The sequence below is a fragment of the Patella vulgata genome, chromosome 6 (genome assembly GCF_932274485.2).
Source record: "Patella vulgata chromosome 6, xgPatVulg1.2, whole genome shotgun sequence".
Taxonomy (NCBI): Eukaryota; Metazoa; Mollusca; class Gastropoda; family Patellidae; genus Patella; species Patella vulgata.
The window spans coordinates 59,879,118-60,023,296 of record NC_065884.2 but is presented as its reverse complement, the minus strand read 5'-3'; the positions used below and the strand labels follow the sequence as shown (position 1 = coordinate 60,023,296).

The following is a 144,179-nucleotide window of genomic DNA, read 5'->3' as shown; positions in this document are numbered from 1 at the left end:
TTCAAGATATGGAGGTCAGAAAGTCCAATTGGCGGCCATCTTGGATTTATGCTAATTATGAAAAACGGTAGGCCTACAGGGTTTCAGCGGACAATTTTGAGTTGTGAGTCCTTAAGACATCCCTTTACTAGATTCCAGTGAAAGAAATTCTTTTGAAATTTGCTCTCGGTACTTGACAAACAGAAATTATATCTCTTCGTCTATAAAGACCACTACTGCATATTTCAAACATTGACTTAAAGGACAATATTGGTGCCAGTCATTATCACATATGTGATAGAACTGGTTAAACACGTTCCAAATATTATTTTATCACAGAGATCATTGCTATGATAGATGCGTAATCAATGCTTGAACAATCGGAAGTGACGAAAGCAAAAGGAAAACACGAGTTATCCCCCTATATAACTGACTGGAGTGACGAGTGATTACAGATACATGGGAGAATTTATGCTCACTAATAATTCTTTCGAAGACCAAAATTTGTTATATGAGACTGTAATTGAATGTCATTAGATAAGAGAACACGAGAAAAATAGAAAGTCCGTACATTCACGTGTGTTTATTCATTCTGTACTTATAAAAATATGGTAATGCACGGACTTTTTCTATTTTTCTTTCATGTTCTCTTATCTAGTGGTGTCTAAACCCATGCTTTCGTGGCCTGGGAAGCAAATAAACACATTTAGAATATAATCACTTTAATGAATAACATAATGCACAATATGCAAGTTAACAGCCGCCTTTAGTGAAAAACTTATTTTCCCCTAAATCTGAAACTAATACCTACGCCCATAATATTAGAGTCAAGGGTACCGAAAAACACTAGAAGAACCGCGCGGTTGTATTGCATAAGATAGAATATGCAAAGTAATAAAAGTATCTGCACCTCATTATGGAGAACATTTGACTGATTACATTAGTACCACGGCACGAGCGTGGTGCGGCGTCACATAACCCTTATGGAAACAAACAAATTATCAAAACTTTATCATCAGAATTGTCTAAAATTGGTTTCGGGGTTGCTAAAGCTAAGTCCTTTGAAGTCTATACAAGCATATCAGTGCAGTTCAGTCGAAGTTTCTTACAAGTGCACCGAGTCAGTTCCACACACGATCTTACAGTTATACCTGGACAGTCGTAGGAACTCTTCGGGTGCTGGTGTCTGATCTGTTTCAGGGGTACTAAATAACCCTCAATGTATCCCATTAGGTACATAACTGCATGTGTACCACAGCACCGATGTCATGGGGGTCACATAGCCCTTATGGAAACAAAACAAGCTATCAAATATTTATGATCAGAGTTGTTAAGACTGGTTTGGGGGAGTTGCTACAGCTATGTCTTTTGCAGTCTCCACAAGCATATCAGTGCAGTCTACTCAATGTTTTTTTTATAAGTGCACCGATCAGTGCCACACCTATTTTTACAGTTACATCTGAACAGTCATAGGAACCCTTTAGGTATTAAGAAACCCTCGATGTTTTCCACCACCATTATATGCAATCAGTATAAAAACATAACTGTTAATCTTATTGTCTGGGTTTCAGATTTAGGGGGGGGGGGATAAGTTTTTCACTAATGGCGGCTGTTAATTTGCATATTTGGCATCATGTAATTAATTGATTATATTCTAAATGTGTTTATTTGCTTCTCTGGCCACGAAAACATGGGTTTAGATACAATTTCCACCAAATTTGAACATTTGATAGCCCTGTTATAACATTAAGTCAATTTTTGAGACATGAATTATGCTAAATGGCATATTACGCACTTTGACCCCTTTCCACCAAAAATATTTCGGAACAATTTTAGTATGATGTGCAGGAGACCTTACTAAAATGTATACCACCAAAAGAAATTCTGTTGCAATTTGTTTTGGGTTGGGCCCTTTTTTCAGCTAGATTGACTGCACTAAATGGCTCACTTCATCCCTTTAACATGTTTCACCTCGGAGTATATTTGCCTAGAAATATAGTGTGTATTCATGTGAAAACTTCATAAACTGTACAGTGAGTGTATTAAGGTTGTAAAATATTTTAATAGAAACTCCGTTATATATACAAATCATGATATAATGGCTTTATTTTTACAGAAACCGTTTTGCCCCTAGGGTGTTTGCTATTCCTTTTGATAAAATCAAACCATTTGTCACCAATCAATTGTGTTCCTTCAAACAACTCTTTTATTTAATGTTCAACCCCGTTTAAAGAGAGAGGGGGATATGGGTGCGTGTGTGGGAGAGAGGGATAGAGAGAGAAAGAGAGGGGTCCACATGACATGACACAAACTAGGTAATTTGGTGACTTGTTTTTTTTAATAATTCGCTTGTGCGTAGGGGTCTTTAGCAATGGGAGCAAACCCCTTTTAAAAGAAAATGGAGGATATTCCTTAACAATTAAACAGACATCATTTATTTTTTAACATTGTCACAATCATAAATGAAATGAAATGAAACGGGGCTCCTAACCTGGGCTAATGAAGACGGGCATACGCCATACAGTGTGCTATGAGGGAAATTTTTCCCGGGCAGCGGCGCTACGGCCTACTCTTATATCGAATTCCAACTGCCAAGGGATCTTTTACGTGCACGCCAATGTGTACACGGGACCTCGGTTGTTCGTCCCATCCGAACGCGACTAGACAGCTGTCCTTGTCAGGCCTCCGTTCTGCATCACTGAAAAGGGGAAACCACGCCGGAAAATCAGGATGAACGTTCTCGGCCAATGCAGTGATCGAACACCCGATCTCCAAGCCAGCGAGCCAGCATCTTACCCATTTAGCCACGTGATCCCCCTGTCACAATAATGGATATCTGGGATCTATACATGTTGTTTTAATGTGTCTGCAGATTTAAAGGTGATGTTGTAATCAGATAAATAAATAAGCTTATTTAAGATAACTATTGTCCAATCCTTTTACTTTATGGTAACAAAATATGTTTAAACCAATGCTATTATATAATGGGTGGGGGTCTTCCCATATCGCCGACTCACCGAGTTTTGGAAAGTCGGCCGCGGCACCCTTTGATGGGATTTAAACGGATTAAAAGCGTTATGAGGCAGGGACCAGTCATTATTAATATAGTTCACTGAAATTGATTTTATCAGAAGTCGACTCACTCACATTAATAAAATGAATATAGTTCACTTAAATTACATGAACTTTAATTTTGTCAAAATTGGAAAAGCTCATCCTAATATTTTTGGAGTGATGGCATTTTTGCAAGAAGAGCAAACGACGATTGAAATTCAGTTACTGCAGTATGCAAGCGGCCAGCGACAACCACCCAGAAAGAAAAAAATACACCGATATCAACAGGAAGATTGAAGATTCCAAGCATAGATATGAACAAGGAAGACTGAATTTATTAGAATTTTTGGACTATGTTGGACACTTTATGCGTGCAAAAATTTAAAATTGTGTTATGTTAGGTGTTAAAGATTGTTATAAATTAAAAAAAAAATAATGCCCCCAAAATTATCTGCTTAATGAGGTTTATCCTTCAGCTTGGGTCTATTGTTCTTAGCCACTCATTCCCATAACGTCGACCAAAATTGTTCCCCTAAAACTCGGTGAGTCGGCTATATGGGAATGAACCGATGACAGAGGTCTGGACTGTTGCCCCATCACTGATTCTCCCTTTAAGTCAAAACTCGCCCAACCAGTCAGTTTGTACCTTAAATCTTGTCAAATGAAGAGATTAAGATAATGAGTGTGCGTGCTGGTCTTTAGCTCGTTCCGTGGATATATTTTGATTCGGACGGATATATTTTAATTCTTATTTTTTTAAATTTTGGAATATAATACTTGATTAACACGTGAACCTGTACATGCCTGTGGATTATTTGTTAAACTTCTGTTATTTTCTGCATCGGATATAAAACGTATCAGTACAGTCAGTTGAAATTTTGTCAAAGTGAATTAGGAACAAATATAACACCAATTTTCACATTTGTTCATTTCTGCATCGGATATAAAACGGATCTGTTTTCCAGTTAATTCAAATGCTACCAAAATGAATTCGGAACGAATTAGACAGCAAATTTTCTTTTTTTAATCAGATGGGCCATTTCTTTTTTGTTTCAATTTTGTGTTTATCAAAGATTCGTTAGTTCGGAAAAGAAGCTCATGGATTCGTAAACATACGTTGGATTTCAATTGAAAAAAAAATCCAGAAATATTCACGATGAAGATTAAAAGGATTATTTATCTTTTGTATATCGCTGGACTTTTTCTAATGTTCATTTATTGGTATAACCTTAACGAGAGTTTTTTGTCAAGACAAAATATACAAGATGTGAGGAAAATCAAAGGAAGAAGTAATCATTTCGATGAGTTGGGGATATTGCAGAAAACCACTCTCCCAGAAAAAACATCGGTTAAACCAATTCCCAGTACAAATGAGAAACCAAAGCGTCAAAGTTTGAAATCAACTAAGTTCGTGCCTGGAAACCAATGCGCCGTTAACCTTTCGTGGCCAAAAGGCAGTGACCAGTGGCAAATCCTTGATAATAATATTACGTTTGTTTATTCGGCTTTTGCAGTACCATTGGAAAATAAAGTGAAAATAATTGGAATACACCGCACTTATATACGGCCTAAAAGGCATTATGTTTGTTGGTTTTACAAAAATACACAAAACATATCACAACTTCAAACAGATGGCACGCTATCTATCTTAAAGGACCACCATGGCAAAATGTAAGTTTTTATTGCGAGCAGTTATTATACAGAAAATATTCCTTCAATTTTACAAAAAATATTCCTTCAATTATACAAAAAATATTCCTTCAATTTTACAAAATATATTCCTTCAATTTTACAGAAAATATTCAATTTTACAGAAAAAATTCCTTCAATTTTCAATTTTACAGAAAATATCCCTTCAATTTTATAAAAAATATTCCTTCAATTTTACAGAAAGTATACCTTCAATTTTTTTGGGTGTGTATGTGAAAGAGCCAACAGGAAGCGGAAACACCGTTGGCAATGCAAAGTTTCCCTCATAATTCACTACATTGCGTATGTCCGTATTCATTATCCTGGTTAGCTCTGAAAAGTAAGACATTAAACTGCATTTTATTTCATTACATTTTATCTTTTCTAATCCGTTTCCAATCTTTTTACCATTCAGGTATGGGAGCATGATGGTCACGTGTCCACTTAAAGATAACAACAATTGGTATGCCGTGGCTGTTTCACTTTCAGTGAAAGACACACCACTCAACTATATGATTTTACATTATCCAGAAAAACATATTAAGAGAAATTTTACTCTTTGTTTGTCGGTTATGCATTCTAAATACAATAAAGTTGTGGAACTCATAGAAACCTTTGAGCTTGACAAAGTGCTTGGAGCTAACCACTTCGTTATATACCACCGCTCTTCATCTAAACAAAGTAACGTAGTTTTGAACCATTACATTAAGTCTGGTGAATTAACCCTTTTGAACTACACATTACCAATCCATACAAATAGGATTCATTATTTTGGACAAATCTCTGCTGTTAACGATTGTGTTTACAGATCTCGCGGTATCTCGCGGTATGTGTTTGTGGTGGATCTTGACGAGATTTTAATTCCACATCAATTTAACAACTGGATGGCCATGATGGACAATCTGACTTCTGCTAACCCGAAGGCGTCTGCTTTTATGTTCAGAAATGCATTTTTTGATACAACCATGCCGGACGACATTAGGGGATTTCGTCTTGCAGGTGAAGCAACTCGCTATAAATTGAAGAAGTTTTTAAAAGTGTGGCGGGAGGATTCCATTTTGGGGTATTATAATCGCTGTAAAACGCTTGTGATGCCGGAATGGATAGACAGAATGGCTATACACTGGACTGAACGAATAAAAGGGGGTCATAAACTGCTACGAGTGGACAAGTCGGTCGCATTGTTACATCACTATAGAAAATACGGTTCTTCACCAGCTAGAGTCTTCAATAGCGAAACACGAAAATACAGTGAAACAGTGGTGGATCGTGTAATAAAAACATATGAAGAACTTAAGCCTTGTGTGCCCGATTTATAATTTATACGTATTAATCAGCTCTTTAGGGACCACGGCCATTGTGAAAGGTGAATCAAAATAATATTAGTTTAAATTATTATTCTAAAAGAGATCTGTATATAAATGTGTATTAGGTGTGTGGCAAAGAGAAATGATGTACTGTTATATACCAGATCTCGTCGGTAGGTACAATAATGTTCAGTTGAATTAAAATCCTGGTCTGGCCAGGGCTTTTATACGGTGGCTGATTTAGGACACGCAAAAAAAAATATCTCGAGCGCTCGAGATAATATACTAAGCAGCAAAAGAAACGTTAGGTTGGTATGTTACTTTGAATAGACTCATTGCATAAAACTTGCCAAATGTTTTTATTGTATATTTGTGACCACATCTCCAACTTTATCTGAACAATAATGCTCCTTCCCAAACACAGAATTGAACCTAGGGAATGTTTTCAAAAACGCAACCTGACTTCTGAGATGGTAATGTGTTCTTCATGATTTCCATGTAACTGATGCTGCACTTGCTATTCACCGGGACCAGCCCTATAAAATGCACCCCCATACCTGGTTGAATCATTCGCACTACAACGTCAGCAGCATGCCACGACAGCTCAGAGGAACCAGGCTCTTGGAAGACTTGACGCTGGCCACACTGCCCAAGCCGTTGCCAATTACTTACAGGTCAATGTTCGGACCATCTACAGGCTTCAGCAACGCTTTCGGGCCACCAACACCACGGATGGTCGCCCCCGAACTGGTAGAACAAGGGTTACCTCAAAGTGACAAGACCGCCATGTTGTGCGACAGTACGTGCAGAATCCCTTCACACAGGCATTCTGAGACAGCACGTCAGACAGTGGGAACACACGGAAGACCCATCAGTATCGATACAGTGCGCCATTTACCGTGGACCGATCCTCCCCTGGCCATCGACGTGAACATCTAAAGTTTGCTTAACAACAACATAACTGACGACACAAGCAATGGAGAACTGTTCTGTTCACAGATGAGAGTCAGTATTTCGTATCAACTGCAGATGGCAGGACCAGAATATGGTGTCGACGTGGCCAGCTTTATTCTGACCAATGTGTCATGGAACGAGACTCATGAGGAGGTCCAAGCATAATGGTTTGGGTGGAATTGGCCTGAACCAGAGAGTGGGTCCTGTGGTGATCCAACATCTTTGTCCAGGGAGAGGAGGCGGCATCACAACAGTGCGCTACATCGATCAAGCTCTCAGACCCCACGTCATACCGATGGATTGCGCCAGGTTTTTTCTGAGAGTGTGGTTCCAGGTTCCAATGGCGTTCATCAATCGTCTGGTCCACTCCATGTACACTCACGGTGGACACACCAGATACTAATTTATAGACTGTGTACAAAATTAATCACTATGTGTCAACATACTGTTCACAATAACATTGCTTTGATCCATTTAGTAAGTCGTTTTCTACAAATGATTTTATTAAAGTGTCTCTCTAATTTTGTATTTTTTTATTTTTTTTATTTTCTTTTTTTGTGCTTTTTACTATATGTCTGTCTGTCAGTCATTCATTAAATATGCTTTTATATGCCCGAGGTGCCAAAGTTATCATTGTTCTGTGTTGATTGCAATGTATTAGTATTAAAGCGGAAATTGCAAATTTTAAGTTATATTTTTAAAATTTATTAAAATAAAGCCGGAAAATAGATGGTATCCATAAACAGTCCTACCTTGTTAAAGAATAATCCTATAATTCACTATTGCCAGCTGAGAAATTGGCAAAAATATCATTTTCCTCTTCATTTTCAAACGTTTGAAAAAAGCTACTCCATGGTGGAGAATAGAAAACAAGGGAGGTTATTGTGTTATTATTTCCTGTGTAAATGAGTTTTAAGTGTGAGAATGACACCTATGATCGTATAATTGTGAGTTGACAACCTATTGAGCAAAAGACATAGAAATAATTACGTTTTGAATTTCTTAGAAAATTTGCAATTTCCGCTTTAAAGTGTCCTTTAATTGCCAGATATTTATTAGTAGTGTTTGGCGGGAGGGGGGGGGGGGCGAATTGTTAATGCGTGCAAGTTAGATCATAAGGTATGTCAATGCGCCAAGTAGCGTGCTTTCGATTCTTCGCTTGTACGTGACAAGGGTGTGGGGGGGGGGGGGTCTCTGGATTGTGTCTAAACCCGTGCTTTCGTGGCCTGGGAAGCAAATAAACACATTTAGAATATAATCACTTTAATGATAACATAATGCACATTATACAAGTTAACAGCCGCCATTAGTGAAAAACTTATTTTCCCCTAAATCTGAAACTAATACCTACGCCCATAATATTAGAGTCAAGGGTACCGAAAAACACTAGAAGAACCGCACGGTTGTATTGCATAAGATAGAATATGCAAACTAGACGCCTCGGCCATGACTGAAAAACACACTTTTAGTCCAAACCTAAAAAACACTTCCAATAACCTTAATAATCAAGTTCCCACACCCATGGTCGAAGAAAGAAATAAAAGTATCTGCACCTCATTATGGAGAACGTTTGACTGATTGCATTAGTACCACGACAGTGTTGTCACGAGGGTGGGTGGGTCACATAGCCCTTATGGAAAAAAAACAAATTATAAAAACTTTATCATCAGAATTGTCTAAAACTGGTTTCGGGGTTGCTACAGCTAAGTCTTTTGAAGTCTATACAAGCATATCAATGCAGTCCAGTCGATGTTTCTTACTAGTGCACCGAGTCAGCTCCACACACGGTCTTACAGTTATACCTGGGAACTCTTCAGGTGCTGATGCCTGATCTGTTTTCAGGGGTACTAATGTCACGGAGGTCACATAGCCCTTATGGAAACCAAACAAGTTATCAAATATTTATGATCAGAGTTGTCTAAAACTTGTTTTGGGGAGTTATGTCTTCTGCAGTGCACCGATCAATGCTACACCTAGTTTTACAGTTACACTTGAACAGTCATAGGAAATCTTTAGGTATTACGAAACCCTCAATGTTTTCCATCACCATTATATTTAATCATTATAAAACATAACTGTTAATCTTATTGTCAGTGATTTTATTTGTTTTTAGTATAGTTTATTAATTTGATGATTGCACACTATTATGTAGCTATACTTTAATCATTATCATGGCATCAAAACATACCTGTTAATTTTATTTCAAAGTTAATCACAGAAATAACCACAATTGAAAATTGAGCACAATGTTTATAATTAAATGAACAGTAAATTTGCAAAAGTATATCAGTGCCATGGAGTACATTACATAACCAGGGATTTATCTACATCTGTGAAAGAGTTTTTGCTAATGGTGCTGTTGTCTGGGATTGCGAGAAACGCAGACATGGTAAATGCAAAGCCACAGTAAAGATCCAGAGAGATGAGGTCATCCAGTCCGTAAAATTGAAAAAAAACCCATGCTGGTGACCCAATGCTTCTTGAGGTGAAAAATAACATATGATCTACTGGAACTCAAGAGATTGCACAACAAATTGTCATTGGTGCAGTCGTTAAACTACCAGAAGGAACAACGCCACAGCTTCCACCTATTAGACACCAAAAACGTACTGTAAGATGTTTCAAGACTACTACCAGGAAAGTCGGAACCGCTACCACCAACTCAACAGGCCATGCCATGAAAATACCAGATCAATACAAAGAAAATTTCAATGAGGAACCTTTCCTTCTGTCTGGCAGTGGTACAAACAATCCAGCTAGAATTTTACTATGACCAACCTGAGTGTCCTTACTTCAACCGGTCATCGGTTTGTTGACGAAACCGTTAAAGTTGCACCTGAAATATTTTACCAGATTTACACCATACATGCTCTTATCGACAACCACATAGTTCAACGTGCCTATGCTCTACTTACAAACAAGACTGGGGATACCAGTTTCCGGGTGTATTAAGGACTTTGAGATTGCTAAAAACAATGCTATCCAGAGAGCTTTTCCTGAAACTGAGATATACCGTAAATTGCAGACGTAGGGACCTCATTAACGTTACCAAACAGACAATGAATTCAATATTGATATCAGAATGATATTCGCCCTTACTCTTTGAAACACTAACTGAACTCAAGAAGAGAATGGCGTAAATGCAATCATCAACTACTTAAAGGATGCCGACATTTTGAGACCCGGTAGTGGTAACCTTAGGAATATGTATACAATTGAACTATGGTCCAGCTTCCAAGAACCAATCAGAATATAGAAGGGTGGCACAGATGACTTCAGTCAGTGGTTGCCATGTCAACATATGGAAGTTTTTACATGCCCTGAAGACACACCAAGTTCTACAAGAAGTTACTATGGAACAGATAATAGGTGGAGAACAACCTACACGAAGTATAGAGACTATACAGAGCGTGTACTGGACATTGTAAGTTCAACAGTCGCCATGTGTTGGACGTTTTACGTGGTATTGCTCATAATATTTACTTGTGATAACTTTGGGTCAGTCACTGAGTGAGTATTATTATAGACAACACGTGAAGTAGACTGAACTATTTAGTTATGTATCAATGATTAGTGATGTATGATAATAATAATAAAGAATATTTAAGTATTAAATATTGGTTATTTCTACTAAAAAGAACATAAATACAGGGAAAAAACAAATAATATTGTACCAATGGTTGCATTGATCATCAAAACAAGAATATTTATCATTGCTGTGACATTCGGACCTTCTGTTATGAAGCTATTTGGAGAAAAAAAGAACGCTTTATGGGATTTTGGAGATAATTGACATATTATGTAATTCTACCTGTTTACCCTAATTTAAACGAAATGTATAACAATAAACTTTAAGTAATACACAGATGATACTCTCTTGCAGTAAATATAATAAACAAAGAACGATATTATGGCATAGGGTCTTATTGCTCAACGAAGGTCATTTGGGGGGTGGGGGGCTAAAAACTGTAAGTTCTGTAACGCAACCGCCTTATTTGATTATTTCAGGTTATGTAATAGACTAATTGAATAATAATAGTTTTCACTGGATTCCGAATCAATGGATTCCGAGTCCCCATAAATATAGGCAATGAAAACATTTTCAACAAAATAGGGCACTGATATTTGAAGTTATTGAGTAAAGCCTGCTTTTCTAATAAGTCATACTTATTGCAACTGTTTTTTTTATAGATTGAAACTAAAAGTGTGTTATTCAGTCATGACCGAGGTGTCCAATTTGCATATTCTATATCTATCTATATATATATTTGTGACTGTCGTTTGTCTGTCTGTCTGTCTGTCTGTTCGGGCTACACTAGGTCTGCCCCGAGTCTGAAATTTGGGGTATAGGGGTAGCTCGGACCGGGGAGTAACAGGCCAGATGGCGTTAGTCTACCAATTCCGGTTTCGGAGTTATGACCCCCGAGCGAAGCCAGTCTGTTCGGGGTTGGCGGCTACACTAGGTCTGCCCCAAGTCTGATATTTAGGGTATAGGGGTAGCTTGGACCGGGGAGTAACATAGGCCAGGTGGCGTTAGTCTACCACTTCCGGTTTCGGAGTTATGACCCCCGAGCGAAGTCAGTCTGTTCGGGGTTGGCGGCTACATCTGCCCCCGAGTCTGAAATTTGGGGTAAAGGGGTAGCCCAGACAGGGGAGTAACATAGGCCAGGTGGCGTTAGTCTACCTCTTCCGGTTTCGGAGTTATGACCCCCGAGTGAAGCCGGTCTTTTCGGGGTTGGCGGCTACACTAGGTCTGCCCCGAGTCTGAAATTTGGGGTATAGGGGTAGCTCGGACCGGGGAGTAACATAGGCTAGGTGGCGTTAGTCTACCACTTCCGGTTTCGGAGTTATGACCCCCGAGCGAAGTCAGTCTGTTCGGGGTTGGCGGCTACACTAGGTCTGCCCCGAGTCTGAAATTTGGGGTATAGGGATAGCTCTGACCGGGGAGTAACAGGCCAGATGGCGTTAGTCTACCAATTCCGGTTTCGGAGTTATGACCCCCGAGCGAAGCCAGTCTGTTCGGGGTTGGTGGCTACACTAGGTCTGCCCCAAGTCTGATATTTAGGGTATAGGGGTAGCTTGGACCGGGGAGTAACATAGGCCAGGTGGCGTTAGTCTACCACTTCCGGTTTCGGAGTTATGACTCCCGAGCGAAGCCGGTCTGTTCGGGGTTGGCGGCTACATCTGCCCCGAGTCTGAAATTTGGGGTAAAGGGGTAGCCCAGACCGGGGAGTAACATAGGCCAGGTGGCGTTAGTCTACCACTTCCGGTTTCGGAGTTATGACCCCCGAGTGAAGCCGGTCTTTTCGGGGTTGGCGGCTACACTAGGTCTGCCCCGAGTCTGAAATTTGGGGTATAGGGGTAGCTCGGACCGGGGAGTAACATAGGCTAGGTGGCGTTAGTCTACCACTTTCGGTTTCGGAGTTATGACCCCCGAGCGAAGTCAGTCTGTTCGGGGTTGGCGGCTACACTAGGTCTGCCCCGAGTCTGAAATTTGGGGTATAGGGGTAGCTCGGACCGGGGAGTAACATAGGTCAGGTGGCGTTAGTCTACCACTTCCGGTTTCGGAGTTATGACCCGCGAGCGAAGCCGGTCTGTTCGGGGTTGGCGGCTACACTAGGTCTGCCCCGAGTCTGGAATTTGGGGTATAGGGGTAGCTCGGACCGGGGAGTAACATAGGCCAGGTGGCGTTATTCTACCACTTCCGGTTTCGGAGTTATGACCCCAGAGCGAAGTCGGGTATCCTGCTTGTTGTGCAATATAACTGACTCTGTAATTATGGGCATAGGTATTGGTTTCATGGAGCTAAGACAAAAGAGTTTCAGATTTTGTGGGGAAAAAAAGGTTTTCACTAATGGCGGCTGTTAATTTGCATGTTGATCATCATGTAATTAGGCGATTATATTCTAAATGTGTTTATTTGCTTCCTTGGCCACGAAAACATGGGTTTAGATAAAATTTCCACCAAATTTGAAAATTTTATAGCCAAGTTATAGCATTAAGTCAATTTTCGAAAATGAAATTATGCTAATTGGCATATTATGCAATTTGACCCTTTCCACCCAAAAAAATATTTAGGTACAATTTTAGTATGAGGTGCAGGAGACCTTACAGAAATGTATACCACCAAAAGAAATTCTGTTGCAATTTGTTTTGGGTTGGGCCCTTTTTCAGCTAGATTGACTGCACTAAATGGCTCACTTCATCCCTTTAACATGTTTCACCTCGGAGTATATTTGCCTAGAAATATAGTGTGTATTCATGTGACAACTTCATAAACTGTCTAGTGAGTGTATTAAGATTGTAAAATTGTAAAATATTTCAATAAAAACTCCGTTATATATACAAATCAAACTCGCCCAACCAAATCTAGTCAAACGAATAGATTGATAATGAGTGTGCGCGCTGGTCTTTAGCTCGTTCCGTGGATATATTTTAATTCTTACTATTTTTAAATTTTGGAATATAATACTTGATTAACACGTGAACCCGTACATGCCTGTGGATTATTTGTTAAACTTCTGTTATTTTCTGCATCAGGTATAAAACGTATCAGTCCAGTCAGTTGAAATTATGTCAAAGTGAATTAGGAACAAATATAACACCAATTTTCACATTTGTTCATTTCTGCATCGGATATAAAACGGATCTGTTTTCCAGTTAATTCAAATGCTGCCAAAATGAATTCGGGACGAATTAGATAGCAAATTTTCTTTTTTTAATCAGATGTGCCATTTCTTTTTTGCTTCAATTTTGTGTTGATCAAAGATTCGTTAGTTCCGAAAAGAAGTCTACCTAGATATTGGATGTGTAAACATACGTTGGATTTCAATTGAAAAAAAAAATCCAAAAACATTCACGATGAAGATTAAAAGGATTATTTATCTCTTGTATATCACTGGACTTTTTCTAATCTTCATGCATTGGTATAACCTTAACGAGAGTTTATCGGGGAAAATCAAAGGAAGAAGTAATCATTTCGATGAGTTGGAGATATTGCGGAAAACCACTCTCCCAGAAAATAAAACATCGGTTAAACCAATTCACAGTACAAATGAGAAACCAAAGCGTCAAAGTTTAAAATCAACGAAGTTTGTGCCTGGAAACCAATGCGCCGTTAACCTTTCGTGGCCAAAAGGAAGTGACGAGTGGCAAATCCTTGATAATAATATGACGTTTGTTTATTCGGCTTTTGCAGTACCATTGGAAAATAAAGTGAAAATAATTGGAATACACCGCACTTATATACGGCCTAGAAGGCATTATGTTTGTTGGTTTTAGAAAAATACACAAAACGTATCACAACTTCAAACAGATGGCACGATATCTCTCTTGACGGACCACCATGGCAAAATGTAAGTTTTTATTGCGAGCAGTTATTATAGTCTGATGATAATAATAATAATAATAACAATAATCACTTTATTTCAAAAGGGTGTTGATTTGTTTTAGAAAATATTCTGTTAATTTTACAAAATATATATTCTTTCAATTTTACATAAAATATCCCTTCAATTTTACATAAAATATCCCTTCAATTTTACATAAAATATCCCTTCAATTTTACAGAAAGCATTCAATTTTACAGAAAATATCTCTCTCAATTTGACAGAAAAATTCTTTCAATTTTAAAGAAAAATTCTTTCAATTTTAAAGAAAAATTCTTTCAATTTTAAAGAAAAATTCTTTCAATTTTTAAGAAAAATTTCTTCAATGTAGAAAAATTTCTTCAATTTTTAAGAAAAATTCCTTCATTTTTTTATTTTTTGGTGACTCGGTGAATATGTAGCGAGATCACTAACCTTCCGTGTACTTGCTGATCTGTATGTGAAAGAACCAATAACAGTTGGAATATGATCAATAGGAAGCGGAAACACCGTTGGCAATGCAAAGTTTCCCTCGTAGCTCACTACATTGCGTATGTCCGTATTCATTATCCTGGTTAGCCCTGAAAAGTAAGACATTAAACTCGATTTTATTTCATTACATTTTATCTTTTCTAATCCGTTTCCAATCGTTTTACCATTCAGGTATGGGAGCATGATGGTCACGTGTCCATTTAAAGATAACAACAATTGGTATGCCGTGGCTGTTTCACTTTCAATGAAAGACACACCACACAACTATATGATTTTACATTATCCAGAAAAACATATTAAGAGAAATTTTACTCTTTGTTTGTCGGTTATGCATTCTAAATACAATAAAGTTGTGGAACTTATAGAAACGTTTGAGTTTGACAAAGTGCTTGGGGCTAACCACTTCGTTATATACCACCGCTCTTCATCTAAACAAAGTAACGTAGTTTTGAACCATTACATTAAGTCTGGTGAATTAACCCTTTTGAACTACCCATTACCAATCCATACAAATAGGATTCATTATTTTGGACAAATCTCTGCTGTTAACGATTGTGTTTACAGATCTCGCGGTATCTCGCGGTATGTGTTTGTGGTGGATCTTGATGAGATTTTAATTCCACACCACTTTAACAACTGGATGTCCATGATGGACAACCTGACTTCCGCTAACCCGAAGGCGTCTGCGTTTATGTTCAGAAATACATTTTTTGATACGACCATGCCGGACGACATTAGGGGATTTCGTCTTGCAGGTGGAGCAACTCGCTATAAATTGAAGAAGTTTTTGAAAGTGTGGCGGGAGGATTCCATTTTGGGGTATTATAATCGCTGTAAAACGCTTGTGATGCCGGAATGGATAGACAGAATGGCTATACACTGGACTGAACGAATAAAAGGAGATCATAAACTGCTACGAGTGGACAAGTCGGTCGCATTGTTACATCACTATAGAAAACACAGTTCTTCACCAGCTAGAGTCTTCAATGGCGAAACACGAAAATACAGTGGAACAGTGGTGGATCGTGTAATTAAAACATATGAAGAACTTAAGCCTTGTGTGCCCGATTTATAATTTATACGTATTAATCAGAACTTTAGGGACCACAGCCCATTGTCATCCACCTTAGTGAAAGGTTATTTGATTTGTGAAAGGTGAATCAAAATAATATTAGTTTAAATTATTATTCTAAAAGAGATCTGTATATGAATGTGTAGTAGGTGTGTGGCAAAGAGAAATGATGTACTGTTATATACCAGGCCCCAAGTTCACAAAGCATTCTGAGACTTAAGTTGAGAATTTACTCAAAATTGTTTGTCTTATTTTAACTAAAATATAGAATTTTATAAAACGTTTGTTGTTTTAATGTATCAAATACATCAATAAGAAACTATGTGCAAAGTTTTGTGTTTCTGGATCAAAGATATTTCTCATGAACAGTGATTGAAAGTTGAGTAAATTTTTAACTTAAGTCTGAGAATGCTTTGTGAACTTGAGGCCAGATCTCGTCGGTAGGTACAATAATACTCTAGATAAAGAACACATAAGTGTCTTTCTTGCGGATTTAACAGTACCTGTAGACCGACAAGAGCTTTTGTGTCAATAGCGTCCAACGTATTACAAAAAACGAGCAACAAGTGAAGATATGATATAGATATTCTACATATATCCAAAATTTAAATGTTATAAAAAATTAACAAAATTATGGATAAGTCAAATGCATTTCTTAATTGTCATTAATTTGGTCTGGAAAACAGAATGTGAAATATAATCGAAATAAGTCTACATCTGACCATTTTCAAGGACTGGAACAGCAGGAAAACACGTTTGTGGCCTTCTAATTTTCAAAATTGTTGCGGACATTCCACTTAGAGCTTTAAGCCTATATATTTTCAGAGAAAGTTGGAGGAAATCACATGAGAAATGCAATAACAGGACCCCTTATCGTCATCCGCACTAGCAATAAAAGCACGATTTTTACAACTTATCCCCTATATACTAAGCTGACCCTAAGTCCACTGGCGGCGCCAGCCGTCGGGGATTGGAGGGGCAAAGCTGGGACAAAGTCCAAGGTTAAGGGGGCAAAGGCAGGAGCTTCAACTAGGGGTAGGGGGGACCCAGAAAATTTTGAAAAACAGGTTGCCGGAAATGCAGCCTGACAGTATTTTAGGCACTGATCGATGAGGTAAAGTGTCAAACGAACGGACTTGCGAATCACGACGAAGCCCACTCACGAGCGTACGTCAAAGTAGGGATTAGTCCTCCCTCAGAAAATTTTGAAAAATAGACTGCCAGAAATGCTGTCTTACAGTATTCTGTCAGGCACCGATCGTCGAGATAAATAGATCTGCCCAGATACCGTTCGTCTCCTGGTCACTAGTTTATCCTACTAGAGAACAAAATGTCAAACGAACGGACTTGCGAACCTCAACGAATTCCCTTTGTGAGCGCCAAAGTAGTGAGTCCATTGGGAACTTCGCCAAGAAAATTTTGAAAAATAGAGTGTCGGAAATGCTCTACAACATGCAAGTTTATGACTGAGTGGGGATGTGGGATTTATTCACCGTAGAAGGTATTGATTACCGAACCGTATCACAAATACTTTTTTTATTTTCTAAAATTATTGGGGGGGGGGGGGCAAACACTGCCTAAGTCTACTAAAAAAAAATAGTTCACCGATCTTACTTGGTGTTTGCTTTTGTTTTCTTACACTGGATCAGTTGAATTAAAATCCTGGTCTAGCCAGGACTTTTATATGATGATAATAAAGAATTTTTAGTATTAAATATTGGTTATTTCTGCTAAAAAGAATATAAATACAGAAAAAAAATAATATTGTCCCAATGGCTGCATTGATAATCAAAACAAGAATATTTATCATTGCTGTCACATTCAGAACCTCTGTTGTGAAGCTATTTGGAGAAAAAAAACGATTTCTGGGATTTTGGAGATAATTGACATATTATGTAATTCTGCCTGTTGACCCTTATTTAAACGAAATGTATAACAATAAATTTTTGTAATAAACGGAGGATACTCTCTTTCAGTAAATATAATAAACAAAGAACGATATTATGGCATAGGGTCTTATTGCTCAAGGAGGGTCATTTGGGGGCGGGGGAGGGTAAACACTGTAATTTCTGTAACGCAACCGTCTAATTTGTATATTTCAGATTAGACTAATTGAATTATAATAGTTTTCACTGGATTCCTAATCCCCATAAACATAGGCAATGAAACCAATTTCAACAAAAATAGGGCACTGATATTTGAAATTATTTCTAATAAGTCCTACTTATTGCAAATGTTCTCCTAGTGTTTTTCGGCACCCTTGACTCTGTAATTATGGGCATAGCTATTGGTTTCATGGGGCTACGACAAAGAGTTTCAGATTTTGTGGGAAAAAAAAGGTTTTCACTAATGGCGGCTGTTAATTTGCATATTGTGCATCATGTAATTAGGTGATTATAGTGTTTATTTCTTCCTTGGCCACGAAAACATGGGTTTAGATAAAATTTCCACCAAATTTGAACATTTGGTAGCCAAGTTATAGCATTAAGTCAATTTTTGAAACATGAAATTATGCTAATTGGCATATTACGCAATTTGACCCCTTTCCACCAACAAAATATGTTTAAACCAGAGGTCTGGACTGTTGCCTAATGTATTTCTCATTTTTTGAAATAACATACTCGTTACATGTCCCATCACTGATTCTCCCTTTATGTCAAAACTCGCCCAACCAGTCAGTTTGTACCTCAAATCTAGTCATCTAGTCAAATGAAGAGATTGATAATGGGTGTGCGTGCTGGTCTTTAGCGCGTTCCGTGCATATATTTTAATTCGGACGGATATATCTTAATTCTTACTTTTCTAAATTTTGGAATATAATACATGGTGAACCTGTGCATGCCTGTGGATTATTTCTTAAACTTTTGTTATGTTCTGCATCAGATATAAAACGTATCAGTCCAGTCAATTGAAATTATGTCAAAGTGAATTAGGAACAAATATAACACCAATTTTCATATTTGTTCATTTCTGAATCGGATATAAAACGGATCTGTTTTCCAGTTAATTCAAATGCTGCCAGATGTGTCATTTCTTCTTTGTTTCAATATTGTATTTATCAAAGATTCGTTAGTTCCGAAAAGAAGTTCATTTAGATATTGGATTGGTAAACATACGTTGGATTTCAATTGAAAAAAAAATCCAAAAACATTCACGATGAAGATTAAAAGTATTACTTATCTTTTTTTATATCGCTGGACTTTTTCTAATGTTCATTTATTGGTATAACCTTAACGAGAGGTCATTGCCAAGACAAAATATACTAGATGTGAGGAAATTCAAAGGAAGAAGTAATCATTTCGATGAGTTGGGGATATTGCAGAAAACCACTCTCCGAGAAAAAACAACATCGGTTAAACAAATTCCCAGGACAAATGAGAAACCAAAGCGTCAAAGTTTAAAATCAACTAAATTCGTGCCTGGAAACCAATGCGCCGTTAACCTTTCGTGGCGAAAAGGCAGTGACGAGTGGCAAATCCTTGATAATAATATTACATTTGTTTATTCGGCTTTTGCAGTACCATTGGAAAATAAAGTGAAAATAATTGGAATACACCGCACTTATATACGGCCTAGAAGGCATTATGTTTGTTGGTTTTACAAAAATACACAAAACGTATCACAACTTCAAACAAATGGCACGCTATCCCTCTTGAAGGACCACCATGGCAGAATGTAAGTTTTTATTATGAGCAGTTATTATATTCTGATGACAGAATTCATGTTGATTTGTTTTAGAAAATATTCTGTCAATTTTACAAAATATATATTATTTCAATTTTACAGAAAATATCCCTTCAATTTTACAGAAAAGTAAGACATTAAACTCCATTTTATTTCATTACATTTTATCTTTTCTAATCCGTTTCCAATCTTTTTACCATCCAGGTATGGGAGCATGATGGTCACGTGTCCACTTAAAGATAACGACAATTGGTATTCCGTGGCTGTTTCACTTTCAGTGAAAGACACACCACACAACTATATGATTTTACATTATCCAGAAAAACATATTAAGAGAAATTTTACTCTTTGTTTGTCGGTTATGCATTCTAAATACAATAAAATTGTGGAACTCATAGAAACTTTTGAGCTTGACAAAGTGCTTGGAGCTAACCACTTCGTTATATACCACCGCTCTTCGTCTAAACAAAATAACGTAGTTTTGAACCATTACATTAAGTCTGGTGAATTAACCCTTTTGAACTTCACATTACCAATCCATACATATATGATTCATTATTTTGGACAAATCTCTGCTGTTAACGATTGTGTTTACAGATTTCGCGGTATCTCGCGGTATGTATTTGTGGTGGATCTTGACGAGATTTTAATTCCACATCAGTTTAACAACTGGATGTCCATGATGGACAACCTGACTTCTGCTAACCCGACGGCGTCTGCTTTTATGTTCAGAAGTGCATATTTTGATGTAACCATGCCGGACGACATTAGGGGATTTCGTCTTGCAGGTGAAGCAACTCGCTATAAATTGAAGAAGTTTATAAAAGTGTGGCGGGATACATCCATTTTTGCGTATTATAATCGCTGTAAAACGCTTGTGATGCCGGAATGGATAGACAGAATGGCTATACACTGGACTGAAGGAATGAAAGGGGGTCATAAACTGTTACGAGTGGACAAGTCGGTCGCATTGTTACATCACTACAGAAGATTCGGTTCTTCACATGCTAGAGTCTTCAATAGCGAAACACGAAAATACAGTGGAACAGTGGTGGATCGTGTAATAAAACATATGAAGAACTTAAGCCTTGTGTGCCCAATTTATAATTTATACGTATTAATCGGAAATTTAGGGGCCACAGCCCATGGTCAACCACCATGCAGCTGGTGGCTCTCCAAAGATTTAGTGAAAGGTTATTTGATTTGTGAAAGGTGAATCAAAATAAAATTAGTCTATACTGTTATTTTAAAAGATATTTCAGTTAATATACTGTATATAGAGAAATGTTGTACTGATATCCAAAATCATAAAAAATTAACAAAATTATGGATAAGTCAAATTTATATCTTTCTTAATTGTCATTTAATTAAGACTTCGACTCCGTTTACTCGGTGGTAATTGTTCCCTGTACATATCCCTTGCTCCAAAACCTAACTTAATTATGCAAGAGCAAAATCTGCTTATTACAAGTCTTTCTTTAGGCCTGAAATGTTATCTAAATTATCAATTAGACATTAATTAACTTATCCAGACCATAATAAACTCTCGATGTCAAGGCTAGCCTTCGATGTTGGCTGGATTAGATTCCTATATGCCGCTAACGGCCGTTGATAATTAAATTTAAAAAAGTGGATAATCGAGACTATGCTGTTTATATTTATGATTTTAGTAATGATGACCGAGACTATGCACAAATTTCACCCGGTTCTTTCTCGGCTCATAGTGGATCAATTTGACTGAAATTTTCAGCAAATTACCTTTACACTATCTAGTTTTTAACTATTATAGTGAGAACTACCATCTCTTTATCTTATCTCCCATAATGTATCTTTAAGATAGATGCGTTTCACAAAACGATTTTAAGCATTTTAGATAAAATCCTCTAAAATAATATTGTAAGTTAAAATTGTATCTTAACTTAAAATAGTGGCGTTTCACAAAACTATTTTAGGGACAATTTTAACTAAAATCAATTTTAACTTAGGACAGCCGTCACCCTCTATTTACTTAAAATCACGACATTAACAGCATTGATTAGAGCTACGTTGTGAGATGTATTGCGACATATAGATATATTTGGAATAATGATAATATTGCCAATGGCCCGGGTTCACAGGCACTTGAAGGGATTAAAATAAAACTTCTTACTACTGCTTGACTCTATATTATAGTATATAAGAAGGTATTTCAGCCGCCATCTTTGTTTTCACGTCTTCAAGGCATTACGTCTGATAACATCTCACAATACTCACTAGTTCTAACACTACCCGTCGTTTTTATTGCCAACGAGACCTTATTTGATCATTATTCAGCTTCCGATGTAATTAAATTGGCCATTTAACAGCGTTATTAATTACAAATCAAACGTGAAGCGCTGTCACTTGCCGAAATTCGTCTTCATCAGCCCGGAAATAAGTTTAGTTTGTAGCAGTCTGTATCACCCAGTCCCTCATAAACCTATCCGTTACTCGAAATTTTCCTAGGAACTGGGTGATCCAGACTGCACCTGCGGTGCGGTGCGGCCTCGCTTCGTAGGCTTGATCATTTACCGACCAAATTTCGCAATCTGTTTTACAGAGAATTACGAGTCTAGTAATATATCTCTGTCAAAGATGACTGCCTTAACACGTGCCGTCACAGCACGCGGCGTCAATCATTGGCTGAATGGCGCGTGCATTGTTTACATAAGACGTTACTGCTTCGGAGAGAATGCTGCATTTTAGTCATTTTAATACCCATTTACACTAAATAGGAAATAATTTTTACCTACAAATACGTCAAACGCCTTTATTTATTTTTCCAATACATAAAAAAAATGTTTTAGAATTTAATTTGTCGCAGGAAAAAAGTTAATAATACTGGCTCATTAAGCCGCTTCGATGTCATCCTTATCAGTGATTGTAGAGGCCTAGCAAATATTCACTGCGGATCAGTGTGCAAATTTCAAGTAACGGATAGGTTTATAAGTGTTACAAAATACTGTTGGGTATTTTGATAATGGTTTATTTTACATATTCAATGTAAGCACTTGCACTATTTGTTGTACATGTACATGTTAGATTTAATTTGTATGTGTGGGGATTGATGACATAGTATTATTTAAGATGTGATGGGTTGTTCAAACAATGTTTAGCCGACAAGTGTATTATGATATAAGATTTAGTTAACAAGCATTAACACATATTGTCTAGAGATAGGATGTGTGAATCTTAATAATTAAGTCTCATTGTTGTGATTACTAATGGTATTAACTATGGCATACCATAGCCGATATAAATAAGCCTAGTTTGGAAAACAAGATAAGACGAGGGCAGAGAGAGACGTAGAGAACTTGCCCTCAGACCATGAGGCAAGGGGTCTGCCCTTGGACCCCGGAAATAAGGTCTTCGCAGACCTAGGGACAAGAGCCAGATAGATTTCACCATATTATGTACCTGTAAATATGTTATCCAACATTAAAGTATATTTCTAATAAAATGAGTTTATGTATTATGTTACATAAGGGACTGGGTGATACAGACTGCTACAAATAAATCTTATTTCCGGGCTGATGAAGACGAATATCGGCAAGTGACAGCGCTTCAAGTTTGATTTGTAATTAATAACGCTGTTAAATGGCCAATTTAATTACATCGGAAGCTGAATAATGACCAAATAATGCCTCGTTGGCAATAAAAACGACGGGTAGTGTTAGAACTAGTGAGTATTGTGAGATGTTATCAGACGTAATGCCTTGAAGACGTGAAAACAAAGATGGCGGCTGAAATACCTTCTTATATACTATAATATATAGCCAAGCAGTAGTAAGAAGTTTTATTTTAATCCCTTCAAGTGCCTGTGCCCGGGTTATATAATTTAAACATGCTATCATTCACAAAAATAATTTTCATTCAATTTCTTTTCATTGCATGGGAAATATAGCTGCGGCCCACCCGTTTATTTTATTGTAAGGCAATATAAGCAATTAGACGACGTCCTAAATTATAACCCCAAGAAAAAAAAACCCTCAAAACCTCAGAAATCAAAACTCTTTGTTACTATTTTACATATTCCCACATAATTCAAGTATAAATTATACTATTTTCAAATAATTAATAGACAAAAAAAACACTTTTTTTTAACACACTTCATATCTAATGTCTATAAAAAAAATATATGTAGGCCTACAATTGTTTAAAATGAGAGAGAGAGGGAGGGAGGGGGTAACGTCCACTAGACACAAACTAGGTCATTTCGAGACTAACACATGGTTTAATTTTATTTGAATAATTCGCTAGCGCATAGGGGTCTTTAGTAGTGGGAGGAAACCGGCGGACCCGGAGAAAACCCACGAGGTTAGACGGGCGATCCTACTCAATGTCTCGTACAACCGGGGAATCGAAACCCCGTCAGTCCTATAAATCAATTTTAGTGATTTGTGCATTTCACGATATTATCATTATTACAAATATATCTATATGTCGCAATAGCTCTAATCAATGTTTGTTAATGTCGTGATTTTAAGTTAAGAGAGGGTGACGGCTGTCCTAAGTTAAAATTGATTTTAGTTAAAATTGTCCCTAAAATAGTTTTGTGAAACTCCACTATTTTAAGTAAAGATACAATTTTAACTTACAATATTATTTTAGTGGATTTTATCTAAAATGATTAAAATCATTTTGTAAAACACATCTATCTTAAGTTAGGATGGAATTGTAGTTTAAGACGATTTTAAGGAGATTTAAGTTTTTGTGAAACAGGGCCCAGGTGAAATTTCAGTCCCAAAACCACATAAACAAGGCTTTATTGGACCACTTATTAGTGCCCGCAGACGACCGACTTCGTAGATCAAGGCACCGTGGATTCTCAACATTTATATTCCCTTCTCCAAAATCTTGAATTCGGGTGGAATTTCATTCGCAAAACCACATATTTAAAGGAGCTAAATCGCTAATATTTGGGATCTAGACCTAGAAATTGACACAAATTGTCCGCAACGCATATAATAATGTAATATGAATGTATATAAACTGATTTACATTCAATCGTTTCCGTTTTTACAGTAATTTCAAATCAGTTATTTTCGGCGAAATAAGTCAGAAATCTCAATCGAATGGTATTCTCTAGCGTCCGATTAATCCAGTCTACACCGATAGTATTTATTGTGCATGCTCTCCGTGACTTCTGAAGTAGAGTCCCTTGTTACAAATGGCGCTGAAACGCATAATCGTGTACCAATGGTAAAATGTTTAGTTTGTCTTATATCAGAAGCCCATCTTTTCACAGTAGGATCACAATATTTGTGTTGGTTTAAATGGACAAATAATACGTGTTTTCAATGTCGAAGACTTTGGATGATATTGGGTTAGACTTAGCTATTTTAAGTTTGTTTGGGAACACTTACTACTTGCTGTACTCACGGCACGGAATAGCAGGAGAACGCGTATATGGTAGTCTATTTTTCAAAAGACCCACCATACCCACGACGTAGCACATTGCGCCTTGAAATTCAGGTGGGTATAGAGTGTGAATCTCCGCGATATTTTTTTCCCGTATTTCATTTATATTAAGACCAAACTCTAAAACTAAACAAACTGGATTAAACTGCGATGTGGCATAAATTTATTTCGTGAGAACCTAATCAACTTTCACTGAACCTATGCATCTCTTTAATACGATTAGACAACAATTATGAATGTCGCCTTTTTATCATAGAGCTGCCATTTTGTTTGCCGACACCGCAGAATATAATATAATTGTATATAGTAGGTATTCATTGAATAAATCTTTTAATAACATGGACTATTATGATTATAATGTTTTATTAAACGTTCTTTAAATGTCCACAAAATCAAATAAAGCCGAAATGATAAATTATTTTGACAAGGGTGGGACTATGTTGCGGTGAAGATTGTCCCTATTCATTTTTATAAAACAGAACCATGAGAAACTTCAGCAATTGTGTTATTTCAAATTACTCGACTGGTTAATGCATCCGTTCAAAAGTAAAATGTGGGTTATTCAAATATTTTAGAATACGTGTAGCTTTCTGGTGTTGAAGGCGTATTAAATTCAACAAAAAATAAGGGCCCAAAAGTGTTCTTTATTTAGTAATTTAGACGATTAAGAAACGAGTGTGGGATCTTATCTTGGCCTCGATGTCCATGGAAATAGTTAAAACAAATATTATGTTAGATATATTTTGAAGTCTGTAATTTATTGCTGTACAATGACAATATATCGGAAGTAAACCATAGTAAAATAATATATTTTAAATGTCAGCTTGTATGTCTACCAAATCTATAGAAGAAAATATCTTTGCTATAGTTTTCTGTAAAATATCATTGAAAACTGTAGGATTGCAAATAGTTAAGAGTTCTCTGGAAATATATTTAGATTTAGCAACAGTTCTGTAGAAGCACAAACGAATCTATGAAATAAAATACTTTCTATAATTACGTATGTTATTTTGTGGAAATTTATATGAAATTACACATTACACTTGTAACAAAAGCAACCAAGGATGCAAATCTAATATATATATTATTCATTTTATTTTCTGGCCATGTCCTGTTTTATTCTATAGCATTGAATAGGATCCGACAAAAAGTCTAGATTTTTGACTCATCCGAACGACTAGACGCGTTCCTTATCAGACCCTTATTTTAGTTGATGGGGTAGCGAGGCGCACGATGTTTATTTAATTAGGCGATTGGATTGCAGGTTATAACAGCTACACTCCTTTAAAGCGAGAATTTCATATTTTCTAAGAAAGTCAAAACATAATTATTTCTATATCTTATGCTCAGTAGGTTGTCAACTCACTACTATACGATCATAGGCATTATTTCCCACACTTAAAATTCATTGACACCGGAAATAATAACACAATTACCTCTCTTGTTTTTCTATCCCCCCCCCCCCCATGGAATAGCTATCTTCAAACGTTTGAATTTGAAGTCGAAAATGGTATTTTTGCCAATTTCTCAACTGGCAATAGTGAATTATAGGATTAATAGGATTATTCTTAACAAGGTAGGACTGTTTATATATACCATCTATTTTAAGGCTTTATTTTAATACATTTTAAAAATATAACTTAAAAATATGAAATTATCGCTTTAACGAAAAAAGCGAAAGAGAAAGGAAGATTGTAGCTAGAGAAATACGAGTATGGTACCAAGACATTTATACCAAAAATGCTATAATATCGACGTCTACTATATCGTACGTCTACTATATCGTATATGCTCGCTCGAATACAGTATACTTGGATGGTAAACATTTATTTGGGTAAATGTTTGTCTTGATTTGAAATTGGATAGCCACTGTGACTCAGTGAGTAAGACGCAGGCTCCACAGCAACGGACAAGGTATATTATAGTCGTCTGGATGGGACGAAAAACTGACGCCCTGTTCTTTGGCGAACACGTAGGGCCTAAAATATACCTTATCTTCATTTCCCCATTTAATTGCAATAATTGCATTTTGTCGACAAAATCAACCCGACAATCGTTGCCTTCATTTTATCGACGTGTCGCCTTCATAAGTCGACAAAATGCAATTATTTCGACTTGCCTTGTCGGGAAAATACAATGGCCGCTAACAGCCACTATAATGAAGATCTCAGTAAAAAATGTCAACGTTGTCTTTTCTTTTTATTAAACATCAAAAACTTCAAAATAAAGATTATTCCACGTATGGTCATTATGTAACAAACCAAATCGCGCTACGTGGATACATGGTGGGGGTTTGTCCCTGCTGTCTTACTGGCAATTTCTTTTCCTCTTTTTTTTTGGGGGGGGGGGGAGGTTGCGTCTCTCAGATATTATTAATAGTCGAAATTCTGTATAAACTTGCAATATTGTTTAGTTAGCTTACCGCTTTAAGGGTTCTCATAATATATACACGTTCCCACGATTATAAATCAGACTGGAGGCGTGTCCCGACCAGTTGAAAAAATTAAATTGTAACTATTATTTTTAAGAATGTTTTCCGCATCGCTTCGCCCAGCTGGTCATTGCATTATAAAACTCTAGATTATAAATTTGAAACCAATCATATGAACAATTTTCATAAAAATGTGACCAGGGCCTATGGACCATGCCTTTGGGGACCCAGGGCCATGCCCATAGGGCCGGTCTACAGCTGGTCCATCGGGCCTCACAGCATTTAAATATATATTTAGCTTTATTAAAGATACATTATGGGAGATTTTCATAGAGAGTTGGCCATTCTTGCTATAACAGATCAAAAACAGATGATAAAAGAAGAATATATTGAAAACTTCAGTCAAATTACTTTATTCTGAACAAAGTTATCACCATTGTAATTTTTGACTAGAAATAGGAGTCAACACTCTCTTCACCGTCTCCGCGAATGGGCGATCGTTTGATTGACAGGCGTTAACTCCACCTACATAATCTCGATTATCAAGTAACGTTTTCAATGGGTGTGGTTTGAGACGAGGTTGCAATTCAATTCGTATCACATCTATTTTTACTACAAATTAAAAATAAGACTTTTAATATATAGATAAGAAGCGAAAGTTTGAAAGAAATGGACCAAATCAATGAGGCATAATTATAGCCGACTTTTTGTTAGCCTGAGTGTACACTTGTACTGTAACTGGTAGGCCTACGTAACTCCCGAACAGTGAACCAATGGAGCTGCAATTCAACTGGGGTGATGTTAGCTGCGATGTTTATCAATTTCTATAATTTTTCTGTAAACGCAAGTGACAAAAGAGCGTATAATACCGACATCCAAACTCTCATTTTAACCACAACTAAACATAATATATATCGAACTTTCAATCAAATTGACTGACATGCGGCCTCGCTCAACAGCGGCCTCGTTTCGTACAATCTATCATTTAGCCTCGATCTAAAATTATTTCCGGGAGTATGACGTCAACGTAACGGTTAATCTCCGCTTACAAATATGGTGGTTGAAAGCGTCCATTTAGATCGGCGTGTTTCTAGATACAACGCGAGAGTCGCCGTTAAGCCAGCACGACGAAAAAGGCGCCGATCGGCGACTTTTTCGTCGTACTACCTTATCGGCGACCCGCGACTTTCACAACACGAGAGTCGCCGTTAAGCAAGTCGCCGAAAAAGTCGCCGAAAAAATCGGCGCCTTTTTCGGCGACTTGCTTAACGGCGACTCTCGCCTCGGAAGTTTATAGTTAGTTACATGCGCAATGCGCAATAGCTACATTTTACTTCTTGTATATAAAATGGAGGAGCTTTTGGATGAGTTAGGACTTGTAGGCTAGCCTACTTTCTGCCACAGATGGAGCAACAGGTGGCAAACTCTTGCACAAAAGCATGTATGAGGTTTACCATGAAAAACTTGAAATACACAAGCTGGAAGTAGGGACAAGTAAACATGCAATTTTCGGCCCTACATTTCAACCTAACCGACCTCTCAAAATCATGAATATTCACCAAAACCTGGCAGAAAATGTATTATCAAACCCCTTTCTCGTGTTGTGAAAGTCGCGGGTCGCCGATCGGCGCCTTTTTCGTCGTGCTGGCTTAACGGCGATTCTCGCGTTGTATCTAGAAACCCGCCGATCTAAATGGACGCTTTCAGCCACCATATACAACGCCATTTAAAAATTTTAATCAATCAACGAAATCCTGTTTAAATCCAAGCCGAATCCAAGCCATCCGTGGGTCTACAGAGCTGATTTTGTGCTTGTTGTGTAAATAAAGATCTAATTTATAATTTCTATGACATCTGAATCCTAAATAAAGACTTGCAATAATCAGATTTAGCTCTTGCATAATGTATGTTTAACTCTGAAGTAGCCGATTAATGCGGGTTTTTTTTTTCAAATTTATGTGACTTTTTCTTTGCGAATTGATTAATATATCCTTTTTATAAATGACAAAAAGATTTTAAATTACAACTGGTCGGTGAAATGATATATGTTTTCAGAAAATCGTGGTCGATGTGAGGTTTGTTCTAAGAAAAACATCAAATCTTGCCATCAGAGTAAATGTGTTACATGTAATGTATTCTTATACTGTAATAAATCAAGAAATTGTTTTCTAGATTTTCATGGTGCGGTTGGAAATTAACTACATGTATACATTTGTATTTCAAGTTAAAACTGTTTACGCCTTTAGCTGAATGAATTTAACTATGGCTTATTGTTTCAAATTGTTGAGAAAATATAGTTTTCTTTGTTTCAATTTTCTGTTTAGTGTTGCGGATTAAAGTTGTGATGAAAATACAGATTTCAAGAATAATTTAAACTTTTTTGTCTTTTTGTATTGAAAATAATTTACCCCTTTGCCGTCCGTGAGGACTTTCAATCCCCACCCCCACCCGCCTCAGCAAAATTTATAAAACTTAAAAATAATTTTGTGGATACCCTAACCAAACCCAAATCATCTATAAAATATCATAAAACAAGAAATTATTTTAAAACTTAACCACTTGGGCCCGAAAGGGTTATATTATCGAGGGGGGCTGGATGGCCGAATGGTTAGCACGTGCGCGCCGTATCATAAAGCCTGACATTGAGTCAACTGGCGTGGTTTCGAATCCCCGGCTGTGCGTGACAAGGAGTAGGGTTGCCTGTCCAACCTCGTGGGTTTTCTCCGGGTCCTCCAGTTTCCTCCCACTGCTAAAGACCCCTACGCGCAAGCGAATTATTGAATTAAAAAAAACCACGTTAGTCCCGAAATGACCTAGTTTGTGTCGAGTGGACGTTAAACCTCATTTCTCTCTCTCTCCCGTTATATTATCGTACGAGCGTAGATCAATAACATAAAGGGTTGAATCATTTCGAGTTCGGTGCATAAATATTTCATATGTAGGCCTATAAAATATAGTCTTAATATGATACAAGTTATGGAGCACTTTGTCAAAAAAGGATGGTTTTATAGGTCAGACTCGAGTAAAGCGGAAATCAAATGGGGTTTAACATCCTACTTGTCTGCATCGACAGGGCTAATGAAACCAATACAGTGTGCCATAAGGAAATTTTGCCCAGACTCTTTATTTTATATAATTGTTCTACAATTTGCGGTTTTCATCATACATTTTTGGCAGATAAAACATTCCAGATGGCGAAGAAGAAATTTCAGTAACTTCTTTATATAAAAAGTGCGAGCCCTGGGCCCGGTTCCTAGAAAATTCTTAAAGTAAGCACAAAGTCATGTTTCACTTTTTCTTACGTAAGAAACTTATAAAAATACCGTCCCTAGAAAATTCTCAAGACCATTCTTACGTAAGCACAAGTCAAGTATAAGTCTAAGCACATTGTGACTGGTAAAGTTTACCATAAACTGAGACTATGATGCTCTTTAACGTCATAAAAACAACCTTGGTATGCGAATTACGTCATAAATTTGTCGTCTGCTTCATTGACATCATATATATGTAGCACATATGGTTGATTTAGATGCATTTGACATGTCCCCTAGGCTATACACATATAAAATGTGCCACAAGATAAAAAACGCAGGCACATACAAACTAACTGAATAATTGTGAGAGTGCCTGATCGTAGCCTGTGTGTTTGTAGCCTATTGTTTACTAATTGGCAAATAAATAAAATGGTTTCAGGGTAGGCCTAGAAGCGAAATTTTCTATAACATTCTTAATTTGAAATTTCTTCTCGAGATGGATTTTCTGTCTTGTAATTGTCTCTTTGGTATCAAAAGGTGTCGGAAATGCCGTCGAATAACTCTACGGTCAGACCCCTTTTTGAAGCAGAAACAGACTTAAGGTTGGTAAGCAAGCCGTATACTTTGCTTGGGACTTGTGCTTAGATTGACTATGTTCAAGAACGAAGTTGTGCTTAAGTTTTTTCTTGGAACGCATAATAATAATAACGTTCTTGTGCTTACGATGAAGTCTACTTAAAATCTAAGCACAAGAACGTTCTTAAGAATTTTCTGGGAACACAAAATAAGGTAAGTTTACTTAAATGCAAAAGTCTACTTAAATCTAAGCACAAGAACGTGCTTAAGAATTTTCTAGGAATCGGGCCCAGAACTCGAGTAATGCGGTAACAGTATTAATGGACGGCGCTGTTGGTCCGAGACCTTTAAGAGACGGTTAGAAAAACTGAAGTCCGAAAATTCAACAAAATCTCAAGATGGGACGTTATTCCATATTATATAGAATCTACTCCCAAAATCAAAGGAAAATGACATAAGTTTGTATTGTACTATACAACCAAACATAATTTATTATGTGGAATTCTTAAATTAAAATACAGTGCCGGATTTAACTACACGTATAGGCTTAGCTCCGACCGACATCAAAGAATATACGACATGTATTACAGTAGCCTATATGTCTGAAATTGTAATAAGTCTTTTTTAAAGCACTGGAGTCTTAAACATCCATCGCCAAACTCGTTTGTTCACATGTCTTTAAAACAATCATAAGTGGAATAGCCTGGAGCATCTCTTCATCTAATTCTAAATCGGTACTTCAAATGCTTTACTCACCAAACTAAAAAAAAAATTGTTTGAAGGGAAACAACTCCATTTTAGTTTCCATTCTGATAGAAATGAAATGGGTTTTACATGTTTTGTAACTCCAGCTGTTCTGCTCCGAGTGGGCAAAAGATGACGGGCATACGTCGTACAGTGTGCTATGAGGGAAATTTTGCCCTGACAGTGGCAATAAGGCCTTCTCTTATATCGAATTCTGACTGCCAAGGGACCTTTTACGTGCATGGCAATGTGTACATAGGACCTATTGAAACGACTAGACAGCTGTCCTTGTCAGGCCCTCCGTCTTGCACCATTGAAAAGGTAAAACACACCTGAAAATAGTAATGAACTGTCTCGGCCAACACCAGGCGCAACCCTTGACACCCAGGCAAGTGAGCCAGCGTCTTACCCACTTAGCCACCATGGCTCCCCATTCTGATAGCAAATACATTGTACAATGTGCAAATGCAAAAAGAAAGAGATTATATATGCTACAAGAAGTTGCATAAAACAGTTACATCTAACTAAATCAACTCCTTACTAAGGTACAGATGATCAGAAAATATTTTAATAATAATAATCATTTTCTACAAGGCTAAACGTTCAGTCAGTTTTACTGGTCTATGACTCGACAACATTTGGATAAATAATTAAAACAAGTATGAAAAAGTAGTTTTAAAGTACAAAACAAATTTTAACATAGTCTACATTTGACATATGTCATGAAATCACATAATGAAATGAATTGAAATGGTGTTTAACGTCCTACTGTTTTGCTCTGAACTGGGCTAAGGAAGACGGGCATACGCCATACAGTGTGCTATGAGGGAAATTTACCCAGAAAGCGGCACTACGGCCCACACTTATATCGAATTCCAACTGTCAAGGGATCTTTTACGTGCATGTCAATGTGTACACGGGACCTCAGTTTTTCGTCCCATCCGAACGACTAGACAGTTGTCCTTGTCAGGCCCTCCGTCCTGCATCACTGACAAGGGAGAACCACAATCACATAATGAAAACGAACATTAATCACAAGTAAAAATATGGCATTTAGTATCACTAAAATAAAGTTCCTGATTTTAATGCAAAAAAAGATGATCAGAAAATAACACACCAAGGTTTTGAACACTCCACAATGCTTCAACAACCAAGAGTACAGGATCCAAGCTCGGATGCACAAAATAATTACTCAACAAACACTTTGGTTATCCCACTCTCCAAAAACACTCTCTTTAAGTTAATAATAAATATATTCATTCGATATAGAATAAAATTCTTATTTTCATATCATTTTGTCATATATTTAAATAGTTAATCCTGCAAATTAACATTTTGTGTACATTTGGATAGGCCTTCGAAAACCTTTCGATTTATGGTGCACAACATCGATGAGCTCACACTTCGAGAAACCAACCACATCTAAAAGGTACTTTTGAAAATGTTCAGGCTTGAGTTCAATGTTTTGAAAATTATTCTGAATGGTTAATGTCAGGTTTTTCCTTTTTTTGTAAGATGTCCATGGCTGTGGTTCCAATATCAGTCGACCCCCTGGCCGCAGATGTCGGAATATTCTCTGAAAAAACATTTTGATACCGGTATCACCATTGTTAAGATGTATCCACTTTGTCACACTTAGAGCAAGTATAGTATCATACTCCTCTTGCACTAGGCTTAACTGTTTGCTGTTATTTAAGACATAGTTTCCCTGTTTAAAAGATAAGTTTTCAGGGAATGAGATACAGGTATCACTCAACACACCACTATTGATGGGTGATGCCACCACATTAGCAGAGCAAGGTACACTTAGGCCTACCATGTTTTCATTTTCTGATACATCTATATAATTTTCTTTTTTGACATCGATATAATATTTGATATTTTTTCTGGCTGTTGATATTAAATTACTATCAATGTCCAAACCAACCATTCGCGTAGGAAGAAATTGTTTAGCAATCGTCATTGTTACATGGCCAACATTGCAACCAATATCAAGAACATCCTTCGCATTAAACCACTCTCTTTTGAAACTCAGCAGACGAATGTCTTCTTCTCCCGACTCGGGTTTATTTCTATATCCATAATACCTATTATAATTTCCATGAATAAACTTTGGTTTATGTTTTTCTTTCCTTATTCTTGGTTTTATAAAATCACTTGGTTTTCCATTATCTTGATTTGTTGATGGTTGAGTGATGGCGACCAATTGTTCAACTGTTTCCATGGTTTCATGGCTTGTTGGGGTGATTTCTGGTGCCGCTGTTGTTCGGGATATTTGCATAGTCTTATCGACCATCTTAAATTCTATTACTGTCTGTAAAGATAAACAAAAAAACTGTTGATTTCTTCAGTGACATTGAATTCTTAATACATTTCTCACTTATCCATATTAAATCATGAGGATTGTATATCTAATTTCATGTAGTGGTCCAGATTTGGTCGAAATCAAAGCATTGGTATCAATAATTGATTTTGTATGAATAAAGGACCTAGTGGTTGTTAATTTCAAACTCAACTGGTGTTAACGTTGTTATTAACAGAAATAGAAATGGTCTCGTGTAATTTCACTATTATTATTATTTGTTGTGGGGGGAATCAATATCGTTATTTGGGGGAAAGTATTATTATTGGATGGGAATATAAATATGAGTATATGTAAAAAAAAAAAAAATCATTCAACTTTAACTAAAAATGAAATGAATATATCTACAACAAAGTTTAACCAGCACCCAGTGGTAGAATCTAGTACTAAGTAGGCTTGATTAGTCTGCATATATAGATAGATGGGTCTAGTCCTATTACGCTACTTTTTAATTACCATTCCACTTACGTTGAGCTATTCCTTGAGTTGACATCTTGATAGCTAATTTTTACTCGGATACTAATCCACACAACAATTTCATTGCGGCAATGAATATAGTAAGTAAAACGTTATCACGTCGTCGTACTAGTAAAACGTACTCGTTTAAGTTAAATAGAGTTACCTCCCATGCAGCAAGAAAACAAGTGGTCGTAGCCTCGGTTGTCCAATATACAAATTTAAAGAAAATCGTCTGCTGTCGTGAGTTATTTCCATTCATTCATAAATCGGTAATTAAATTGATAGAAAAATGAAGACAAAGTTGTAATGGCTCATATAGTTTGAGAATTATCAGGACAGAATATTTGTCATTATTAAGAAACAAATCTCAAGCCTTCAGAAATCATGGACCTTATTATAAGGTCCATGCAGAAATCCAATGCTGCGTGAGATAGACGTCACGTGACTTCATTCAGAATGAACCAGGTCGGAGAAAAAGACCGGTGGCTGTGAAGTATTATTAAGAGTTTCACGAAATAACGGTTGATCTCAAAACTTGAGTTTGAGGACAGCACACAGTGAGGGTCATTATTTCCTAGTATTAAAGGTGAGCCACTGCACGATTTCATTCTTTTTTTCTGTAAAGGTATACTGTAGTAGTACGGTACCGCGTACCGTAACGCGGTTAGTGCCAAACATGATGATACCGTACTACTCTTAAAAGTTGCACGAATCCATAGGCAAGGTAATTTCCACTTTTGACCTTTTTTTTACCGTTCTCCATAAATTTGTGAGTACTGTAGTTTAGAAATTGTTTTAATGAAATAATATAAAGAAGACGTATATTTAGTGATAACCAACATAGTGCCATACGGTTACATAATAGGAACCAGAACATTACATAACTAGTAGCTTGATTAAGGTTTATTATGTTAAGTACAGTAGTTATATAAATTAGAAAACTTGCTTTATGAAAGAGTCCACTTGTACATCTAATAATTTTGATTTTTATCACACAAATTTTTAGTGCTATGAAATTCTGTATTAATTTATTGGGTTCAAGAATGTACGGTAGCAGAAAGGTTGGCACATTCTGATGTGTAGCCTATGTTTTAGCAATTTTGATTACACGATTTACTGTGACCTATGTTTGATCTATAATTACAATTGAAACAGAAGGCTATCTGCACTGCAATTCATGTATGTGTCTGATAAAGGTGATCCAAATGTCTAAACTTCTGGAGGGAGATTGTATGGCCGAATGGTTAGCACATGCACACTGTATCATAAGGTCTGTCATTGATAGGGTGACCCACGCACCTACAGAAATACAGTCAACCGCTGATAGTTCGAGACTACCACTGAAGCGTGCACATTCGCCGTGTCGAGGCCAACTTTCTGACAGTATGATACTATAAATAGCCATGGCACGTGCAATTCTCTACAAATCTATCAACTATTACAGCCGTAAAAAAATTATTGTTGACGATTTTGAATAGCAGTAAAATTAAGCTTCTTGTTTATTACAGCAGATTTAGAAATTACGTTCGTTTCATTTTTGAAATCGCTTTATCATTAACTGTACCGTTAAGAGCGGCATCTTTTGGTTTAGTACAAATAATATCTCAGAAACACTCGGGTTAGACAGGAACATGATACTAGCAGTAGTTTCATTTTACTTTTACAAGCTTCTTAAAACAATTGTTGAGCTAGCTAACGTGCTCATTTCTAAATTCAATTTCTTGTTCTAGCTTTCTGTTATGTTTCGTAAAAAAGTAGTCTTGATTATCCCGACCTGTCAATCAGCCCTAGAATGGTCGATAGACTGGTTAAGCGAGACTAATTTCAAAACAAGGGCACGTAACCTATCTTTTACTCAAAAGTGTCTGGATGTTATGGACGACACATGGAACCAGTTTTCAGTCTATTATTTATAGATGATTAATGGTCATAGCTTATTAAGTACAACATGATCGTTTATTTAGTGACTATAATTGTGTGAAACTGATTTGAGGCTTGGCATATATATAAATATTGTGGCGAAATTGTCGAGATATATGGAGATATTTATTTATGGTGGGTCACCCTTGCATTGAGTCAACTGGCGTGGTTTTGAATCCCTGGTTGTACGTGACTAGGAGTAGGGTCACCTCTCCAACCTTGTGGGTTTTCTCCGGGTCCTCCGGTTTCCTCCCACTGCTAAAGACCCCTATGCGCAAACGAATTATTGAAATAAAATTAAACCATATGTTAGTCCCGAAATGACCTAGTTTGTGTCAAGCGGACGTTAAACCCCATTTTTTTTTTCTCTCTCTCTCTCTCTCTCTCTCTCTCTCTCTCTCTCTCTCTCTCACTTCACTGATCATTTTAATAGGATATTGTACAGATGATATAACTGTATGTTGGGGATATTAATGAAGATTAGTATAATAGCCATTATCCTATAATTGAATACCAGAACGTTGACGTACTGTTTAATAACAAGCATATTTGTGGTAAAATTAGCTTTATATTTTAACTTCAGGGTGATAATAATGTAATACTTAACTCCAGGGTGACAATAATGTAATATTTTAACTATACGATGATGGTGATATTAGTGGAATATGTTTTAATATGTAATACTTAACTCCAGGGTGACAATAATGTAATATTTTAACTATAGGATGATGGTGATATTAGTGGAATATGTTTTAACTGCATGGTTATAGTTAGGCTGACCTTAAAAATATCTTTGTTTCGCCTAACGCGTCCGACTAACTAAAACCACCCCCGACTTAAATTATTTTATTGCACTTTTCCGCGATCTTTTTATTTTATTTTGTGTGTCAACCTGAAATATATCACGAGAGTTATTTCCCTTTACTATGGCTATGGTTTGATTCATTATTGAAACTGGTTGATCAAGACGAAAGCATCATAGGTGTCGCTTCTCAAAAAAATGGTTGTAGACGAAAGCACGTCCATTCCCACGAAATGATTGTGCCTCTATTTTTCTCGAAAACGGATATTGAATATCCGTTTTCGAGAAAAATGAAGGCACAACCCGCACGATCGTTAAAAAACGTGTTGAGGGAGTTTCAAACGTCAGTTTCTGGCAATTCGTGTGCGAGTCGTGCATCACGAAAAATCCCGATGTCATTGATTTGTTTGACAATAAAAGAAGAGGAATGTTTGCACCCAGAAAATTATCAAGCTGTCAAATTAGCTCTTAAAAAAATATCTGAAAAAAACCCCGACCTACCGACCCTTCTCCTCGATTGTGGGTCGGGTTTGGTGAAACAAAGATATTTTTAAGGTCAGCCTTATGTAACATTTTAACTATAAAGTGATGGTGATATTAGTCGAAAATGGTATTTTAACTGCAGGGTTATTGAAATAAAATTAAACCATATGTTAGTCCCGAAATGACCTAGTTTGTGTCGAGTGGACGTTTAACCCCATTTCTCTCTCTCTCTCTGGATATGGAAGAGTCAATCACAGTTCAGGCAAATACAATTCCAGGTTTATGGGTAAGAGATAGGATCCTAATAGTGAAAAGATATTGCTACAAACACAATGTTGTCCTGTCTACTTGACAAAGACTGGACGCCCTGATGAACAATTTGAAAGGATAATTATGCTGTTTTGGAGGTTCAAAGATGAGTTAAACTGATAATAGTTGGATTTGAATGGAATATTAGAATAGAGGCAACACTGATTTGTGGCTGTGTTGGTCATTATTTGCCGTATTATAGACCAAAATGATACCCGATCTCTTTTATCAGATTGCTTACAAGGGTCCCCATGTTTTGTTGAAAAAAACATAAAGATGATTTGTACTTTTCACAATGGTGCTATTCAGTTGATAGTTTTCATTATAGATGGTATATGTATGTGATCTTACCATGCTTTTTTTTTTTTTGCTTACTCATAATCAAAGTACAGCAGTTAAGGGTCCTTAAGAGCATACCATGGTGTTTGTACGTAGTCCCCTGAAAAATTACTAAAAGAGTTTTCCTTTGCCGTGCTCTCTGTCCTGCATAGAGAAACCAGGCTGAAATAATCATGGATATGACTTTTACGAAATAAGATGTAGTAATTTTTGTGTCTTAATCCCGAAAGGGTTATTAATGATGTTTTCATTTAATTTAACAGATCACAAAGGTTTTTTGGGGTTTTTTGGGGTTTTTTTTTGAAGAATCAAATAAGATAACTGATTTAAAAGCTTGAGACTCATTCTTCTTTTTTGTGTACAAGTGCTTAACATTGTTCTTCAAATACTTAAAGATAGGTTCCCAGAAAAGTATTTACCGGGTGGTTATTTCCAATAAAAGTATGGCAATTTTGGTATATATGGAAATTAGAGATAACCAATCTTACTAGAAAAATACTGGATTCCCTGAAAAACACTCATGGAGCGTATACAGGACAAAAATGTAAGGGTTACCCTAATCGGCAGCCCAACGATTAGGAATTTCTGCACGCGTGACGTCAAAGGTTGCACGCAGAGATTGAGCGCTTGATGTACATGTTGATAAACTTTATGAAGAGTTAGACGTACAACACTTTCTGAGATAAAAATCAGGGAAAAAGACACAGGCAGTGGATAATCTGAGAATTTAATTAGGATTCGATATTTGTAATAAATAGTCAGCAATTAAAGACATCGTCTTGTGTATGCAATGAATTCTCCTCCGACTTCGCACCCGTAAGTCACGTGACACAAAAGTGACCTCTTTTGATCGATTTCTTATAGCAAGGGTATTCCTTGACAATTACAATGTTTTGAGAAGGATTTGAAGCAAATTAATGATAAATTAATTAGTTTGAATATGTTTTTAGGCCAAATATATCATCAAATCACCCAGTTTGTACACAGGAATGTATCTTTAAACATTGTACAACACATGCTTATGATACAACAAATGCTTGCCTAAACATTTGTAAAAGGTAAATCTACCTATTGCAGGTCTTTCTTTAGGCCTGAAATGTTATATGAACTGTTAATTAGACAATATAAGACTACAAGAGATGAGAGTGGTTATGAAGACCGGGTTATCCCGGGTGTCAGTGACTAGTTTCGTTCGTATTGAACTCTTCAGACTGATTGGACTAGCGTGGCGTAGCAGGCTTTTTTTATTTATACTATTCCAAAACTATTTGGTGCAAAATCAATTATAAAGTGATTAAACAAACTTTGCAATCATAAAATGTGATAATTCAGCCCAGCGTAGTTACTTGTATTGATAAACAAAGAGAACCTACAATATTTACTTGGAAATCAGAGATGTTGTTGAAACAAACATTGCAGTTTAAAGTTACAATTTCATATTTTTTAAGAAAGTCAAAACATAATTATTTCTATGTCTTTTGCTCAATAGGTTGTCAACTCACTATTATACGATCCTAGGTGTCATTCTCACACTTAAAACTCATTTTCACCGGAAATAATAACACAATTACCTCCCTGGTTTTCTATTCTCCACCATGGAGTAGCTATCTTCAAACTTTTGAATTTGAAGTTGAGAATGATATTTTTGCCAATTTCTCAACTGGCAATAGTGAATTGTATGGTTTAATAGGATTATTATTTAACAAGGTAGGACTGTTTATAGATACCATCTATTTTAGGGCTTTATTTTAATACATTTTAAAAATATAACTTAGTAAAACAAAATTAGGCGTGACCTTGAGGTCATTCCATCTTTCCGTGTCTTGAAAGAAGAAGCTTTCTATAATGTTTACATTCATGTACAATATGCACATCTCTTTTGTAACCATGGTAGTGATTTTCACCATGTGAATAATTTACAACTTCAATTCGATCTGGCTTGTACTGATCAACCTTTTGAAAGTCTATGAAAGTTATAGCTTCCACAATGCTTGAACACACAACACATAAGTTTCCATCATAAAGTATAATTTAAAACAACTCAAAAAGGAGGGTATGACCCTTTACATTTCATATATTAATTAAGTAATCTCTAATTTCCTATTTACCGGGGGGGGGGGGGGGGGAGGAGGGATCTGAATTCTGTATGGCATTTTATATCATAAGGTTTGTCATTGAGTCGTGTGGTGTTCAATCCAACATTTGTTGTTGACAGGAGTATAGCGATTATTTGAATTGTACCATAATTTTATGACATACATGTACATGTAGTTTGTGTTGAATAGACATTAATGTCTCTGTCTCTTTCCCTCTAACTTTACAGTGTATATTACATTTTCTCCAAGTTTATGATAACTGATTAGAAGTTCTATTCTGATTAAATGTCAACAATTAATAATAAATGATCTGTTCTGGGAATTAATGATGTTGATTATAGTTTGTAGATCAGAAAAGCCACCACACGACTGAATTAAATTAAGATTTATCCGAATATCGCACCAGTGAACATAGTAAAAAGAAAGCAAGCTTTTAAAATGAATGGTGTGTATTGAATTCTGGTGTTGTATTTAATTCATTCTGTATTACCAGTAAGTTAGGAATAAGTAATTATTAGTCTACATGTATAGGGCTAATATAAGGGATTATTTTGATTGAACCTGATGTGAATAAACATAACCCAGATGTTCATGTATATCATCACGACATCAGCTACTATATGCAAGGGCCTGGATTTGTCATAACTTTTTCGGGGGAAGGACGAACCCTGGAACCTTTCATTACCAAACCAAAATAATAATTACAAACAGTTTACCAGTGCTATTTCGATGAAAGCTGTAAGTAGGGGTAATATGATGATGATATAGTAAAATTGACTACCTACAATTAAGGAGGAAGATATCGTGAAGATGAATTACTGTGGCGAGACCCAAGGCAGTGGTTAGATAGCCTTCAGAATGGGACATTCATGTGGATATAAACCTGAAAATATGTCCTGGCGATCAAAATCATGGGGGGGGGGGGGCAGAGAAATATTCTTCCCCCCTTCCGATTCTAAGGGGGGGACCCGTCCCCCCCCCCCCCGCCCCCTCCCCCCTAAATCCACGCCCATGACTATATATAGTACACATGATGGCATGTGACGATCTCCTGATATTATTGTACTCAAAAAATTGAAAAAGTGTAATATTGAATAATTTCAATCAGATATTTGTTTGGAATTCGTAAAAATGTAAGTAGCGCATATATGCATTTATTTTAAGTGTCCTTTAAAGTAAAATTCGATTCCCCGCTTGTACGTGACAAGGAGTAAGGTTGCCTGTCAAAGCTTGTGTGTTTTCACCTAGGTCCTCCTGTTTCCTCCCACTGCTAAAGACCACTGCGCGCAAGCAAATTGTTATTGAAATAAAATTGAGCCATGTGTTAGTTCTGAAATGACCTAGTTTGTGTCCAGTAGGGAGCAGCCTGTATCGATGGAATTTCAGTTCATCATATCTTTGTAAGTACTGAACAGAATTTGACCATATTTGTAGTATGAAGGAGATTCCTTCAATGAAGTTCAAATGCATTGACACTCAGAGAATTTAAGATTTACAGCTAGTACAAGGTGTATGAATTTCATTATATAATGGTTTCCAAGAAGTTTGGGGGGTTGGATGGCCGAACGGTTAGCATGTGCGCACTATATCATAAGGCCTGTCATTGAGTCAACTGGCGTGGTTTCGATTCCCCGGTTGTACGTGACAAGGAGTAGGGTTGCCTGTCCAACCTCGTGGAATTCTCCGGGTCCTCCGGTTTCCTCCCACTGCTAAAGACCCCTACACGCAAGCAAATTATTGAAATGAAATTGAACCATGTGTTAGTTCCGAAATGACCTAGTTTGTGTCGAGTGGATGTTAAACCCCATCTCTCTCTCTCTCTCTCCAAGAAGTCTAAGAAATGAGGGATAAGAGAGAGATAATACACTGTTAGCATTTAAATCAGATTATACATATATATATACCTGTATTTCTTTCCCTTGTTATGAATCATGGAATTAAGTTGATGCTGAATTAAACTAGAGTGGAGGCTGTGCAATCATATTAATGTATAATGGAGTCCTAATATTATAAATACCCATTAATTACTGTGTTAGAATAATAACTCAAATAAAGGTGATGATATTAGCTAAACACTATATCTATTTATTTAGTGCAGTGAGTGAGTGTGATAAAACTTTAGTTACTTTATTCAGAGCTTTGTAGTCCTGTGATTTATTAAAATGTACTCAACTTTTGTACCTGAGGTAGCATCAATTAAATTATTATATTTACACAGTCCTGTATATTGACACCCTTGTCTATTATCCATATATTGGGTCAATTATATGTATCTAGCTAGTACATAATCTTCACTCCCATTGCCCTGTAGGCCGTATAAAAATCCAATATCCTGATTGTGGATTTGCATTAGAGTATAGTGTATTGTTCAGTTTCTTTAATGAATAATTAAAAGACCCCGCCAATCATTTTATAAGGAGATAAGGAAGTAATTAATAAATGTTTTCTGCAGTAATTAAATCATATTTATTTTATTGTAGGCATTCATTATTGATAAGTGTGTCATCTAATAAAGTATTAAAGTAGCAATACTGTTATTAATTTATAATAAAAAAAAACCCAAACAAGTCCAGCCGTTGCACGGAGTTAAAATGTATTATATTATGGTCATCTACAAACATATTGAATTAGCAGCACTGATACATCTTAAATTGATTGGCTACCAAAATAACTTTGTTTATCGCAGGAAGTGACGTTATCAAGAGATGAGAGAGAGAGAAATGGGGTTTAACAAACTAGGTCATTTTGGGACTAACATATGGTTCTATTTTATTTCAATAATTCCCTTGCACGTAAGGGTCTTTAGCAGTGGGAGAAAAATGGAGGACCCTGAGAAAACCCACAAGGTTGGACAGGCGATCCTACTCCTCACATACAACCGGGCAATCAAAAACCACGCCAGTTGACTCAATGACAGACTTTATGATACAACACGCACGCGCTAACCATTCGCCCATCGAACCCCGCTATCGAGAGACGAACAGTGGACATTATTCCTGAATAATGCAAGTACAAGAGCTTCAACTGTCAGAATTTTAGATTAATCAACAATTAATATGATTAAAGGTTTATTAATTACAACAGTTGTTTCTGGCTTTCATAGACTCCTATGCCTTTAAAGAGGCAGTTAGATCAGGCATGTTTCAAGGGGCTAAATCGTTAATATTTGGGACCGAGAAATTGACACAAATGGGTCGCAACGTATATAATAATGTAAAATGAAGTATATAAACTGATTTACATTCAATCGTTTCTGTTTCTACTGTAATTTGTAAGCAGTTATGTTCAACAAAATACGCCAGAAGTCTCGATCGAATGGCAATCTCTAGCGTCTGGTTATTCCAGTCTACACCAAGAGTATTTATATTACCCATGCTCTCCAGATAAGAATATGGCATCACCGTTTGACATGACTTGTGAAATTGCCTAGCCTCTTTTTTCGAGTCACTTATTACAAATGGCGCTGAAACGCATTATGGTACATGATTCGTGTACCAATGGTAAAATGTTTTTTTTTGTCTTAAATATTGGATATCAGAAGCCCATCTTTTACTGGTAAGATCACAACATCAATGTTGATTTAAATTGACAAATAATTTGTGTTTTCAATGTCTATTGAGTTAGAGACTTAGTTACTTTAAATAAGTTGAATGCAAAATCTAAAAAAATCCCACAATCGATCGCTGCAGTACAATCAATTCAAAATTCATTACAAGTTGTTTACGTTACACTTGAGTTACTCCGAACAACCAGTGCTTGTATTTTTCATTGTTTAGTGGGTCAAAGATATTCTCATTGTTGGGCTTTATGCCTGCCTGTTTGCTCGGAACACATTATTATTTTTTTTTTAGCATTTTCAAAGATGTTCTTGTTGATGGGCTTTACTTGTTTGCTCACAACATTATTTTTTTAGTGTTTCTGATTTTCACCTTTACTGTTGAAATTGTTTGACGTTTCAACTAGCAGACTATCGCCATTCAAGAGATGGCAACCATCAAGATCGGTTGCTTTATTCCTTTTTCTTATAAATCATTTTTTTTTTTAATTTTGAGTGAAGCCTGTATCAATTCACGCCAAGACTGTACAGTGCAGCGGATGCTTACGGCTGGCCCCTGGTTCCATTCACTTGAATTCATATTTTTTGTTGATTTGTTGCTGACAAGGGAGAAACTACACCGGGAAATCCTGATGAACTTTCTCGGCCAACACCGAGAGCAAACGCGCGACCACAAGGCTTGTGAGCCATCGTCATACTCACTTAACCACAGAGGCTCCCTTTTACACAAAAGAAAAAAATTTGACTGATTTATAAAAAAAAAACGCCTTTTTTCTCCTGTACATAAGCCATGAAATCACAGACTTAAACATGCATTATGCAAGAGCTAAATCTGCCTATTTCGGGTCTTTCTTTAGGCCTGAAATGTTATAAAAACTATTAATTAGACATTAATTACCTTATCCAGACCATAATCAGCTCTCGATGTCAAGGATTGCCTGCGATATTTGTTGGATTGCAGTCCAATTTGCTGCAAAACTTTCCTTCGTGATTAACATTTAAATGGATAATCAAGACTATTAGTTTTGTCTTATCGACTTCAGTAATGATGATCGAGGCTAAGCGGAACTTTCATCCGCTTGGTTCTCGGCTCATAGTGGATCAATTTGACTGAAATTTTCAGCAAGTTGCCTTTACATTATGTAGTTTTTAACTATTATAGTGAGAACTGCCAACTCGTTATCTCATCTCCCATAATGCATCTTTAATTAATTTATTCATCTTAAATCAATAGAAACTCTTGAAAAGCTTTTTTACACCAAAGAAACAGTTTTGACAGATTTATAAAACAATTAATGTACTATGTTATTTCTCCCCTATAAACCAAGTAACTAAATCCTACCTTAGAATTAATTTATTTGTCTTGAATCTGGAATCAATAAAAATTCTTGCTGAGTCATGGCGACAGGTCTAATTGTGTAAAGATGACAATTCATGAAGTCTGTCGATAAAGACATTATTGTTTGAGGCTTGCATGAAGGAGAACAGAGACTTATGAAGTATTATTCTAATCCGTAGATAGACATTTGAGAATATTATCTATAAAATTATTATTTACCTGTAGGATATATATATATATATTGTGGAATGTATTGATTCTAGGGTACTCCATGGCGGTTTAATAATGCGTTCGATAAATATGATTACCTTTAAAAGAGCTAAATGACACTAGATAAATATTCTTTATTATAAAATCTACAAGAATCACGTGCAGACTTCAAACCTTACACCTTGTCTAACATATATATATGTCAATGATTGTTATTTCTTGTTTCAATAGTAGATGTGTTTGTGTCGTACTGGGTAGTGAGGGGATTAACAACTAGATTTAAGAATCTTTCTTTCACTTGTATCGCTCATATTGCATGTGCACATGTGCAGTGAAAAGGACTGTTGTCCAGGTAAGCTCATAGTATTAGAAATAATTGGTATGGTAGATAGATTCTGAAATTTCTTTAAGAATGCCAACTGATTTTAAAATCTTAAAATAGTATACAAGCCAACATCCTATCAGTGTTATCTTTTGAAAAAATAGCTTAATCATAAATATAGCTTGGCACAGCACTAGTCGTAATAACAAATCAAGATTTTGTCCAGTCATTGTTTACAATATTTCACATGCACAGGAGAAAATTAGCCCACAAAGACGGGCAGGTGTATGATCCTTGTCAGGTATTATGGTTTGATATCTATTGATAAAACATCGAATATTTATGACAATTTGGGGCTACCGGTTACCTGTTGGAATACATTTGGCCGAATTGGGGGCTCTAAGTTAGCCCATCATGATTTTTGTGGAGGAAGTCAGGAAAGATTACAATTTAAACTTTGGTTGTCTGTCTACAGTTAGCTACACTTGAGTCAGAACAGACACTAAGCTAGTTGACCGACATTAATAATTAAATCTTTGATTTTCTTTTTAAATTAATATTAGGGACATTAGGTAAGATTAGATAAAGAGCTAACAGTTCTCTCCCTAGTTAAAAGATAGATTATGAAAAGAGAATATGCTGAAAATTTCAGTCAAATTTCTTTACTCTGAATCTAGATATTAGCAATTCAATTTTAGGTTAGCCTTGATCTTCATTACTACTGTTGTTACAGTAATTTTTATGGTTATTTCATCCACCACAAAACGTATTCAAATCCTCTAAATATCACAGAGTTGATTATGATATTGGTAAGTTAATTAATGTCTAAGGAATAATTTAGATAAAATTTCAGACCTAAAGAAAGACCTGAAATAGGCCGATTTAGCTTTTGCTTAATGCATGATTAATAATGAACAGTATTATTAGTTCTAGTTTATGTATATCTATAACCATTTCACTTACAATAATGTCAAGGCTAAAGGTGCGTTTTTGTAACTAAAACAAGATATTGAGTCAAAGTCATTGACCGTGTCAAAATATGACAGTGGTTGGTGCTAAAATTGTCAAGCTGAACAATGAACTTGTCAAGTATTATGATTCAGTATTATATTTTCTTTAGTATTGAAATAATGTAAGCAATGAAACTTCCCCAAAAGCTATTTCCCCAGTAATATATATATATATATTTGAGATAAGGTTTAAAGATTCTTTCCTGCATAATATGAAATGTGTGACCCTATAGAGGTCACAATTTTTATCTGATTTTGTTGAAACTTGAAATGGAAGTTAATAACCCAAAGATCTCAGTTCCTTTCGATATTTGCGCATATCGGATTATAACTTCCTGAATTATGTCCCCTGATTGTACGAAAAATTGTGTTTTTAGCTTTTGGACCCTATAGAGGTCATAATTCTTATCCGATTTAAAAAAATGTTTTAGTATATTACCGTTACACCCAAAGGATGGTTGAGTTCGAATTTCGTAAAAATCAGCCCAAAACTGACAGACAAAATAGCGTAAAAATATGGTATATTAATGTTGTGGACACTCTAGAGGTCATAACATTTAAGACCTAAAGAAAGACCTGCAAATAGGCAGATTTAGCTCTTGCATAATGCCTCTTTATTTACTGTATACTGTTCTGGTGACTTAGTAGACCTAGGGAGCAGTGTAGTTTCGGGTGGTATTAAAAATGAACTATAAAACTCGATACAAAAAAAGGCCACTTTCTCTCATAGAACTGGGATAGTCAGTATTTACCAAGTGCTAAAGGGTCAAGCTGAATTGTAACAAGTTGTTACATGTATGTATATTCAGGGAAGGACTGGGTAACTTTTGACCCTCTAACTGGTTTCCTTGGTCCCCCATTGTAATACAATATCATTTGGGATCTAAATTTCAATATTGTATTCTTAATTCATATTTTATTTGTAACTCAATTTTAGACATATATTAAGTGACAGATTAATTGTAAGATTTAATCTATATCAGGTGTAGGTTGTTGAAATAATATTATGTAAGATTTAATGGATTGTACAAACATGTATACTTGGAGTGTCTATATGATATAAGATTCAGGCTTAACACGTATTGACACCTTTTGTCTTGAGCTAAGATGTGTGAATCTTAATAATTACTTTTCATTGTTCTGATTACGAATGGTATTAACTATGGCGTGCCTTAACCGATATAAAAAGCCTAGTTTACAAGCAGGCAAAAAAAAGCACAAAGGAGGGACAAGAGAGACCAGTAGAGGCTGAGAGGTCTCCCGGACCTCGGGAGAGGGTCTGCCCTCGACACCGGGCAGAGGGGTCCTGTGAGGGAAGCAGCTATAGCTAGACGTAACTTCACCCAACCATGTACCTGTAAATATGTTGTCCAGTATTAAAATATCTTTTTAATAAATAAGAGTTATGTATTCTATCAGACCATTCATTGTGAAGAATATGAGACATGACTAGAAAACGAAACTAGCTTGTTTCACCTTTCCATGCACCTCACTTATTATTTTCTCGTCAGATTTAGGACATTATATTTTTCAGCAGATTCCTAATCAGCTCCTGTGTGTTTTGCTATTGTAGTCTAATGTATTTGAATTGTATACGAACATATTAGGCTGAACAATGTGTGAAAAGACTTCATGTATATACACAGGTTTTCTTTCCAGAACGGGGGGGGTGGATGGCCGAATGGTTAGCACTGCGCACTGTATCATAAGGCCTGTCATTGAGTCAACTGGCGTGGTTTCGAATCCCCGGTTGTACGTGACAAGGAGTAGGGTCGCCTGTCCAACCTCGTGGGTTTTCTCCAGGTCCTCCGGTTTCCTCCCACTGCTAAAGACCCCTATGCGCAAGTGAATTATTGAAATAAAATTAAACCATATGTTAGTCCCGAAATTACCTAGTTTCTGTCGAGTGGACGTTAAACCCCATTTCTCTCTCTCTCTCTCTCTTTCCAGAACTGTGTCATTTTTATGCACCCACATTGAAAGCTAATTGTATATTGCCAGTGACCCGTCGTCTGCTGTCCACACTCTAGAGGCCAAAGGTAATATCCGATTAACTTTGAATTTATCCACAGTGTTGACGGTCATGAGATGAAGATACCTCTTTTGTTTTCAACAATTTCCAATAGTTATACTGTCAAGAGTTATGGCCCGAGATTACTTTGAAAAATCTTGTGGACGCTCTAGAGGCTAAAAGTTAATATCTGATTGACTTTTGCATTGATACACAGTGTTAACGTTCATGAGACAAATAAGTCTATTGTTTTTCAACAGTTTCCGATAATTACAGTCAGAGTTGTGGCCCTTGATCACTTTGAAAAATATTGTAGATGCTCTATAGACTAAAGTTAATATCTGATTGACTTTAAATGTACACACAGTGGTTGTGGTCATGCAACGAAGAAGCCTTTTGATTTTCAACAATTTCTAATAAGGTTGGACAGGCGACCCTACTCCTTGTTACGTACAAGCAGAGAATAGAAACCATGAGACCTTGTGATCCAACGCACATGCTTTTACTATTCGGCCACCCAATCCCCCCTTTTCGTATACAGACTCATTATTGAAGTAATGGGATTCAATAGAGCAATACAGGTTGTTTATTAAGGCTTTATCAAGCTTTTTATTTTGTTAGTGGCAACTTTTAATCATGGTTATTCAGCGAGTAAGACATTGGCTCGGTAACCAGGAGTTCTTGCTACAAATGAAAACAGGGGCCTGTTTCACGAAATTTTAACATAGATAAAATCCAAATTTGAGTAATTTGATTGGATAATATTAGATTGATTTTAGTGCTTAGCCAATCAAAATTGAAGTATCTACTAAAATGTAGATTTTATCTTAGTTAAAATTTTGTGAAACAGCCCCCAGGACTTTAAAACTCTTGGCATTCTAGTCGAGAGTACCCTTAATGTTTGATTACTGAAGTCCATATAGAATTGTTTTAAAATCTGATTATCTAAACACACATTTTTTGTCTTACATATGTTTTGGTTAACAGTAATTTTGGTTTTTTATCTACTTACATAAACATTAGTGCTGTGTATTGCCATTGCAGTCACAATTCAATAATATTGCAATTCAGGTGCTACAATATAATTTGTATCATGATTCAAAACCAGGTCAATATTTACCAAAAAAACCCAACAGGATAAATTAATAACTGATATTTTTAGTCCTGCCGATGTCAAAGAATAAAACTGTTTTATATCATGGTATTGATGTGGATCAAAATAAGAACTGAAACAATTTAAGAGTGTTTGTGTATCTATGGATAATGTGTGAGGTGGATAATTAAAAGTGACAGGTTACTTACTGAAGCAAGAAAAAAAAAACCATAAAAAAAAATTGTGTGATACAGATTCAGCGTTTCGCAATTCAATATGCGTGGCAGCACTAATGCACATCAGCAGATTGTCTAAACATGGGTTCAATGCGAGGGCTTTGGAAAATGACCGAAACTGGATCAGACCCGTAGGTCATTTTGCAAGCCGGAAAAATAGCATAATTTATGCTAAATCATAAAATCCCCGGATACAACGAAACTTTGTGCATGTCTTGATGTAAACTGTCGGGTATAATAAAATTAACAGTGTTCGGTATTTCATGTATGGAAACCTCTGCCAGTTAATTATCCTTGTATATATTGCTCTAATCACAATCAACGGAGGATGCACAACAATTTTTGTCTTACATGATTTTGGTTAGCAGCAGTTTTGGTTTTCTGTAGAATTACTTGACATCAAGAGATTATCTAAACACACAGTTTTTGTGTTACATATTTTGGTTAACAGTCTTCTCTCTGCTTACGTCAATATCAACAGATTGTCTTAATACACATTTTTTGTTTCTAATAGAAACTTTTTCCTTTCAGTTTCAGGTTATTTTTTAGAATTTAGACAAAATGGAACTAAGAGCTAATTGGAGTAAAAAAGTAGAATATATTTTAGCTGTTATTGGATATGCTGTAGGACTTGGAAATGTCTGGCGATTTCCTTATTTATGCTACAGGAGTGGTGGAGGTAAGTCAAATTTATTGAATATTTTTACTGAACATTTTTTGCCAACTATGTTAAGGAAATTGTGCTGATTTTGGAAATGAAATGAATGAAGTGAGGTTAATGTCATACTTTTCAATACCAACCAGGTTTATGAAGATAGGGCATACACCATGCAGTGTGCTATGGAGGAAATTTTGCTCATACAGCAGCATTTCGAGCTATTATTCATTGAATTTCTACTGCCAAAGTTTCTTCTATGTGCATGCCAAGTCGTCAATGAGTACATGGGACCTTAGTTTAACACCCCATCCGAATAATAGATGCTTTTCCTTGCCAGGTCCTCCATCTTACACCACTGTGTAGGAGAAATTATGCTGGACAATCCTGAGGAACATTCTCGGCCAATACTGGGTTCGAACCATCGAACCTCCTGGTAAGTGAGCCCGTGGCTTACTTATTGAGCAACTAGAGCTGCCTGCTGATTTAGGAAAAAATTAATATAGTTACAAGCAGCTCACTGAAACATTTAAAAAGGACATTTCTATACATGTTGATACCAGGTCATAGTCTCATAATGTTTTATTGTCATAATCGGGGCACAAAAATTGTACCCAATGACAAAGACATGTGTATGCGAAATAATATAATTCTAAAAAAATCTAACATTTTGACAAGAAATTTCAATTTACTTTTATGCATATCAAAGCAACTCATTCTTACATTTCTGACCCATAGTGATAGTATAAAGTACGTAATTAGAATAAATAATGTCTTGTTGGCCATGCTGAAATATTTTAACATGAAGCCACAGTAAACAAAATTCAACTGTCAAAACATCTTATTCGCTTTGGAAAATAGTTTCAGTCAGAGTTATGACCCTTTATCAGTTTAAAAATCTTGTGGACAATCTAGAGGCAAAGTGTTATGGTTATGAGACAAGAAAGCCTATTCTCAACTAGTTACGATAATTACTGCCACGGCTATGGCCATTGATCGCTTTGAAAAATCTTGTGTACAGACTAGAGACAAAAGTTATCCTGTCTTCATTAGTCTAGTTGATGCAGTAAAGTAGTATGTTTAAGGTTATGAGAGGAAGACCCCTATTGATTTCTGATAACTTGAATACCGGTAGCTAAATTCGTGATATTAGATGTTCTGTATACTAAACATTAACATGGGCCGAACAAATTCTAATAATTACTTGATAAGTTTTTAGTGTCTTGTAAATGGTTTCATTACCAACAAAAGAAAAATATGTGACAACTTTTAGGATAGCTTGGACAACTTAGCAGCTGTGGGAGTATGTTTCTTTGTTTAGAAATATATCTTTATTTCATTAATTTGTCAGCGTGTTTGTGTCTTTTTCTGCGACAAGGAAAATGGAAGACACAGAAAACTCACACGGTTAGGCAGTTGATCTATTTCCATGTCACATTCAAACATGTGATTGGAACCCTAAAACTTGGCTCATCAACAGATCTTATGATCTAAAGTTGTGCACATGTTAGACCCCTCATCCGCGAAACACCCTGTCAATCTAAGCAACAAATATCCTTCATAATCCTCAATTAACCCTGTGAACCAATGAAGTTTCAGGGTTCGAGCCATTGTTATTAGGTTTGATTTTAGCTGCTTTCAGGACAGTCAAACAATACTCTCTGATGATCATGGATTCAAAATGACATTTAAATGTCAAAGCAAACTGTTTATATTTAAAAGCCACAAAACCTGTATTTAATAAAAACATTATGTTGAAAGGTGTAAAATGTCATTGGCTGTAATGAATGTAATACACACTCTAAAATAAATATACTTAAATGACATCTGTTTCCAAACTTTTGAAGTAAAATTTAAAAGCCTATAGGCTAAAGCAAATTGATTTTTAGTTCTTCAAGGTGTTGATAAATAAATAGTAAAATTTCAAAACTCCAAAATGTGGAACTACATGTACATGTAAAATCATTTGAGAACAGTAAACAAGCACTTTTTGTTTTTATATTATAACCCCCTCCCCACCACCACCCACCAAAGAAATAAGAAGCAAAATTTTAATAGGTTTTCCTGAAAAACAAAAGTTCAAATGAAATTCCAGAAGACGAACCGATGGATGGGACTAACAACACAAGACATTGCTAGAAGGAACAATAGAAGAACCATTAAATCAGGAGAGCGGGGTGGCATCATCTTAAGCTAAGCATCGACTGCACTGTCGAGTCCTGAGTCTGTAGTGATACAAGCTTCGCTATAAATGAAAAAAAATAGACAAGGGAGGCAATCCGTGAATCAGAAATCAAACATCACTATCGTAGTCCACTGATTCTGTATTTGGGTCTGGATTTAAACACTCAGTCTGTGAGTTAATTTGGGTATTGACATGTGCAGATGATCTGTTTGTAAACCACAATTCCTTTTGGGTCACGCTAGAGGTACGTTAGATGAAGATGATATCAATGTCTTTTGGGACATGCTAGAGGTACGTTAGATGAAGATGATATCGATGTCTTTTAAATGCGCCAATTACTTACAAAAGAATCAATATGTGGCAACCCTTGTCGACTTCTCGACGAAAAGCTTTGAGACGATGCAGGGATAGCGAACTTTAAAAGATGGGCACTTTAAAAGATCTCTTAATATGTTTATTTTTGCAGGAGCATTTCTGATTCCGTTTTTCATCATGTTATTTCTATGTGGTGTACCGCTATCATATATGGAGATGGCAGTTGGCCAGTATACAAGACAGGGTCCAGTTGGTGCATTGGCTAAACTATGTCCTTTCTTTAAAGGTAAGTGTACAAACTTCGTCTGCATGCTTTGAAGATCCTAGCTGTCCAAAAATCACATAAAACATTTTATAGGGTTTACTTTACTCATTTGGGGCACTTGCCTCCAATTTTTCATTGTGTGACGTGAAAAACACCACCATTCAATACTGTTTGGAAACATTTACAGAGATAATAAAAGCTCAACAGCAACCTGCAAATTTCTTTTACACATTGGAACACAACAAAAAGAACAAGTATGTAGGAAGTTGCCACTATGTATGGTTGACTCGGCAAATGGATGTCAGTATTTCTTTGAAAAAATATCATTTAGATAGTTGCGTTGGGAACTAGAATAAATGGTTTCTAAAAGCCTACCACACAGCGGGGTCTGTCATTGAATCAGGTGGCGTGGTTTCGATTCCCCGATTGTATGTGTCAAGAAGTAGGGTCGCCTGTCCAACGTTATGGGTTTGTTCGAGTTTCCCCCCACTGCTAAAAAATCAGACCTAAGTGCAAGCAGATTATTGAAATAAGATTGAATCATGTTAGTCCCAAAATGGCATAGTTTGTGTCAAGTGAACATTAAACCCCTGGGAGCCGCGGTGGCTAAGTGGGTAAGACGAGGGCTCGCTAGACTGGAGGTCGTGTGTTCAATCCCTGCATCGGCCGAGAAAGTTCATCGGGATTTTCCGGCGTGGTTTCCCCTTGTCAGTGGTGCAGGATGAAAAACCAAGGACCTGTGTATACATTGGTGTGCACGTTAAAGATCCCCTGGCAGTTGCAATTTAATATAAGAGTAGGCCATAGTGCTGCTGCCCAGGCAAAATTCCCCTCATAGAACACTGTACGGCGTATGCCCGTCTTCATTAGCCCAGTCGGCGCAGAACAGTTTAACCCCCACTTCATTTCATTGAAGCCCATTTTTCTCTTCCACAGAGAATTGAACAGTTTTATTCAGTGAAAAAAATCTAGGGATCTGTACTTCAGTTCAGTGTCAAGTTGACCCCTAATCTTATCATACATGTACACTAGTCATCTGCTCTTTCTGTTAAACTGTGAACTTAAAAGATTTAAACCTCTTTGATCTATCTTATCAGATCTTCCGATTTTTTTTCTGATTTAATCTACTTTCCATGTTTGACCCATTTCTTAACCCACATTTGTAAAATTGATAAACTAAATGCTGTTACCAATGTACCTCTTTGATAAAAAAATACAGTACATAATCATAAAATTATTTTGAGGTAAAACCTATCTATGCCCAAAACTCCTAATACAGTAAATACAGAAACGGTTGAATATTAATCAGTTTATACTATATACATAGCTTCTTTAAAACAGTGGGGGTTGGATGGCTGAATGGTTAGCGTGCGCGCGCTGTATCATAAAGTCTGTCATTTAGTCGACTGGCGTGGTTTCGAATCCCTGGTTGTACGTGACAAGGAGTACAAGGAAAACCTTGTGGGTTTTCTCCGGGTCCTCCGGTTTCCTCCCAATGCTAAAGACCCCTACGCGCAAGCAAGGTGTTAAAATAAAATTAAACCATATGTTAGTCCCGAAATGACCTAGTTTGTGTCGAGTGGACGTTAAACCCCATTTCTCTCTCTCTCTCTGCAACCCATTTGTGTCAAAGAAGAGAGAATTAGCGCCTTTAAAACAGAAATTCTAAATAAATGTTATCCATCAATTAATGGATTTATTACAATAAAACATATTCTCTTGTTAGTTTAGATATATTATTCAACATTTAGTAAAGTAATTACCTTCCCAATTACCAAGGGAATTTTTTCTCACATTATTAATATTTTTAGATCCCATTTGTATAGCTGAAGAGTTACCAACAATCAGCATATTAACAGTTAGAAATTCAATACAAATACCACACTTACTAGATCTCGATTAAGATGATCAATGATAGCATAGCAATAACTCGTAGTTAGTGGAATCAACAATGACAAAGGGTTTCTCCGATAGAAATCTGCTGATTCACTGTTTTGACTTTTATAACAGTTGATTTTAAAAAATTTAGATTTTTAATTTTTGCCAAATAATCAGGAGAAATTGACTGACCTATTTTATTTTATTATTAATGTGTTAACTAAAATATTTTTAGTTCTTCAGGGTGTTCATAGATACATGTAGTCATTTGAGTCCTGTGAAACTCTGTAACTAACAGCCTTAGAGAAGAGCAAACAAATACTATTTGATTTTGAATTGTTGTTTCTTTTTCCATGAAATAAAAGCAACATTTTTATAGCATTTCCTGAAGAACAACAGTTCAAATTTGTGTGGTTTAGCCCACTTCCGTTAATCTGTTTAAAAACACAGATCCTATTTCGTTTCGTTGTTTATAGTTCAAGATTTTGTTTAATTTGTCTTTACTAAGCTAGGATCTGGAAGAGTTGTTATATAACCCGCATTCTGGTTGATGTGGGGGATTAGCCAATGAAACGGTATGTTCCAGTGAGTTCTTGCCGTGTGATGCACGGAACTGTGGGTATTCTACTAGAAACATCAACACTGATTGCTTGATCAAATGTCTGATGTCATAGGGTCAAAAGCCGCTCGTTTGACCCCTGACGTGACCGCCCACTACAACTGGCCAGATCTTCATTTAGTAGAGGCCATCGAAAGTATAAAAATACAAAACGAAATATAGATTTGTATTATAATCAGATTACCACTTGCCTGCAAGATGATAATGTCTATCTTTTACTTTTATTTTAAAGGTGCAGGGTTGGCAACTGTCGTCATTTCATTTCTGTTTACAACGTACTACATCGTTATCATCACTTGGGCCTTTTATTACATGTTTAATACCTTCCAATCAAAATTACCCTGGCAGTCATGTGATCATACCTGGAATTCAGAAGTTTGCTGGGATGGCAGTAACAGAAACAGTTCTATCTTCAGTACGGCCATTAACACAAGTATGAATCTGATGAATGGCAATGGAACAAGTCCCGTCGATAACAATACCTCATACAACCTCACCAGAAGTCTTGGATATCTTCGACCAAATAACACCCACTCACCTACGGAAGATTTTTACATGTAAGGTTTGTTGAGAGTTTGTGAGTATTTATGAGAAAAAAAGAACTGGTAAAAAAACCTAAAACTTGATTGATATAATGGTCATGCAAAAATATTATTAAAATTAGATTTTTATTTCGTTAAGGTTTTAATTTTTGGATGGATTGTTGGCTCTACATGTAGTTCTAACTACTTCAAATTCTTTATCAGTCATTTAGTCCAGCAAGTGCAGAAATGTAGGACTAAGCCACTGTGATTAGTTAACATTATTCCCACCAAAACAGCTTGATGATAACCCAAAAATTCTTAAAGATGCCGCTAGGGTTTACTGTACTGTGAAAGTTAAAAGATAAGAATGGAAAAAACAAACATAAAGTCTAATATCGGCCAGAGTGATGCACGTAACTGATAGTTTTATATCCCCCTGTCCGTCTATCTGTCCACAATTTACTATTAACAATTTAAAGATGAAAATTGACGTTCGATCTTTTTGAATTTTTGAGATATGGTTCAGTTTATAAAACTGTTGGGTTTTTTAGGGGTTTTGTCGTAATTCTGACAATATCTCCAATTGTTATACCTTTTGAATACAAAAATTATTTGAACTTTGGATTGGATTTTTATAAAATTATTGCGGACTAGGCAACAAAACTGCTGGTTGAAATATGTTTTGGTACCTGGCCATCTACAATCTGATTAAAACACAGATCCTATTTCGTTTTGTTTTTTATAGTTCAAAATTTTGTTTTACTTGTCTTTACTACACTATGATCTGGAAGAGATGTTATATTACATGTATTTTGGTTGAAGTTGGGGATGAGCCAACGAAACAGTCTGTTACGGCGACTTCTTGGCAAGTCATGCGCGGATTGATTAATCAATGTCTGACGTCATGGGGTCAAAAGCCACTTGTACGACCCCTGACACGACCTTCGGGTACAACTTGTCAGATCTTCATGTAGTGTAGGCCATAAAAAGTATAAAGAAACAAAACGAAATATAGATCTGTATGTTAATCAGATTGGGCCATCTATATTTTGGTATTGGGTAATACATAATATTAATATTGCACATAAACCCATATTGAACAAATGATCAAAAGATAGAATTAGCCTTCTTTCTTGTCGTTCTGTGTTAGATACAAAAAGTCTTGGCCAGAACATAGATGCCTAGGTAAAGTATGTTGGAAAACATTTACATGTCTTAAATCATGTTTGATATATATACCATAAATTAAGTTTTTAACTTGAAGGCACACTATTGCAGACTGAATAGCAAATAAAATTTTAGTTCATACAAATGACGTTATGGTCATCTAAAGTACCATATTATTTTATTAAATACTAGCAGGATACCCGGCTTCGCTCGGGGGTCATAACTCCGAAACCGGAGGTGTTAGACTAACGCCACCTTGCCTATGTTACTCCCCGGTCCGAGCTACCCCTATACCCCAAATTTCAGACTCAGGGCAGACCTAGTGTAGCCGCCAACCCCGAACAGACAGACAGATACCTGGCTTCGCTCGGGGGGTCATAACTCCGAAACCGGAAGTGGTAGAATAACGCCACCTGGCCTATGTTACTCCCCGGTCCGGGCTACACCTATACCCCAAATTTCAGACTCGGGGGCAGACCTAGTGTATCTGCCAACCCCGAACAGACCGGCTTCGCTCGGGGGTCATAACTCCGAAACCGGAAGTGGTAGACTAACGCCACATGCCCTATGTTACTCCCCAGTCCGAGCGACCCCTATACCCCAAATTTCAGACTCGGGGCAGACCTAGTGTACCCGCCAACCCCGAACAGACAGACAGACAGACAAACGACAGTCACAAATATATATATAGATATATGATGATAGGATTCATACTTCCATAAGTTTAGCAAGAAAACCCAAATTATTTTTTGTATTTGAATGTAAATGGACCTACTCTCAATAATCTTAATACCAGAACAAGTATAGCATTTGATCCTATCCTACTGTGTATGGTTTCAATACCCAGCATAAGCATATAACTTATGATCATATCCTATTATCAATGGTTCAATACCCATTACTGGCATATTATAGCATTTGATCCTATCCTACTCTGAATGATGTCAATACCCATCACTGGCATTATATAGCATTTGATCCTATCATACTCTGAATGGTTTCAATACACAGCACTGACATATTATATTATTTGATCCTATCCTATTCCTCAATGGCAACACCCAGCTATAGCATTTGACCATATCCTCCTCTCAATGGTTTCAAAACACAACACTGGCATATCATAGCATCTGAATCTATTCTCATAGGTTTCAACTCTCAGAATAAGCATATAACATTGGACCAATCCTGCTCTCAAGGGTTTCAATACTGAACTTCAGCATATAACATCTTATCCCACTCTCAACAGTTTCAATACCCATCATAAGCATCTGATCCTTCTCTCAATAGTTTCATTAACCAGCCAGTATAATAAGCATATTTAATCATACTGCCCCTCCCCCCACCGTAATTTTGTTATGTACTGTAACTACAGTATGTATATTTTATAATGATACAGTGAGAATGTATTGGAGAGATCTAGTGGTATAGATGAACAAGGTTATATGAGATGGCAGCTGGTATTGATATTATTATTAGGATGGATCATTGTATACTTTTGTATATGGAAGGGGCCAAAATCTACAGGAAAGGTAAGAAAGGAAAATTTGAAAATATTAAATATTTCAAAGTAATATGACACATAAATGAAAAAAAAGGAGAATCCCCTTTAAATGAATATAATAGAGTGGTAGAATGAGGGGGGGGGGGGGCGTTATCTCTTTTGGCATTGACCCGAACAACAATAGAAAAACTACACCAAGGTACCAAAATTTTCTCCCAATCTCAAGATGAATACACATTAGTTAACCGGTAATCTATTAACTACATGTACGTACATCCATATGACACAGGTCATTCTTCTTGAATTACAGAAAGTCATTGATACATTTTCATAGTTATAGAGATCTTATTTTGGAGCCACAGTGGCTCAGTGAATAAGGCATGACTCGCAAACCAGGTGATCCTGGATTTAATCCTGGTTTTGGCCTGGAATATTCCCCAAGGTTTTCTAGCCATGTGTCCCTTGCTAGAGGTGCAGGATGAAATGTAACAGTTTAATGCTAGTCACAGTGTGTAAATACTAACTTTATTTACATCAGTAACAAGTACCGGTACACATATAACTTAAACATAATCATACATGTGCAGGAAATAGCATCTAGTTTTACAGACTTGAGACTTGAAATACTTGAGACTCTGTGTACTCATTGGCACACACGTAAAAGAACCCTTGACAGCTCGAGTGCCATTGCTGTGGGTATAAAATGTACCTATTAGTAGGTGGGCCAAGTTAATCTCAAAAATGGAGTAACTCCAAATAAATTGCAAAAGAAACAAATCGGTTAAGTTCAATCATTCATACATGTATTTCAGACAATATATACCAAAATTCGTCCAGGCCAAAATTACATAATTAGCATAGTTCTATATGGAGCTCTCGAGGAAGTTTCTGAGAGCAGTATCTTGTGACCAGTGCAATTCAGTTGTGGTACAATAAATAGATTTTTTTCAATTCTTACTATACAAAGTGGATATAGAGGTGACATGTACCGAAAAAAACAAGTTTGACGAAAACAATTTTGATAATATGTTTTTAATATGGTACCAGCCATTATTCAAAATATGTGCCAAATTTGGTAATAAAATGGCATTGTCCCCGTATATAACTAGTTACTATCTCGTAACATATGACTTTTACGATGAGGTTACTGATTTGAATTTCGACCCCAAACTCTAACTTTGAATAGCCTAGATGGCGTAAATTGAAGATGGCAATTAAAATAGAATCCATGGCATTGCTTTTAAAACTAATCTAGATAGGCTTAATAAATAATAGAAAATATTTCAACTTGAAATTGCATAAAACCAGGGGCATGTTCAAGAACTTGAACAGTGAGATTTGAGAGGTGGAGTTTGACCTGAGATTTCAGGGATTACCGAAGAATTCTGTAAAATCTGAGTCAATTATTCTGCTCTCATTTAGATATATACAGGTATATGATTAAAGTGCAATGAGACTAACACAGTGGCAAAGTTTTGCACGGTTTATTTCATACAGAAAAATAAGTGGGTAGAGAGATCTGGCTCAGACTTGACAAATGCCTAAGATGATATGATAATCAACACAAAAGATATATGCATTATAGATAATGAATATCTGCATTCAAGTCAAACCCATTGTATATATTTAATGGGTGGTTAACAGAGTGTGACTAAAAACTAAAATTGGATCTTTGTAGAAATAATTATATTAATATGTTTAAGGTAACAGAATGAGCCCTAAAATCAATGACATAAGAAAATCAACTTATGACATCCCAGGTTATGGAGATTCAAAGACATAATTACAATATTCAGTTTTGGGAGATTATAATTTATTGTGTAACATTGTGATTATAATCAAGAAAATGATTCCCATTCTACACCACAAAAAAGCCATAGCAAGAAATCCCTCCTATTGCCAACATTTTGATGTACCTTAAATTTTCTACGTCAAGTCTATTACATCTAGATTTTTTGTAGCTTGTTAACAATATATTTCTGTAAGAGAAACTATGTCATTTTGGGATTAACATATTGTACAATTCATATCCATTTGATGATCGACATCCTGTAAAACTATAGTACATCCGATCTACAGTGTAAACTTGATTTAGAGATTCCTTTGAACTACACGGTACATTAAGGTTAAGAGACTGCCAGGTAAACCATGGTTTAGAGGCTCTATCCGAACCCCACCTCTATCCTACAACTTATCATATTTTAACTACATTCACACAAGAAGGTGATTAGATATCATCTTTATCAGATGTCATTAATGGAAATGTCTGCACACATTGAAAATTTTATGATATGTTTTACAAAAACATAGTATAATATTCATCCATCCACATAAACTGATTACCAGTATACAAGATGGTGTCATATAACGAGACTTATTTATATTTTCAGGTTGTATATTTCACAGCGTTATTTCCCTATATTGTTTTACTGATTTTATTAGTACGTGGCTTAACACTACCGGGAGCTATTGATGGTATACGATTCTTTATAGAACCAAGATGGGAATTATTACTAGATGCCAAGGTAAATTTCTTCACTACTAATAAAATGCTATGTGGGTACAGTAAACTTGGGCATCTCTGCAGAGCTTTTTCAAAGAAAAAAATTATTTCTTGATGCCAAGGTAAATTTCCTCACTACTATGAAATATAAAATGCTGTATGGGTGTGGTAAACTTGGTCATCTCGGCAGAGCTTTTTTTAAAAACATTACATACCATTAATTACAGCATATAAATTCATCAGTTCATCAAATCACTTAAATTCATGTGCTTGATGTAATGATTGACAGATTATAAAATGTTTTAAAACTTTATTCCCCTATTTATCACTTTATCTGTCTGACAGGTAAGTTGGGATCTGCTGTAGGCTGTAGACATCGATCATGATCATTTATAAAAGATGTTCTTGGTTAGTCTTAAAATTAAAACGTTGTTGGGTGACGTTCGACAATCATAATCTATCAACGGTGACTTCTTGGCGTGCAATGCATGGAACTGTGGGTAGACCACTAGAAACGCCAGCGCTGATTAATTAATCAATGTCTGACGTCATAGTGTCAAAAGCCGCTCGTACGACCCCTAACATGACATTCAGGTACAACTTGTCAGATCGTCATGTAGTGTAGGTCATCGAAAGTATAAAAAAACAAAACGAAATATAGATCTGTATTTTAATCGGATTGATAGAATTGTGACGTGTAATTACATTCAGTCGAATAAAAATCTTCTGTAATTGGTTCATAACACCCCAGTAAATAGTTTATTGATAATGATATAGATATCAACTAATCAACTAACTGAAGCGAAAAATACTTTGATGTAGCTTGAAATTTGTAGCATCCATTTCCAGCTAATTTTACAGACAGCTGCCCTTCATTTAGTCAATATTCAACACAGTAAATTACTCTGTCATTAAATTAGTTCCATACAGTATTCTGCTTTAATCAATTCCATCCACAATGATAACAAACATTACATGTATATCTAACATAAGGCCACTGCAATTTCAATGATTTGTTTTTCTATGAAATAACTAAATTTAAAAACCAAAAGTATTTTTTGCTCTTCTCAAACACATTTAGTTTTATTTTTTTTTAATTAAACAAAACATCTTTCGCATGATTCAAATGGGCTATTTATCAAATCCCCGAAAAACTATGAATTAAGTTGTTTTGACCTAATGTAGATATAGATATAGTAACACAACTTTATGGATTTACAACTTCTTAGTTCATCAAATGCAAAGTTTCAGTTTTCTTAAAGATGCCCACCTAGTAAACACTGTGTGATATGGCGATATATCTGGACTAAAAACATGTTGAAACTAATATATCAATAAAATGTTTGCTTCAAATCACTCTCAAAAGTTTTTAATTGGAAAAAACTACATCATGCCGTAGAAATGTATTTTAGGCAGACTAGTTTGTCATGTAACTTGATTGAGGGAGGGCCCATTTACAGATTGTATTTGTTGTTACTTGTTGTCCATTTATACCATACATATCGAAGCCTAAGTAAATTCTTGGATTATCTTTTGCCAACCTCTTTTTCCACTGTTTAATTGCAGAGTCTGTTGTATGTTTAAAGCCCTCCCTGTTCCCACAATGGATAACCATTTGTTTAAGAACTAACGAGCGCTCTCGAAGTCAAGATAGCAGACAATAAGCCATTGGGTTGCCAGTTAGTGATACCCTGAAATTTCTACCCAGTGCTTGCCCCATGGGTGTTTTTCAGGGAATCCAGTACTTTTATACGCCCACATTTTCATGTGGATGTATTATGTCTTCGCCCCTGTTCGTCCACAGGTAACAGTTTTTATCCGAGTTTTACGAAACTCGATATATAGGTTTATGTCAAAAAGATCTTGGTTCCATTCAATATTGGCATGTATCAAATCGAAACGTCGTGGATTATGGCCCCTGATTGTACAAAAAATTACATTTTTAGCTTGTGGACAGTCTAGAGGTCACAATTTTTTCCTGATTTCAATGAAACTTGAAATGTATGTTTATAACCCAAAGATCTTGGTTCCTTTCGATATTCGTGCATATCGGACCGTAATTTCCTGGATTATGGCCCCTGATTGTACCATAAGTTGCATATATTTTTAGCTTGTTCTCTATTCATCTCTTGCAAAATATGGGCGTATTGCATGGCAACCACTTATTTTTTTTAGTAAAATTGGACATTTCACTTTCCATACCAATATTGCCATACTTTTATTGGAAATAACTACCCTATAAATACTTTCATGGGAATGTATCTTTAATATAATGATATATGACAAATATTGATCACACAAACTTGTCATTAAATCAGTAGATATATAATAGCGTAAATATATAGATATCATACAGATCAATATATATGTGTATGTCATCAGTGGATTTAAAGATGTAATATATCAACATTAATCAGCAAGTCATGATCCTAGGTCTATAAACAAATACTATTAAACACTTTCTAAATACTCGCGAAATATATTTTGTTTCCAAAACCTTTTTTTTTTATGTTACCCTTTTACATAATACAAATTTTAAATGTAGACACATTCAATGACATTCTAATCACACAATGAATGAACATGTGAATTTCAAACAATGGTTGATCTTTTCTTAATAAAGACAAAACTAACATCATTAGCTTATTCATATAATTCTATTTTCCTGGTTGTTAGTTATATCGTACTTTGAGGTAAAAATTAAGTTTTGTGGGTTGAACAGGTGTCCTAGTTATGCTTTAGGGCACATTCAATTACGTAATAATTTTATATACCAATCAATTTAAAAATTCTAACTGTCGAAGCTCCATTACTTGAAACCCTCTTGAATAACACATCTTATTTATCTCTTTATATTCCAGCCTGGTTCCCCCCTTGTCAGTGATGCAGGACAGAGGGCCTGACAAGGACAGCTGTCTAGTTGTTCAGATGGTGCAAAAAAAACAAGTTCCCTTGACAGTTGGAATTCGATATAAGAGTAGGCCGTAGTGCCGCTGTCCAAGCAAAATTTCCACCATAGCACACTGCATGGCGTAAACCCGTTTTCATTAGCCCAGTTCGGAGCAGAACAGTAGGACGTTAAACCCAATTTGATTTCATAGAATTTTATCTCTTGATAAACTCACTCACTACTCACTGTAAATAAGCACCATTTTGATTGCCAACTAATGTAAAAAAAAGATTGAGTTTTCATGAAGAAATGGTGGATATCACTGTAGCCAGTATGCATGATGTAGTATGATTTGTTTCCTGAATTGATTATAACATTGCTACTTTAATATAGGAGTTGCCCTGAGGATATAAATATGACCCACTTTTTATATGCTATTTTCTTTAATTTCATTTATAATGGATCAGTTCTGTCTGAAGCCTTTAGCTCTGTAATTAATACATACAGTTTATGCTTTGTGTTTTCTATATACCCACATGTTAATCTGGGCCCTGATTCACGAAATTTTAACTTAAGATCAAATCCAAATTTTAGTAGATACCTCAATTTTGATTGGCTAAACACTAAAATCAATCTAATATTATCCAATCAAATTACTAAAATTTGGATTTTATCTCAGTTAAGTTTTCGTGAATAAGGGCCATGGTCATATAACAAATGTCTGTACATCCTCATTGTTATTCTTCTATCTTATAATCGCTCTTAATTCTGTCACCCATGTCCTTCCGTTGTCAGGGGGTTTGATGGCCGAATGGTTAGCACCTGTACGCTGTATCATAGGGTCTGTCATTGGGTTAACTGGCGTGGTTTCGATTCCCCTGCTGTACGTGACAGGGAGTAGGCTCGCCTGTCCAACCTCGTAGGTTTTCTCCAGGCTCTCCTGTTTCCTCCCACTTCTAAAGACAACTAAGCGCAAGCAAACTATTGAAATAAAAATGAATCAGGTCCGGTTTTCGAGTAGACATTAAACCCCATCTCTCTCTCTCTCTATCTCTCTCTCTCTCTCTCTCTCTCTTCCATTGTGGTTCACAAGCAACAGAGGTTATTATTGATTGACTTGAAATTATATACATTAAGTTCATGAGACAAAGAAGCTTATTGACTTTGAACAATTTCCAATAATTATTGTCAGCATTATTGCCCTTGATCAATATCTTGTAGATATCCTAGAGGCTAAAGTTATCATCCAATTGACATGAAATTTATACACTGTAATTATGTTCATAAGATGAAAAAACATTTTGGTCAGTTTGATAAATCTTGTGGACAATCTACCATTTTAATGTTGTGGGCACTCTACCGCTTTAATGTGGTTAGTATTAATTACTATCAACATTGTTCTACAATCTGATTAAGATACAGATCTATATTTCGTTCCATTTTTTATACTTTCGATCGCCTACACTACATGAAGATCTGACCAGTTGTACTCGAAGGTTGTGTCAGGAGTGGCTTTTGACCCTATGACGTCAGACATTGATTAATCAATCAGTGTTGACATTTCTAGTGGTTTACCCTCAGTTGGCTTATCCCTCACGTCAAACAAAACGCTAGTAACTGGTAATATAACAACTCTTCCAGATCCTTATGTAGTAAAGACAAGTAAGACAAAATTTTGAACTATAAAAAACCGAAACAAAATAGGATCTGTGTTTTAATCGGATTGCATTATTCTAGTTTTGTTTAGCTCTAGTATATTATTAAATTCATTCTTTTTATTATATTGTAGGTTTGGGTTAATGCTGCAGCTCAGACTTTTAATTCACTTGGCGTTGCTTTTGGTGGCTTGATAACTATGTCTAGTTATAACAAATTTAACAACAACATTATTAAGTATGTTTACTTTTATTTGCTGTTACCCTTCGACTTTCTTATAAAGTTTTGTATTAACAAATGAAGCACTGTGTTCTATTAGGGCACTTCTGTTATTGTTTCATGGGCTTTTAAACCTCCCAGATTATTTGTAAATGCATAGTGACCCCCCCCCCCCCCCAGTGATTTTATTACTACTTCTTTAAATTTAAAGTACTGAATTGATATAGTTTCATTATACGTACAGTAGTGCTGGGTATTGCCACTGCAGTCACGATATGTATTGCACTTTAGGTGCTACAATACGATTCGTGAAGGTGAATCGCAATACATCGATTAAACAAAATATCGTTCCAGCGCCAACGTACGGTAGGCGCCGTGATAGTTGAGCTGTCAGTACACTAGACTCTCAACTAGAATATCCCATGTTTGAGTCCCAGCATGGTCCAAAAAGGAACTTTTGGAATCTTTGAAGTCTGGCCCCCGCGTTCACAAAGTTGAGAATTTATTCAGCTTTCAATCACTGTTTATGAGAAATATTTTTGATCCAGAAACTTTAGGCATATCTTATTGATGTATTTGATACATTTAAACAAAAATGGTTTTAGAAAGGGCTATATTTTAGTTCAAATAAGGCGAACAATTTTGAGTAAAGTCTGAGAATGCTTTCTGATCTCGGATCCAGTTCTTCATTTCTGAGAGTTGGCTGGCTGACAAGTAAAGTTGGTCTAGTTGTTTGGGTGATCTCCCCAACCAAAACAAAGTTCAACTGTCTACACGTCAAGTTATTAAGCACTATGTGATGATATAAGAATACAATAAATGTGGTTTGTGATGCCAAAGGGTAACCATGATTATGCTTTGTTTTCTTCTATGGCAGATGAATTTAGAAGTACTGTCGTAAAAGACTTGAAGCTCTTCTACTGTTCTAAGAAAAAACAAAATTTGGGTGCTGAAATGTCTATACCTTTGCAGTGGCCGGTCGGATTTGTTGCGAATCATGTTAACTTGAAATTTATCATTTTACTTACCGGTATCAGAGGCTTGGTAGATTATTTGGGGTAAATATCACTGTACGAGCTAAAAATTCAGTATGTTCGAAGTATTATGTTGATGAGATGTTAAACCCCAATCCAGATCTTTAAAGTGCAAATACTCTTAAGTTTATTATACTATAGGCAATTATATTGTTTCATATTACAGGGATGTTGTAATATTAGCAGTTGTTGATGCCTTCACTTGTATACTGGCTGGTTTTGCTATATTTTCTATACTGGGTAATCTAGCCTACAACCAAGCTACAGATGTTGAAAGTGTTGTCCAGGAAGGTATATTCCTTTATTTACTACTCCATACAACATTATAACCCAATAGAACTTGTGTAAAGTTTTTAAAACCATCACTTATCACAAATAGACAAGGCAGATCTACACATAGAGTTAGTTATTTATAACGATGCAGGGTGGGGGGTATGGAAATATGTGAAGGGGTGTAGATTGTTACAAAATATATGGAAGAAACATATCATCCTTGTCATTAAACAGCCTCAATGGTAGGCTATATCTAGAGAAGAAACATATTTGAGAGCAAAAATCTTCTTATAAATAAAGGAAAGTGTTTTGTTGTGGATTGAAAGATACTTTCCCGGGTACAAACTATGTGATATGATGATATATTTGGACTAAAATCATATTCAAACTAATTAGTCTATCAAAAATTTGCTTCGAATTCCTCTCAAAACTTTTTATTTGCGGGGAGATACCTCAAGCTATAAATAAACTGTTGTTAGAAGACATGTTTGTCACCTCACATCAGAATGTATTTTTCATTACTTACTGTCCATTTACCATACATATTGAGGCTTACATGTAAGTAAATTCTTTTTCCATCGTTTAATTGCAGAGTCTTTTTTTCGTTGACCCCCCTCAATGTTCCCAAAACCGCCTAACCGTTTGATCAAGAGAAAACAACTGCTCGCTCAGTCAAGCTAACACACAATAAGCTGGCAGACAACAGTCGGGTTTTCAGCTAGTGATACCCTGACATTTTTGCCCAGTGCTTGCCCCATGGGTGTTTTTCAGGTAATCCAGTATTTTTCTTGTAAGGTTGGGTGTCTATACTTTCCATATATACTAAATTTGCCATACTTTTATTTGAAATAACCACTTGATAAATACTTTCGGGATAATGTATCTTTAATATGAACTGCCAAATATATCATATATTTTGTTCTTGTAGGACCTGGTCTGGTATTTGTGATTTACCCAGAAGCCTTTGTTTCAATGCCAGTTGCTCAATTATTTGCCTTTCTATTTTTCTTCATGTTAATTTGTCTAGGCATTGACAGTCAGGTGAGAATGAGGAATTTGTAAAAAAAGGCTTATAAGGCCAAAAAAAAAAATGTTATGTTTTTGGTAACCCGACCGACCCATTACAAAACCTGCCGACTCAATTTTTTTTTTTTAGTGCCAAGAGAAATAAAAAAACTTTTTTGTTCAATGAGCAACTGTTCAAAATAGTCTAAGCCTACCGGATTCGTGAAAATGGCTTTATTATTTGTTGCTATAAATGGATATAAATGTCATCGTTCTTTGAATCTGCATTTACCGATCGGAATAAGCGAGTACTGTACAGTGAACAATTATTAAGAACTGCCATACGCGAGATTGCTAACTGACGTGAAAATCGAGACTACAGGTTTCGTATAGATTTAACTAAGTTTCCATTGTGCGTTCTTTCCCTTGAACAAAATGGCCTCCCTACGCTATTGTTTTTAGCATAGAAAGATTAAAAAGTCCATTTGCCCCCTAAGAGAATATTTAAATCATAATCTAGCCTCTGATACATTTTAAACAATTATCCAAGAATTCCATCCACCAATCTATTCATGCTTCATGTTCCTCGGCGCCGACTCAACCTAACATAAAATTGAAGATTTTTCGCACAAAATATTATGCTACAGTACATCTACTAGATCTAACAATGTAACATTAAAAAAAAAAAAGAAAAAAAAAACCTACCTACCGAACCTACCCTATTTTCCATCCATTACAGGAAACAGAACCCTTTTTTTTTTGGTCTAATAATAATTTTAAAAAACAAAACTTATTTTTAAATGAAATGGCCTTAAAAAAGTAGTCAAATATTTGGTGTTTGACTAAGTAAACAAAACTTATTAGAATTATATAGGGAGGGGGGTTTTGTGCACTTTAGATCATAAAATTTGTGATTGAGTCAAGTGGTGTGGTTTCTATCCCACACTTGTACGTGCCCAAGCTTGTGGATTCTCCCTGGGTCATTATGGTTTCCTTCCACAGCTAAAGAACCCTATGCACAAGCAATTTATTGAAATACAATTGAACCATATGTTGGTACCAAAATGACCTAGCTTGTGTTGTGAATTAAGCTTCACCCAATCCACTTATTCAACAAAAAGAACAAAGGAAGTCCATGTTACAAATATTATTTGTTTTGTTTATTACAGTTTGCATCTGTTGAAGTTATAGTCACATACATCCAGGATCATTTTGGAGCACAAGTAGAGAAATATCTAAAGAGGAAAGAATTTCTAGTCATCGTCGTTTGTTTTGTTTCATTCTTGTTTGGTTTACCAAATCTATCTCAGGTTTGTTTAATTATTACAACTAATTCATCATTTCAAATTAAACAAGTTGTTGTTCTTAGTGTTTAACGTGCGCTTCCACCAATGGTGGAAGGAAACCGGAGTACCTGAAGTAAACCCAAGAGGTTGAAAAGGTGCCCCTATCTATCTCCAAACCACATACGCTCACACCAGGGATCAAAACCACAAACGTAAGCCAAAGTGACCGACCAGCTAGAGGTCGAAGCACGACGTTCCAGGCAGCTAGGCCATCCTAAAGCGTAATACACAATAAGTAACTGAGAAGAGTTTGACATACACCTTGCAGTGTTTCGTTTGGTTAGAGCTAATCCCACTTAAAACTACTGTAAAGGAAGCAAATTTCTGTTCCAAATTATGACTGGTCAATAGTCCGATTAACAACCAATAGCTAACTTTGTAACAATATCATTACACTTTAAACAGAGCTCTAAATTGGACCAAATATGTTTACATAACCTTCCGTCATGACTCACGATTTTATTATGCCCAATCAACCAGTGCATAGCAGAATATTGCAGAAAAACTAATTGCGTGACAAACGAGGCTATCAACACAGATACAGTGTAAACAATACTGTTTGGAGACAAACAGTACTTTCACTGTTTTTAATACCTTAAATCACTGTCCAAAGTTTTAGGAAAGACCCCAGATTAAACAAAGGGTTGTCATGTTGCTGGTATAGATTTGATTAACGTGAAGAATAGAACCACTCCATAAAAAGCTCAAGTATCAGAAGCCAAGTATCGCGCACATCCAAACATAACTTCCTGGATTATGGCCCCTGATTGTTCGAAAAAAAACAACATATTTTTAATTTGCAGATTCTCTAGAGATTTTAAAAAACGTTTAAATATATCACCATTCCACCATAATGAAGGTTGAATTCGAATTTCGGGAAAATTGAAATGAAACTGCCCAACCAAATGGCCACTCTTTGTACACAAATTTTGTAAAAGTATGTAATACAAAGGTTGTGGACCCTCTAGAGGTCACAATTTTTATCCGATTTTGATAAAACTTCAAACATATCTTTATATCCCAAAGATCTCAGTCCCTTTTTATATTTGCGCATTTCAGACCATAACTCTCTGAATTATTGCCCCAGATTGTACAAAAAATTGCGTTCGTTTTTAGCTTGTTCTCTATCCATCTCTTGCAAAATGTGGGCGTATACTGCCTGGCAGCCGCTGGTTCAGCAAGTGATTGGTTTTCCCATGGGTGCCAATTTTGCTCCTTTGTTGTTGATCTGTTTCTTTATTTGTACAAGCGGGGATTGGATGCCGAATGGTTAGTGCGTGCACGCTGTATCATAAGATCTGTCATTGAGTCAACTGGCGGGGTCTTGTTTCCCAGGTTGTACGTGACAAGGAGTAGAGTCGCCTGTCCAACCTTGTGGGTTTTCTCCGGAATCTCCGGTTTTATCCCACTGTTAAAGACTCCTATGCACAAGCGAATTATTGAAATAAAATTGTACCATATGTTAGCCCTGAAATGACCTTGTGTGTGTCGAGTGTACGTTAAACCTCATTTCTCTCTCTCTCTCTCTTATTTGCATAAGTCAGACTTTATGCAAGATCGTCTTATAAGACTTGCAAATAGTTCTATTTCACTCAGAGGTGATGTATTATCACTGAATAATCTTAGGTTCAGTGATGATATAGATTTTATACATCTACCGAAGTTAGTGAAAACCCATCATCCTATTTAGATTTTCTCAATCCAGAATCTTAACTCATTTTAAAACTGTATGACAAATGGGATGAGTTTGATTTTCCCATCTTTAATGTCCTGTTCAAGTCCGGTTATATCTCACAATTACTAGCTGACAAGGTATGGGTACTGTTTTTATTATGTGCAATTTTTTTAATATAAATGTATACTTTCTGTATATTTTAGGGAGGAATCTATTTTTTTCAACTTATAGATTATTATGCAGCAGCTCTGTCATTAATGATTCTCGCTTTCTTTGAAGTCATAGCTATCACATGGTTTTATGGTTAGTATATTTTACATTGAGGAAGACGCATCAAAAGATTTACCCTGGGCACTAACCTGTTATTGTCATCTGGAGAGGATGCCGAATGTAGTGAAATTTTCAGTTCATCATGTCTTTGTAAATACTGAATGGAATTGAACTATTTTTGGACTATTATACCATGGACCATGTATAGGTGGACAGGCAACGTCCACGAAGCCTTTAGAATTCTGTGCCGCGGCAAAAATAGACCGGACAATAGTTGTGACTAAAATAAAATTACCTCCCCCCGCGCAATTACCAGTATTAAGTTTAAAAGCAAAGAAACAGAAATCAATTCATAATATTTTTACTAATCTTGCTACCCTTTTTTTGTTTTTGCAACCCATACATAGATAGTCTACTAACTGATGATTGGGGTGTAAATGTATCAACACATCATCTTTGTTTACTTCGGACGTGCCCATGTGAATCCAAAAAAAAAACATGTCAAGTTTTTGTTAAAAATAAACCTACTAAAACACTCTTTTAATTTTTACAATTAATCATCATTCCGGAACGGGATTATACCTGAAATTTATTTTCATAATTTTAAACTGGAGAAATTCGTCACTACCGGACAGGAATACTTATCGGGTTGAAAAATTACCATGTAACTATAAGAATACCGTAAATTCTGAGGAGGAGTTTGAGAAATTAATCTGTTTAAAATCCTGCAATGTCAAAACTCACATCGCTTGATTTGCGGTTGACATTGAGATCTCGCACAAGCGGCAGAGAAATCAACCAACATGACTCTTTGCCTGTCCATCTATATACGGTTATACCTTTTAAAGATTCATATTTCGCACTACGGTAATTCGCAAGGGCTGTAAGATTATTAAATTGAAATGATATATGTGCTTGTATTATAGGAGCAAGACGTTTATCTAATAATATAGAAGAAATGACAGGAAGGAGACCTCAGTTGTTTTTCATTGTATGCTGGTATGGATTATCTCCCTTACTTATACTGGTAAGATAATAACACTATACATATATACAGGACACTGATTGTTTACTAGCACATCTATCTTGTTATAAAGTGTCGAGATATCAAATTGACCTGAACATAAAATGGTTAATATCGAAAGAGAGAAATGAAGTTTAAAGTCCACTCAATACAAACTATTTCATTTTGGGACAATCTGATTTCGTTTTACTTAATTGTCTTTACTACACTAGGATCTGGAAGAGTTGTTATATAACCCGCGTTCTGGTTGATGTGAGGGATAAGCCATTGAAAGGGTCTGTTACGGCGAGTTTTTGGTGTGCAGTGCACGAAACTGTTGGTATCCCAGCAGAAACCTCAACGCTGAAGTCTGATGTCATAGGGTCAAAAGCTGCTCGTATGACCCCCTGATGTGACCTCCCACTACAACTGGTCAGATCTTCATGTAGTTAAGACTGTCGAAAAAATGAAACGAAATATAAATCTGTATTTTAATTAGATCGATTTGGGGACTAACATGTACAATTTTATTTCAATAATTCACTATCCCTTAGGGATCTTTAATTAGCAGTTGGAGTAAACAAGAGAGAAGCCGGAGAAAACTCAGGGGATCGAGAGCAGGGTTCTTAATCCATTTTGAAACGAACAGGGCAGAATTGGGTCAAATGAGGTCCGTAGGAAATGGGTTAATTATAAGCTTCCGTTCCCTTTAATATAAGTCAAAACCATGCGACTTATGACAGATCTTAGGACCATTCTACCACTCAAACCCATTAACTTACACTCATTTAGAATCTAGAGTTATCATATGCTCCAAAACATCAACAAATTAAATTACTTATCTTTAATTAGTCTAAGCAGAAAATGCTAATTATCATAAAGACATTGAGCATCTCCACCAATTATTGTGAATGTTCTACTTCAATTAGCAGCAGAATTATTCTGTTCAAAAGCACTTTCACAGATTTTTTATTTCAACTTTCAGGGTATAATGATATTTAGTTTAATACAGTATAAACCACTGTCAGTAGCTGGCTATATATATCCTGATTGGGCTGTCGGATTAGGATGGTTTATTGCCCTTATCTCTGTTGTATGTATACCAGCAGGTATGGTACATGCTGTTTATCAAGCTAAAGGTTCTAATATATGGAAGGTAGGTAATAAAATAGATTGTTTGAGAGTATTCATAATAACACAACTTTATGGATTTACTACTTCTTAGTTTATTACATGCAATGTTTCAGTACTCTTACAGGTATCTTTATCAAGCAATGATCAAGAGAGAGAGAGAGATAAATGTACTTTAACGTCCACTCGACACAATCTAGATCATTTCGGGACTAACATATGACTCAATTTTATTTCAATAATTCGCTACTGCAGAGGGGTCTTTAGCAGTGGGAGGAAACCAGAGGACCCAGAGAAAACCCACAAAGTTGGACAGGCAACCCTACTCCTTGTCACGTATAAGTGGGAAATCGAAACCATGTCGCTTGACTCAATAACAGACCTTCTGACCCAACGCGCACGCATTAACCATGCGGCTACCCACCCAAGCAATGATCAAGAACACCTCATCTTCTTGTTTTAGGAGTTCACATAACCAAAAGACTTTTGTATATAGATATGAATTGTGAGGTTATATTCTATCTTTATGTTTACAAAATATTTTGAATTTAGTGTCATGATGTATTGTATTTGTTCATTAATTTCAGAAATTTTGCACAAGTCTAAAATCCACTATAGTAGAAGAGGAACCAGTACAATTAAAGTCTGCGGAGTTTATGACCTCAGAAAAAATATAGTTTATTTTTCTACAATAAGCAATGACTCAGAATATACGAAATAACCGTCAGTAAATTACTTGTTAGTTAATCATTATACATCCATTTTTTAGTGTTGTTATATATACTCATCACTTGTAATCATTTGTAATTGATATTGTTGATATATTTTATGCACATTTTATAAATGTGTTATATCTTTTTTAATGTTATTGTTAAAGAAACAACATGTTTGTCTTATTTAAGTTTAAGTTTTCAAATGCAAAACATTTGTTTTTTCAAAATTTAAATTTAATATATGATAGGCTCTAGATGTTCTTTAAAAATAAACAATTTTATTTTAATTGAGACTAATTGTTTTGGTCTTTAGGGTGTGTATACACATAGAACTAGAATTTGCAAAAATAATCTGTGAAGAATTGTGAAGTTTTTGTGTAACTTATGTAGGTATCATTTCAAAATAGCTGTTATGCAACAAGTTGTGGCAGATACAATGATCTGTTAGATAAGAATATATAATGATTTGTTAGAATATGGAATGGTCTGTGTTAGTATATACAGTGATTTGTTAGAATATACAATGATTTGTTAGAATATACAATGATCTGTTGGAATATATAATGATCTGTTGGAATATAGAATGATTTGTTAGAATATACAATCTTTTAGAATATACCATGATCTGTTAGAATATACAATGATCTGTTAGAATATATAATGATCTGTTAGAGTATATTAATTGTCAGAATATACCTGCAGTGATCTGTTATATCAGTGATCTGTATGCAAGATTTATGTACTGAATAGTGCATATATAATACTTATATATGTACTTAAATGCTTATTTTTAAGAGTTTTGTTAAGTAAAGCATCTGAATTCCATGTGATCTCAGCCAATAAATGATGAAATTGTAAGTGCTATTCTCTAATGCTACTCTTTTAAACACTTATTATTTATGTATTTTTCTTCATTAAAACTCTTATACCCCTAATGTTTTTCTACCTTTTCACCTTGTTAAGATGTCATTGTTGTTAATATTTTTACCTTTCATGTTGAATGGTATTTAAGGCAAGTCGAAAAAATAAGTTCTCGTTCTCAGACAATCCTTATATAAAAATTTTATGTGGGAGGGTGGTTTTTATTTTTGGTGTTATTTGGTCAAAGGATCGCGAATGAGCTAAATGACTTCTCATAAACATCACCTTTCAAGACACTACATTTATCTCATTATGTTGTTTATAGGAATGTATAGAGTTACTTCCTTTAACCAGGGAAAAATATTTACGTATGGTAATAAATGAGATTTGTTTTGAAATCAAAATGTGTCATGCAGCCCTTTTTGAGTGGCGCAGGATTATCCGAGAACCAGGAAAGCTTTTTATATGGCCTAATATTTATGTTAGTTTTGGAGCATTCTGTGTCAAATAAAGTAAGAGTGGTTCTGTTTTTAAACCGATTTTTATATGATTTGGTATGGTCTTAACAAACAGTACAGCTGGAAATCATTATTACAGCGCCTTTTAACCTTTTGAATCTGTGTAAGCCAAATAAAAGCACTGTAAAACAGACAAATCTGTACTGGACCAATAACAGGCAGCAGAGATATTGCATCTAATAAAGCCTGAATTTGTACCTGATAATGTCTTGTGACAGGTGCCTTATTTACAGCCCTGATAACAATTTGTAAGAGCCAAACAAAAACATTTCACACAGAAGGACCCTTTTATGTTGTAGTTTTAAGTCTGTTTCAGATTATTTTCTTCCCTTATCAGGACGCATTTATTATTATAGTTTATTCATTCTATAATGCTAGGCACTAGCAACTTGTCAATACTAGTGGTTTTAGTAGAATGTAGTTAAATGGCAAGTTTTTGTGTATGGAGACTCTCAGTTTGTTTCCATAGCAATGTATTGAAAAGAGAACACTGTTCCATGCTACATCTGTGACTACCGTACTAGAAAGCTTAAAATGGCCGGACGAAGGCATGTCACCAATGAGGCAGATCATCTATAACTAATTATTGATTGGTCATATTTTTGTTACTGGTGTCATACCCAGATGTAGACATCAGCTGTGATTGTATCATTTTTTATTAATATATATTTTGTATACAGAGAGTTATTTTCTAAAAACAAGGATTTTAACCCCTTACAAGTGCTTGAAAACTGTTTTTTTTTAATAAGAATATTATTTAATACAAGGTTTGACACAAGCATTTATTAGAATAAAAGAAAGCACAGACTTTGCACTGTGTGAAGTCTATATATGAAACCTTGACATTTGGAAATTGAGAAATGGTTTGCAAAAACAATGCTTTCAAGGCAAAATCCTAGAAATAAAAATTACCATATTGGTATTACAAAATGATAAATTTATTGTTTTGGTATTAAAACCAAATTTCATTCCATAATTATGAAGAAGTTCAACTGTAGTATAACAGTAATAGATAGAAATATTTTTTAACCCAAATATTATAGTATTCCCTTTATTTTTTAAACTGTATTTAATATGAACAGATTTTAATTTTATTTTACCCCGAAGCTATTTGTCATTTAATTTTATATAGAAATGTACACTCATTGTACTCTTTTTTTTTCAAATATATGAAAAATAATCATTTATTATAGCATATATAAATGTTTTAATTTTATTTCAAAAATATTGAAACCTATTTTTGTTATTATTCTTGAATAAAACCATATTGTTTTATTTACTTGGGATTTATTTTGTAGTCAAAACCAAGTGCAATCTGATTAAAATCAGTTGTTAATGTTTTACATTCAATCGTTTCCGTTTTTACTCTAATTTCAAAGCAGTTATGTTCGGCGAAATACGCCAGAAGTCTCAATCAAATGGCAATCTCTAGCATCTGGTTATTCCAGTCTACACCGGTAATATTTATTGCGCATGCTCTCCAGATACGAATATGGGGTCACCGTTTGACATGACTTGTGGAATATGTCTAACCTCGCTCTTCCGAGTCGCTTGTAACAAATTGCGCTGAAATGCATTATGGTACACGATTCGTGTACCAATCGTAAAATGTTTATTTTGTCTTAAATATTGGATATCAGAAAACCCATCTTTTCCCGGTAAGATCACAACACCAATGTTGATTAAAATTAACAAGTAATTTGTGTTTTCATTGTCGAACGTTTTGGATGATATTGAGTTAGAGACTTAGCTACTTTAATATTCAGTTAACCCTGTTGACAGAGAAGGTACTCCTTGTCAGTGGTGGAGGACGGAGGGCCTGGTAAGGACTAGTCATTTGGATGATATGAAAAACGGAGACAACATAAAATGTTCAATTTTATGTCAATAATTCGTTTGCTTGTAGGGGTCTTTAGCAGTGGTAGGAAAATGTTGAAAACCAACAAGGTTTGACAGGAGACCTCCACTACTTGTCATGTATAAGCTTGGGATCATAACCATATCACTTGACTCAATGACAGACCTTATGATCCAAAATGCATATTCTAGACCACCCTCATTTGGAAAACAGATTATCATAATAAGACCTCAGATTCTTCTTTGCCCACACCAGGATATAAACGCAATTCATACATGGACACAGGCAATCATGTAGCAAATCACCAATGCGACTCCACTTGTTAACATGTAGGTGAGGTCTAAATATTAAGGCCCCCAGCAGATTTCATCCAGGTCGCAAGATGTATATAGAGTTAGCTGCATGTGATTGTTGACAAGATTGTGGGCGAGGTCTAGGGTTAGCACTGTTTACACGTCATGACCACGACAAAATCTGCAGGTGGTTTTAACATTTCGACCTAACCGTAAATCTGCCAATGATTAGTGCATTCGTTTTTCAACTGCCAATAGTCTTCCTCTTATGTAGAGAATTCAAATTAAGGGATTGGACTGTTACACTGCAAACTTCAACACCTGCGTCCAATAGATAACCCACGGAACTGAGAGGGTGGATTGAACCATACAGTACATAGAAAATAACAAATGTATGTCAATTATTTAATGTTCAAATACAAGTAGAAAAGTGTTGACATTTTCTTACTCATTAAGCGCAGATAGATGGGGTGGGGAGGTATCTACCTGGAGATTTTCATTTGGAAGAATAAAATAAAACGTACTTAATCTTGCAGTAGTAACTTTATTAACATCTTTAATAATATCGAAAATAATACATGTCACCTCTTACTCACATTTAGCTGCCTTTAAGAGAGATTAACATTCAATATAACATATAATATATGAAAAAACTATTATCTAATCCATCACTCATCATACTTTTACAATATATCATAAGTACCAGATTAAAAATTTTCCAAAGCTTCAAATACAAACAGTATTATGGAGAAATTAAATCTAAGGTCTACCACACCAGGGCTTTCATTTCAAAATATCTGACATGTTTTGTTCACCTCAGATTTGAGCACCATATTTTTTTCAAAGCATTATCCCAGTTTTATATATATTTTTAACTATTTTAACACAATTTAAGTTTATTTATGCTTTATGGTTAAATTCTTTGGAATTCTAATTTTATGACTGACAATTCTCCAGCCAGTGATCGAGTCAAGATGTAACTGAAATGAGAGCCCTGTACCAGACACCCATCACCTTTGTACTTGCTGCCCTTTAAACAATTGTATTTTATAAGTACTTATTTATGAATTTATATCATTTGCGGACGCTTTATGAAACAAACAGTAAATAAAACATGAAAATGAATTATGTTCTTATGGAAGTCTTCTCAGCAAATAACAAATTGACTAGATTCAACCCATTTATTTTTACGATGTACATCACTATCAGAAATATGCATTAACAGATGAAAGTCACTATTATCGACTGTGCATGCGCATGTCACTTTAGCATATAGGATTTTTTTATAGAGAGAGAGAGAGAGAAATGGGGTTTAACGTCCACTCGACACAAACGAGGTTTAATTATATTTACACAATTCGCTTGCGCGTAGGGGTCTTTAGCAGTGGGAGGAAACCGGAGGACCCGGAGAAAACCCACGAGGTTGGACAGGCGACCCTACTCCTTGCCACGTAGAACCGGGGATTCGAAACAGATTTTTTATAACACTATGCCTGATCTTAGATAACTCTGATGCTTGCTGTGCATATGTCAGAATAGTGGATTTTGTCTAATATCATACTCATAAATAAAAATATAAACGAGTCACACAGTTGTCTGCCCTACAACCAATTGAGTGGATGCATGCGCACAATATAGATGATGACTGTCGTAAATCTATCTAATGAAATACAAAATAAAAATGTTCTGACTATTGTTATCACTCCGGTTTTCCACAAAAAGTATTTATGATGAAATCTGTACAATTGTTTACTCATTAGTATAAGAACAAATATCTACAGTCATAGTTGGAATAAAATTTGAGCAAATATTTTATAACACATTTAATAATTAATAATATCAGACATACTCTGGTTAATTTGATAAATATTTAAACAACTGCATAACCAGGGATCATAATCAGCTGTTTTTTGTCTGTTTTAGCTGCTTGAAGTTCAATCAAGCCGATTAGTAAAACAATGAACCGGTCACTATGGTATCATAAATCAATCTACTTTCGGCTAAATTACAACGGGTTAATTATTACTTGTTAATTAAGTAGTCGATCAACTTGCTTGTCGGCTACAATAACCATCCTAACTTAGTGAGAATCGGTCATGTGGTTCATAATCCGAGTAATTAGCACGAGTTACAGTGATTTTGATATTCCGGTAAAAAAACAAAACAAGTTTGCTGATTATTCATAACAGGTCCAGTAAGTTGCCTTTGAGGAAATAAGCCACGTGACAATCGAAGGAAGACAATCTTGGCATGGATTGTGCACCTATCGCACGCCTTCAATGCTCCGTATGAATTCCATGCACAACAGATGAAAATATGAATATTGCATACATATACATAAAACTACTGATAGCACGTAAAATAGATGAATGATTTAATTAAGGTTGAATGAAAAATAGTTTCATGTTCTATAATCTACTTTTTGATCAAAGACGAAAAATTAAGTTAATGAAACCACTGTCCATCTAAGTTTTCGAACAGACATTGGAAATTAAGGTGTGCACATAGTTACCCCGAAAAATGCAATTATCTATTGAAAATAATCTCTAAGCTAACTAAAATACTATACTTAGCCCTCACAAATTTGCATTTTTCTTGTCATCTTCACCTTATATTTTCATTTCCAATTAATGCTTACTTATTTATATTTTTCAGTTTAACATGCTCCAATGGTTTTATTGAGCATACGGAAAAGCCTGTGCTTAAATTATTTTGAAACAATTTTAACTTTACATTCATACAGATATCTTGAGCATATAGGCTACTTTTGTTTTCGCATAGTACTAAAATAAGACATAATATTGCATGATACACATGATGACTCAACTGAATACAAGAGAAATATTTGCTGCCTTAGTATACATGTTAATAAATGAAATGATGGCTTAACACATGGGCTGCTGATTGTATAGAGATAGATTATGAAGAAAATGAAAAAAAAAAATTCCAATCTATTCAAATACATGGATAGGTTTCAACATCAAAATTTTAATAAATTCTCAAAGATTAAAAGAAACACACTGTTTAAAAGTAAAATTGCTATGTTGAAAGAATGAATTGTTCTGAATTGTTAAATTATTTATGAGTTAGGATGACTCGATGTACTGATAATGTTGTTAGCTTCTTTCTTTACATATCATGTTCTGCGACACTTTGTTGTAAATATTCCTGGTATAAAGTTTGCTGAAAAACAAAACAACCTGGCATTAACACAAATCATATTAAACATACATTATGCAAGAGCTAAATCTGCCTATTACAGGTCTTTCTTTAGGCCTGAAATGTTATTTAAATTATTAATTAGACATTAATCAACTTATCCAGACCATAATCAACTTTCAATGGCATCGGATACTCGAGATTTTAACTAGATTAGAATGGTTCACTATTTGAAATTGAATTTAAAAATAGGAAAGCGAGACTAAGTCTCGAATATACCAGTGCTCTGGTTACCACAATGCACACATCGTGTCAAAACTACAGTGATAACCTGGGTCAGAATAAAGTAATTTAAATGAAATTTTCAATATTTTCATTTTGCATTATGTATTTTCAAACTATTATAGTAAGAATGGTCAGCTCTTTATCTAAATCTTAACTATTGTATCTTTTAATTATCTTGATTCCAAATCAATTGAGAAATAGAGATACTGAATCAAACAAGCTAAAGGTGAGTTTCATCAATCTCACACAATTAGAATCAAAGTTTTTCTTCCAAAGTCTCAACCAATCCGATTGAAGTCTTTACTTTGCCTAGGCAGAAAATGCTCATCATCGAACTTATTGATGACACTGGTGTAATGAAAGCATACACCAAGTTTCAAGATTCACTCAAATAGAAAAAAAGTCATAGAGCTCCAAAGTCTTGGCCAATCAAATTGCTTATTGCTCTGCTTACATTGTGCAGAAAATGTGCATTATTGAACTTAGCACTTAGTCAATCATTATTTTTTGTAATTGGGATTTCAAAGTTAGTGAATGATAAAATATGAATAAATGCCAGGTCAGAGCATTTCCACAGAAAATTCTGAAACTAGGTTGAACCGTCTTTCTCTTCCCAAGAAAATTGCTGAATCGTTCATCTGGCACTTCCTCTCAAACCAGCTGTTTTTATTTTTGCAGAAGTAAGATTGAAGAAAGAATAAAATATTCAACTTACCTTTTTGGATTTGACAGTACCCTGAACATAATCACGAACTTCTAACAGATTTCTTTTCTGTTTCCTACTTAATGTTGGACTTGTTCTGTTAAAAAAAAAAAACACCAAAAACATAATTGTAGTTGATATATTAAGTTTCTATCAAATTGTGTGCCCTTTGACCACAGTTGGGAGACAATTTGACAAGCCGATTTTAAAAATGAAGAATCCACAAAAATATCTTATTGTAAAACATTTGCTATATTACTGCAGAATTGTCTCCCCTTAGACCACAATTGTTAAATGGTTTGAAGAATACCAGGTTATAAAACCTATTTCTAGGAGGGATATTTTTATTTGTGAAAGGATCAGTGGGCTTTTCTCATATATACACCATATTACACGGTTCAACATTTCTCTCAACTGTTCATTCACATACAGAATTACCAATCATTGTGATTCATAGCTGAAATTTAATTTTCTTAATGTTCAAAAATTGGTATACAAACTAGTTACTTTACAAGCAGTAAAAATTACGTACAAGCAGTAAATAACTGTCTCAGTCTATGAACACAAGAATAGATTTTGTAGTGATGACATGAATGATGCCCCCTTCATCTCCCAATCCCATACAGTATAATTTTCAGTCATTTCTTGGATGGTGGCTATTTCTTGATGACTGTGCATCAGTTTAAGATAATCCAGTGTCATTTATCAAGGTTTGGTATTTGAGCCTATGGTACACTTCTGGTTTCAACTTAAAATGTTTTATAGAGTTACTTCCCTTTACCGTGAGAAATCTGAACGATTAAGAATTCAAAATGAAAATGAAATGGGGTTTAACTTCCTACTGTTCTGCTCTGACTGGGCTAAGGAATGAGGACATACGCCATACAGTGTGCTATGAGGGAAATTTTGCCTGGGCAGCTGTACTATGGCCTACACATATCAAATCCCAACTGCCAAGGGATCTTTTACATGCATGCTAATGTTTTTCACAGGACCTCGTTTTTTCATCCCATCCGAAAAACTAGACAGTTGTTACCAAACAAAGACAGCTGTCTTTTTTTTTTTTCATAAACAATATTTTATTCAGACTGTTCCCCAATCCCATTCAGACAACCTGAATAAAATATTGTTTATATAAAAAAAAAAACCAGCGGCTGCCAGGCAGTATACACCCACATTTTCGAGAGATGGATAGAAAACCAGCTAAACGAAAGTGATTTTTCCTACAATCAAGGGCCATAATTCAGGAAATTACAATTCGATATGCGCAAATATCGAAAGGAACCAAGATCTTTGAGTTATAAACTTACATTTCAAGTTTCAACAAAATCGGATAAAAATTGTGACCTCTATAGGGTCCACAACCTTGATATACCATATTTTTACGCTATTTGAGAACAAGGGGCGGCCATTTTGTCAGTCAGTTTGGGGCCAATTTTCACGAAATTCGAACTCGGTCGTCCTTAGGGTGTAACGGTGATATAATAATACGTTTTTTTTAAATCGGATAAAAATTATGACCTCTATAGGGTCCACAAGCTAAAAACATGATTTTTCGTACAATCAGGGGCTATAATTCAGGAAGTTACGGTCCGATATGCGCGAATATCGAAAGGAACCGAGATCTTTGGGTTATAAACTTACATTTCAAGTTTCAACAAAATCGGATAAAAATTGTGACCTCTATAGGGTCCACAACCTTGATATCCCATATTTTTACGCTATTTGAGAACGAACGGCGGCCATTTTGTCTGTAAGTTTTGGGCCGATTTTCACGAAATTCGAACTCAACCGTCATTAGGGTTTAACGGTGATATAATAAAACATTTTTTTAAATCGGATAAAAATTATGACCTCTATATGGTCCACAAGCTAAAAACATGATTTTTCGTACAATCAGGGGCTATAATTCAGGAAGTTACGGTCCGATGTGCGCGAATATTGAAAGGAACCCAGATCTTTGTTAAAAACTAACATTTCAAGTTTCAACAAAATCGGATAAAAATTGTGACCTCTATAGGGTCCACAACCTTGATATACCATATTTTTACGCTATTTGAGAACGAAGGGCGGCCATTTTGTCTGTCAGTTTTGGGCCGATTTTCACGAAATTCGAACTCAGCCGTCCTTAAGGTGTAACGGTGATATATTAACACGGTTTTTTAAATCGGATAAAAATTATGACCTCTATAAGGTCCACAAGCGTACAATCAGGGGCCATAATTCATTAAGTTAGGGTCCGATATGCGCGAATATCGAAAGGAACCGAGATCTTTGTGTTATAAACTTACATTTCAAGTTTCAACAAAATCGGATAAAAATTGTGACCTCTATAGGGTCCACAACCTTGATATACCATATTTTTACGTTATTTGAGAACGAACGGCGGCCATTTTGTCTGTCAGTTTTGGGCCGATTTTCATGAAATTCGAACTCGACCGTCCTTAGGGTTTAACGGTGATCTAATAGTACGTTTTTTTACATCGGATAAAAATTATGACCTCTATAGGGTCCACAAGCCAAAAAACGGCGTTTTTACGTACAATCAGGGGCCATAATTCAGGAAGTTATGGTTTGATATGCGCGAATATCGAAAGGAACCGAGATCTTTGGGTCATAAACTTACATTTCAAGTTTCAACAAAATCGGATAAAAATTGTGACCTCTACAGTGTTCACAAGCCAAAAACGTGATTTTTCGTGCAATCAGGGGCCACAATCCATGAAGTTACGGCCCGATAGATGCCGAGATCTTTGTGTTATAAACTTACATTTCAAGTTTCAACAAAATCGGATAAAAATTGTGACCTCTATAGGGTCCACAACCTTGATATACCATATTTTTACGTTATTTGAGAACGAACGGCGGCCATTTTGTCTGTCAGTTTTGGGCCGATTTTCATGAAATTCGAACTCGACCGTCCTTAGGGTTTAACGGTGATCTAATAGTACGTTTTTTTACATCGGATAAAAATTATGACCTCTATAGGGTCCACAAGCCAAAAAACGGCGTTTTTACGTACAATCAGGGGCCATAATTCAGGAAGTTATGGTTTGATATGCGCGAATATCGAAAGGAACCGAGATCTTTGGGTCATAAACTTACATTTCAAGTTTCAACAAAATCGGATAAAAATTGTGACCTCTACAGTGTTCACAAGCCAAAAACGTGATTTTTCGTGCAATCAGGGGCCATAATCCATGAAGTTACGGCCCGATAGATGCCAATATCGAAAGGAACCGAGATCTTAGGGTGATAAACCTATTTGTCAAGTTTCATTGAAATCGGATAAAAATTGTGACCTGTAGACTGTTCACAAACAATTGTGGACGGACGGACAGACAGGGGCGACGACAATATACGTCCACATGAAAATGTGGGCGTATAAAAAATAGACAGCTGTACTTGTCAGACCCTCCGTCCTGCACCACTGACAAGTGGAAACCATGTCACATTAAGAATTCATGAGAATGTTGAATAACAAAAAAAATATTCTTAAATGGTGTCACGAACCATTTTTAAGTGATGTCATTTTTATTTTATGACATGCCAATTATATGTATTGTAAGTTTATCAATTCAACAGAAGCTCTATGTAATACAAAGACTAACCTTGATGATAATTTGGCTATAACCAGTAATATCAAAGCTAATATAAGAATTCCAATAATAACATAATTAGTATAAGCTTCTGGTATCTTTTGCCATGCTTTTGCCAATGGACCCTGAAGGAAAAAATTATAAAATAAAATTGAGAAAACAATTTAATTGTCTAAACTTCCATTCTATATATTTCATCATGTCAAATGAGCGTTGACGTCTTCAGCAATGGGAGGAAATTGGAGAAATCCCACGGGGTTGGATGCGTGACCCTACAAGCTTTGGATCCAGCTCAAGCCAACTGATTTAATGACAGATCTTATGATCTAAAGCTCATCATTTATGTCTCCAGTCCATTGCTATTCTTTGCTGAATTCTACGACAAAAATCCCTTGACAGGGGACATTAACCCTAGGATCAAGCCCATTTGGTTACAAATCAAATGTGAAGGAAATTTACTTACCAGATATACACTCATGGTGACAACAATGGATTCTCCTACAACTGAACTAAGTAGTTGATGACTGGTTGAGATCAGAAATGTTGCTAGTAATAACAATGGTAATAACATACCAATCATACTGTAACATAAACCTCGTACACGTGCTCGCAGATTAGCTGATGTTTGTTCACTAAAAAAAATCAAAACAAATATAAACATTTCATAATTACTTTTACGATCTACGAGGTTTGAAATATTACACGGTTGTGCTCCAAGGAATTTGGGAGACAAGGCAGTTAGCAATTTAATTCTCTTAGTGAGTAACGCTGGCAAAAAAGACTAGGAGGTCCAAGTTTGATGGCCGAGAAAATTTCTTGAGCATTCTCATCCTTATTTATCCAGGGAAAACCGAGGTTCCTGGTTTACCACACCCATTGGCAGAACGGTAAAGAACCCCCTGACATTTAAAATAAGCGTAGGCAGTTGTGCTGCTGTCCAGTCTAGTCTTTCAGATGGTATGAAAAGCAAGGTCCTATGAACAGATTAGCATCCACAGAACCTGTAACAGTTGGAAATGCAGTTGTATGGTCAAAAGGTTCTTCATAACACACTATGTCAAATCAGTTTTTATTTTCCCTGCTGATGCAGAAAAGAAAGCGCTTCAACCCACACATAGTGAAAGGTTGAAAGGTGAGACAATAATAAGCTTTCAGAGAAATTGCCTCCAGGTAAAAATAGCAAAGCATATTTTGAGTACTATGAAACACTGTATTACTTTTTACAAAACCAAGAAAGGAAAGTGGAAAGTAATCTGACAAGTAAAAGAAATGGGGTTTAACAGCCATTTCAAATAAACTGTCATTTCAGGATTAAAACCTGGTATGTTCCTTTTAATAAACAGGTCTTTAACATTGGGATTTAAGCAGAGGATTAGAGAAAACCAATGAGGTTGGGCAGGGGACCCTACTCCTTTTTTATGTACAAGCTAGGGATTAAAACCATGTCACTAAACTCAGTAACTGACCTTCTGTACTAAAGTGCACATGCTAGACCATCAATCATGACAAAAGTTAAAAGTAAAATACCTGTTTTTCTGTAATTTATCTTCAACTAGTTCCGCAATCTGATCACAGTTTTTCTCTAACTGATTCAGCGTTGTTTGTATAGTACCATTTATCGTTTTTTCTATATCCTTACAAACTTCTTCTATCTGATTGGCACATCGACTACCCTGTAATATCATAAACATTTTATAATAATTTATACTGGTCCTGTTCATTTCATGATGAATTCTATCCAAAAGATAACCATCATATTGTGAATAATTAACATGTCATCTGTAATAATCTTTCCAACTTGTAAACTGGAATGAAATGGGGTTTAACATTAGGTTTCAAAATTCTTGATGGCCATTGAAGAAATAGCTGTCGTAAGCCATAGAAATGGCCATTGATAGCATTAACATCGAGGGCCAAAAATTTATGTCGTATATTTTGAAAAAAACAAACAATAAAAATATGACAGCCATTGGCCGTAGAAATACTACTGGTTCAGCAGTTGGGGAAAATTGCCCCCCAAAAAGGGTTTAGAGACAGTGGTAGAGTTAATGCCCAATCAAAAATAGATCATTTTGGGAATAACATAGTACATTTTTATTTCACTAATTTGCTCGCAGCAAAAAAAGTCGAAACCACAACATTCGACTCAATGATAGATTGCATGACCTAAAGCGCATTTGTAAGACCACTCATCCACCTAATTCAATAAGGTATTCATTCAATTATCCAACAGTGATATGTTACCTTATTGTTCATATTAGGTACATAGATTGTTGGCATGTCGAATCCTGTTTTATTTAATCCAGGTCTCTTACATAGTTCCTGTACAATCTGCATCATAACTCTCTATAATATAAAATACAATTAAAATGATTAGCAGAACATTAGGGAGGATAAGATGGTCAAGAAATTATACACTCAGATTCTTGTCATTATTTATTCTAAGTAACAGATACATGCGAAGACAAAAATACCAAATGATTGAATTATGATATGTCATAAATAATCTGCTTCTAATCAAGGATAACCCCTTAAAACCAGCAAAAATTACACAATGTCGTCAATATACATTGGTTTATTTCCAATAAGTTAAACCATGGACGTAAAGTGTTGACCAGAGATTTTAGTTCGTTTAGTGATACGATAGGTTGCATTCAATTACTTAAGCTGAAGTCAGGTTGTATTTTTTATATTAATTTCAGCTTTTTTTAGGATTCTGTGTTGAAAAAGGAATACACAACATTGGCTTTATATATGGACGTTCAATTTCAAACAAAGACAGCTTGTCATTCAATCAAGAAAATAATCAAACTAAAATACAATGAAATGTACAGTTTTACATGTATTTCATTGCATTTTGTAACTTTTGAGTTTGCCATTTGATGGAGAGTCCCTAATAGGCTATTCCACTTATGAGGCGCCTCCAAATCCTCCACCCTCACGACTAGAGGAAGATAGAAGAGTGTTTCAAACACAAATCAGCAAAAGCTGGGGATGATGGATTTTAAGACTACAGTGCTTGTCAGAAAGGCTGGACAGTGTTCAAAATACACACATTGGCCAGAGGCCCCATAGATATTAAGACATAGGCTTCAGTCTGCCAATCATACTGGTAAATCCAGCACTGCATTTATGTCATTATTTGCCCGGATATTTAACAGAAAATGGAGAAGATCCACAAGGCCACAAATATCCTGATATCAAAACCAAGATTTTAAATCAATGTTTGATTTAAGATTTTTTTTTTTTTTTACAATCAGCGATCATATACTATTTACCTGTCTATCACTTTCATGACCAGCTTCATCAGCTTTACTTAAATAAAATCTAATTCGCTCATATACTATTTACCTGTCTATCACTTTCATGACCAGCTTCATCAGCTTTACTTAAATAAAATCTAATTCGCTCCGCATGTTTCTCATTTAATTTCTCTACAATATTCAACGTTCTCTTACATAAAGCTTGTCCAATAGGATCAAAAAACACAAAGATCAAATCAGCTAAATCACCTGCAAAAATAAATTTATATCATACATTTTCTTAATACAAATGCACCAGCATGGCACAATCGAAAATTTGACCGAGAGTAGAAATTGGTACATGAGGAACAATGTAGATATCTAAATTCTGTTAGTCTCTGTCACCCAGAACATCGAAGTCTTTAACATACATGTATGGTACATATTCTTAATCCATGTACCCCAACACAGCACAATCTAAAATTTGACCAGTAATCAAGGCCTACCATAAACCTTCTGGAACTACAAAACTTGGAATACGTCAGCAAGTGCAGAAGCTAGTACACAAAGTAGCATTATTTACAATGCAGACTGGAGGAAAACAGACTTCCTCTTCCAAGAATTTGCCATCACAGATTGTCTATATCCATATGCCTGAATAACAGAATTAAATTCTGTATATTTTGAAATGTGACGACATCTTGAAAGGGAAAGTCTTGCTTTATTTTTGTATAATGGGTTTTATTTAACTGGAGAGTGGAGGTGATTTCAAACATTGATATTTTTTAAATAACCAAATTAAATAGTCCATTTAAACAGGACAAAAATACCATTTTTTGAGTATTCAGATGGTAAATAAGGTTCAAGTAAATATTTGATCATTTTGTCAACTGTGTTTTCAAAGAAAACTGTCAATTTTTACCCAAAATCTTATTTGAATACTGGTATACTAAAAAATCTCCAATTGTAAATACATGAACCCATCACAGTGTAGATTCATAAATTAGCAACTCCATTGAAACAGGATGCAGAATGTTTATAAAGTGATTACCTAGCCAAGCAATGGAGTCGTTGACATCAAAAGGATATTTCATATCACCGTCAACTAATCCTGGTGTATCAACAAACGTAACCAAACTAAATTTCTTCTGTTTAGATGTGGAGATTTCTGTAGTTAAATAGTCAATAACACCTGAAAAATAACAAAATCACAAAAGATACAGTCCAAAGTTCAAGACCTTTTCCTAATCTATTTACTTACTGGATAAACGCATATTGTCAAGAATAGACTAGCTTGGATTATGATTAATTTTGTATTTCTATTATTATTTTTTTTTGGGGGGGGGGGGGGGATGTTCCACAATTTCAGCCTACTAACTCTAATGAACACCAGACTGGCAATGTTCTGGAAATTGTCATCAATGCAGGTCTGGCTTCTCATGAGAACTTTGTGATTGAATGACAATGACCAGAAAATTTGCTTGCAAAGTGAATTTTCGTCAGTGCTTTGAAGCATGCATTGTTTGTAATATATATTTTCACTGGAATTATGTGTGTGTGTGTGTGTGTGTGTGTGTGTATAGACAACACTTCAGAATGCATCTAGATGTAAATAGCCTTGTGGTACAATTATTCTTATTGAATATTTTGAGACATTAAATCATCTTATTGAATATCCAGAGATATAAAATTTTATTAAATATTTACAGATATAAAATCTTATATAAAGATATTGAATCTTCTTATTCAAGATATAAAAACTTATTATTCAATAGAGATATACAAACTCTTTGAATATGCAAAGATATTCTTAATAAAGATATAAAAATCTTCTTATTGAATATGCAAAGTTACAAAACCTTCTTTTGAATACGAAAAGATATAAAATCTTATTGAAACGCAAAGATATAAAATTTTCTTGAAAGGCAAAGATATAAAATCTTCTTAAAAAGGCAAAGATATAAAATCTTCTTTAAAGGCAAAGATATAAAATCTTCTTATTGAATAGACACAGATGTAAAATCGTTGAATATGTAAAGATATAAAATCTTTTTATTGAATCAAAGACTTAAAATCTGTACATTGCATATTAAAAAGATATAAAATAACATTGAATAAACAGATATATAAAATTATTTTCCAATAACTTCATAACCTGAACTGAAAGTTGAATTTTTCTGGCCAATCACAGCCCTTCATTTGGCAGCTCTCCAGTTAAATGAGACAGCTAACCGAAGGAAGAGCTAAGACAAACCACTACATTAATGATGATGATTATGATTAAAATGGTACATGATGTATAGAATTTCTAACTTTGACATTCTTGGAAGGAAATGAAGAAGACTCTAAATTATTCAATCAGGATGAAACCAGAGATTAAAGACCAATTAATTAACCCACACACCATATCAATATCATTTTTCTCTAAAAGTATGCTATATTTCTAATGACCAGAAAACTAAATGATAGACCAGAGATGTTATTTAAGAATGTAAAAAAAAAGAGAAAAAAACCATCAAGAACAATTTCAGAATTTGTCAGGCACAGTACCCCTGTTAATTAATGAAATAAGAGTATTTCAACTTGCCAACCAGAAAAACTGTCATTTTAATACAACTTGTAGGATTAGATACAACACATAAAATATGACCTAGTATAGATCAAATACAGTACAATCCAGATTTCTTTTAAGGGCACGCCAATTTGTACACAGGTCCATGATTTTCCATAACATTCGAACGTCTAGACCAGGGGTGTTAAAGTCATTTCGATTCAGGAGCCACATGAACTAAAGTTTTACATCAAGTGGGCTGGAGATAGACAAAAATATCAACATAAAGAAAATTATATTGATTTATTTCACTAAAATCGTTACATAATTCTTTAGACTGGTTTCCAAATTGCCAAGATATTATAATATTGAACAGTGTTCTCTTGTATTACATACAACTTAGATATCTATGACATACAGTACAGAAGTCAGTTTTAGTTACTTAAACAGGAAAATGATATCCATCGCTACTTTCTAAGAATTAATGATTTGTTGAAATTTGTCCTCAACCACTGACAAGGAGAAACCATGCCGGAAAATCCATAGAATTTTCTCGGCCAATACACAGAGTGAACCCGAGACGTCCTGGTTAGGTAGCCAGCATCTTACTCACTGAAACACTGTGGCTCCCAGTTAAGTCAGAATACAAGAGTAAAAAGTGGAAATAAAGTGTCCAGACAAATTAAATTGACAGTTTAATGGATTCCCTGAAAAGAAAGAAAAAAAAAAGAGAGAATTGGGGTTTAATGTCCACTCGACATAAACTACCACGCCAGTTGACTCTATGACTGACCTTATAACGTGCATGCACTAACCATTCGGCTATTCAACCCCTCTCCATCCCCCACACCGTGGAAAAAAAATAACTGATGTATTATATAAATTACAAGGTAGGACCTCGCATAAAAACTTTATAAGTACACTTACCACTGGTTTGGGGAATGGGGGTAAAAATCATGGCCAAAGAAAAGACTGGGCCACGTCAATATCTAACCCACAATAAAGAAACAATTATAATTCCCCATCATTAAACTCATTAATATTAATAACTTATTCTTTAGGCTCAGAGGCAGACCAGATGTGACTTCCACCAGACTGTACAGCTCTTCATCAGGCAGCTTGATATGTTAATACAAGTCTACCGGAAGAAGAGCCGTAAGTTCAGTTGAATTTGTCTTGCCGCCACACGACTAGCAGGAACTATTTTAGATTTCAAAAATTATTTTCCAATACTAATTAATTACTATTAACATAAAGAACATTAATCTAAATCTATCACAAGAAAGGCAGAAATGAATTTGTGAAGCTACAGAAAAAGCCAAAACACATATGGCAAATATCACTTTATTGAAAAAGACCCCATTCTTACATTAAATGTTTTCCCATGTGTGCCAGCTGATTCAAATAGATTATAGATTCAAAAGTTAGTTCAATCAAAAGCATTCCAACATATCAAGCTTTGACTTGCAAAAGGGCTCTCTGTTTCACAACAGACTATATTCTTGCATGCTATTGGCTGTTCTTGTCACTAAAAACTTATACAGAGAGAGAAATGGGTTTTACGTTCACTCGGCACAAACAAGATCATTTCGGGATTAACAATTATATGATTCAATTCATTTCAATAATTTACTTGGGAGTAGGGGTAGGTGGCTATGGGAGGAAACCAGAGAAAACCCATGAGCTACAACAGGCAAACCAGTACAAGTACAAGCAGGGAACCAAAACCATGCCAGTTGACTGAATGACAAACCGTATGATCGAAAGTGCACACATTAGACCAGTGATTCTCAACCAGTGTTGATGTGATCCCAACTGAGTATTCACTGGTGTCTACAGGTGTGCCGCTATTTTTTCATGTGTTCCAAGGTGTGCCGTTGCCAAAAAAAGGTTGAGAACCACTGCATTAGACCATATAGCCACCCAACCCTCACCAATGATAATGTGAAATGAAATTGAGTTTAACGTCCTACTGTTCTGCTCCTGACTGGGCTAATAAAGACGGACATACGCCATGCAGTGTGCTATGAGGGAAATTTTGCGTCAAACTTCAACTACCAAGGGATCTTTACGTGTATCCCAATGTGTACACAGGACCTCGGTCTCTCGTCTCATCCGAATGACTAGACAGCTGTCCTTGTCAGGCCTCCCGTCTCGCACCACTGACAAGCGGAAACCACGCTGGAAAATCCTGATGAACGTTCTTGGCCAACCCACGGCCTCCAGGCTAGCGAGCCAGCGTCTCACTCACTTAACCGTGGCTCCTAATAATAATGTGAAGAATATAAAGAAAATACTTACCATCAATCTGTCTTAACGGCTCAAAATGAGGATATAAATGAAGAGTTGCATTTCCCTGAAAAAAAAAGTAAAAAAAAAAGGCTATGTACATCAGAATATTTCATTTGGTGTCAAATCATGCAATATAGTGTACATAAACGAGACCATTAGCAGTACGTAATTTTTTGCCGTTACTGACACCCCAAGGGCTACATTTATTTTAATTGGACGAGTTCTGTACACAGTAATAGACTATGTGCAAGCCAGTAACAGACTACAAGCTGAAGTTAGTATTTGCGTCATTCAACTCTTATTAAACCATGGCAGAGTGATTGCTACACTATATCAAGTAATTATACTGTTTATGGCAGTATTTTGATTCTATTTTTTCTTTATTCTAGCAGCTATTTCCATACACATTGTCATTTGAGATCAAATATTTTATTAGGTTTTCCATGTGAAAAAAATCGAAAAACCAGCAGAAAAATTGAACGTATGAATTTGTGCATTGCAAAAATCACAATGACTGTCTCAACAACTTTATGTAATGATGCAGCATACAATTCAATTAATACAAATTTTCAATTAATATTAATAACAGGTCTATCGCCAAAACAATTTGCCAAAAATCAAGTATTTAGTCAGTGTCTTACTACGAATTTCCTTCAAATTTTGTCATTTGTTATAGAAACATACAATTTAAAAGGTAGTCCTGCAACTTTAACAGATGCTCAATAAAACATTGACTCAAAAATAAAATTACAGCATCTTTTATTTTTTCCATTAGCATTGCCCTACAAAATACATGGGTGTTTGCCTAAGGGGCCGACAATTGGAATACATAGGGGTATCAACCTACGGTGATGTCTGATATGGCAAGACAGTCGGGGCCTCAAACAAACATTGAAGCAATGCATGCTCAGCATAAATTTTTTCGAAGTAAGGCTCCTCGGTAATTCCGACAAATAACATTTTCAGTCGTTAAATTAAATAGTCAACTGGCGGTTGACTGGTCTTTCTGGCTGAAACACTGTAGGCCTACATCCAGAAATTTCCCTACCCACAAATCTTATTTTATCCCTCAAACCAGATTCATAATATGGGTTAATTCTATTTCTATGGACAACCCTATATAAAAAAAAATGTGCATTTGTAAATTTCAAAATACAGTGAATATTTCCCAATTATGTAAATAAACTTGAAATTTTTATTTATTATTATTATTCATTTTTCATCCCTTTTCAGAGCTGTTCAAAAGGACGACCTACAAATGCAGAGAAATGTTCAAAGATCAACAAATAGATTTACAGCGCTAATCAGCCATCAAAATTTTTCTTTTCACATTGCCAAAGATATTGCACATCCCACACAACTCATTTAATATTTTTAACACAAACACCAGAAACCACCACATTGTTTCAGTTTTTAAACTTCAATAACTGAAAAGATAGAATAATTAAGCCTTTATAACTCCATATTAACCATTCAGTAAAACTATATCTAATTCTCTCAGAACTCCAAACAATGTAGAAATCTTAACTAAAATAATGTCCAACTGAATGACAAAACTAAGTGACTTGTTAAAAGACTTAGTCATCACATTCTTACCACTACATGTCCGATATTACTTTTACTTAGGGGTTATCTAAGTTCAGTGTTTTATCTTTTCCTCCAAGTTTATTCTTTGTTGCACTTTTTGCTTTTCATTTCCTCCTTTAGTACAGACTTGACAAGTCCTGTCAATTAAGGCCAAATAAATTTAATCATAAGTTCTTCTGGGGTCTTAATAAATTTGAATTAAATGTTTTTGAAAACAACCCAAAATATTTTTAATATATTTGTTCCCAATGTAAATATGAAACATAATTTAAAAGTAACGATGCAGTTTTGGCAATTGTCGCTAAAATATCAAATTTCTCACGGCTTAATCCACACACTATGTACTCAGATTATTTAACATTCAAGAAAACAAAACAAAAATACTAACGCTAGACAATGTCCTGACTTAAGATTCCATCAGATTTTTAACAGGCCTATATTTAAAGGAGATGCTAGAGTTCATTGTGTAACTGATTTTAGAATTATTTTTTTAAAAAAAGTTTTAGTAACAAATAACATTAAAAAAACACTTTCCGATTTCCGAAAAAATATTCAGATCGACTTTTAAAATTTCGCAGGGCTAAAAATATTCTTATATTAACGTTATTTTTTCATATTGAAACTATTTTTTGCGATAGTATTCTCCTTTAAATTTTCATGTATAACAAAATCGTGGTGGGCTTACTGCATAGTGAGCTGCATAGATTGTTGAAATTTCAATTCCACATATCTTTGTAAATACTGAATGGAAATGAAGCATTATTTGACCGATATTCCCATCACAATATAGTAGTTTGCAAGTGATCCAAATTGCTTAAAGTGGTACATCAGGACTTTTAATAGTTGTTCCCATTGAACAAAAATTCAATTTGCTTTGGACTAATTTGGTGTTTGCTTTGGCCTAATTTGGTGATTAATAAATCTATCTAACAGTTTTATTACTCCAATCTACTTCTTATTACAGATTAATGCTATTTTAGAATTACAAGTATGCTTGTCTTTTTCTTTTCTTTTAGTAAAAAAAAAAAAAAACTTTTTTTTTTTTTAAAACTTACTTCCTTCCTGCTATCTTTTTTAAAATTCTATCACCATTATCATTATTATATAATGATTAATGAAATTTGTTATACATACAGTGTATACTACAACCAATTTCCTTGAAACTGCCATCTTATCAAGTATGTTTCTCCAAAAGGACTGCATCGAAGAAAATCCTAGTAGATTCTTATTAGGTCTAAAACAAAATACTACCCAGTACATGTGCATGTAAAATCCAAGACAAACCATAAATGTAATACATCACAACCGTCTCGGTGTACCTTTCATAACAGGAATTATTCATAGAAATTTAGACTTCAGACATTCCCTAACAAAATCAATTTCTTTCATAAATATTATAATAAAATGGTCAACTCTTAACAAGGAATGTCATTCCCGGAGGCATTTTCCTTTAACAATACTGACCAGACATGGACCATAATCGAAGGCAAAGTGACCAGACAGTACAGGTCAGTATCTATAAACAGAATGACCACAGACAGATAGCGGGAGCATGCATGTTGAAAACAACTAAATCAACATCAGTACAATGATTATTCCAGGAATCAAAGACACAGACATGATACCGTCTTTGATTTGTAGGATCAGAACTAAGAGCCAACATACATGTTGCCATTAGTATATTCAATCTCATGAGCATACATCCATTCAACCAATAGAAAATATTGAAAGCTATTCACTATCTAATTAGGCTGTTCAATGAATTCCGACTGAGACAACTCTATGTGTCACTGTATTCAACGTAATGATCTCCCAGACTTAGTCTTAAAAAAAGGGGGGGGGGGGGCAGTAAGCAGTTACTACAAAACAGAACAACTGAATCCAAAAGAAATTAACAAGTTTACTTTAACGGTGTGTACAAATGTCAGGATTATAAATAAACTTTGTTAACAGTATTGTAAGGTAGGTCCTATTACAGTCACTGCGCAGGAATATACCCAGGTAGGTCCTATTACAATCAACAGGAATATACACATCAGAACTCTTTTTGGAGGCAAGGTGATATTACATTGGATATTCAATTTTTCAGATAACAAACCACATCAATTTAGTCGATTTTACAAAACTAAACCATTTCAAGACACCAACCTCTTCACAGTACATGTACCCGAACATCAAATAGCCCACATACTTACATGTAGTAAACTGAGCTTTTTAAAAGAAGCAGGGGACAATCAAAATGAGTTTGTTCGTCATGTCAAGATGTTAAAATTTGGTCATATTTCAGAATATTTGTACGATGACGTTATTCTAAATGTATATTACGACTGTTACCAATCCTAATGTCACAATCCCTGCATTTTCCAACGTGGTTTCCCCTTGTCAGTGGTGCAGGACAGAGGGACTGACAAGAACAGCTGTATAGTCATTTGGATGGGACAAAAAACAAGGTCCTTTGTATACATTGGCATGCACGTAAAAGATCCCTTGGCATTTAGAATTCGATGTAAGAGTAAGCCACAGTGCCGCTGTACGGGCAAAATTTCCTTCATAGCACACTGTATGGCATATACCCATCTTCATAATCCCAGTATAGGAGCAGAACAGTAGGATGTTAAACCCTATTTCAGTTCATTTCATTTCCTAATGTCACGCGGTCTGGAGTACAAAATGTCAAATAATTAATATTATGGTCTGATGTGCATCCGATGGGATTTATAGCTTATTACATGGGTCTAAACTCCATGGCCTTCAGGTGTCCATTCAAATAGTCTTCTTCGATATTTGAAATAAGAAGTAGACACATGATTTTAATATTTAATAATACTCTTCACAATCAATAAACTTGTCCATCTCCGACAATACAACAGTGCAACATGAACTTTACATAACAGTGTGGCAAGACAAATTTTACAGATCTGTACTATTGATTTCGTCTGGGCTGTAGCTCTACTTAGATCACATTAATAATCTGCATGCCTTTAAAATGTCTACCACCATATAAAGTAAATGTTAAAATGACGTTGATTCAACGTTTCTAATGTCTGTGAAAGAGTTTACTATTAGGTCCTAATTAGCTTATTGGAACTACATAACTTGTAGATTTAAAGGGATACTTCCACCATCTTGACCACGGTCATACACACCATCACTAATTTACGAGATTCCATTGATCATAAACTGGACAATTATATAAATCACCCAATGTCTACTTTTTCACGTTCAATAATGAATCGATAATTTCATTGATAACATATAGCGAGTTCAATAATCACGTACGGTACAATTAATCATTTCATTGAGAACAAATTAACAAGTAGTTCATTAACAATCTAAAGCTGTAGTGATTTCCAAACAATAAGGATAATTAGAGATTTATATACCAAAATGTCAACAAATAAGTGAATTAATATCCAAAGTATTGAGTTGCTTACCATATCTGAACATTTCCATATAAATGTGAGTTCAATCACTTCACAAGTTTGATGATAATCAATTACCGAGGGCGACGATAACCAATTAGTGAGATCAATGTTAACTAATATCTATGATTTCAAGGAAAATAAATTGGTGAGTTTAATAATCACTCAATTTAAGTTCAATAATAAAGAGTTATCTATCACCATAGATGTGGATATGAATATTTGTAAGATTACTTAAGGAAACAACACTTCTAATAATCATAAATAGCTGATTAAGGACCCAGACTACCCTAGCACTTTTATAGTCCTTTGTTTATGAATACAGTGATTTATGAACATATTGGAAAATTCAGTCACCTGATAGTAAAGACTATTCCTGAAGTGATATATACACAGTAATGTTAGTAAGTATAAAGTCAAAACAAGAGGCAATGCATTGCAGTCTGAAATATTTGTTACCTATTCAAATTGAAATTGCAATGAATGATTGCTTGTCAAAGGAATGCTAAGTATTGACATGTTTGTCCAGTAACTAGGATGTGGTTTTCCTGTATTTGTGTAGCCCAAGTTCAACATGTATGGTTTCAAACAAGAGGACAAATTGACATGGGTTAGTGCTTTAAAGAAGGTTCCTTAATTTCAAAATAGGTTAATATCTAATAAACATTCCGACAACTGAAAATTGTCCATTTTGAGAAGGAATTTGGATCTGACAATGTCACTTGGCATATTAATGGTCTGGCTAAAATATTTCCCACAACTTATTTAATTAATCTTTCTACACCAAACTGTCACAAGAATCTTAAATCTCTTTATTAGTAAGATCTCTGCATTGGGCACAATATAACATATTCTGTATCCCCCCGTAAATTACCTGTTTAACATACAATAAGCTTCAAATGGAAGTATGAAATTAGTCCTTGTGGGTCTTTTTCCGCTCAAAAATCGCAGTGTTTTTCCCATATACACTCAGCAGAAATTGAGACGTTCTGGGAAGTATGAAATTAGTCCTTGTGGGTTTTTTTCCACTCAAAAATCGCAGTGTTTTTACCATATACACTCGGCAGAAATTGAGACGTTCTGGGAAGAAAAAAGTCGGCGAAAATATAAAATTCACGGTTGATTATTCTCCGCAAATATATAAAATTCGCTGCGGATTATAGTCGGTAGAAATATCAAATTTGCGGCGGATTATGGTCCACAGTAATTCAAAACAGCCAGGGTAATTTAGTCCATATTGTCACAGCATTATTAGAAATAAACAAATATTTAATGGAACAATATCATGAGTATACTAGTCATTTTTAGTGCCCAGGTAATTCATATATCCATAATACCCTTTTCAAATTGCGTTTTGAAAATTAACTAAGTCTACAAATGTATTATATTCATTTCCTAAAATATCTGTAATGATTTATTCATAATGTACATCGGTATTTGATTTGTGAATCATACCAAAAAGCATATACACATAGCAATTTTCAACGTCATTGGTTAATCCGACAAGCAGACAATGAAACCATGTAATGTGAATTCTAATAACATTGTCTGAAAACGGATGACAATAAACATATTTAGAAAGCAGCAATTTGCATGTGGATGTCGTAAAAGATGCAGGAGACTTTTCATGTACTGATTTATCAGTTTTAGTATGAACAAGAATTTAACCATATACATAGAAAATAAAGAAGCAGCATCAATTGCTAGGAAGGTATATCCCCGATATTTAGATAAACAGTGTCTCAAATGAAATGATTCAGCAACGAACGTTCAATGTATAAAATTAAATGTCATGTACATGTAGAAAGATTATATAGAAGCTGTAAGATTGGTTACTTATTTTAGTTTCATATTTGGTTTTAAGATACAGATTCCCCATTTCCCACATTGCAAACCAGATCAACATGTCAAATCGTTTCAGTTACCGGTTTCTGGCTAAATAAAAGTTTTAAATAGCCCCTTTACATATTTTTTTTATACTTTAAGTTATTATGCAACACACAGACTGCTTACCGTATTTATACAGTAGAGGATAAATATCCTAAATAATGATCCGGTTCGGATTCCAATAACTATAACAGAAACAAATATTCAATTTTCATTTTTTCCATGAACATATCGGAGAAACTTTCAATAAAACACCTAACAACCAAACTTTATGAATTGAATCTTATTCGCAAATTAGATTATTAATACTAATAGTCACATTGAGTTATTCAGCCAACAATTAGTTTGGAAAAACTATGTACATCAAAGAGTACAGGGAAAATTGTACATCAAAGACCAAAAGTTGTTATATGAGACTGTGGGAGGATATCTGAGAATTCAAAAAAAATAATTGACTGTCACTAGATAAGAGAAAACGAGAACGTGCATTACCATGTTTTTATTAAGTATAGAATGAATAAAAACAAGGGAATGTACAAACTATTTCTATTTTTCTCGTTTTCCCTTATCTAGTGATGTTCAATTACTTTTTTGAATTATCAGATATCCTCTCACAGCCTCACATAACTTTTGGTCTTCAAAGCAATTATTAGTGAGCAGAAATTCGCTTGTGTATCTTTTATCACTCCTCACCTCAGTCAGTTATATAGAAGGATAACTTGTGTATTCCTTTTGCGTTCATCACTTCCCTTTCTTGAAATCTTCATAACGCATCTATCGTAGCAATAATCTGTGTTAATCATGGATAATGATTGGACACCAATATTGTCCTTTAATACTCCCTATTCATAGAGTTATGTCCCTGTATTATATAGTATTATGAATTGTATCTGGGTAGTTCGAAAAGAAAATGTCACACAGAGAATTATTTGACATGTTGAAAGTGTTAAGAAAGCCATCTAGTATTCAAAATGTGGATAAAATATATAATGCAATTTGTGCTGCGATGCTGGTTGTCGGTAGCCTTGATTATAAGCCTGTAAAACCTGGGTGTCTAACCCTGTTAAATTGGCAATCTATTTTTGCACGCCGTATTAGCTGATATTTGAGTACGGTTATCACTGCGGTGCAATCGCACAATAAATAAACCTATTTCACACAAGATATGTATGTATTGAAAGTACGTACGTGAAAAGTCTGATTTTTTGAATTTCGCAGTGGATCTGTTATGTTAATTTCCGTAGCGGTTTTAAAAAAATCGAGATGGTCGGCGGTTTATTAAAATTCGCAGAAGAAATTTAGAGCATGGGCAGAGCGGATTGATTAACTGACGCCCACGGTTTTTCATTGGATGTTGGGGGAATTTCGTACTTAATCTTGACTTGTACTGTACATAAAGAATAAAAAGAGACCTGGGGTTGAACACAAACTATATCATTTCAGAACTAATTATTAAAGTTGACAGTAGATATATCTAAATAAAGAATATTGATTAGTTAGAGACAACATGTGGTCTAGTACTTAACATCAATATTCTATTTTATCTATTGTCATACTCCCACTCCACCAACACAAAATAAAATTATACATCAGCATGATTTACTACAGTTATTCACTTGGTTGACATTAGATACTGATTGCAGCAAAATTATTAGGGATGCAGTCAACAATACAGAATGTGAAATGTTTCATTAATGAAGAGGTATTATGCGAAAGCTAAACTTGACTATTGCCGTTTTTGGTTTTTCAAATGTTATACAACTTGTTGGTTAAGACATTTAGTCACAAGAGCCCATGATCAACCTTAAAACCACTGGATGGCTTTGATATTGAGTGGATTAGACAATGTTCGCGATATCTTTACGAAACACAAATATGTCCGGAGAATGTCCATAAAAGGACGGACTAGATATATGGTACAATGACCATTGTGAAGTCATTTGTGTGAACTTACTGTTAAAGATTCCCGTTTTCTTCCACTTGTTACAAAAGTAAAGCCTTGTGTTTCTATGGCAACACCAGTTCTCTGAACATGTTCCTCCACATACCTAAAATATAATTAACATTATCATTAAACTGTTATAAACAAGAGACTTCTCCAATCACACTGCAATAAACCTCACTGCAAAGACAGGTCAGAGTCATTGTTGCAACGACTGCAGGTTATACAACATCTAGTCGTTGCTAGATTAGTTTGAAATTTCCAACCTTTTATCTCCCTTTACCATAGACACGCGATACAAACACAAAGGATAGATTCGTATATAGCCATCGAAAACGGAAAACCAAAACCAAAGACAGGCCACTTAAAAAAATAGTTGGCAATCGTCCTTTTTTCCGAAAATGTGGGAGGGAGGTGTGTGTTTTGTTGGGTTTTTTTAAATCAATATACACAACTCGCAATACTTCAGGAATAGAGCTGCTGATCGTCAATTGAATTGTTCAGATTAATCATTTAAACTTTAGATCTTCAATCAGATTTTACGGAACACTTTTACCATGACATTGTTTACAGAATGTCCAGGATGGCTCCATGGATCCCAATAGCTTAGGAATTGCTGACCTAGCTACATTTAGGCACTTTTACTATTGGTTTTAACCATTTAAGTGGTTAAATTTTTAAAATAATTTTTTAAAAAAATACCGATCAGATGGAACTGTCTGAGTAGGCGTGGACGATCACAAACTAATTCTTTTTTATGTCATCTAATGGAAGAACCGAAAAGTAATTTACAAAGGTTTGGACTAAGATGTGAAGTGGGTCATAGCATAATCTTAGTGAAAGATTTCCAGAAACCTGGACATTGAACTTAGCAACTCGATTATCACAGCTAGACATTTCAGTTGGAGATTGTAGGGAATCTGAGAGAGCAGGAGCTGGGCCAATGACCAATGAAATTAGTGGCGAAAATGATTAGTATTACGTGAAGGCCTGATAAGATGTACAGAGTTCAAACGAGATCAAGCCTTCTATTGAAATGGTTGTCGCCATTACGAAGTTTGTCAGTGTAAAAAAAATATAAGGTTCTCACATGAATGCAGCAACAGAACCCAAGAGCAGTGTTTACATGAACCCCTACTTCACACACACTAATCATTTGAGCAGACAAGCCAGTGTCCCCATTATTAAAATTAGGGTGAATCCTTAGCCATGTCTGAGAAAGTTGTATGATCTAAGGTCTGACTTGCTACATGTAATTTTTAATTCAATATGAACCTGAAGGAAACCAACTTAAACCCTGAATACTGTGGTAAATAAATGACCCTATGTGTTAGTCTGAATATGGTGAACTAGTGTTAAGATGTCACTCTCCATCAGTTTAACAATGTAACATTTATTATGCATTCAAAAAATCTACCTATTTTTGTCTGTTCAACAAGCCAAGGAATTTACATGAATAACAAATATTTGTAGCATTTTTGCTATGTGGATAACCAGGCTAGGAACAAAAAAAATTCATCATTCCACACCTCTCAATTCATCAATGCATTCTATTATATTTTATTCACTTATAGACAAATGAATACACAAACAGTAAGGCAAGGAATGAATATGTAAATACACTATAAATCCTACTTTTCAAGATACATTGTGGGAGATTAGATAAAGAGCTGGCAGTTCCCACTATAAGTATAATAGTTAAAAAGTAGATAAATGGATTTTGCTGAAGATTTCAGTCAAATTGATCCATTCTGAACCAAGATTTTAGCAATTGAATTGTCGGCCTAGCCTCGATCATCATTACTAAAGTCGGTACGATAAAATACAGTCTCGATAATCTGTTTTTTGATTTAACCATGAATGAGCGCAGAGCAGCAGATCGGGTCCTAATGCCCTCAAGAGTTGATTATGGTCTGGATAAGTTAATTAATGTCAATAATTAAGATAACATTTCACCCTAAAGAAAGACCTGCAATAGGCAGATTTAGCTCTTGCATAATGTATGTTTAATGGGGGAATACCAGTATACAAGTTGCTGCCACAATAAACAATACTCTACTACATGTATCTGATTGTGTTAACAATTAATAATTGTCATTCTATTTAGCCAGGTATTTTCAATGATTAAAATACTATAAATTCCTATACATATATATATGTCAAGTCAGTATGTAAAAGCTAGTTAGAATAAATAATTGACATGTTATACTCTATAGGCAGCATTCCTCTACAGTGAATCATAGACATACATAATTTGGCAATGAAATAATCAGTTCACAGCCAATTGCTACTTCCGATAAATCTCAAATAGATCAGCTACTGGTCTATTATAATCTTACTTTAACTTTTACAGACCTGCAGCCAAACAATAACTGTTCTGCAAATGCTTAAATTTACAGTTATTTTTTCAAATAGTTTTCGACAAAACCAATCTCAGAATGATGTTTTGACAGGTCTTCTAATCTCATGTATTGTACAGAAAATTAATTATTCTCTTAATGAAGTAAATTTCAACAATTTGAACACCACAAAAACCTCCCTAATTTTGACCATAGAGCAGAAATTGCTTTTTTTAGTAAATACCACAACATTTTTTTATGTTCACTTCTCTAGATCTTCACAGAAATTCTGAACTCTTGCTGAAACATCGATCAATTTTTCATTAACACAGTATGCTAAAAGAAAGTTGATGGTGCTACACACGAATAAAATTAAATATAAATTTAAGTGAATAAAAAAAAATAATGCCCAACAGTTTATGGTCTATATGCCAAGAATACCTTGCCTATTAAATTTGTACAAGCTTGCAATCTCGAGACAACACAAATTGATTCCTTTTTTTTTTTTTTTTTTTAAGAACATGTAATTTAAGAAAACTTACTTTGAACTGTTAAATAAATACAGATATAAATATTTCACAAAAAAAAAAGATATTCCGCCAATCCAAATTTTGGAAGCTGAATTAAGATTTATCAATCTGCAAGATATTTTCACATTTCCCAACATACACGTACATATTCTTCAAATATATCATCTCCATAATCAACTTCGCAACAAGCTATGACTGACAGTATTAATGGAACTTTTCACTGGAATAAACAATCTCACTCCTGTCTGAGCTGAGCCAAGGTATTCCGGAAACTGTACTTCGAACAGAGATAAAATTTGCAGACGGTCTTACATTAGCATAATTATATTTATATTTAAATCCATTGTGTGGGTTGATCTAAGCATATTCACAGACAAGAACACCAGAATTTCCTAAAAATTAAATGTAGAAGCGCTCTGCAGTAGACATTTTTTTCCGTTCTGCACGCTGTATAGCACCTAATGGGAATTAAAACTTATCGGAAATAATCCCATTAAAGATATATCAAAATGACCTGACAAATTTAAAATCAATCGAAGCAAGCGGTTGGTCTGGACTTACTATACTGAGGTAAGTTAAGTCAAGGTAGTGTGCACTACAGTTATAGCTGAAACAATACATTACACAAGAAAATATTAGATAATTTACTACCGGTAGTCTTATTATTATATTCCTGTAAGGATGATAGACATGGTTTAACTCCAGTGTGGATGTCCTCAATGAAAAGTTTCTCAACAGTATTCTGATGTTTTTTCTAGATAAACGATTTCAGCAGACAAGCTTGATAGCAAAATGTTTTGGTCAACAACTGAAACATTGTTACATTTCATTTTTACCAAAGAAACATGGCAAATTGACATTAAGTCGAGTTGAATGGATAAAATGAATTATAATGGAAAATCACACAAATTAAATTCCACCATGGATGTCGTGTTTTACAAGATACTAATCACTGGCGATTTTCTAGAGCGTCGGCCTGTTCAACATACGACGGCATAGAGCTGGTTAGTGTATTCCTGCATTGCACAGAAAAAGTATAAACAGAAGTGGGTAAGCGAATGACATAGAATTTCGACAAATTTCGAAGAATTGCTGGGGGGAAAAAAAGTGCGTCCGTTAATGATTATGGCCATTGAATGTAAGCAAATAGGAAGATGTCACAGTGCCCCCTAGCAGGAGAAACCTGTTGTCTGGAACAGTGAATAATGGTTTGACAATTTGCCAACAAAGACATTACAAGTCTACAGGCTTAAACTCTTGACTTTAACCATACCAGACGGAAAATCAAATTGGCCAGAAAATTAAGTTCTACCTTTTGTACACTTGTGTGGCATAATATCTTATTATTAGCACTAATTATATCATTAAACCATGTTTATCTCCCTTTAGTTGTAGACCAGGGTGGGTGTAATGATGTTTGCTACAATAACAAACTTGTTTTCATGGGGCAGCAAGGATGAAACATGCAGATGGATTCTAGTAGAACTGCCTTTTTTTCATTTCATTAGGAATCAAGGTCAATGAACACCAAATAAACAATAGTGAGAACATTGTACTTTTTTTTTTATTATAATAAATGTTGAAAGCAATGATTAAAAAAATAAACTTTAATTTTGACAAACTGTCTACCGAGAAGACCTAAAAAATATTTTCAAAATATTATGGACGAAACCTTGTTGGAATATGTCCCTTTAAGAATCGTGGGTTACAATAATTTATTATTTTATTAAGGTGTTGATGGTTCAGTCTAGACAGAAAATTGACAAATGAAAATTTCACTCCAATACATTACTTCCAATTAAAGTCTAAATGACAAATTGTTTTCACCACCTCATAAATGTAAATTCCTGAGAGATTGTAGGATTTCATCATATCAATTGGTAACTGATATATTTGCAATGATTTAACAAAACACAAATCAAATGCAATACGATACAACGATCAATGTGCCCATATCAGTGTGGGCAAATTTGGCAGAGCGTCCAACCAATGTCACTTGGTTTTATGAGAGCCTCATCAAACATATTTTATATGAGGCGACCCCCAAATGGTCAGGCACCTCATAATGAATCACACCATTAATTATTCTAGAGGGGCGCCAATAATGACATGATTGGTTGGGCGCCTTATGATAATATGATTGTCGGGCCGCACATAATGCATAATGCTGAGTTAAGACTGGTTGGGCACCCACGACTTTATAAATGGAGCGACCAAAATGGCATGATTGGTGGGGTGCCAATAATGCCGAGAATGGTGGGCCGCACACACTGAGCCCATAATATAATTGACAGGATACTCATAATTTAATTGGCGTGGCACCTATAATGCCGTACAAGTTTGGTTAGGTGCCCATGAATGAATTTGTATTCCTTCCTTCAAATTTTTAGGATGTTCATATCAAAATATAATATGCCAATATTGCTTATTCAGCCTCAAAATTGAAATTTCCCACTATTTTCATAGGTGAAAACCCTATTTGTCAAAATGTTCTGGGGGAAGTGCACCCTACACCCTTCTTTGAAGGGAGGCGTGTCCACTGTGCAGTTCACCGTGGACCGTCAAGTGTAGGTACATCAGCGCCCCCAGAAGCCCTTGCCATCCAACATTTCTGGGCTATCTACGGGCCCATAATGTGCATGTACAGACTAAGTTGTTTATATTTTATCAGGAGTGAAGTGACCAATTGGCCTCTACTGCATTTAACTGGATGTAACATAATCTTGTCATTTTCGTTACATGATTATACAGAGGTTTCCCCCCCCCCCCCCAGCTTAATGCACACAAGCTAATCTCATGATTTTATGATTGTTTTGTGAGTGGCCATCCAACTGATTTCTCTCTGATATCACTATTAAACATCCTACATACACATTTTACATTGAACACCTGTCTTAAGCATTCCCAATACAAATTACAGGTGTTTCTGTTTGAAAGTAAAAGATGAACTGTAGTCGTAAATTTAGATGTTCACAACTTCATTGAAATATCAAAGCCTATTATAATAGAATGTGTTTGACAAACTCCAAAACAAATTCAGGCTTGAAAGCAATGTGTTTCTTTCCCCAACTCCAACAAAATCAGGCTTGAAAGACACAGTACGAATTATGTACAGTACTTTCCATGAAAACTTGTGTTCCAAAGTGCAAGCAAGAGCAGAGAAACACATGAAAATCCCACAGAAAACATTACTCAGAAGAAGAATCACATGCTTGTTTTAAAGTGTCTGATCTATATGCAACTCAAAATACAAATATAGCACCCATGATATACAGTGGGTATGTGAATATCTCACAACCCATGTGTAAACATGATTATCTTAGGATCAAATCTATCCACAGGTGTCTGAAAGAGCACTATTTTCATATTAACTTCAACTTAAACTGATGCCAGTCCGTGTCCAGTATTAGAATTATAGCTCAATTCAGATTCCATCAGGAATATACAATCATTTTAACAACTAACTTTATAATTATTTTCCGTTTTTAAATTAGTCTGGATGGTGAAATGTGTAAGACACAGTTGGAAAATAACCAGGGTAAAAAATGCTAGTAGTCTAGACAACCAATTTCAATTCCTTTGTTACAAAATTAATATCACTATTTTCTCCACAAAATATCTTTAGATGTATTATGTGTACATATCAAGACTGGCTGGTGAGAGAATTCTAATTTTATCACAAGCAGAATGAGAAATTTAAGATGAAAAAAGTACGAGATTATGGAAAAGAGAAGTATTCTGTTAAATACAAAAATCAATAGTTTTGTCTAGAGCTCACCCTGACATCCACAACTATCAATTTTACATTCCGCAGACATTCCTACGTTTACATTCCAATTAAAATAAATTCTAGCAGACGGCAACAGCTTTCACTTCTGTCCAACTCGTAAAAGACAATTTTGAGAGCTACATTCTTTAATGTATAACTATAATGTCCGACGTCATATCAATAGAACTTAGAAGATTTTGCCCAGGCTGCCGACTGCCCTCGTGCTGTTCCTCAAGTTAGGTGTATTTAGCACTTGCATAAAAGGATCTAAGTGTTTAGAAGTCTGACGATAATTTTCTTACAAGAGTCGTCTAAGGTATGGAAGGACCACCTACTTCTAATAATGAATAAGAACATATAAGAGAGTGTAACAATCAAACAATTGTCTACGTACACAAGACTACCCACTCTAAGCTAACGCAGTCTTAAAACTCATCTCAACTGTATTTGCTTAAAGCCATTTCAGTCTGGTCGTCTGTGTCACTTGTACAATTTAAGGTCAAGGTCACTTTGTCTGGGAATTGACCTGTAGCTGACCCGTCAGATTCTCTATGACCAATCAATGAAGTCAATGCAAACTGAATTGACCAATAAATGAGGTAATAAGTAAAATACAGTATTGGTGATTTTCCAATCATATAACATTCGATTACATAACTGATGTTTAAACAACCATACTGATCGAATCACTCCTGAAACAAAGCTTGACCATGGGAAAAAAATGATCAAAATAAATAATCAATTCAACTAGGGAAAGAAATCTGCTGATTCAGCCTTTTTCCCTGTATTGTCTATTATATCAATATTAATATTTATAAGAGTATTTGAGAGTGAGTCTGTGGTAGACATGAATCTAACCACAGTACAAGTTTCTAGGATATGTGGACATTAACGTTCATTTGGTTCTATCAAAAAATAATCAATAGCAACATGAACACTCTTATATCCCAGTCTCAGCCACCTCGGAATATTACATATTCTACAGCTTTCCACCAATTTCTATATTCTACGCATTTATTGCATCAAAGCAATTTCATTTCTGCACAGAACAGCATATTTTGCTTGCTTCAATCAGCTGAAGATTTGAATAAAGAAGGTTTATCCATCACTTTTAAGTAAAATACTACAAGACTGAATATGTATATATATATATATATATATAATCAGTATATGGATATCAGTGCAAGAAAAGACAGTTTGTCTTCCAGGAAAACTGCTGCAATATACTGTAGACAGGGGTTGAGTTGGGTTTTTTTTTTTTTTTTTAAACTTACGATAAATCAAAACGTCATTTATTTTGAATAATCGAATATAGTCAATTAAAGGTTTTTAATATACTGTCCAGATGACACGTCATTATCTCTTCAACAAGTTACCATGAATAATTTGTAATCTACAGACTAGAAAGTCTAGTTTCGAGAGCCTGTTTTATAACAGATTGTTGATTGTTTTAGTCTATGTTTCTCAGGAGCTTTCTTTTACCATAAGTATGAAGACAAGTAATTCTCTCATTGATATCCATAACATTTTTTTCAACACTCTGATCTAAATCTTTACAACCACAAAGGGTCGAAAAAGACAATCAGATAAGTACATTGAACAGGGTAGACTTTCTTTTTTATGCATGGTCAGAGGATAGGATTGGGACAGGACATCACTTCTGTACACGATTTCTCTAATTCTTGTCTCTTCACTTCTTGATCCTTCCGTCTCAAAATTGTGTATATTCACCAAATTCTGACAGAAAATTTAAATTCAGCATTCTTCTTCAATCCTAGACTAGTAACAAGTGAACAAAGGCACAAAAAGGGGGAAAAGAAAGATTTAATATATAAACTCCATACTTGGATACCAACTATGGGGCAAGTAACTTGAAGTCTGCATGGCATTCGGAAAATTAGGATTCCAGTTAATGGTCAGCATTATCAAAATATATCTTCACTGCTTTTATTCAAAAATATATAGAATTAGTCAAAAGACTGATATGCAGCAAGTGTATAAAAGAACTGTGCACTGAATCTAAAACGATACATTTATGTACTTTCTCTTTAGAACTTCGCAAAATCAAACTATAAATATCGGTATTAAAAAGTTTATAATTTATATGCTGACTCATCATTAATGCAAAATCAGTACTAGTCTGGGTCAACAAGTCCACAGAGTACCTGTACTATAGCATCTATACAGAGATATACAATAAGTCTGCCTCAATAGCTGGAGACTTGGCAAGTTCTTCACATGTAACAGACTGCTTCAAAATCGACCATACTCTATTTCATGTTAAGATGATAAATAATAGCAGTTTCATTATTAACATAGGTCTGATAAATCAAATAAGCTAATGGTCTACAGATTTCAAGATGGGGAATTCTCGATCACTAAGATCCTTAAGGATTTCAAAGTCTTATTAAGGCTTATATGCAGTGGTCTTAAATTAGTTAGTCATACTAACTATTACTAACTAATTTAGGTAACAATAACAACAATAATATCAAATATTTCAGTTCTATAAAATTAACTTTAACAATCACAAAGCCTCGGAACGGACGGTTGCTGAATATTGATAGGGTACATGTATGAACACAACACTTCACAACAAATTTGAAAAATTGGTTAAAAATATAGACTTTATTGTGTTCACAAGGTTTTCATAAGATAGATTGCCAGACAACGAAACGTACGCCCACGTTCGGGAGGTCAACAAGAGTTGTCACCTATTTTTTCTTTTGTCGGTAATGAAACATTTATAATACACTAAATTCTGATCAGGAATAACAACTCATTAAGTAAATATAAGAAAATCATTAGAAATTGTTTGTCCCATGCTAACGTTTTGTATACAAAACATTTAATATCATGGATTTAGGTGTTCAAGTTATCAAAAATTGTTGAAAAGCACTAGGCTTCTTTGTCCCGTGACCTTAAACACTGTATAAATTTAAAGTCAATAAATTTAAAGTCAACCGGATATTAACTTTAGCCTCTAGAGCGTCCACAAGATATTTCAAAGTGATCAAGGGCCATAACTCTGGCAGAAATTATCAGAAATCTTTGAATATCGATAGACTACTTTGTCTCACGACCTTAACTTTATCCTCTAAAGCGTCCACAATTAACGGACGGGGACGATAATATACAACTACATTTCAATGTGGGCGTATAAAAAGGGAGAATAACTCTGAAAAACAAAAAGGTCTGATTCTTACCTACCATAAGCTTGTCTATATCGGATTAAAATTGTGGTCTCAAAGCTTCATCAAAATCTGATAGCGTCCACAAAGAAATGAGGACAGAATTCCAGGTGTCCAAACATCTTGACAAGGGTGAAAATGTGGGCGTATAAAAGTAAAAGAATTGAAATGGCTTTAGAAAGATCATGACCATAAGCTTGTCTATATCGGATTAAAATTGTGGTCTCAAAGCTTCATCAAAATCTGATAGCGTCCACAAAGAAATGAGGACAGAATTCCAGGTGTCCAAACATCTTGACAAGGGTGAAAATGTGGGCGTATAAAAGTAAAAGAATTGAAATGGCTTTAGAAAGATCATGACGACATAGCCAGCACTAAGTAGCACCTGCTCTAGAAAACTCACTGACCTTCATAACTGAGTTGTATTAATAACTTTGAACTACTAGAGATCAATAAATAACTATCTACAAAATATTCCTCTCATTATGTGGTTTTTAAACCACCTTAAGTTATTTTTAATTTATCTTTTTTTCACATATTTGAAAATCGAATAGGAGTGGTCATTTTCTAGTTTTTAGGGATGTAGATTGACCAATATGTCTCACGTACTTGCATACTATCGGTCAACTTTTAAGACAATCGACATATGACGAGGTGGAACCCATGTAAAAAAACTTTTGTCGCGGACTTGAGACTTTGCTCATTAAATAGTAATTGTATTCCATAGAATTGTAGTCAATGTATTTTTATTTCAGATACTAAATGCCATTGAAACAAATTAATTAAATCTGTACATTATCTTAAATAAATGCAAATAATTTTACCAACTTTTGCTAACAGAATATTAGCAATTTTCAGGTTGCTGTTGGTGCATTTTTAGATTTCCAGAGAAAGTGAAACAACTTTCAAATCAATACATTTTCCTCAACATTTTAATATTACCGGTCGATTTCACTACATTAATATTTCTTTAGCTTACAAAAACATATTAAATTATATTACTTTTAACAGTTATGATGAATCAGCTTTGTCAAAACATTTTGTTGGTTGCTTATATTAAAAGTTGTTTTTATGTGTATTAAAAAATGTATGATTTACATTTAGAAACATTTCTGTTGATCAGCATTATTTATTATGAGCCTGGGCTTATTTTAAAAAGGTATTCTTAAATCCTCGTCCTGGAATATAAACATGCATTATTACTCTATCCAGATATTTCCAGCTTTAATAAATACACCTTAGGCTATTTTCAGCAAGCTTTTATTTTATCTATTGTTTAAAATTCTAAGGATAGTCCCATATACACACTACCAGCAGATAACACCGGTTACTATAAATAGAGCATGACCTACTAACACAGTGAAGAGTGAAGGGGTAAATGACCTCAGTGAGCACACATACTGAAGTAAATGAACTAACAATTCTAGGCAGTTTGAGTATGCAGGCTCGATAGATTATGCTGGCTACATCTTTATGTTAATGTATGACAAAATGGCTGGCTGTTGTGTCTGGCAAAAATCCTGATGAACAGATATTATAGTACAGAAAATATGTACTGCTTCATAAGATTTCTGATTATTTTCTAGTCAATTTATAAATGCACCTGAGTGTTTAAAAACCTCATCTATTAAAGCTGATAAACTAAATCAAAAGCATTGTTTGGTTGAACTATTAATGTAATTTAAAGTAAATTCTGCATAGTATACACATTTTTCAAAAGATTTATCTAAAGCCTCAGTGTATTAGGGTTTTTTCTACTTACTGTCTGCAAAGTTATATTGGAGATGAAAATTGTGTTAATTGGATGTAAATTAATTCAGAGGTAACTTTGTAGGCTTAAACAAAAACTTTTGAAAGAGGGGTGAAAAAAAAATGAGGGCTATTTGGACTAGTCCAGCGCTGGCTGAACATTATGATGTTTTCGACGAATAGTGCAGCCTGCAGGAGAACTGCACAACACACAATAAAATAAACACAAAAATGTTCAAGGACACCGAAGACAAGTAATTAGAGATCTATCAAATATAGTGAATAGAATGGATTCATGGTCCGGATGTAAGCTTCTACTGCAGGATGTGTCAAAATTCATATTTTTATTATATTAACATATCTAATATCAAACATGTGGTTATTTATGGAATTTATAATGGAAGCTTTATTTCCTCACAAACTTGGCCAAATTTACCAGACATGGTATATTTTAGAAAATATAAAAATATTTAGGGGTGTCAATATACTCAAAGTAGGTCAATGCTTTGATTCTAGAAATAATTAGTTGAGACAGAACATGGTTATTTTAAATCTAATCTTTAAAATTAATTACATTTTTTTTCCTTTAAGATTTTTTTCTGAAAGGCCTGTGCCAATACAATTTCCAGGTTATTGAATAGATTCGCCCTTAGTCCCTAATACTGGAACTTCATTGATCCAGTCTAAAAACAAATGTCAGGAGGAAATGGCATATCACAACAAAAACCATGACAACCACTTACCTGCATGCACAAGAAACAATGTATCTGTTCATCAGGAGTCAAATAAGGACTAAAATCAATTACATGTAAAAATGTAGGCTATAGCAGTACTGGTACGATCTAATTTAACATCATGTGACATGTAATCAGATATTTTACACTGTTAATATTCAATATTACATTTCACTAAATGCCAACTTGTACCACCTATTGAAAAATATAACTTGGGTCGTCTTCATTCAATTGTCTGGTAATTAAAGGATGCGTTTACAGTTATTTTAATTTCAAATTAAATCTAATCATTTCCATTAATTATGAAACTATGCTTATGTAAATTAAAATCAGAATAATTATCTGTTCAGTTGAGCTTTACTAGTTGAGCTATTAGTGAATATACAGTGCTTTAATTTCAAATTAAGAATAACCAAAACCTGTTTAATTAGGCCACAAACAAAAAAATATTCTGGTTCTCTGATACTACCACGTCATCAAAAATAAGCTGTGTCAATAAAAATAAAAACAAAGTTAATTTCTGCACGTTCGTATTTCCCGCGACCAGGGGAAGTAACTATTAAACATGTCTTGAAAAGAGGGAATGAATAAAAGACTCGCCTATCAAGTATGTACGTATCCATGGGAAACACCACTGAGCGTCCCAAACGGCACTGGATAACTGATGTTAATCTGTTCTACACTGACTGATGGCGACAATGTCTTTTTTTATGATCATAATGCCTTTTCCAGTGGACTATTTTATCTTTCCCTGAGAATAAAGACTGCGACAGATGACTGAAAGTATTGGGAGCGCCGACTACGATTTAAATCGCCAGCTAATTCCTTGCTTTGACAATTGAGTACTATTTTGACGCCACATAGTGGTTGCTAATAGAAAAAAAACAGTGGATTTTAAAATATTTTCGCAGGAGTTCATCTGGAGGAAATTATGGAACTGTTCAGACTTTACTTCAAAATCTTATTGATATTTTGTTTCTTATTAAGAGTTAAATAAATATAAAATTTACAATAATTTTATGTGTTTCTTAAAAACTAAAAAAATAGCCAAAACGCCCTCCCGCACCATTTTTTCAGAAGGATTGTCTGAGAACCAAAATATTCATTTTGTGTGGCCTTAATTCGATTAATTATAAAACTATGAATACAATATCAATACGTTTTTATTATAGAATTTAAACCAGGATTATTATTTGTTTAGGTGCAAGCTTTAGTAGTCTGGTATCAGTGGAATGTAACATTAAGTTGAGTATACATTGGTATCATTAGGGATTTTTTCCCATCCCAGTTGACAATAAAAGGATTGTGCAGGTAACTTGAGATTATAAAGGGATGAGTAAGCTGAACATGTTGACCTATCCACTTTTGTTTGGCAAGAGAAATGTGAAGAGTCAAACTTTGTTAAGATCTGATTAAAATACAGATATATATTTCTAATAACAGACAGCTTTATGGATAACATTCACTAGGTTTATTAACTGCAACATTTCAATGAGGATACTCTCACTGTTATCAAGCAAGATATATATTTTGTTCTGTTTTTTCGGGTTTTTTTTTGGGGGGGGGGGGGGTATTATACTTTCAATGGCCTCCACTACATGATGATCTGACCTGAATTTTTTCAGCAGTATTTTATGCTCTACAGGACTACATGTAACATTGTTCACTTTTATTTCAATAATTCGCTCTTGCTTAGGGGTCTTTAGTTGTGACAGGAAACTGGAGGAAACAGAAATCCCATGAGGTTGGACATGATCTCACATTTTACCTATTCCATAATGCCCTTTCACAGTCAAATTATATAATTAAATCTCCTATCCCATTTCGAGAGGTGTGCACCAAAACATGTCCCCAAAAATCTTAAAACAATTTGAAATATGCTGACGACAGTGTAGGATTGTTTCAAATTCTTAAAATAAACATTCCACCAAACATAACTTTTAACTAAGCTTTCTTTAGATAACAATGATTTGTTTACTAGACACAATACGATCAATTCTTAACTTAAAATCTATTTGGTGAATTTAATTGGTTATTGTGTCTTGTCAAACTAGCAAGATCAACTTCATTCATATTGTTTAAAGATTGGTTGCCAGGCAACAAAACATACACCCATATCAGTTTATTGTTAGAAATTGTATCATACCATTGGCATGTTAACAAGATTAATTGACATGTATGGGCAGTCACTCGTACTCAGCAACATTTCCTACTTTTTCACAATAAATTCTGCCGATTAACATATTTAATACCAGGCCCTCACCTGACCCAATTCTAGTTGGTTCGTTTCAAAATGGATTAATAACCCTGGGTAGAAGTATCAATAGGCTTGAATAATGCACATACATATCGGATGATTACTTTTGTCATTATAGCGTTCACAAGATTCTACGAAGTGAAAAAAAGGGGCATATAATAATAATTAATGGAAATTGTTGAAATTCAATAGCCTTCTTCATTTGAATTGAACATTCGCAAGATTCTACAATTGAAACGGGGGCCGTAATGGAATTTGAATTAACAGAAACTGTTAAAATTCAATATGCTTCTCCATTTCTGAAGAAACGTACATAAATTTCGAACAAAAATTGTGACCTATACAGGGTCCACAAGGTAATATAACGATTTTTCGTGCAATCAGGGGCAATAATCCAGGAAGTTACGGTCCAATATGAGCCAAAATGGAACCCATCCCATTTTTGGGATATAAACATTTCACGTTTTAATCAAAATTGGACAAAAAGTGTGACCTGTAGATTGACCACAAAGTAATGTAAACAGACACTCATACAGACGGACGGATGACGACAACGACATAATACTTGAACTGCATAAAAATGTGGGCTTATAAAAACAAAACTCTGCAAAGAAAATTTTCAGACAGTAATTTAAACAAATATTTATAAACAATATTGGCTGGAGGCCTTCCTCAATGTTAATGGACAGAAATGAATTACTGCTCATCATCGACAAGAAATTAAAGATGGTCGATTCAAATCTATAAAGATAGATTGCCAGGCAACATCACATACGCCCATAGGTATATGTCTGCATGAAAATGTGGACGTATAAAAATAAGGGCTGAAAAGAAGTATTTCAGACAGTAATGTAAACAAATATTTATTAATAATATTGGCTGGATACCTTCCTCAAAGGGGCATTACGGAGGATTCAAATCCAGTGAAACTCTGACACTTAAGATGATGGTATGAAAGTTGATAAATGGTCTTTTCACATGTCTAATTATTAGTTTAATTAATATTTCAGGCCTAAAGAAGGACATGCAATAGTCAGATTTAACTCTTGCATAATGTAGTATGTTCAATGTTAATGGACAGAAATGAAATGAAATGGGGTTCAACGTCCTACTGTTCGGCTCCGAACTCGGTTAATAACGACAGGCATATGCCATACAGTGTGCTATGTGGGAAATTTTATCCGGCCTACTCTTACATCAAATTCCAACTGTCCAACGGATCTTTTACCTGCACGCCAATGTGTACACGGGAGCTCGGTTTTTCGTCCTGTCCAAACGACTAAACTGCTGTCCTTGTCAGACCCTCTGTCCTGCATCACTGACAAGGGGAAACCACACCGGTAAATCTGGATGAACTTTCTCGGCCAATGAAGGGATCGAACCCCTGACCTCCAAGCTAGCGAGCCAGCATCTTACCCACTTAGCCACCGTGACTCGCCTTAATGGACAGAAATGAATTACTGTTCATCATCGAGAAGAAATAAAAGATGGTCGATTCAAATCTTTAAAGATAGGTTGCCCAGCAAGGAAACATATGCCCACAGCATCTAAGTTGTATATTTTTTTCTTTTCTGGGTAATGAACATTTATAACACCACAACAAAATCTGATTAAGAGTAAGTAATTATGAAACAATCAATAGAATTTGTTTACTTTACTAGTTCTGCCTCATGCTAATGATTAGTATACAAAACATTTAATATCCTAGATTTACTGTCAAATTATCAAAAATCATTGAAAATCAATATACATGCTTGTCAAGACCTTAAAAGCTGTGTATCAAATCTAAAGTCAATCGAATGATTACTCTGGCAGTCAACTGTGTATAAATTGAAAATCAATCGGATGATTACTTTGATCTCTAGAGCATCCACCAGATTTTTCAAAGTTATCAAGGGCCATAACTCTGACAGTAATTATTGGAAATTGTTGAAAATCAATAGGATTCTTCGTCTCATCACTTTAAACACTGTATAAATTTAAAGTCAATCGAGAGTGTACACAAGCAATTGTGGACCACCAGTTGGGGGGGGGGGATGACAATATAAACACTGTATAAATTTAAAGTTAATCGAGAGTGTACACAAGCAATTGTGGACGGCCGTCGACAATACACGACCACATTTCAATTTTTAGACCAATAAACTAATTATATAAAAGGTAATCTACTTTATGGCCTGAAAATGTTACCAGTCAGTTGTATGTTTGGTCCTCACTCTTGTCGGCAGCATGGTTGAGCATGGGAAAAGCATACAGGTAAAAGATAATAATTAGACACTACCAGGTTCGACATAGCAACTGAGATAGTATTAGTAATCTGCAGTATGTATTGTTCCTGGCTGTGTGTAATTTAGTACTGGTATATTATGTATGTTTCCAATGAGCAGTACTTTGAGTATGTTCCTTCAAGTGTGCAATTTAGTGCATTATGACTGGTACATGTATTTTATGTATGTTTCCAGATACATCACTGACTGGAATTCTTATTTATAGAATAACCAGCACATTGTTTCATGCTTTTCGTGACCGTTTCCAAAAGATCTCTAGCTTTTTTTTAGGTAGTTGCAATGCCAAAAGATGAAAAATTATTACATATACCAACGGCAATTTTGCATGTCAAAAAGAAAACAAGCCAACAGTGAGGCTGATGTCCCCCGCCGAAATAGGAAAATAATTAGAGGACACATATAAATTTATCACAAATAAGTGGAACGGACAGACAGACAAACAGACAGACGGACGAACCCATTTTAATAGTTCCCTGCTTTCTTCGAAAGCGGGGGACAATCAAAGTAGGAGAGTTATTGTTTTCCAAAGTCTCGACCAATCAAATTGCGTATCGCTCTGCTTACCCTGAGCAGAAAATGCTCATTATCAAACTTAGTCAAGGTATTACTGTAATGAAACTATACACCAAGTTTCATCAATCTCACTTAATTAGAACTAAAGTTATCGTGTCCCAAAGCATCAACCAATCAAATTGCTTATCTCTGCTTACCCTAAGCGGAAAATGCTCATCTTCGAACTCCATCAAGGCATTGACCTAATCAACACATACACCAAGTTTGAACATTCTAGCTCAATTAGGAAGAGAGTTATCGTGCCCCAAAGTATCAACCAATCAAATTGCTTATCTCTGCTTACCCTAAGCGGAAAATGCTCATCTTCGAACTCCATCAAGGCATTGACCTAATAAACACATACACCAAGTTTGAACATTCTAGCTCAATTAAAAGTTATCGTGTCCCAAAGCATCAACCAATCAAATTGCTTATCTCTGCTTACCCTAAGCGGAAAATGCTCATCTTCGAACTCCATCAAGGCATTGACCTAATCAACACATACACCAAGTTTGAACATTCTAGCCCAATTAGGAAGAGAGTTATCGTGTCCCAAAGCATCAACCAATCAAATTGCTTATCTCTGCTTACCCTAAGCGGAAAATGCTCATCTTCGAACTCCATCAAGGCATTGACCTAATAAACACATACACCAAGTTTGAACATTCTAGCTCAATTAGGAAGAGAGTTATTGTGTCCCAAAAAGTGTGACGGACAGACAGACGGACGGACAGACAGACGGACAGACAGACGGACGAACCCATTTTAATAGTCCCCTGCTTTCTTCGAAAGGCGGGGGACAATAAAACAGATCTAATTATGCATTGGTACATCTTTTTTCTTTTACCTTTTCTGGAAACTTAATTTTATTATCAAATTCAACTATAGTACAACATAAAAATAACCACTCACCAATTGATGAAGGAACTTTTACCAGCAGAATGGTTCCCAATCAGAAGAACTGTAATTTTCTTTCTTGGTGCCAACAATGACAGGCCCAAACTTTCACCAATTCTTACCAATCCTGCAACACAAATTTATTTCGATCAAATTTAAGCCTTTGGTAACTAGTAAATATTAACTCCAAACTTCTAAAAGATAGGTTGCCAGACAATGAAACATGTCCACAGCAGCTAATCCACAAGTCAAAATTTTAGATGGTATAATATCACTGTTGATATTCAATTGGCTTCTTCCTTTTTATACGCCCACATTGAAATGGGGTCGTATACGGTCATCGCCCCCGTCTGTTCGACCAGCATCTATAATTGCTTGTGAACGCTCTAGAGGCTAGAAGCTAATATCTGATTGACTTTAAATGTTTAAGGTCACGAGACAAAGATGCCTACTGATTTTCACCGATTTCTGATAATTACTGCCAGAGTTATGGCCTTTGATCACCTTGAAATATCTTGTGGACGCTTTTTAGGCTAAAGCTAATATCCAATTGACTAAATTTATACACAGTGTTTAAGGTCATGTGACTAAATTTATACACAGTGTTTAAGGTCATGAGACGAAGAATCCTATTGATTTTCACCGATTTCCAATAATAACTACCAGAGTTATGATCCTTGATCACTTTGAAATATATTGTGGATGCTTTTTAGTCTTAAGTTAATATCCGACTGACTAAATTGATACAGTGCTTAAGGTCATGAGGCGAAGAAACCTGCTGATTTTCACGGATTTCTGATAATTATTGCCAGAGTTATGGCCTTTGATCACTTTGAAATATCTTGTGGACGCTTTTTAGGCTGAAGTTAATATCCGATTGACTAAATTTATACACAGTGTTTAAGGTCATGAGACGAAGAAACCTATTGATTTTTACCGATTTCCAATAATTACTATCAGAGTTATGGCCCTTGATAACTTTAAAAAATCTTATTGAGGCTGAAGTGAATATCCGATCGACTTTAAATTTATACACAGCGTTTAAGGTCATGAGATAATGAAGCCTAGTGATTTTCAACGATTTCCGATAATTACTTCCAGAGTAATGGCTCTTGATCCCTTAAAAATATCTTGTGGACGCTCTGGAGGCTAAAATTAATATCCTATTGACTTATACGCAGTGTTTGAGGCCATGAGACGAAGAATCCTATTGATTTTCAACAATTTCCAATAATTACTTTCAGAGTTATGGCCCTTGATCACATTGAAAATCTTGTGGATGCTATAGAGGCTAAAGTTATCATCCGATTGACTTTAGATTGATACTTTCAGCTGCCGTGGAATGTGGACGAATGTGTTTCATTGCCTGGCAACCTAACTTTAAATATTTTGAACACGCATAAATTTCATACAGAACAGGTGATAACTTTTGTTATTAGACTATTAGAGTTCTACAAAATGAAGCAAGGGCCATACCTAGTGGCAATTTATAGAAAGTGTTGAAACTACATCGCCTCCTTTGTTTCACTAATAATCAAATGGCATTTATCCATGTCAAACAGATCGGTGATCTCTTTTGTTGTTATGCGTCACCTACAGATGGCGCCATGCTTGATACCTAATACAATCCCACATGTGTTGTGTCGGGTCTCACTACTTTATTCCGATTGGTGGGGGGTTTACTGATTAATTATTATAATTACTACATGTATTACTTAACATAAACTCTTCAAAAAATATTTTACATGTTTTTTTTATGTCATTATGTAAGGATAAAAGAAATTCATGATTGGTTTTAAATCTAGGGTCACTATTTTCGCTTGATTGCACCAAGACACATGAGTTTAACAACTTAGCAAGCTTTTTGCAGGAAACCCAAATCCAAGGCCTTTAAAATCCTGGGGTTCTCGGTTTCAAAATCAGTTGCTCATGTAAACACTCAACGAGCCAAGTGATGCCACATCCGAACGAGGACCAACACAACAATGCTAACGTTCACTTAGGTGAATCCCAGACAGATGTAGCCAGGCTGCTGGATGTTTTTCAGAGAACCATCTCTCGCCTTTGGGATAGGTACCGACAGCAAAGTTCAAGATCTGACCGGTCGAGCTCAGGCCAAACAAGAGTGACCTAGATCATCACATCAGGTTACGTTATTTACGGAAATGGTTCACAACAGCAACCTCTACTGCAGCAGCAATTCCTGGACGACGTTGGATCTCCGACCAGACATTCCGTAAACACGTACGTGAAACCGGATTACAAGCCAGGTGTCCAGTTAGAGCTGTTTGAAATACGCCATCATTGTCAAATCTGACTTCAATGGGTTCAGTTACACAGGGTATGGATACAGCAACACTGGAGAATAGTTTGGTTCAGCGAAGAGTCATTGTACCTGTTGCAAAGAGGCAATGGTAGAGCAAGGATATACCAAGACGAAATGTCACTATGTGTTTCCGTTTTTGAAGAGTATACGTGTAGAATTGCTCTGTAAAAACTGAGGACAGACGCAAGAGATGACAAACTATAATCACATTAAATATTTGAGCCAAAAAAAAAATTTCAGACATTTAAAAGAGAATAAGATTTAGCATTTACCAGACTAGACAATAAGAATAGAAACTTGGGACTAATTGCTTCAAGAATATATTAACACCAGACCTAATATTTTAAAAGGAGAATAGAAATCCAGACATGAAAATCATGTTTCTGTCAATTTCGAGGACAAAACTACCACGTCTATTCCAAGAAAATACTTTTTACTGTCTGTCTGGTTAGTTTTAGAATTTAATTTACATTCAATTCCAAGTCTAGACTGTGCTTTTATCTTGTATTAAATTGGACATTATTTTGCTAGACAGAATTTCCTCCGTGAATACCAATATGTCAATCTATTGACAATCCACAAAAATAATTACTCATCATTTTTTATTATTCTTTCCGTCTTCATATTACAGAAAACGAAGAAATACCTATACGGTTTAAAAATCTAAAGTCACAGTATGAGTATGTCAGAAATAAAAAGGGAATTGCATACAGAAATCTCCAAGATCTTACTCATTCATTAGCCTAAATATCAATTAAATCTATTTATCTACGGAGCGGTCATGTAGGGTTTACAATTTTTAGTTTTCACTCATCCATCTCTGATCGTCTGTTTATAAAAGAAGCCGAGAGACACGGTAGCTAAGTGGGTGAGACGCTGGCTCACTAGACTGGAGGTCGCATGTTCGACCTCTACATTGGCCGAGAAAGTTCATCAGAATTTTCCAACATGGTTTCCCCTTATCAGTGGTGCAGGATGGAAGGCCTGAAAAGGACAGCAGTCTAGTCATTTGGATGGTACGTAAACCGAATTCCTGTGTACACATTGGAATGCACGTAAAAGATCCCTTGATTTCCCTGATAGCACACTGTATGGCATGCATCTTCATTATCCCAGTCAGGAACAGAACAGGACTTTAAACCGCATTTTTATAAAGCCAGGCAATTATCTATGTACAGAATTGCAATTGCTAGGCCTTCATGTCTTGTCATGCTAGGAGAATAAAAATGAAATGAAAATGGAGTTTAACGTCCAACTGTTCTGCTCCGATCTGGGCTAATGAAGACAGGCATACGCCATAGTGTGCTATGAAGGAAATTTTGCCTGGACAGGGTCACTTAGGCCTACTTTTATATCAAATTCCAAATGTCAAGGATCTTTTACCTGCATGCCAATGTGTACGCGGGACCTCAGTTTTTCATCCCACCCGAAGTACTAGACATATGACAAGGGGGAACCACGCCGGAAAATCTGGATGTACTTTCTCGGCCAATGCAGGGATGGAACACCCGACCTCCAGGCTAGTGAGCCAGCGTCTTAGCCACTTAGCCACTGTGATCCCCAGGAGAATAAAACACCAAATACAAAATATTATGAAATAATCAAAACTTATCATGAAAGCTGCACTTATAGTGCTTGATCAAACCACTCTTTTCCATTTACCGTAAACTAACCTTACAGTAACATCTACAGTTTAACACCAAAGACCATAAGATACTATATATTATTAATTTTATTTTAATGTAAAAGCGGACAATTTTGTCTAGAATACAAAGTAACAATAATGATCCAACTGTCAATTTATCGTTCACAGTATTGTCAATTTATCGTTTAAAGTAGTCAATTCTCATTAAAAGTATTGTCAATTCTCATTTAAAATACTGTCAATTTATCTTTTAAAGTATCATCAATTATCGTTTAAAGTATCATCAATTACCATTTACAGTACTGTCAATTTATCATTGAAAGTACTGTCATTTCATCATTGAAATTATAATTTGTCGTTCACAGTACTGTCATTCACACAGTACTGTCAATTTGTCATTCAAAGCACTGTCAATTTGTCATTCAAAGCACTGTCAATATGTCTTTCACAGCAATTTGTCGTTCACAGCAGCACTGTATGTCGTTCAGAGTACTTTGAATTTGTAGTTCACAGTAGCACTGTATGTCGTTCAGAGTACTTTGAATTTGTCGTTCACAGTACTTTCAATTTGTCATTCACAGTACTTTCAATTTGTCGTTCACACCACAGTCTTACACAGCACTGTCAATTTTTCATTAAAAGCTTGTTTATAATACAATACTATCAATTTATTGTATTTACAGTAATCAATTTGCACAAGGGTGTGCGCAGCCTTCTCAGATTTTATTTCCCTTACATGACCGCAATCAAGAGACAACTAACTTGAAAATTCGAGGTTGTGAGACTAATCAGAAGAACAATGCAGGATGAAATCAGTCGGAAGGGGTTAATTCTCTTGTTCAGATGTCATTCAAAATAAAAAATAGTATTTTCTCTTTTTCAGGGGAAAAGTCTGAACGCATGAATAATTCAACTGATGTAGTCTAGAATAACTACATGTATAGACAATTTGCTTAGACATCAAATAAGCAACAACCTGTTGAGCCATATTAGTTCGGACTGCCCTAACCTGTAATATGAAGAGTTCCTATATCACTATAAATCAACAAGTATGTCTGACCTAGCCTGGATGGTGGTCCAAAGCTTCATTATTCCTGCGAGTAGAAATAGACTCTCAACATCACTATACAGGAATAAACCAATGCAGATGAAGCTCAGCAAACTCGTTTCTCGAGCATGTCCTAAAACTGGGCGATTATTGGATTTTGTTCTTCCAGCTTCGCAGCTTCGACTTGCACAAATAATTGTTGCTTTTTTCCTAGAAAATGTCTGGATCTTAAGAGATCTTGTGGACAGTAGCAACAATAAAACATTATATTAATTCTGGCTTTAATGTATTTTGTCACCTATATGAATAACAAAGAAAGGTTGTATAGCCCCATTCATCAAGCCAAAGAGCAAAGTGCTTGTGCCAATTCAGAAATTTTCAATAATCAGACAAAGATAACTTGTCTAATACATGTACCTATAGGGGAAGAAGACAATAGACCAACTTTAAGCTTTCCCCAAATGCTCATAATATAGGTGTTGATCGAAGACTGTATAAGAGAAGAAGTGTTCTATATTGTAAGTCTATCATATCAAGGTGATTCACCTTCCTACATGTATGTTAAAAGTTAATCAATAAAAGTCAGACACTATTACACATAATCGCCAATTCAACATTTTCTTCATTTGCAAACAAATATTAACACATTTGAACCCATAACAATGAGACCTGTATATAAAAAGAGAGAAATGGGGATTAACGTCCACTCGACACAAACTAGAGCGTATCGGGACTAATATGGTTCAATTTTATTTCAATAATTCGTTTGCGCATAGGGGTCTTTAGCAAAGGGCTGAAACCCTAGGACCAAAAGAAAACACATGAGGTGGGACAGGCAACCCTATACTCCTTGTCACATACAACCAGGGAATCAAATGCACACCATTTGACTCAATGCTCGACCTTATGATACGTGCTAACCATCGTCTAACCATGTTGAGTAGAGCAACAGTTTGAGATTTCTTTCTGTGGTAGTCATTTTACTCTCATCCAGATACAAGTTGGTGCAGAGTAGAAGACGAATGTGAAAAATCATCCTGAAATCTAAATGTCGAACTGTTCACTAAAAATAGGTTGCCAGGCAACAAAACATACGCCTTCAGCACAGGGAACAAAATAACTGTCGACAATTGGTTAGCAGTGCAAAACAGTTTTAATAAATTTTTGCTAATGAAATCAACTTTTGATTAGCAGTTTTGGTCATTTGAGGTGCAGTTACTAATGAAATCAACTTTTGATTAGCAGTTTTGGTCATTTGAGGTGCAGTTACTAATGAAATCAACTTTTGATTAGCAGTTTTGGTCATTTGAGGTGCAGTTACAATCTATCATTAATGCTCAATATTAATCAACTGTAACAGTTTACTTTTTATTTGCCTTGATAGCCCATTTATATTACAGTTGCCAGCTATGATTATTAAATTTTGATGGTTATTGTCATTTTGGAAAATATTTGTTTTGTATTCATATTTGTTCATAATTTGCAAGTTACTAATCTTGCACGGCATGAATTGTATTGTGGATGATATTTTCAACACCAATCATTTATCATCCTTTACGTGTGCTAAACGAATTCCAACTTCATGTTGATGTCACCTTGGTTACATAGCCATCATGAGCTTAAAGTAGCCAAGTCTGTAACTCAATATCATCCAAAATCTCCGACATTGAAAACACGAAATTTTTTGCAATTTAAATCAGCATTGGTGTTGTGATCTTACCTGGAAAAGATGGGCTTCTGATATCCAATATTTAAGACAAAATAAACATTTTACCATAATGCGTTTCAGCACCATTTGTAACAAAGTGCTCAAAGAATGAGGCTAGACATACTCTACAAAGTCATGTCAAACGGCGATATCATATTGTTATTTGGAGAGTATGCGCAATAAATAATATCGGTGTTGACTGGAATAACCAGACGCGAGATCCTGACTTGCGGTTGAGACTTCTGGCGTATTTCGCCGAACATAACTGATGACAATTCACAGTAAAATGGACACGATTGAATGTAAAACAGTTTATATAAATTCATATTACATTACTATATGTGTTGCGACTCATTTGTGCCAATTTCTAGGTCCAAAATATTAGCGATTCAGCTCCTTTAAAGTCACACATGCTTAATCAAAAATGTATGTTAAAAAAAAACATATTCATTCATCCTGTTCAGAACATTCACAAAAGTATTTAATTATGTTTTATTGTGCAGAAATTGCCGTGAATACAAGACCAACGTAAGCGTGTGATGTCTAACTTTCAGTTTTGCAAAGCGACAGCTTTCGACTAATTACGAAATATATGTTAAACTTTGAGCATCGTTTTAATCATTGTAAAAATCATCAATATTACGATCAGACTAAGCATTGGAAAGAAGACAGGTGACATAGTAGTCTTGTTTTTCAGACGCATGACCAATATTTCCATGCATTTATTATGTCTGGATAAGCACAACCGAAAACAGACCGACTCCTGAAATGAACATTGGGTTGTAAAATGTAGAAAGATAGGTTGCCAGGCTAAATCGTCCGGGCAGTCAACAAGTGTTGTCGCATATTTTTACTTTTTTCGGTAATGAAACATTTATAATACACTAAAATCTGATTAAGAGTAAAACCTCATGAAATAATTATCAGAAAACCATTAGAATTTGATTTTTTATAAAGTTCTGCCCCATGATAACGTTTATTATACAAAACTTTTAATATCATGGATTTAGCTGTTCAAGTCATAAAAATTCATTCAAAATCAATATACTTGTTCGTCTCAAGATCTTAAACTCTGCGTATCATTCTGAAGTCAATTGGATGATAACTTTAGCCTCTAGAGCGTCACAAGATTTTTCAAAGTGATCAAGGGCCATAACGTTGGCAGTAATTATCGTAAATTGTGAAAATCAATAGGCTTCTTCATCTCATAACCTTAAAACACTGTGTATAAATTTAAAGTCAATCGGATATTAACTTTAGCCTCTACAGTGTCCACCAGATTTTTCAAACTGATCAAGTGGCATAACTCTGGCATTAATTATCGTAAATCACTGAAAATCAATAGACTTCTTCGTCTCATGGCCTTAAACACTGTATATAAATTTTAAGTCAATCGGATATCAACTTTGGTCTCTAGAGCGTCCAGAAGATTTTTTGAAGTGATCAAGGACCATAACTCTGGCAGTAATTATCGGAAATTTGCTGAAAATCAATAGGCCTCTTCGTCACTCGACCTTAAACACTGTGTTATTTAAAGTCAATCAGATATTAACTTTAGCCTCTAGAGAGTCAATAGGCTTCTTCGTCTCATGGCCTTTAACATGGCTACTTGAACCCCCACAACAAATTATTCTTCAAATTATTCAATATCACACTTCAAGAGGAGACAAAAGCAATTAGTGATATTTATCATTAGTGGGCATTGTTCACATTACAAGTTCGTGGGGAAAAGGCTATGTGATTGCACTAACCAATTTAATACTTTCAATACTGTGACCAACTCTTATCTCCAAATTAGCCCAAAATAAAATCCTAATTTGAACAAACATGGCACAAAATAACTACTGATAGGAGTGATAAATACTGATAACCCCAATAAAATTTTACTTGGTTACAAAAGGTTCCAAAAACATGTGCAGCAGAAAATGTTATCAAAGTACCAGTACATGTAAAAGGATATTACATGAAATGAACAGAAAATCTGATTATTTTTAACACCCTGAATTAGTCACAAACAGTAAAACAGTGGTAAAAGCTGAAACAACTGGCACATAAGGTAAAATCAATCTCTTAATTTTGCAGTAGTAATCCATGCAGAAGACACCTGTACTCAAAATTTCAATATTACTGCTTTAATGCTCCTTGACAAAAATGTTATTGCTTTTTTTTTTTTAACTATATAATTGGTCATCATATATGTATCCTAAAAGTTCACCATGCCAGAAAGTAGACCTACTTGTGTATCTCCTCCTGCCACACTATTATAACCTTTAAAGTATCCACAAGATTTTTCAAAGTGATCAAAGGCCATAACTCTGGTAGTAATTATCAGAAATCGCTGCAAATCAATAGGCTTCTTCGTCTCATGACCTTAAACACTGTGTATTGGATATTAATGTTTGCCTCTAGAGCATCCACAAGATTTTTCAAAAGTGTTCAAGGGCCATAACTATAGCAGTAACTATTGGAAATCCCTGAAAATCAATAGGGTTCTTTGTCTCATGCCCTTATACACTATAAATTTAAAGTCAATCGGATATTAACTTTAGCCTCTAGAGCATCAACAAAAATTTTCAAAGTGATCAAGGGCCATAACTCTAGCAGTAACTATTGGAAATTCCTAAAAATCAATAGGCTCCTTTGTCTTGTGACCTTAAACACTGTGTATAAATTTAAAGTCAATCAGATATTAATGTTTGCCTCTAGAGCCTCCACAGGATTTTTCAAAGTGTTCAAGGGCCATAAATCTGGTAGTAATTATCGGAAATCGATGAAATTCAATAGGATTCTTCGTCTCATGACTTTAAACACTGTATAAATTTAAAGTCAATCAGATGTAAACTTTAGCCTCTAGAGCGTGCACAAGCCATTGCAGATGCTGGATCGACAGACAGACAGACGGTTGCGGCGGCAATATACAACCACATTTCAATGTAGACGCATAAAAATGTAGATACAGTTTGTATCATTATCGAAATTTAAGAACTCATCATAGTCATACTTTATTAATTCATAATATTACAATACTTTATTAGTTCTTAATATTACAAACACATAGTTCTCAATAGGTTTTATTTTCAACCCTAGTAATAGAAATGGCGGGAGAATGTCAAGTAATTGCTATTGTTGAAAGACATAGCTATCGCTTTGATGTCTTATTACCGCATGAAGCATTACGACAACTTTTATAGATACATGTATACACGAGCCGATCAATTTAGGGAATTATATCATAATCAACATTTAAAAAATGATAATCTTGACTTAAATAATCATACAGTAAATAATTAAGTTAACAATAATAGTGCGTATTTTACACTGCGTAGGAAGCGTGACCCAAGATTTGATTCCCGAAGTAAAATACTATCAGTCGTTACCCGGCTAACAATCACATGTATTTACATCAATTATGACATTCAGAGCATTTTAATGTGTAATTGTTTTATATCCACCACTATCAACAAATGTATCTGTATCGGCCAATATATTTTGCTGTCAATATCAGATATTGGTAAAACCAATAGTAGCCATATCGGAACATCACTAGTTACCATAAAGTCAAAGATCTTGCAGTATGACCTGTCAAGGTACCATACTGACCTCCAGATTAAAGAAGTACTAGTTATTTCAGGATTCTTTTTTTAGGTTTTGTTTTTTTAAATACAAACAGGATATTTGCAAGTGTCCTGAATGCAACCCGTTTGAATTTTTCATAAATGTTTAAATACACAATACAAAGAGTCACAATATTTACTGCAGTGCTGTTACATTGTTAGCAGAATAACATGTACCGGTAGGTCCCCTAAATGACATGGGGGATATGTGTCTACTCTAACTGGGTGTAGATACATGTACTTCACAATGTTATAAACTAGTGTTAAACAAGTGTACATGTAGATGTGTGAAATTTCTTATCATAAAACTGGCTGTGAATCTAAAGGTGTTTGCATACGTATGGATAATGTGCGACAGGGTTGGTCCTGGATAATTTAGAGCGACAGGATAGTTACTGAAGTGACAAGAGGCGGGTCTTCCGATAGTCGCACAAGATTTCTATAAAAGTCTGGAAATTCAATATTCATAACTTATATAGTCTGTACACACAAAAGCCTGAATAAACCATGACTAAAATTATCTATGAAAAAATGTAAGTACACTTTGCAGGAATGGGAGAGATCACTGAGGAATGACAAGGTGCAGAGTGTGGAAAATCAAGACGGTTAATACCCTCTTATTACCCAAAAGCTGCACACCAAATCTGAAAAGAATCTGTTAATAACTGTAGCTTATCAAGCAACTTGTCAACAGTTGGATGACTATATACAACCAAACTATATGTGAGAAACTTCCAATCAATAGAAACAGGTAACACAAATCAATTGCAGAAGGTTTGATGAGATCAATTTTGACCAAGTCAAAATGATGCAATTTATGTGTGGGCACATAAAAATGTTGGGTTTTTTTTTCAAAGATAAAATAATAGAATTAATGTCAAAGATTATTGATAATATTGAGTTAAAATAGATTTAACTACTTTTATTTTTTTGAGTGTGAATATCATAATTTGGCACATTTATTCGAATTCTGTCATGCCTCAATAAACTGTTTGAAGCTAGGGCAACAAATCTGACAATAATAATATAATACTCAATATCAAATATCAAAAAATTATTCAAGTTTGCTGGTTTCAAAACATTCATTTGTATTTGAAGCAAGGACAAATAACCGTTATGTCATCTTAAGGTAAAACAGACAAGTACAAGAATGGAATTGATAATAATTAGCCAGCTTTAGTTTCTGGAATCACAGTCAGTTAAAGCGAACAATTCAAAAGCAGCGATTTTCTTAAGATTGTGATGATGAAAGACCTTTCAGAATGATCAGAAATTAAAGTTTTCATACCATAGTTTAACCAAACTTGTAACCCAGACACATCGTTATTAGCATAATGATATGTAAATCATATAATTTTAGATGTTTCCAGACAGTTGACAGTGAAAGAATTGCAAACTCTATTTTTCTGGGGGTTTTAAAAAGTTCAAATAACAGAAAAATATTCCCAAACCCTGAATTTCTTTTCTGATTGTATGGTACTCTGTCCTATCTTAATTCGATACATTTTACTGGGTTGACAGCCAACAAAAACAAATTTGTGATAACTTTTATTTTGTTTTATGAATATTATCATTTATATTCAATTTAATATTTTTAATATTCAAATTTTCCGCTGGTAAAAAATATCACGACTGTAACACATGACTCACAAACCGAGTATAACGACCTTTGATCAGCTGGGACAAAAAGTAGTCGAGAGTTATATTTAGCTCTGTTGAAATCGAACAAACAAAAAAGGGTCTGGAACATAAAAACCTTGGCGGAAATATTTCTGAAAACAGTTAAGTTCTTTCCTCTTCATAAATTAACTTTATGTCTGGCAGAAACCCATAGAATGTTAAATGTTAATTTATTTTTCTAATTCGGGTCCACGTCAAAAATAACGGAAAAATTGTCTGCATTGCCTGCTGCAATCGTCATCGTCTGGCATATATTACATAAGTTACTAAATTAACCGCAGTTCAAAAAAGTGAAAATCAAATACATACCATTTTCGGGATCAATGTACAAACTATGACACTCTTTCAGAATTTTTTCATTTACGGTTTGCGTGGCAGAATCGGCGGTATTTGCTGACGTCCTGGCTTTAACTTTTCCCGACATCTTGCTTGCTGCTGTCAAAAGTGGACAGACCAGTCTAGGCTCGTGCGGATCTTTAAACTTCGATTTCCGTCTGGAAAAATTAACCGACCTAAACCTGCAAAAACAAAGGTTATTTAAAACTATAAAATTTTCAGACAATTACCAATTAACTTCAAAAGCTGCTTGCAATAATATATAATTGGCATTTGTACTAAGAACCACCTTCTATACTCACTGACATTGCAACTAAATTCCAGACGATCCTTTCGGAGCTTTATAGAATATTGTGGCGACACCTATATCCGTCAGCTGATCGACGGGTGATTTGTTCAATGACAAAGAAGACGACCTTAGCAAATGCTTATTTTCATGAGAACGAATAATTTTCACCCTTTTCACCCATTTATGAGCTCAGTAATCTTTGATTCTTCATTTTCTGTATAAAACTCAAAAATAAAATCCGATATGGGCTCGGCAAAAGTCGCCGGTAATTTTGACCAATCAGATAATTCGCACCTGATTAACTGCTCGCCTGTCACGGCTGTTTAGCATTTCCGCTATGGCGTCGTTAGTTGCAGATTATTCTGATTCTTCTACTGATGACAATACTTACAGCGATTCTGATTCTATTATTGGAAGGTATAAAAAAATGTTCTTATAAATTGAATACACATTGGTTATTCGAACTGCCTTTACATCGTTTATTGCATATAATGCAAATATCGGATGGTCAACATAAACAGACCTCATATTCATAACCACATGCATATAATGCATTCAGTTGATTCAGCATTGCTTCAACTTGCATGATGATTTAATTATGCTTCATCAAGAGAATTTGAATACACTCCCTTAACTTCCAGTACTTATCCGTTTATCAGTATGAATGTTTCCAAACAGAATAATGATCCTTGGATAGAGGCCTAAGGCTAAAGAGGGTATCCCTAAAATGATAGATAAGAAACCTCATGGCTCATGTCTCAACATAAGACTAAGAGATGGTACTAATGTAGCAGGCATTGCCTGAGTAGAGCGAAGCTGGTGTGAGTGTTGTTAAATAATATGTAACAGACATTACCTGAGTAGAGCGAATGTGATGTGATTGTTGTTAAATATAAACCTTCATAATATAATTTCTCAAGTGATACAAATAATGTTAAATAATTTCGTTTTTCGGGCCTCCCTAATTTGCATGACGAATGACAACGAATGACGAATGACAAGGAATTTCTAAGCAATAACTGCTCCCTTTAGGCTAATATAATTCAACTACAGTATTGGGTTTAATAACTATAAGCTTAATTTGTCTTTTTTGGAGTAATTAATATTTTATTTCAATTGCATGAAACTGATCAGGGAACAGCCTGTATCACACTAGATAAGAAACCTCATCTCTCAACCTTCCGTCAGTAGAATCTGTCACCCGTCGGGTGACTTGTCATTCACTTTGTCATTCGTCCGGTGAATCTGTGCCATTCGCCTGGGGATTTGTCATTCACTTTGTCATTCGTCTGGTGAACATCTGTCATTCTCTAGATCTTTGTTACTCACTTTGTCATTCCTCCGGTTGGTGGATATGTCATTAAGTTTGTCATTCGTCCGGTGAATCTGTGTCATTCTCTGCCATTTGCCTGGTGATTTCTGTCATTCACTTTGTCATTCGTCTGGCGAAGTTCCGTCATCCACTTTGTCATTCATCTGGCGAAGTTCCGTCATCCACTTTGTCAGTCGTATAGGGGGGGGGGGGGATTTGCCCTAAAATTATCTTTGCCTTCCGAATTTTTAAAATAAATCAATCTGAAACTAAAACGAACTTCGCACAAAGCTCCATTTACGTATTGTAGTATTCAAAAAGTAAACCGCAAGCAATTTCATTTGTCAATTATTATGATATATGGTCTCATTCTCTAATGTTTGTGCCCGAACGGAAATACATTGCCCAAAAATGAACGGTTCACCAGACCAATGACATAGGTTCACCAGACCAATGACAAACAGAATGACAGAGGTTAACCACACAAATGACAGAGGTACACCAGACGAATGACGGACATATGAAAACGTGAATGACAGAAATCACCAGACGAATGACCGGGAATTACACCAGACTATTTACAGAGTGAATGATAATTCGCTAGACGGATGAATGACAAAGTGGATAAAATAGGTTTACAGGACGAATGACAATGTGGATAAACAGGTTCACCCGACGATTGAATAAGAGGATGTCAGATTCACTAGACGAATGACAAAAGTGGATGGCAAGAAATTCGTCGGCTGAATGCCAAAGGTATACCAGAAGTATGACAAAGTGAATGACACAGGTTGACAAGACGAGTGACAGAGTATGACACGGGTTCGCCACCCTAATGTCTGTTTGTCATTCGTGTGGTGAACCTCTGTCATTCGTCTGGTGAACATTCTCTTTGTCATTCGTCTGGTGAACATTCTCTTTGCCATTCGTCTGGTGAACATTCTCTGTCATTCTGTTTGTCATTCGGCTGGTGCACCTCTGTCATTGGTGTTGTGAAACTCTGTCATTCTGTTTGTCATTCGTGTGGTGAACCGATGTCATTCTGTCTGTCATTCGTCTGGTGTACCTCTGTCATTCGTGTGGTGAACCCCTGTCATTCTGTTTGTCATTCGTCTAGTGAAACTCTGTCACTATGTTTGTCATTCGCGTGTTGAACCTGTCATTGTGTTTGTTATTCGTCTGGTGTACCTCTGTCATTGGTGTGATGAAGCTCTGCCATTCTCTGTCATTCGTGTGGTGAACCTATGTCATTCTGGTTGTCAATCGTCTGGTGAACCTGTCATTTTGTTTGTCATTCATGTTGTGAGCCTCTGAGATTCTCTGTCATTGGTGTGGTGAGCTTATGTCATTTTGTTTGTCATTCGTCTGGTGAAACTCTGTCATTCTGTTTGTCATTCGCGTGTTTAACCTGTCATTCCGTTTGTCATTCGTCTGTTCTACCTCTGTCATTTAATGTGATGTCATCGTCTGGCGTATCTCTGTCATTCTGTTTGTCATTCGTGTGTCAAACCTCTGTCATTCTGTTTGTCATTCGTCTGGTGAAACTTCGTCATTCTGTTTGTCATTCCTGTGGCGAATCTATGTCATTCACTTTGTCATTCCTGTGGTGAACCTGCCATTCTGATTGTCATTCGTGTGGTGAACCTCTATCATTCTGTTTGTCATTCGTGTCGTGAACCTCTGTCATTCTGTTTGTCATTTGTCTGGTGAACCTCTGTCATTTTGTTTGTCATTCGTGTGGTGAATCTATGTCATTTACTTTGTCATTCGTGTGGTGAACCTGTCATTCTGATTGTCATTCGTGTGGTGAACCTGTCATTCTGTTTGACATTTGTGTGGTGAACCTATGTCATTCTGTCTGTCATTCATCTGGTGTACCTCTGTAATTCTCTGTCATTCGTGTGGTGAACCTTTGTCATTCTGCTTGTCATTCGTCTGATGTACATTTTCTGTCATTCGTGTGTGAAATTGTGCCATTTTGTCATTGCAGAGCTACACCAGACGAATGACAAAGTGAATGACAGAAATCACCAGACGAATGACGTAGCGAATGACAAACTAAATGACATTGGTTCACCAGCCGACTGACGTGAATGACAAGTGGACCACCAGACGAATAACAACAGGGGTTCACCAGTCAAACGACAAAGTGAAAGTCAGGGATTCACCAGGCCGCCTATCAAGGCGAATGACAAAGAGAATGACAGGTTAACAGGACGAATGACAAAGTGAATGGCAGAGCTTCACTAGACGAATGACACGGGTTCACCAAAAGACTGATGAATGACGGGTTAGTTGACCAGACGAATGACAAAGTGACTGCCAGGGATTCACGAGGCCGCCTATCAAGGCCAATGACAAAGAGAATAGGAGGATAACCGGAGGGTTAACAAAGTGAATGACAGAGCTTTACCAGACGAATGACAAAGTGAATAAAAGAAATCATAAGGCGAATGATAGGCAATGACAGGTTAATTGGACGAATGACAGTGAATGACATAATTCCTCGGACGGGCGAATGACAAAGCGAGTGACATAGAGACTGACAGAGCTTTACCAGACGAATGACAAAGTGAATAAAAGAAATCATAAGGCGAATGATAGGCAATGACAGGTTAATTGGACGAATGACAGTGAATGACATAATTCCTCGGACGGGCGAATGACAAAGCGAGTGACATAGAGACTGACACAGGTTCACCAAAGTAAATGACATATTCACTGGACGGATAACAAAGGTAATGACATAATTCACCGGAAGTACAAACGACAAAATATTTGACACAGAGAATGAGGCAGCTTCACTGGACGAATTGGAGATGTTGGTCAGACGAAGGACAAAGTCAATGACAGTGGTTCAGCAGACGATTGACAGAGAATGACACGCGTTCACCAGAGAATGACACGGGTTTATCGGACGAATGTCACAGCTTCACCAGACAAATGACAGAGAATACAATAGATTTGCAATACGAATGACAAAGTGAATGAGAGAATTAACCGGACGGACGAATGAGAAAGTGTGTGACACAGACAATGACACAGGTTCACCAGACAAATGACACAATGAATGAGAGAAATTATCTCAGACGAATGACGGAATGACACAGATTCACTGGGCGAATGACAAAATGTATGTGTTATTACTAGATTGGTTTTACTGGTGGATCGATGGCGGGGGCCACAGTGCCACCACTAATAAAGAAAACATAAGTCCATAGTTATTAAACTCAATAGGCTACTGTAGTTGAATTATATTGGCCTAAAGGGGGCGGTTATTGCTTAGAAATTCCTTGTCATTTGTCATTCGCTTGTCATTCGTCATTCGCTTGTCATTCGTCATGCAAATTAGGGAGGCCCTCGTTTTTCCGAATTGATTTTAATTTAGATCTGAATGGTATGATTAATTTTGTTTTAAAAAAAAGTACAAAAAAGTGTGAGAATTATTTTCATTGATGTCAAAAACATATGACGTCATTGATTAGACGCGTCATAAAAATATTTCTATGCACATTGCCAGTTTTGCCCAGTGTATCCGGTTTCTGTCTGATGTGGTTTACAGTTTTAGTTACGCTCCTGTGTTACCGGAAAAGAGCTTTGTTCAAGCACCACACTTCATGTGATGCTTTAGAGCTTCACTCTATATATATATCATAAGTAACGGTATATAGTTCTTTCTTGAAGATGGCGATGGGAATCTTATGTCGGAATTTGATAAGCAAAACTGTCAATTACATTATCAATAATAACTTGGGTGGCTAAGTGGGTAAGACGCTGGCTAGCTAGTCTGGAGGTCGGTTGTTAGATCCCTGCATTGGTCAAGAAAGTTCATCCAGATTTTCCGGCGTGGTTCCCTCTTGCAGGACAGAGGGCCTGACAAGGACAACCGTCTAGTTGTCTGATTGGGACGAAAAATGGAGTTCCTGTGTACACATTGGCATTCACGTAAAAGATCCCATGACAGTTGGAATTCAATATAAGAGTAAGTCGTAGTGCCGCTGTCCAGGAAAAATTTCCTTCATAGCAAACTGTATGGCATATGCCTGTCTTCATTTGCCCAGTTTGGAGCAGAACAGTAGGACATTAAACCCCATTTCATTTCATTGTAAAGTGTGTACTATTTAATTAGGGATTAACCAATCACTTGATAAGCTACATGTAGTACTCCCCTCCTTTTAAGCCTACAATTGTTTGGATTGCACAATAAGCATTTTAATTGATTAGGATGATTAGTTATTATTTTGATCTGGCTGATGCCATGATCAAAATTGGTATTTTTATCAAATGAATGAGAGCCAGTTGATATTTGGTTTTTTAATGTTTTGTAAAATATATATTTTTTTTAATGTTTTGTAAAATATTTTTTTTTTAATGTTTTGTAAAATATATATTTTTTTAATGTTTTGTAAAATATATTTTTTTGGCATGCCTGCATTTGTTTGGATTACACATTTAGCTTTTTATTTTATTTTTATCAAATGAATGAATGTCAGTTGTTATTTTTTGTTTTTTAATGTTTTGTAAAGTATCTTTTTTTGCAATAATTAAATGTTTTTGCCGTTGTGACTAAAGTTTTGTATGTTTTGACCAAATTATGGCCGTTTTGGCCGACACTGATGCAAAGCATCTCTTTTGAACCAAAGCAAGCCGGCTATGCTTATGCTTAACCTTTTTTAAATGGAAGAGGTTTGACGTCCTAACATCATGAAAGCAGGGTTAAGTACATGTCATGTACAACACCATTATGACGGTACGATTTCCAAGGCATTATAGTCAAAACCTTGACTCTCATACAAATAAACCATTTGGTACTATTTCGTACCTATATCATATCAAACCCCTCGGGTGCCATTTTGAATCACACAGTATGCAACGTTCTAAAACCTAACTACTTTATGGAATCAACGACAAATCTAAACTTGGGCACTCCAACCATTTTTATTTTTGTATCTCAATGCTCTACCCCTGAGTGTTCCAACTTTGGATTTATATTTAGCCTTATACCCCTCTCGCGGGTGTTACATCAACACCCTTGTCTATATACTATCCTTTCATTGTTATGACAAGTAACATTGTTACAAACCAACCCTAGGCATCCTAGTTAGCAAAATTATGGACACTAGCACTTCAATCTAAACGATCAGTATAACCCCGGTAAGCGAGGTAGCCACCCAGCGACCCCGGTAACAAATTCGGAACCCCGCCAATTTGTCAAACCTCTGTACAACCACGGTAAGCGAGCTACCGACCCAAGTAACAAATTCGCAAACCCCACCAAGGGGCCAACCCCGGTAACCCTGCCAATTAGTAACCATGGAAATCCCACCAGGGTTTCGGAATGTTAAAAATAAAAACACCCAACACATGAGTCCAATCAGTCTGAAGAGTTCAATACGAACGAAACTAGTCACTGACATTCGGGATAACCAGGTCTTCATAGCCACCTTATCTCTTATATACTTTTCTATCCCAAAGATCTTGTTTCTTTTCGATATTTGCGCATATCGGACCGTAACTTCCTGGATTATGGCCCCTGATAGTACAAAAAATTGTGTTTAGCTCGTGGAACCTCTAGAGAACACAATCTTTATATGATTTTGATGAAATTTTAAATATATATTTATATCCCAAAGATCTGGGTTCCTGTGGATACTTGTGGATAACGGACTGTAATTTCCTGGATTATGGACCATGATTGTACAAAAAATAGCTTTTTTTTTCAGCTTGTACTCTGTCCATCTCTTGCAAAAATGTGGGCGTATCTTGCATGGAAACAACTTGTTAGCTATGTTCTTGTAGCTAGAGTATCCGATAATTTTATCATTTTGTTTCCATAGATAAATATTAAATATTGAGTACATTGCATTGAGCCAGGAGAAATTAGATATTGTCCCAGCAGCTTTAAACTAGACAGAGCCACAGTGGCTCACTAAGTAAGATGCTGGCTCGCTAACCAGGAGATACTTGATTTGCTCCTGGTTTTGGTCGACAAAGTTCTTCATGATTTTTGATAGCGGGTCTAGCAAGGACAGTGTCTAGTCATGGATGAAAAACTGAGGTGTGGTTACTCCTTGTCAGCTTTGCCGAATAGAGAGTCTGACAACATACTGCATCTAATTTTTCAGATAGGATGCAAAACAAAGGTAAAGTGGACGCGTAAAAGGATCCATGACAGTTGAAATTCAATGAAGAGTAGGCAGGAACAGCAATGTCTTCCATCATAGCGCACTGCATGGCATATGTGCATTGTACCCGTCTTTATTTGTCCATTTAGTACAGAAAAGTAGGACGTTATGCTTCATTTTAATACATGATCGATTTTGATGTTGTGCTTTTATTTTTAGAAAAGAAGAATTAAAAGATGTCAAAGAAACAGAAACAGAAGCCTGTAATTTTTTATTTACAACTACAAAAGAGGACAGTGATTATGATGATAGTAACGGCGAAGATTTAGATAATTCACCAGAATCTGAATCAAATAAAAAGACAACTGAAAAGCTACCAAACCCTCTTTTGGGGGATGTGCAAACGTCTTCGGTGTTCATTAATCCTTTTAAACAAGCAGAATTAGACAAGCAGTCTGTGTTAGAGAAACATGTTCAAATGACAGAGAAACGGAATTTATCCAACAAGAAAGTTTGTTTCAAATTCAAAAAAGGAAAATGTTATAAGGGCAAGAGCTGTCGCTTTTTACACGACATAGACACAGTTAGAGGCACAGTGTATAATTCTAGTGAAGACTCTAGTAATCATATCCCTGGTGCGGCTATGCAAAGGTTTATTGAAGAACCTGTGGATGATGATAATTATCTATTGAATGCAAAACGTAAAAAGAGACATGGTGTTAGTGATCATTTGATTCCTCCGAAGAAGGCTCTGTTGTCATTAGAGGAACAAAGAAGCAAAGAAAGACCTTGGACAATGAAAAAAAAGAAAAATTAGTGGACAGCTTAATTTTTTTTTTTCAAAAGCAATAGTGATGATAGTATAAGGGTATGATTGTAAGCTTACATATTTGTAGCTCAATCAAATATTCGCAAAATGGCATTGGTTCTTGAACAATTGACAAATTGCAAAAACTGTCAGCTCAAGGCTTCTAATTTTTTTATAGTCTTTATTTCTGTCACTTTAATGGATCGTCTAAGGAGGTTCTTCAACAAGTGAGTTCTATCAAACAAAGATTATCTGGTATCCTTTTCGTTCGTTCGTTTCTGGAGTTTTACGTCCACTTCCACCTAAGGTGATATCGTAGACAATCTGGTATCCAGACAGGGAAGCAATTTATAGATCTGGTAAATTGTGAAATGGTGTTGAGTTGAGGTGTAAACGCAGCATACATCTTTTGTGGTTGCTAGAATTTGCCTCTGTGGTTGAATCAAAACTTGATGCTCAAGCATTAAAGGTCACTGGAAAAGCATCATAAATTGTTTAAAAAATGCAAGTAATTATGTCAATATATCCTTTCCATACGTATGACACGAACCCGAATGTCAATATTACCTGCAACAGGTAAATTTCAACGTTAGTAATTTCTGCCGTTCTCCATGAGTAGTCGTAACTTTCCGTCACTAAACAATCTTTAACATTATATTGGTCCTTCTGCTCATAGAAATATAGACTAGAATATGAGCAGAAGGACTAAAATGACGTCACAGATTGTTTATTGACGGAAAGTTACAACTACTCACAGAGAACAGCAGCAATTGCTAACATTGAAATTTATCTGTTGCAGGTAATATTGACATTCGGGTTCGCGTATGGAAAGGATATGTTGACATAATTACTTGCATTTTTTTTTTTTTTAAAAATTGAAGCTTTTCCGGTGACCTTTAAGAATTGGGGTATGACTATGAGTATCATAAGCTTATCCATGTTAAGCTCTGATTCCCTTAATATCCTTGAGAACTCAGTGACGTCAGTCAGTGTCATTCTATAGGATGGTTCACAGAGGTTTACCAGTAAATTTGATCTCATTTATAGCTAAATGACACTAGTTAGATTTTCTTTACTATACATGTAGCAATTGCCATTTGTTTATAGTTTATTCATATTGTTAAATAAGCACAACCTGGAAATACATGTATGTGCAGTCTGAAATATTAATACTTATTTCAACTTGAATCAGCAAAGTAAGACACACTTGGTGGGACGTTATGAGGGTATATATATATCAGAATTATTTATAAACAAAGACCTGTATTCTACATGTTCTATTTGAATCAAGCACTTTCTTAATATTAACAAATAGTAATGGCAAGAGATTTTTTCCCCAATTCTGGAACTGCTTATTTAAAGGG

The 144,179-nt window shown here is 35.4% G+C and overlaps 4 protein-coding genes across 11 annotated transcripts; 2 read left to right on the top strand and 2 right to left on the bottom strand.

Moving 5' to 3' along the window:
- Positions 1-32,704: 32,704 nt before the first annotated feature.
- LOC126825596 (probable RNA methyltransferase Y17G7B.18) lies at positions 32,705-35,003 on the bottom strand. Of its 2 annotated transcripts, none has more exons than XM_050555271.2 (2): positions 34,873-35,003; positions 32,705-34,356 (listed from the first exon to the last, which is right to left on the bottom strand). In XM_050555271.2, exon 2 carries the CDS (start codon positions 34,336-34,338, stop codon positions 33,370-33,372), a length of 969 nt encoding a protein of 322 aa, XP_050411228.1. In that variant the 5' UTR covers positions 34,339-34,356; positions 34,873-35,003; the 3' UTR covers positions 32,705-33,369. The 2 variants fall into 2 exon arrangements, with proteins under 2 accessions (XP_050411228.1, XP_050411227.1); XM_050555270.2 differs by having other exon boundaries at positions 34,861-34,997.
- Positions 35,004-35,316: 313 nt separating this feature from the next.
- LOC126825595 (sodium- and chloride-dependent GABA transporter ine) lies at positions 35,317-77,935 on the top strand. 5 transcript variants are annotated; one of them, XM_050555265.2, is made up of 15 exons: positions 35,330-35,449; positions 49,200-49,288; positions 51,121-51,268; positions 53,896-54,030; positions 56,739-57,063; positions 59,597-59,729; positions 62,092-62,226; positions 66,884-66,987; positions 68,170-68,294; positions 69,205-69,317; positions 70,451-70,591; positions 72,506-72,605; positions 73,499-73,599; positions 74,561-74,731; positions 75,294-77,935. In XM_050555265.2, the coding sequence occupies exons 3-15, from the start codon at positions 51,151-51,153 to the stop codon at positions 75,381-75,383; spliced, it is 1,791 nt and encodes a 596-aa protein (XP_050411222.1). In that variant the 5' UTR covers positions 35,330-35,449; positions 49,200-49,288; positions 51,121-51,150; the 3' UTR covers positions 75,384-77,935. The 5 variants fall into 5 exon arrangements, with proteins under 5 accessions (XP_050411223.1, XP_050411222.1, XP_050411226.1 ...); XM_050555267.2 differs by lacking the exon at positions 35,330-35,449 and adding an exon at positions 46,191-46,269; XM_050555266.2 differs by lacking the exon at positions 49,200-49,288 and having other exon boundaries at positions 35,317-35,449.
- Positions 77,936-79,473: 1,538 nt separating this feature from the next.
- LOC126825593 (uncharacterized) lies at positions 79,474-134,755 on the bottom strand. 3 transcript variants are annotated; one of them, XM_050555262.2, is made up of 13 exons: positions 134,739-134,755; positions 134,255-134,463; positions 121,940-122,051; positions 103,631-103,724; positions 94,790-94,844; positions 90,989-91,129; positions 90,047-90,207; positions 88,940-89,041; positions 88,223-88,368; positions 87,159-87,327; positions 86,708-86,820; positions 83,109-83,193; positions 79,474-82,132 (listed from the first exon to the last, which is right to left on the bottom strand). In XM_050555262.2, exons 2-13 carry the CDS (start codon positions 134,367-134,369, stop codon positions 82,079-82,081), a joined length of 1,347 nt encoding a protein of 448 aa, XP_050411219.1. In that variant the 5' UTR covers positions 134,370-134,463; positions 134,739-134,755; the 3' UTR covers positions 79,474-82,078. The 3 variants fall into 3 exon arrangements, with proteins under 3 accessions (XP_050411219.1, XP_050411218.1, XP_055957544.1); XM_050555261.2 differs by lacking the exon at positions 134,739-134,755 and adding an exon at positions 134,584-134,698; XM_056101569.1 differs by lacking the exons at positions 121,940-122,051; positions 134,255-134,463; positions 134,739-134,755 and adding an exon at positions 110,266-110,534.
- On the top strand, positions 134,619-143,465 carry LOC126825594 (uncharacterized). Its single transcript, XM_050555263.2, has 2 exons — positions 134,619-134,987; positions 142,227-143,465. Exons 1-2 carry the CDS (start codon positions 134,908-134,910, stop codon positions 142,822-142,824), a joined length of 678 nt encoding a protein of 225 aa, XP_050411220.1. The 5' UTR covers positions 134,619-134,907; the 3' UTR covers positions 142,825-143,465.
- The last annotated feature ends 714 nt before the right edge of the window (positions 143,466-144,179 follow it).

Bases quoted from the DNA above. Each gene is read 5' to 3' on its own strand.
- LOC126825595 (XM_050555266.2), top strand. From the start codon at position 51,151: ATGGAACTAAGAGCTAATTGGAGTAAAAAAGTAGAATATATTTTAGCT. The intron at 59,730-62,091 runs GTAAGAAAGGAA...TTATATTTTCAG, and splicing joins GGCCAAAATCTACAGGAAAG to GTTGTATATTTCACAGCGTT. The intron at 72,606-73,498 runs GTTAGTATATTT...CTTGTATTATAG, and splicing joins AGCTATCACATGGTTTTATG to GAGCAAGACGTTTATCTAAT.
- LOC126825594 (XM_050555263.2), top strand. From the start codon at position 134,908: ATGGCGTCGTTAGTTGCAGATTATTCTGATTCTTCTACTGATGACAAT. The intron at 134,988-142,226 runs GTATAAAAAAAT...TTTTATTTTTAG, and splicing joins TCTGATTCTATTATTGGAAG to AAAAGAAGAATTAAAAGATG.
- LOC126825593 (XM_050555262.2), bottom strand. From the start codon at position 134,369: ATGTCGGGAAAAGTTAAAGCCAGGACGTCAGCAAATACCGCCGATTCT. The intron at 91,130-94,789 runs GTAAGTATTTTC...GTTATTTTTCAG, and splicing joins GCCGTTAAGACAGATTGATG to GTGTTATTGACTATTTAACT. The intron at 89,042-90,046 runs GTAAATAGTATA...TTTATATTATAG, and splicing joins GTCATGAAAGTGATAGACAG to AGAGTTATGATGCAGATTGT.